We start from the raw sequence: 143,239 nt of genomic DNA on the forward strand, positions 1-143,239 counted from the left end.
TAGGTACTAGAAAGATAGATAATAAGTAGGTGAGTAGATGGATGGATGGATGAATAGGTAGACAGATAAATAATAGGTGGATGAATGATATGGATAGATGGATAGATAATAGGTGAATGAATGGATGAATAGGTAGATACATAATACATAGATACTAAGTAGATGAATGGATGATATGGATGGATACACGATAGATAATAGGGAAATGAATGGATAGATAGATAGATAGATAGACAGATAGATAGACGATAATTCTGGTAGGGAAGGCACTAGTTTCTAGGGAAATAAGGAAAGGCTTCTCAAGTAGAAGGTGGTCTATGAGCCGAGTCTTGAAGGAAATAAGTTATAGTATTAGGAAGAGGTAAAGAGGGAGGGCATTCTATGGATAGAGAATGACTAATACAAAGGTACAGAGGAAGAAGATGGAACTTCCTGTATTTGGAACAGCAGTAAGAAAGCCAGTCAGACTGGAACATAAAATAGAAGGGAGTAATATAGACCAATGTGTAATAATACTATACTAGGCTGCCTTCCATGCCAAACCTCCCATACTGGGGAAAAGTTAGTTAAGATTCAGGTGCCCAGTTAAACTCCCAAATGGAGAGGTGCAGACAGAGAAAGCTTACTGTGCAGAGTTAAGTAGGGCTTCTCAAAGGAAGTGGGGCTTGGGAGAAGTGGAGGGAAAACAAAATACAAAGGCATAGCTGGCTCAAGGCCACCAATCCCAGGCAGCCCAGCCCTTGGAGGCCATGACCAGGGAACTATGGAATCATGGGTCACCTGGTACAGCCCACATACAGTGGGAGCTCAAAGAAGTGTGGGAAGCAGGCTCAGGCCAGCCAAGACTAACACCAGCAGCAACCTCAGCTTCATCCAGGCCATCAGAGTAATTAATTCTACAAATAACAATAACAGAAACAGACAGCAATAATGACACTCTGTGTTTACAGAAACGGGGCTCCAGGAATAGGGTTGTATGCCATTTGTGTACAGGGATAATGCTGCCAATCAGCAGCCCTGGGACCTGCGTTATGTCTCCAAAAGTGAGGAAAGGGGCAAGGAGCCTCATGTGGATCTCAGCCACCGACCACCTCTCTCAGTCATTTGAACCCTGGGTCTGCATCCTGGGAAAACCAGGTTAGGACTGAGGTTGGACATGGGCAATGGACTAACATCCCACACCGACCTTAGACTCAACCAAGACCTCAGATTGATTCCTGACATCAGCCTTGTACTGATGTAATACTAGGAGAGCTGGCAAGAGAAAGTGGATGGTTCTTTGTAGTCCGTCACTTAACCTGTCTGCCTCAGTTTCCTCATCTATAAAATGGAGATAATAACAGCACCTACCACACAGGGTTGTGAGGGTCAAATAAGATCCAGTATTTCCAAAGTGCTTAATACAATGTCTGGCACATAATAGGGGCTTTATAAATGCTTATTTGCTTCCCTTCCTCCATCCCTACTGCTAGAACACCTGTACTTGCCTGTTGGTTTAAAAGAATAATCTTCATGTTGGTCACAGTTGGCTTAACCCCAATTCAGCTTATTGCATGCAAGGCTCGGTCCTTGGATGTAGCATGGGTGAGTAGAGTCTCCAAGGTTCTCTTCACGCCCAGCTGGTAACCTGACATAGTCCCCAGCCCCCAGCACCTAAAGGACGGACATGGCTCTTCAAAGAATGATTGCATTTATATTGACACAGTCTCTGGGCCTGGCTGGGTAGGCACACCCATGCCTTGGGGTTTGGAAGAGGTGTTAGACCTGGAGGGAGCTTGGCTTGTCTTGGTGGAGAGAAAAGGGCAGAGGAGGTGGGAGGGGGGCAGTCCCAGAGGAAGCTGCTTAGGGCTGTGTGGACTCAAATAAGTCACCTTCCCCTCTTTGTGCTTTGTGAACTTGGCAGAACATCTGTTGAAAGGTAGCAAGAGATTCCTCTCAGCCTTGTTTCATCAAACAGCCCATCCCTGCTTCACTGTGAAAGCCAGCAAGAAGGGGCCCTCATATCCCCTCTCTAGGTAGAAGAGGCATACCAGCTCCATTGCTGCTAGAGATCTTGCCAAAGTTTGGGTAAATTATACCATTAACAATCACTCTCATATCTATGGCCCTTTAAAGTTTACAAAAAGCTTTCCTCACAAGAACCTTATTAAGTTTATCCATTTTACAAATGAGAAAACTGAGGCTCAATGCAGGGAATTGACTTCCCCAGAGTCACACATCTCAGAAGTATGGGGAGCTGGTGTTTGAATCCTGTGCTGCTGACTAACCCCTAGATTGACCATAAGGCCAGGGACTTTGCCAAGCAGTGGCAGAAGATAAATGAATTTGGAGTCAGAGGAATCTGGACAAAAGTCCCAGATCTACTGTTCACTAGCTATATGACCCTGGGCAAGTCCCTTTTCCTCTGCGGGCCTCCATGTCTTCATCTGTAAAATGAGAAGGTTGAATAGATGGCCTTCAAGGTCCCTTTCAGTTCCATCTTTCACCCTGTGTTCCCTCTACGTCAAATTGGCTCTCAGGGGAATTAACAGAACCCAGATTAGAACCAAAGTCCTTATGGACACCACATCCAGCAGTCTTTCCACACTTAGTCAGACTACACCTACAGCTAGTTAGCTTCCAGAATCTCTCCCTCACCAGGAGTTTTCCTGGGGACCAAAAATGGAAGACAAAACCATGAGTCTCTATAGGACATATCACAAAGAATGCAGAGCACACTGATGAAGGAATATAGAGACAACAACAGAGAACCTGGAACATAGGATACCAGGCATGGAACACACACATACATACAAACACACATAAAATGGAGCATGGAATCCCATGGGTATAGAACATGAAACATGAACCCAATATGGAACATGGAGCACAGAAGGCTGAGGAGAGAGATATAGAACACAAGGTTTAGAATTCAGAACACTGAGCATAGAATATAGAGACATAAACAGAGAACCTAGATCATCAGAATATGGAGCCCAATAAATGGAACACACAAAAAAAATGGAGAATAGAATCCTTGGACTCAGTAGGAAACATGGAGCACAGAATGCTGAAGAAGGAAATATAGAACACAAAGTTTAGAACAAAGAATACTGATGATAGAATATAGAGAAAAAAATATGGAACATGGACTAATGGAATATGGAACAATGCATTAAACTCAGAAAATGGAGCATGGAAACCATGGCCACAGGACACAAAGCATGGACCCAGCAGAGAAGGAGGAGAGAAATCTAGAACAAAATTTAGAACACAGAACACAGAAATCAGAAGAGAGACCACCAGCATGTCTGAGAAGTCACTGTGTGGAGCAGTAAGTCAAAGAAGCAACATGGAGGTCACATAAAGAACAGCTGGGAATGAATGTTTCCCTCCCTCCCTTCTCTGTCTCTGTCTATTTCTCTCTCTCTCTGTCTGTCTCCCTCTTTCTCTCTCTCCCTCCCTCCTTCCCTTCTTTCCCTTCCTTCTCCTCCTCTTCCTTCTCTTTGTCATTTTCTTCTCCTCTTTCTTGTCTTCCTCCTTCTTTCTGTCTGTCTTTCTGTCCCTCACGGACACACGCACACACACACACACACACACACACACACACACACACATACACACACGAATCTTCTTTTACAATTTGATTCTTCTTTTTTTTGGAAAGCAAGTATGGGGAAAAGGAACAAGAGGGAGGAGGTGGAGGTGGAGAAAGAGAAAGGAAGGGGAATGAAAAAGATAAGGGAAAGAAGAGGGATAGGGAAAGAAAGGAAATGAAAAATTACAAGAAAAGATAAGGGCAAAAGAGGAGGAAGAGAAAGGAAGGAGGGAAGGAAAAGTAGAAGGAAAAGAAGGAGGAAAGAGAAAGGAGATGATAGGAGAAGAGAAAAAGAGGAGAAAGAATAGGAGGAGAGGATGAGGAGGAAGGGTGGAGAAGGGATAAGGAGAAAGAAGGAGGGGGAAGGGGAAAAGAAGATGATAGGAGCAGGCTCACCTCCTCTGACTTTACACAGAACATCAGCTTGATGTCCATGCTCCCAGACCTACTTTGAGACTAAGCTGTGGCCCCCTCAGGCATTAGCGTCCTTCAACCACTCTGACCAGGTGTGAAATCTGTTGGGTTGTGAATTTCTGGGAGATCTGAGGGGAGGAAACCCATTATCCCTAATTCTGGGGGCATGCCCCCCCAATGAAGTCCCAGAGGGAGATGATTTAGAGTTCGTTTAGTCCTACCTTCTCAATGTCTAGGGTAGGAAGCTGAGGAATAGACAGGGAAAGAATGTCCAGTGACACACAGAACACTACTGGTAGAGGTGGGCCAAAAGCCCCATGAGCTCGCCAGGCTCCTGTGGAAGGCTCCTTCTACTATCATCCAGAGACTCCTGTGACTACTGGCCCACAGGCAAAGAGCTAAGTCTGCCCAGTTCCAAAATAGCGAGGTACACAAGAGAGTGTAACTCATCCCATTGCAGAGTCCTTAGCAGTACTTAGCCCATAGCAAGGAGCCAAATCCCATGGCTCCAAAAATTCAGAGGGAGAACCCTAGAGATAAGTAATTTGGGTTCAAATCCTGCCTTTGAAACTTTTTGGCCTATATGACAGGTCATTTAATTTGTTTCTCTTAGTTTCCTCATCTATGATGAAAACACTTTGTAAACTTCCAAGTTTTAAGGTTTAAGTTATTAGAATGATTATTACCCTAACTAACCAACTGCTGGTCCATCATAAGAGATTGTCTGGAGGGCCAGGGACTGAGAGTCTCTAGGTCTTGAGTGTGCTGTTTCCCAGGGTGGGCACTGACACTGTTTGCCTAGACGAAGGACTAGAGGAGACTTCATTGATACTTAGGAGGATATCTAGTTGGAAGTGACCTTAGAGTAATCTAATCCCTCATTTTACAGATGGACAAACTGAGGCCACTGAGGCACTCAACCACAAATCACACTCCACAAATTCTAAATCCAGTGTTACTGGCTCTTGGGGGCCGAGGTAGGGCTTCTGTTTGGGAACACATGACTCAGAGCAGAGAAACTGCCATGAGCAAGGAGGAGAGCTCAAGTCAGTCTTGAATTGGGGGCTAGTGTTGGGGAGGGAGGAGGAATGAATTATTAATCAGGCTGGCTTTGTTTTCCAAATCATAGAAAGTTAGAGGTGGAAAGAACTTTCTAACATGGAATACAGAATGTTGGAGGGCTCTTAGAACCCAGAAGGTTAGAACTGGGAAGGTACTTAGAACACAAAATATCATAATTGAGAAGAGCCTTAGAGTACAGAATGTCAGAGCTTGGGTGAGTCCTTAGGGTAAAGAGCATTTGGAGGCTGGAAAGGAACACAGAGTAGAGATCGTAGAAGGTCAGAGCTGGGGAATTACTTTAGAACCAAGCGTCAGAGCTGGAAGGGGCCTTAGCTATTTGCTCATGGGCTCAGAAGTGAGAAGTGACCTGTCCATCTGGGTCACACAGCCAGCAGGTAATATTTGGGAAAGCCTGGCTCCTTCAGGTCCAGAAGGGAGTCCCTTGGAGGAGCTCAGCTCTCACCCACTCTCACCTACCACTTGATCTCTTTTCACATACCTCCCAGGCAAAACAATAACTTTAACCAAACCCTCTCTCAGAAGTCTTCCTCCAGGCACCTATTTTCCCAAAGTGATTCTGCACTTTCTCTCTTTCCTCTTTTTTCTGTTCTGTTCCTTTCCTTTCCTTCTCTGCTTTCTTTCTCTCTACTCTGGCTCCCTGTAAACTAATTTCAGTCTGACCCTACTAGTGATTTTGTGTTTCTGAGGCTCCCTGGAGGCTGGGAGAAGGGGAAGGTACTGGGCAGGAGAAACTGGGTCACCATAAGAGGACCAGACCCAGCAGAAGGGGGACCCCAATTCTACTATGCTGAATAACCATCTAAAGGTATATCCCCTGTGGTATTGAGGGAAGAGACTACCCAGAGAGCCTGAGATGTGGAAATGAGAGTTTTCAAATCAGAGGACATTAGAGCTCCCAAGAGAACTCAGAGATATGTAGTCCAAATTCCTCATTTTGCATGTTGAAGAAACTGAAGTTTGGAAGAGTGAAGTCAATTAAGTGAAGCCACAAAATGAGTAAGTAAGCATGGGTTGGAGAGAACACAAACTCAGATCATGTGATTATAGGACTTTAGAATTGGAAGGGAGACATAGTCCATTTTACAGATAGGGAAACTGAGATCCACAGAAAAGTGAGTAACCAGCAGAGACAGGATTTGAATACACTATGACTTTCAACTCCAAATTCAGGGCTCTTTCCCTGTCATCATCCTATCTGGGTCCCATTGCCTTCTTGGTATCTGTCTAGCTCCTAGGAAGGGGACCATTTTTCTCATTTTGTTGGCTGCCATACTGGAGTCTGGTCTGGTCTCAGGGTAAGGGGCAGAGGGAGGCACCTGCGGTCATAGGCCTCTGACTCCTGGATCTTTTCCCTGAATTAAAAAGGTCACTGAGCTAGCCTCCTAGATAGTTCGTGGTAGTCACAGGACCACAGAAATGTGCCCATAGAAGGGCTTCATTTTACTGATGGGAAAGTTAAGGCCAAGAGAGGAGTCAGCCTAAGGTGACTCAGCTATTCAGTTACAGAGCACCTGCCATTCCCTATCCCCTAATATTCCTACAACAAGCTCCCCAAGAGGTGGGCTACCAATCTAGCACATCCTTGGAGGGAAACTGAGAAGCCCCTCTGTCTCACACATTCATTGTCCTATCCTTCCCATTACCAAGAGCATTTGAGGAAACAGTATGGTGTAGACCCCATGCATAGTTTAAGCAGCATGGTAAAGATAAAGGGAGAGAATGCAATATAGACAGAGAGGCATGGAATAGTGGTGGTACAGAAAGACTATGTATGTTGTTGTTCCGTCTTTTCAGTCATGTGTGACTGTTTGTGACCCCATTTGGGAGCAAAGATACTGGAGTGATTTGCCGTTTCCTTCTCTAGCTCATTTTACAGATGAGGAAACTGAGGCAAACAGGATTTACACGCTATCCATTGACCAGCTAGCTGTCCCAATTGTGGTATAGATAGGCAGAATAACGTATTGACAACAGAGGTGTCAAATACAAGGCCTTAGATCAAAAGGTAATAAGGCAATATTTAGCAAAATAAGCAAAAATATAATAAAATGGATAGCATTACATTTTATAACTAAGTCCATACGCCACCTTCAGGGTTCCCTGTGAATGTATTAGTGGCTTCTTTTCTGAGTTTAGCACCACTGGTGTAGGCAGGGACTGTGGTATAGACATAGAGTGATATGGTGTGGACAGTCAGAATGGATGGAGGCAGTGTGGTGGACAAAGACAGGATGGGATAGCTAAACACTGGTTCAGGCAAAGGCAGTACCACCTAGGCAGAAGTAGAGTCGTAGACAGGGACAGAGTGGTGTAGATGGAGACAAAACGCCAGAAAAAAAAGCATTATGGTATAGGCAGGGTTAGTGTGGTGTGGATAAAGGCAGTATGCTTGATACAGGGAGTGTTACATAGGGAAAGACAGCTTGATGTAGACAGAGACTGCCTGATTTAGGCAGAGATAGATAGGAGCAGATAGGTGATGCAGTGGGTCAGAAAGACTCATTTTCCTGAGTTCAAATCTGGCCTCAGATACTTACTAGCTGCATGACCCTGGGCAAGTCACTTAACCTTGGTTGTCTCAGTTTCCTCATCTGTCAGGAAATAATAAACCATTCTAGTGTCTTTGCCAAGAAAATGCCAGATGGGGTCACAAAGACTTGGACACAATTGAACAACAACAAGGTACAACAGCCTAGATGGGCAGAGAAATGTAGGGAGAGGCAAACACAGTTTGGTGCAGGTGGAAGAGCCCTCCCTCTCACAGGGAGATCTGGTTTCTAATCCCACCTCTACCATTAATTCTTTGTGTGACCTCCTTGGGCAACACTCCTTTCTTTAGGCCTAGGTTTCCAGAACAAGAGGCTCAGACTAGGTGATGATCCTAGCCTAAGAACTGGCAAATAAATCTCTGGTCTATCCTCCCAAAGTTGAATCTATTCTATTTCCCTTGTGGGGATTTAGGGTGGGGTAAAGGGGTAGCAGTGGGCTCAGGGAAGGCTTTGGGGCCCTAGGTCAGCACTGGAAAAACTGAGCTCATGCTCAGGGGATCCTATTACATGGGGAGTGGAAGAAGGATAGAAAAAGAAGTAGCTTCCTCCCTTTTACAAGAGGGAAGCAGCTCTGATGGCCCATCTCTCCCTCTCTCCCAGCCCCCCACTGCCTCATGTAGCCAGTAGCTGAATGAAGCTCAGTATCTAGGATTCAAGGAGCTGAAGTGGGGGAATGAATTAGGGTAGTGCCAAACAGGTCATCAGCCCCTCCAAAGATATGGTACATCACACGCACACTCACACAGAGTTCCCCACAGAATAATGATCAGGGATATCATCGATCTAAGGCCCTGGCTTCAGAACAGCTTGGGACCCTATCACCCTGAACCCCAATCAGGCCCAGACTGATAAACCTTGAAATTGATCCCCTCAATCTGTCAAGTATTTATTAAGCACTTATCAGGGGTGCTAAGACACTGGGCTAATTAAGTGAATGGTATACAAAGAAAAGCCAACTCTTCCCCCCTTTACTCAGAGCCTACCCTTGAAGAGCTTACATTGTAAAGGTGAATAATCAGACATATGTCACCAGGGCTGGTCTGGGAATGCCCAGGTTATATAACATAAACACCCACTTGAGGGACTTTTGGAGCATGCCCAGATTGCCTCCCACACATGGAGGGCCCTTTGTCCCCTACCAGAAGTGTGCTAACCCTAAATGTGTGCCTGCCTTTATCTTTAAAACTGCTGAGACTGAGCCCAATTACCTTTAGCTCACTGCTCCATTTTTGACACTCTTTCTGCTGTGTTCTTTTAGTCATCTCTAATAAGTGTCATTCAGAGGGTGAAGATCTCAGTTTATCCAAAGTGAGGGAGTAAAGATCCCTGTTCATTCACAGCTAGGATGCCATAAACTGAACTGGTGAGAGAGAATTTCTTTCCCCTTCTCCCTCTCTTTTGCCCCTGGCTCTGAGAAGTAGGCCTGGGGAATGTTTGTTTCAGACTCTATGTGGTTTATTCCCCTTGGTTTCAGGTGCCAGAGGTGATCCTCATAGGATTGGGAGTTTGAGCCATGAAGAGCTTGGAGCCAGGACTTCAGATGAAGTGGGAACAGTCAGCTAACCTGAGAAGCCAGAGTAGCTGGGATCCAAATCCCAAGAGAGTTTTTGGATTTGGAACTGAATTAGCTATGAACCTAATTCCCTTTCCCTCCCCAGAGACTGAGGGAGTACAAAGGAGGAGGGGGGATTATGTCTCCTATGTGTTGGGGGAATAAATTTGTATATTTGTGATTATGCCTTTTGAAGTAAAAACTCCCATGTAAAAGCTCCCGTGTCCCTCTGCAAATGAGGGAACATTAGTGAAGGCTAGAGTCATTGCATAGAGCCTAGATACACCAGCCCAATCCCCTTACGGGTATCAGAATACCCGAGGAAGAGTAAAATGTAACCTACTTGGCATGTAGGCAGTAGGGGGCCAGGGTAACATAGGTGTTACATAAATAGCAAGTATATGAAGGCAGCATGCAAGGGGAAGACTAAACCCCTGGGCAGCGAGAAGATGACCAGGAAAGGTGTCCCCTGAAGAAGGTGAGATTTGACCAGAGTCCTGAAGGAAACCAGTGATGCCAAAGGTAGAGACAAGGAGAGCATTCCAGGCATTGTAAAGGCATGAAATATTGTATATACTAATATAAAGTGAAGGACTACTAACTGAGACTGCAGGTGGCTTGGGAGCAGCCCACCCACAAGTCTTTGACCTACTGAGTGAGGGACATTGTATCCCAGCACTTCAGAACTGGAAGGTATTATTCAGTCTAAATTTTAGATACTACCTACTTTCTTCATGGGGCAGCTAGGTGGAGCTATAGTGGATAGAGTGCCAGGCCTAGAGTCAGGAAGCGTCTTCTTCCAGAGTTCGATGTGTAACCCTGGGCAAGTCACTTAACCCTGTTGGCCTCAGTTTCCTCATCTGTAAAATGAGCTGAAACAGGAAATGGCAAACCACTCTGGTATCTCTGCCAAGAAAACCCCAAATGGGGTCAAGGAGAATTGGACATGACTGAATAACAACACAAACTCTGTGTAAAGCCTTGCTGCTCATCTTGCTTCTCATACCCTCCTATATTGCTGGTATTCTCTCCCCCATTCAGGTTCCCCATAATACCTGTGTACCTGGTACATTCTCCTCCCTTTCTCCAACTCATACTTTGACAGAGTATAAACTCCTAGAGGGTAAGGACTCTTCCTTTTTTCAACTTCATATCAACAGCAACAGCATCCACCACAGGGCTTCACACATTTTTGCTGCTGTTGGGTTGTGTCTGACTCTTTATGATCCCATTTGAGGATTTCTTGGCAAAGATACTGGAGTGATTTGCCATCTCCTTCTCCAGTTCATTTTACAGGTGAGGAAACTGAAGCAAACAGGGTGAAGTAACTTGCTCAGGGTCACACAGCTAAGAAGTGTCTGAGGTTAGATTTGAACTCAGGAACCTCACAAGTCTTACTGATTCCAAGGCCAGCGTTCTATCCACTGCACTACACAATATATGTTTAATAAATATCTGCAGAGTGTAACTGAATTTTACAGAGGAAAAAACTGAGAGGGAGGGGAAGGGAATTTGACCAAGGTCACCCTGTATGCTCTTGAGAGAGTTGGGGTTTGAGCTCCCATCTGTTGCCACTTCTGCAATGCTGGGGTATCAGGGGTGCCATCTTTGTACAAAAAGGAAAACACGTTCCCAGCACCCAAACGTCTGTTTGTTGATTCAAGGCAGCTATTAGACAGCCAAGTCTACTTTCTTGTTTTTTTCCTCTCCAGTATGGCATTAGTTGCTTGCATAAAATTTATTTTTCTTAGCATCTCTAGTAAAGTCCCTAGAGATAAACTATTAAACTTCTCAGTTCCCAGAGGTAGAAGGAGGCTAATAATGATGATAATAATAAATTCTATTCATTTAGGATCTTACATTCAAATATGCAAACACATCCATGATCTTCTAGATGCCAGAGTTCCTGCCATTGACAGAGACTGCAACCCATCTATCCCTATTCCACTTTCTACCCCTTGACTATGTCCTCAGCAAAGTTCACCAGAGGCTATTCACCTAAGGTAAATGCTAGAGATCTTCCTTGATTTCTCCAGACATTTCAAGGACTTTGTGACTTAGAAAAATGGGTTCACATCAGTTAAGAGAATATTAGAACACAGCACATAGAAGATCAGAACTGGTAAGGGTCTCAGAACACAGAATGCCAGAGCTGGGAAAGCCCTTATAACACAAGATATCAAAGCTGAGAGAGCCCTTAGAACACAGGAGGGCCCTCAGATTGTCAGAGCTGGAGGGTGCTTAATATCAGCACAGAGAATGTCAGAGACATGAGGAACCTTATACATTATCTCATCTTATATAACAATAGTGAGGTAAGCAGGGTCACCAACTTGTAATGTGCGCTTGGGGCAAGTTCTATCCTTCTCTGGTCCTCAGTTTCCACATCTTTAAAATGAGGTCAGACTAGATCATCACTCAGGTACTTTCCATTCTATATTCTATGTTTAAAGGCTCTTCCCACTCTAGTAGTCCATACTTGAAGTTCTGGCCTCTTCCAACATTTTATGCTATAATGTCTCTCCCAGTTCTGACATTCTATTTTTAATGTTTGGTAATTCATTCAATACTGCACAAACTATGTATGTGCCAGGCCCTGTGCAAAGATGTCATCAAGATCCAACGTTCTATATCCTAAGGTTGTTTCAAAATGGGGCCAACCTGCACACCTTAATCCCAGCTGGCTGCTGTGGAAAACACTTTGTAAACCTCACAGTGCAAAAGAAATGTGCCCCATTATTTTTCCTGCTCTGAAGTTCTAATTCCACGATCCAGGCAACTCCACAGGAGGCCAATCCCCACTTTAGATTCAGACAAAATTCAATTAACAAACTTGAGCCAGAGGTACAGGATCACACAGGGCGAGGTAATGCCCTGGAAGAAGCCCTAGGGCGGAGGGCAGGACACCTGAGTCCTTCCTCTGACTCGGTCACTAACTCTCTCGGTGACCTGTGACCTCCGGCCCTCTCTGGGCCTCGTCTGCTCTTCTGTCCTATGGCTCTAGATCCCCTTCCAGGGCTTAGTGAGTCCTCAGAGAGACAAATAGAAAACTGTAAAGTGGTTCTCTGAGGTACATTCCCTTCCTCCGGGCTCGGTCTGCACACCCCCTCTCCCCAGGCAAATGGCTCCCCTTCCCTCCAGGGACACTTTGCAAATGAGCCCCAGGCCCGCCCCCTCCTCCATGCAAAGCCCAGACCAACGTAAAGCAGGCGGCTCTGGAGCTAGTGTGCGGGAGGGAGACGAGAACCCAAAAGCAGAAACAAACAACAGAAAAAAAAAAAACGAACCCACTAACCCACCCCCTAACCGCTTCTCGCGGCCTCTCGCCTCAGAAAGTCCGGCCTCCACAGTGGGCGCTGAGCAGAGCAACGAGGGCGGAGCCCGGACGGGCCGGGCCAGGAGAGGGGAGGAGAGAAGAGGGGAGGGGAGAAAAGAGGAAAGGAGGCGGGACCCTGCAAAGGACTAGCCAATTGACCTGTCAATCACGTCCGCCGCACCCTCTCGTTGGATGATGCCCTGCGGGCTTATCATTCCATCTCCTGGTCCTCCCTGTGTCGTCATGCCTCCTTCTTCCTCTCCCTCCCTCTTGCTAAATCTAGCCTCACACGTGCTCCTCCGCTAAGAAACATAGTCCACTTCCCGCACTGCCCCCCCACCCCCACCCCCGCCCCGGCCTCCCTCTCCTTTCCCCCTCCCGGGCCCCACATAGGTTCTCTGGTCCTTCCTGGTCATCATCTCGATACTGTCTTCCCCCTCTCACCCTTCCAGGGAGCTCATGGCAGGAACGGGTTCAGAAACAGAGGGCCGGGCAACCAGCCGAATAACAGACAGAAGGAGTTTTTAAAGAAGCCCAAAAGAGAGGCGTAGGGTGTCTTCTAGAAATCACTTGTGAGTTTGTTTGCTTGTTTTATTCAGGGGAAGGGGAATTCTCTCTGTTTTTGCAAAATTCCCCTCCTTTCCTCTACTAGCAAGGGAAAGCGTTCATACTGGACTCAGAGTTCGCGCCCTCCAAGGGCCCCGGGGCCATCTACCCGGGAGCCCGGTCTCACTGCAGCTCGCCTGCCCGCTTGCGGGGCCGCTGGACAGCGACGGCGGAGGGATACGAAGGGGGTGGGAGGAGCGGGGGGGATCCGAGGCGGAGCGGTGACAATGTGGAAGGGGGAGGGGACGGAGACTGGGAGGGAGAGGTGGAGGTGGGGGCGGCTGGGGGGTGGGGGGGGGGAGGGTTGGAACATGTCTCCTGCCGCAGGAAGATGAAGTGGTTACAATTGTAGCGGAGCCCCGGGGTTCCGGAGGGCTCGGATGTGAGCGCGCGCCGGCGGCAGCGGCGGCGGCCAGGGCGGATACATTGTAGCGGCGCTTGGAACGCGGCCCGGGAGCCCCGCGCGCCGCTGCCTCGCGGGGCCCAAGGCGGCCGCGAGCTACGGAGCAAGGGGGCGGCCGAGGGGCTGGGGGGGGGAAGGGGGGCAGAGAAAGGGACGAGGCGCCCACGCGCGAGTCGTCGGGAAGCAGCCGCCCGTGGGGCCGCGGTGCGGCGGCGGGGGGCTGGGGGAAGCCCGCCCGGCCAGACCCCACCGCTTTTGTCCACGCCGCCTTCGGGCCCGAGGAGCCGGGCTGGTGCAGGACCTGGCGGGCGGGCGGTGTTGGGGGGACGCCGCTGCCGCCGCCGCCGTCTCCGCTGCTGTTTCATGCCCCCGACCCTCGCGACCCTGGCTCACAGCTTCCCGCCCGCCGGATGCGATTTCTTACCGAGAAGGTAAACAGCCTGCGCCGGCTGGGGTGAGGAGTGGGGTAACTGGCTGGAGGTGGGGTGGGGGCGCGCTGCACGGCGCTGAGGACTTCCTCGCCCCCCTCCCAAGGGCTTTGTGTAGGCACCTCGGGCCGGAGCCCCGATAAAGTTGGACTCAGTTCTCTTTCCAGGAGAGGAAGTTTGGGGGACGCACGGTGCTTTGGGGAGGTGGGGGGTTGTGGGGCAGAACGCTCCCGGCTTCCCTCGGCCAGTCTTGCTGTCTGGCCCCCGTGGCTTCCTGGGGACTAGCTTTGGGGCACCGGTTGGGGGGAGGGGTGGAGGCGGCAGCTGGAGGGGACTCATTGTTCTGTTAGCCAAGTTTAAAGGGCCCAGAGGGACAGGCTGGGTCTACCCCCCCCTTTTTTGTAAAGATGAGGAGGTAAAGAGTACAGGGTACTCCGAAAGACCCATTTCCAGCCCCCTTCACCCCTCTTTCTTACCCAAATGTGCGTACACTTTGCTGAACTTTAGGAACTGGGATTGGGGGAGGTTGGGGGGGGGGGTACAGAACGGGACGCTCCAACTTGGTCTGTTCTGTAAAGTTTGGTTGGCTTGGCTGGGGCTCATGTTCTTTCTCCCCCACTCTCCTCCCCTTCCCTCAGAGCCCCTTAGCGGGGCCTGCCCCTGGTGGAGTGAGTGTGTAAGTGGGGCGGGGGGGGGGGGGGGGGAAGGCGGAATCCAAGAGCTGGCATTTGCAGGCCCCGGCCCTGAGTTTGGGAACAGGCCGGGGGAGAGGGGGTGGGGAAGCCCTTTTGTCTGAAGGCAAGAAGGTGCCTCTCCTAACTGGTGTCTCAGGTTGAAGTACATGGGGTGGGGGGGTGAGAAGGGAGGGGGTGCGGGGGTGGGGAGGGGTACGGTGGAACATCTGCTCCGCGTTAACTCGGGGAAAGGCTTTCTCCGCTGGCATGCGGCGGCAAAACTGCTGTGAATGATTTCAGATTGAGGCATAACACGCCCCGGCCGCTCCGTGGGCTTCAAAGGGATCCCCACCGCCCGGGCTCCCCGTGCCTTGGCCGCGGTCGGGGGGGGGGGGGGGCGGGAAGAGGAAAGAGACTGGCAGCGGCTGTCTGAGCTCATCGATTTCACTTGTTCTTCCCCCCACCCCCCGGACACCCCCTCCTTTTCCCTTGAGCTACTCCAAGTTAGCTTTTGAGAGGGGGTTGGGGAGAGAAAAGTTATTATTCTCATTCATGAAGTTAGGACTTTTTCTGGACTGAACGGAAAAGGTCAGTTTCTTCTTAAAGTTTCATGCCTGGGGCGGGGTGTTAATTTAAAAAGACATCTCTGGTGACTTTTTTTCCGGGGGGGGGTCTTGGTTAGGGGCAGTGGTCCTCCCCCCATTTTCTTTTCCTCAGCTGGAGTCAGGTGGATAGTTCTCCCCCATACCACGCCCCCCTTCTCCGCCCCCACCCCACACGCAACCCCCTTCTCCCTCCCTTTCTTGTTTTTGAGCGGGTATCCGCCCCCGGGGACCCTTGGGGAGAGTCGAAGACTGCCTGGCGAGGAAGGGGAGCAATTATTTCCCAAGTTACCTTAAATAAAAAGCCTTTATTGGCTTTTGTTTTCTTGGGGAGGAGCATATTCAACTTAACAAATATTTATTAAGCGCTAGCTGTATGCTAGGTGCTGCTCTAGACTCACTTAAAATCCTCGTGTACCCTTTCCCTTCCCCCACCGAAGACGGGGGAGGAGCCGAATTTTACTCGTTTTTTTCTTTAACTTTTTTTCGGGGTGTATGTGTGTGTGTGCGTGCGTGAGCGCGCTTGTGTTGTGTGTTGTGCACTTCATTTAAATTCGTCTTGACATCTGGCGCTGGGGGCCGCTCCAAGAATGGGGAGAAATTTTGATTTCTACCCCACCCCCCATCTTTGAGCCCAGGCTATAGGTGCAAAGAGAGTTCTACAGTGCACGTCCACCCCCACCCAAACGTCTGCTGGAGGGATCCTGGAGTGGGAAGCAGCCTTAGTTGCCCTCCCCCCCAATCATTCCCATTTCCGGAAGGAAAACTCATACTTACAGTTCTTATTTTTATAGTTGAATCTCTCTACTCCTGAGTTTGGAGAATTAATTTAGTGGTGATTGGATGACCCTGCATTGTTCAGTGCCTGGTGGGCTGGCCCTTTAAGAGGGGGAAGGGCCCGGCTGGCCCTTACAGATCCCCCAAAGGCGATAACTGGCCCTCCACCCTAGATGTCGAGTGGCCCATATTTTTCCTCCCTCTTCTCTTTTCCTCATTGGTTGGTTGTCTCCCCCCCCCTTCCCCCCCAGCAGAGCTGGGAGGCTGGCAGCCCCCAAAACAAACATCCGAGTGTGAACCTGAATGGGGAACTTGTTCATCGCCTGGGGCGCCATGTGCACTGGCCCCCAGCCGGTCCGGGGCCCCTTGGAGATGGGAAGGATTTGCCAGGGTTTTAGCGTTTACAAAACATTCATCTGTCAACTCCCCCACCCTCCGGAGTTCAGCCTTCTTCATTAAAAACTCTCTACTCTCTCTTCCCCTCCCTTCCCCCTCTGTTGGGCTCCCCTCTCCTTGTCCCCCCACTTCTCTGTGGGTCTGTATTTCCTTTTTGTGTCTCTTTCCCCTTCTTGGTGGGTCTGTGTCTCCACCCTTTCTCCGTGAATTTTTGTCTCTAACTCCCCCCCCCCCACACACACACACACCTACCTCTTGATCTGTGTTGCTCCCCCCCATTATCTGTGAGTCTCCTCTCCTTCTGTGTGGGTCTGCATCTCCTACTTTTCTCTGTGGGTCTCTTTTTCACCCTTCTCGATGGGACTCTCTTTCCTTGCCCTTTTCTATGTGTTTCTCCCCCTCTTTTCTATGGGTCTCTTTCTATCCTCCCTTATTCTCCCTGGATCTGTCTTTTCTCCCCTTCTCTGTGGTTTTCTCTCTCTCCTCTTATCTCTGGGTGTATGTCTCTTTTCCCTGGGTCTCTCTCTCTCCTTTCTGGGTTATTCTCTTCTCCCTTCCTCTTCTGTCTCCGTTTCTCCCCCTTTCCTGAGGTTCTTTACCCTCTGCCGATATGTCTCCCTTCCATTCTGTGTGTGTTGTTCTCCTGTCCTCCCCCCTCCTCGTTTGTGGCCTTGATTCACATCTCTGTCTCTCTGCATGTCATTCTCTCTCTCTCTTTCTGCCTCCCTGGGCCCTACCCTGCGTCTGCTTCTCTCCTCACTACTCTATCTCGCTCCCTTTTCCTTTCGTTTGTTCACCTCACCCCCCATCTCTCTCTCTCCCACCGACACATGTATATCCTCTGTCCCTCCCCCTCCCATCCCCCACAGTGTCTCCAGGCTCTCCGGAGCTGTTGCCGCTGTTGAGTCTGTGGGAGTATGAATCAGCAGCAAAGGATGGCTACAGTCGGGACAGACAAAGAACTCAGTGACTTGCTAGACTTCAGCATGGTAAGCAGTCTTGGGGGCTGTTTAAAGGGCCTGAGGCCTGAGGACCTGATTGTCTGGTCCCTCCCCCTCCCCCAACTTCTCCGGCCTCTGCCCTGGACCTGTGGAAGGGAAGGCCCTGAGGCCCTCCATACCCCTTTTCACTTGTCTGAGGTAGAAGTAGGCTCCTAATTCTCCTCCCCCTCCCCAGCCCCTTGCTAGGGAAGGAAGGAGAACAAGTGGGCATGACCTGCAGCACTCCCCCACCTCCAGTGAGGGCAAGGGGAAGGGAAGACACAGGGAGTGAAAAGTCAACTACTTTTGGGGGGCAACTCTGAACAAAACACAGCGCCCACGATCCTGGGTGCCATTCTGTCCAGTAAAGACCTGAAGTGTCCTGTTCCCTCCAGGCCAAACATAGCTGAATGCCCCTGTTCCCTCTGTCAGAGGATGCTCCTGAGCGCCTCTCACCTACAGTCTTCTACTGACCACAGAAGAAAGCTGAATAAGAAAGTCATCCTCCCTCCCCCCTTGTTAGACTTCTCCAGTTGCTGTTAAAGTTAGGATATGGGTGTAGATGAGTGTGTTCTGGAAAAGATGTGGAGCTTAGAGAGATCTTCTAGTCTTTGGGTCCTGCATTCCTTGGGAAGCCTATGGATGGATCCCTTCTCAACAAGGTTTTCAAATACAAGAAAGAAAATACCTAGATAGGAAACCAATTCTATTAAGACACAGGTTACCGAATTTTTTTTTTTAAGTTCATGGAACCTAGGTTAAAAACCTTAGTTTTGGGGAAATTGAGGCATAAAGGAAGGGAAATGACTTGTACAAAGTCATCTTGGCAAAATGGTGCCAGAACTGGGCTCAAAACGTGTCTCTTTCCCCATTTTCCCCAACCCCAGGGTTCTTTTCACTAGGTCACTGCCTTGAAGTATGGGGAGCTGGAGGCCAGGCAGAGGCTGCCATTTCAGAAAGATAACACTTTCTGCATGAAGCTGTTTCCAGGCCCTTAATTCAGCGTCTAACCTCTGTGGCTTATTTCCAGTATATCTATATACATCTGCCTGGTCCAGAGTTGTTTACCCATTGTCTCCCCTTAGACTGGGAGTCCCTTGAGAGCAGGACTTGTCTTTTGCCTTTCTTTGTATCCCCAGCACTGAGTACAATACCTGGCACATAGTAGGTACTTAATCAGTGTTTATTGACCGAGTAAAGTCTGAATGGAGGCTGGCTTGGTTGGAAGAGAGATAAGGTGGGTGTTATGCTGGTGACCTGGGGCTTGGCTTTGAGCTGCACTTACTGCCATCCCCTCCCCCACTCTTTTCCAGTCCCCTTTCTCCCAGGTCTTCCCATAGCCTGGTCATTCCATTCATCTGTCCCTGCACCCTGGCTGGCCTACCACCTGGCAGGATCAGTCTGGCGCAGGGGAAAGAGGCTGAGGGAGACAGCAGGGAGACCTGGCTTGAGATCTTGGCTTTTATGAGTATGGGCAAATGACTTGTCCTGCCTGAACCTCAGTTTCCCCATCTATAAAATGGGGGACATTAAACCCTAATTCACAGGGTTGTTGAGAGATTTGAATGATAACTGATGGTATGAAGCATTTTGGAAACCTTCAAAACTACAATAGATAAGGGAGCAGCAGTTAGGAATACTGGCCCTGGAGTCAGGAGGACCTGAGGACTTGAGTTCAAGTGTGACCTCAGACACTTCCGAGCTATGTGACCCTGACCAAGTTATTTAACCCCGGTTGTCTCCAAAAAAAATTAAAGGAAGAAAAGAAAAATTATATAGATGTCAGGCATTCTTATTAGTAATAGTGATTTTGACAGTTACTAGCTGTGTGATGGAGGCAGGTCCATTGACCTTAGCCTCAGTTTCCTCATCTGTAACAAAGGCAGTGTGGTGCCATGAGGAGATACTGGAGTACAAAGATCAGGATTTAGCTTCTGCTTTGACTTCCCAGATGGCTTTGAGCCAAGAGGTCAAGGTGGACAGAGCACTGGACCTGGCATCAGGAAGACCTGAGGTTGAATTTGACCTTAGACATTTAACCAGTGGTGTGACCCTACACAAATCACTTCTCCGTTGTTTGCCTCGGTTTCCTAATCTGTAAAATGGAAATAATAATAGCACCAGCTCCCAGCGGCAGCTAGGTGACACCTATCTATTCTAGAGTCAGTAAGACTAACCTGGACTCAGACCCTTGCTGACTGTGTGACCCTGGGCAAGTCAACTCTGTTTGCCTCAGTTTCCTCACCTATAAAGTGGGCTGGAAAAGGAAATGGCAGACTACTCCTGTATCTCTACCAAGAAAACCTCAAATGAAGAGTCAGAGACAACTGAAAATTATTGAACACTGCTACCACCACTTCCCAGGGTAAGTGGGAGGCTCAAATGAGAAAATAAAATCCTTTGCAAACTTTGAAGGCTATATAAATGTCGGTCACTATTATTGTTCCTGGGTCCAGGAACTCTCCTGAACTGTGCTCTCCAAACTGCCACCCCCACCCCTTTCAATCTGTACAGGAGGAGTTAGGCAAGATCTGAATTCAGATGTTTTTGATTCCAGGTCCAGTCAGTTCTTTACTCACTACATTGGGCTGCTACTCAAGGACTTCTCAGTGGTGTTCTTGTGAGGCTCTGCTGGTAAAGGATGAGAGAATAATCTCCTGTTTGTTACTATTTCTGCCAGTCCACCAAATAGCATTTATTAAGCACCTACTATGTGCCAGGCACTGTGTGAAGCCCTGAGGATACAAAGCAATATATACAAAAGAGTCTCTGTCTCCAAGGAACTGCCAGACTAATGCGGGAGACAAAGGCAAGCAGTTGTGGACAAGTAAGATACAATGTAGACAGAATAAATTGGAAGTGATAAAGCGAGGGAACAGTAGTATTGGGGGTGATCAGGAGAGGCTTCTTGCAGAAGTGGAGATGAACTGACACTCGAGGAGGCTTGGAGAGGGAGATAAAGAGGGTTGCAGGTGCAGGGGACAGCAAGGGACAATGCCAAGAGTGGAGAGATGGTGTATCTCATGTAAAGACCAGCCAGGAAGCCAGTATCAGTGGATAGAAGAGTGGGTACTTGGTGGATGAAGGTATTAAAAAAAGTTTACAGAAGTGGGGGGGGGGGCAGGTTCTGGGGAGGCAGTAGAAAGCCTGATCTGATGGGAGGGGTGGGTAAAAGTACAAATTTGTAACAAGGAGGGATTTAGAGTTTTCAAAACACATCTATCCCATGTGATATCTTGATAGCTCTTGGAGAGCCCCCAGCGTGGGGGAGGCTTGTTTATCCCATTTTACAGATGAGGATACTGAAGCCAGAGAACACTTGTCTCAGGATATACAGTGACTCTATTGTATATTAGGAATCAGGACCCAGTATCCCAGCAATGGATGTGGCATGTAACATGGCATAGAGTGGGAATCCGGAAGACTCTTTACTAGCTCTTTGACCTCAGGCTCTTCATCTAAAATACTACTGCCAACAGACAGCATTGATACAGCATTTGAAGGTTTGCAAAGCACTATTAAGTATTAGCTCATTCATGTCTCTTCCCATCAGCCCTGGGAGGTTAAGTGCTATTATCCCCATTTTACAGATGAGAAAACTGAGGCAATCGTAGGTGAGGTCACTGGCCCAAGGTCATGGAGCTAGTAGGTTTCTAAGGCTGGATTTGAACTGAGCTCTAACTGATTCCAAACACTGCCCCACCTGGCTGCCAGGTCAAAAAGGTGGTACCTGGAGAACCTACCTCCTGGTTGGTTGGGAATGAACACCAAATTTTGTAGAGATTTAACTGTCAGTATCATTGGACCCTCCAGTGAAGCACTCATTTTTTTAGTTGAAGAAACAAAGATGTAATAACAGAAGATGTAAATAAAGGTCTTCTGACTCCCACCTTGGTCCACTTTCCTCTATATCCCCCTGCCCTCTTTCCTCTATATCCCCCTGCCCTCTTTTACACCTTGTGATCTACATACTGTGCCTCATTGCATCTGTAAGATCCTTGAAGGCTCAGGTTATCTCTTCCTTATTTTTATATCTTAGCACAGAGTTCTACACACTACTGATTGCTTAATCATTACTTTTTTAAAAAAATCTCTGTTTTATACAGAAAGAAACTGATTTCTGGTAAGGATGGAGCATGGAAATGACTTGGCCAAGGTCACTCAGTAGGGCAGGGGCCGATTTGGGAATAGACTTCAGGGCTCTTTGCTTATTTCCCATATTAAATCCAGTTTGCCCTGAAACGTTTTTTAGTCCATTTAATACTCTCCTCTTCTCAGAAAAAAAGACCTGCAACAGGAGAGCCAGCTCTACTTGGCCTCCGGAAAGGCGAGTGGTATTTTTAAGGCCGTTTTTTATTTTTTTTTCTGTGCTTCAGTAATTTGGGTTTCTTTTCAGAGTTGTTTTGTCAAACTGAAATGTCCCAGGGCATCAGCCCATAACAGGCATGGGTGGCTGAGATCACAGGCTTGGAGCCTTCCTGGGGTGCCTAGGGGCCCCAAACACTCGCCAGGTCCCACCAAAAGTCTACTTCTTTTGCTCAGTTCTTAGCAACAATGGAGCCTGATGAGGGCAGGGATTAATAAACCCCTCTGCCTCTTGGGTCAAGTCAGTCAAATAAAGTATTCCTTGTTCTTGGTCCTGTGAGTTAAAAAATGTAGCCTCATGTATTTGTCAGAGCCAGAAGGGACCACAGAACACAGAATGTTCAAAGTTAGAACCATAGGAACCATGTAGTACAATCTTCTCATTTTACACATGGGAAAACTGAGTCAGAGAGGCAAGATGATTGTCCTCACCCACACCGAAATTAGGAACTATCTCTCACCAGGGTTGTGATGATTGCCTGAGATAATATACATAAATGCTTCATCCTTAACTTAGGATAAAGAACTTGGCCTCTGACACTGGATGACTCTAGGCAAATCATTTAACCTCTCTGATCCTCATTCTTCTCATCTTTAAAATAGGAATAATATGGAACCTATTCTTATTAGTGATAAAACTGAGCCTTAAAAGGCTGAGTTCCTGACTCCCCAACTTCAGATTTTTTCTACTGGACCCAATTTCCAGTTATGTTATGATGTGAAAATCTGGGATGTAAATGTAGAGGCAAAATACAATTTAGAGGACAGACAGAGAGAGGGAGAGATGGCACCCAACCCCCTCCCTTTCCTCTTCCCTTCCTACCTTCTAGAGCAGAGCAGGGGAAGACTGGTGGGGAGGGAGGTGGAGAGGTTGTTTTTTGGGGTGTGTGTATGAGAGAGAGAACTGACACATCAGTTGGGGGCCCCACAGCCCACCCCCTGCCACAAAGCAGAGAGAGGGAGAGGGGAAGAGCTCACGTGTCTACCAAGAGGTTGGGGGAGGGATTCCAGAGTGGGGGGCCTGGGTGTCTTCCAGGACCGCCCCTAGGAGATGTGTGGGTGGGCAGAGGGTTGTAAAGCAGGTCTATAAATAGCAAGGGGGTGGAAGCCCCCAAAGCAGAAAGCATGCCCCGAGAAAAAAAGGGCTGCCAGCGAGACAAAACAGGAGACAATGCTCAGTGAACTCAGGTTCGTTCATTTGAACTCATTTCTACGCACTAGCACGCTCCTCTGAGGCCCCAACGGCCAGACCTCTGTTTTAGGGATGAAATGCTCTGTTGTGGGAAGACTTGGCCTTAAGGTCAAGAGACCTGGCTTCTAGTCCTGGTGCTGGTGTCTGCATTGCTATGTGACCTTGAGCAAGTGACTGTCCCTCTCCGAGTCTCATTTTCCCCACCTGTAAAATGGAGGTATTGATTAGACCTCTCAAGCTTCCTTCCAGTTTCAGCATGCTGCAGCTGAGCTATCCCAGAGTGCTTGATGCACAGTGGTTTTGGTTTTGGTTTTTTTAACCTTAGATAGCTCTACTGAAAATCATATGAGGTATAATTGAGGAATCCCTAAACTGGAAGACAGGAACCTTGATTTGGGAAATAACTTGGTCAGATTCCCACATAGAGATAGTGAAAGATTTAGAACTAGGATTATCTGTCCCTAAGAACACAAAGTGTCAGCTGGGAAGATCCTTAGAACACGATGTCAGAGTTAGTGGGGAGGGAACCTTAGAACATTAGATGTAGGAGCTGGAAAGGACATGAGAGCAGTGAATGCCAGAGCCAGGGGGAAGATGTCAGAGCTGGGAAGGCCTTTTAGAGATCTGGTTCCCAAGCCCCTCATTTTAGGTGGGAGAATGAGCCCAGAGAAAAGAACTGATTTACCCAACGTCATCCAGCCTATGTTATTATGTAAGTGGGTGAGGGCAGGGGTCCAAGGCCCTTTGTACCATCCCCTGCTGCCTTTTGGTCTAGATATTATTTCAGTTGGTCAGTTACTGTTTCTTACTGTGCCCAGATCTATCCTGGCCAGACTCTAGGGGATGAGTGGGGAGGGCATCTCAGTGTGAAGCCCTATCCCTGTCCTCCCAAAGGAGCTGTGTGGTTGGAAGGGCCCAAAGCCAGGAGACTTCTCCTGGGCCTGGGTTGCCAGAGAGGCCTCTAGGCATCTGGATGATGGATAGCTAGCAATCTCACAAAATCCTGGACTTTAAAGTGAGAAAGAACTTTAAAGAGTTTTGGGACCAGGGTCTTTTCACCGTCTTTCATGACTTGGTCCCCTTTGGCCATGAGTCTGGTGAAATCTATGGATGGATCCCTCAGAATAAGGTTTTTAAATGCATAAAAGAAAATTCATATAATTTTTTCAAAGAAAACCAAGTATTTTAAAATAGTTATTAAAAAAATTTTATAGAGCTCAAAGTAAGAGCCCCTGAGCTATCCCCTTTCCCATTTCATCTCCCATTTTACAGATTAGGAAACTGATGCCTAGAGCTAGGAAGGGGCTTCTAAAAGATCTCAGGGCTAGAGTTGGGCCAGAGGTCCCTACCTCCAGCTTGGGCACACTTCCCCCTGGACCACTCTTTGCTGTGTGATCCTGGACAAGTCACTTGATGTTGTTTAGTCTCTTTTGTCTTCTATCGAATGGATGTTATGGGGAACGTCCTCTGAGGGAACCTCGAGGCATTAGAGAAGAATGATCTGTTGGTCTTCTCAGAGGACTTGAGAAAGTAGGAAAGTAGCCCCTCCCAGCCGGGGCATAGTCCATGGGGAAACAGGCTGGTAGCTGTGGCAGGGAAGGGCGAGTAGCCCGCTGAGGCTGGAGCTGGAGCCTGGAGGCCTGCACGCACTAGGCTTGGGCCTTGAAGCGTCACTTAAGGAGGGGCTCGCAGCCTCAGGTTGTCAAGATTTCATCTCCGTCGCCCTTAGTAGAAAGAGTGATGGGCTTGAGAGTCAAGAACTGAGTTTGCATCCTGTGCAGGCAAATCGCTCATTCCCTTTTGAACTTCAGATTTCTTGGTGAAATGAGCATCTTAGAATGCTTTGGTAGAGTATCTAAAACTCCATAACAGAGCCCAAAAGGATTTGGTCAGAGGGCTGCACTTGAGGACCTGGAGGGCCACAGGTGACCTCGAGGCTGCAGGTTCCCTTCCCCTGGCCTAGTGGATACAGGGCTGGCCTCAGAACTCAAAAGATCTGGGTTCTAGCCCTGCTCTCACCCATACTGGCCATGTGTGGGATGTTGGGTAAGTCACTTACCCTCTCCATGCTATAGGCAGATCCCTTGAGACTACAAGTTACAGAGGAAGGAGTGAATGACTGTGAGAGATCTTCCTGCCCAGACCCTATGCCTTTTTCAGGAAGCAGGGCCCCCTCTCTTCTAGCTGCTTACAGGAAGAGGGATACCAGCCCTTGAGGGATGGGCTATTTTCTCTCTTGTTAGGATTTTTTTTTAATGTTGTTAATCTGCTTAATCTTTGAGGAATTAAAATACCCAGGCAGTTTTTTTCAGGTACCAGGGAGACAGGGAATAAAGGGAGTGTGGGAGACAGGCTAGGCCAGGTTTCTACAGCAGCTTTCCATTGCCCTCTTGACCCCCATCCCACTCCTTCCTTCTGCTCAGACCCCTTTGGTGACTCTGAGAAGCCCCCCAAGAGAAGATGCAAAGTCCTTAACCTGGAATTATGGGAAGTTCCTCTCCTTTGCCTCCCTCCTCCTTCCCAAGTTTGGCCCTCACCTCCTCTTCTGGTCACAGCAGAAGACCTGGACTCAGTCTCCTAGCAGCTCTACTCCTAGGACACCTAGAGCTGAAGGCCCTTCCAGCTTGGATCTACCATCTCTTCCTTCCTCAGCTCTGAACAAACCCTCTACTTTTGTCAACTAGGCCAGTCTCCTCAATGCCCCTCCATCTCCCATACACACAGGTGCACACAGATTATGAGGAAACTGAGGCCCGGAGAGGGATTTGCCCAATGTCACATGTCAAGGACATAGATTAAAACAGATCCTCCAAAAACACCCTCCCACCTCAATGCCCTGATCTCTTCAGTCAATGTCAGCCGCTAAAAGAGGCCTTAGAAATCCATAGAATGAAAGGGTCTCCAGGGTCATCTGGTTTATCAGGATTCTTGTTTCTGGTTTCTTTGATCCATTTGAAGGATCCCTCCAGTAATAGGGAGCCCTCACAAGTTCCAAGGCAAACCATCCCAAGTTTGGGTAGCACCAAGCACTGGGTGGTTTTCTCGCACTTAGAGCCTTAGTTCTTCCTCTGTGGTTTCTGTTTCTCTTACATTCTGTCCTCTGGGGCCAAGCAGAACAGTGGGATCCTTCTTCCTCATGGCAACCCCTCAGGTATTCAAGAATAGCTGTTGTCTTTGACCTGGACCTTCTCTTCTTAGGCCTGAACCTCATGTAATGGCATATTCCCACTCTCCTGGTTAGCCTCCTGCATATATTACACTTGTCCATCTCCGCTCTGTAATGTGTTGCTCAGGACTGGACACGGTTTTCCAGGCAGAAGACTGAGGGCCTGGCCACCCCTCACTCCATGGTCAACATGGACGTTTTAGTTCAGGCTAGCGTCACAATAACTGTAGGATAGCCATATCTCATGGTTGGCTTACGGCACTTGGAGACCATTAACACTCCCTAATCTTTTTCATGGGAACAGTTTTCCCTTCTGGTTGGTTTATTCCAAGTGTAGGACTTTACATGTATACCCATTAAATGTCACTTTATTTAGAATCAGCCTATCCATTCTAGAGGACAGGTAGGTGGCACAGTGAATGCTGCCATGCCTGTAGTCAGGAAGTTCTGAGTTCAAATTTCACCTCTGGCAAATCACTTAACTTTAATGTGCCTCAGTTTCCTTGTCTGTAAAATGGGGATCATAGTAGCACCTAGCTCTCTGGGTTGTTGTGAGGGTCAAATGAGATATTTGTAAAAGTGCTTAGCACAGTGCCAGGGACACAGTAGGTGCTTAATAAATGCTTATTGCCTTTCCCATCATTGTTGTTGGAGATTAAAATGGCGCACTGCCAAGGGCAGATCCATAGAAGTGTGGCACTAGAGACTTCTTTCTGCCTTCTCTTTGAGTTCTACCATTCAACTAATTCTGAATCTGCCTCACTGCTGTTGTTTGGTCCGTATCTGTCCATCTTGCCCATAAGTTGATCCTGGTCACCATGCCTTGCCAAAGACCAAAAATGCTGTGGCATTCCCCACTGATCTAGTAACTCTGTCCAGGAAAAGGATCCTAGATTAGTCTCGCATGACCTTTTTTTTTTATCTTTTTTAAAAATTATTTTGTTTTTATCATTCTACAATATGACCTATTCTTGGTGAAGACACACTAGTTCTCTAGTAGGAGTGAAAACCATTAAGGATCTTGTTTTCCTCCAATGGCTTTCGATGACTCACACTTCTGGGCCATGAGTGCAAGAGGAATTGAGGCCCCTTAGACTCAGCCATAATCCCCAACATCTTTCTCTTTGAATACAATGCTGGGCTCTAGAAAAGAAGCCCAAAGCCCTAAACCCAGCTCTGCCACTGATTTTGCTAGAAAGCATCAGACTAGTCTTTTCCTTGCCCTGGGTCTCAGTTTCCCCATATCTAAAATGAGAGGTTTGAACTTAATTATCTGTAGTATTTTTGAGCTCCAAGATTCAACATTATATTTTCTTAAAAAGTTCAGCCCCCAGAAAAAAATATTTTTGGGGATGTTCCCCTTGATACCAAAAGTTAGTCTTGTGCCTAAACAACAAAGTCTCACCCAAATTTCTTTCTTTTTCTTCCCTCCACCCTCTATCTTTCCCTGTCCCTCTGTGTCTCTCTCTTTGTTTTGTAGATGTTCCCGTTGCCAGTCGCCAATGGAAAATCCAGGCCTACCACATTGACCAGCACTCAGTTTGGAGGCTCAGGTATTGTGATTTTATTTTCCTTATTGTTTGTAAACTATTGAAATAAACAGAAATGTATTCTGTTCTCTACCCACCACCCTCACCCCTGCAACTAGGTCTCTTGCTTGGAGTTACTAATGTCATCATATCCTGTCTTTCCCATCCCCTGGCCTCTGGCTGTTTGATGGCCCAGAGATGAGAAAGCCTAGGTAACTCCTGGAACAATTTTTTAAGTTGGGTTAGAGGAAGTAGAAATAAGTGAAGGAACAGTGAAAGTAAGGAAGCTTGTGGCTTCCCAGTAAAGAAAACGGACTCTCCCTGGGAAATTGCCATCCAGTTCAGCCTTGGAGAAAGGCCTCCTGCTTGGTCCCCTGCTAAGTGATCTCCAGGTGTCATTGTAGGGTCTCTAGGGAAGCTGCTCTTTCAGGGTGGAGGGAATTGGCATAGAGGATGGGAAATTGTCCTGGGGACCTGTTTCTCTGCCCATAGATCAAGGCTTAATGGAGGGAGAAGACAGGTCAGATCTCAAAGCCCCATTCATATTTGTAGCTTTAGGTGTTGTACTAGGTTAAGGAACAAGAAAGAGGGGCTGTAAAAGAACTGATTCCTCCCTGCATTGTTTGTAGATGGGGAGATGTCTGTAATGCATGGGCTTGGGAGGTGGGGAATCTTGAGATGGAAAAAGAGCTAATTCTATAGAGGACAGATAAATTTCAGAAGGAAATAAACACCTGGAACCTGGACGAGGATAAATGCAAAATCGTGCAGGTAGATTCAGAAATCCAAATGAAGAAGCACCAGATAAGCAGAGAGCTCTCTAGGCTGGGTAGCATTTCCTTTGGGAGGGGGAAAAAAAGATCTGGGGGTCTAAGTGTACCTTAAGCCTAGCATGAGTCACTGATAAGGTATGTCTTCTTTACACATTTTTTTATAAATAGTTTATAAAACTAACATAATCTTAGGTTGAACTAGTAGGAATACAGTACACATGAGGGATGTCCATCCTAAGCCCTGGTCAGACCCTAGCTGGAATATTATGGTCAAGTCTAGGCATCGCATTGGAGATGTTGACAGGCTACAGGTTATTGAGCAGAGGAGTTCATCATAGAGACATTGAAGCAGAAAACTCATACATGCTCAGGGTTAGTGTGGAAGGGATTCCTGCATCAGATGAGGGACTTGAGAAAGCAGTGAGTGAGGGAGCTTCCCTTTGCCCATTAGTGAGACAAGTGGTTTTAGTTAGTTGATTCCATGTCCTAAGGGCCCTCCTAGCTCTGGCAGTCTGGGTTCTCAGGGCCCTCCCAGCTCTGACATTCTGGTTTCTAAGGGCCCTCCCAGCTCTGACATCCTGTGTTCTAAGGGCCCTCCCAGCTCTGACTTTCTGTGTTCTAGGAGCCCTCCCAGCTCTGACATTCTGAGTTCTGTGGTCCTTTCCATCCTTGAGATCTTATTCTCAGGACCTTCCCAGCTGTGATACATTGTTTTTTAAGTTCCCTCCCAGATCTGACTTTCTATGTTCTAATTTTCCTTTCAGTTTTGATAGTATGGGTTTGTTCCTGGCTGTGATAGAATATGTCTTTGTCCTTCTCCTGCATTCGATCTGGAAGGCTGAGTTGGCTGGATGAATTTGTTGTACCTGGCCCAGGCTGGGATGGCCCCTGTCTGGCCACATTAGGAAACCATTAGGTCAGCATAGCCTTGGGGGAAGGTATTAGGCCAGCCAGCCATTGGGAGATGTGCATTTTATCCCTGACTGTTAATAACTGACTCTCCCCTTGAGAAGCCTAGCCTGCTTCCAGGGGAATAGGACAGGATTGGGAATAAAGAGGTGAATTTGAATTCCCATTCTACCTGTATGATTTTGGACTAGCTGCTTTACCCCCTGGGCTTTACTATCCCCATTTTCTAAAGCTGAAATAATAACCCCTCAGATCTCCGTAACTATTTATCCAACTACCTTGTGGCATAGTTGTGGTTATCCCCATTTTAGAGAAGAAACAGAACCCTCGGGAGGCTGTGACTTGTTTAATCTAGTCAGTGTTGATTTGAGCCTGGCACCCAAAACTAGGGGGATCCCTAAAACCCCTCCCTCCCTGAACCTTTTTTATTCTCTCGGCTTTTCTCCCCATGGTAAGCAATACCAGAATCCCCCTGGTCTTGTCAGGTTTGAGTTCTGAGCTCCTCAGTCCAAAAGTCAGTTAATGAGCACTCATTAATTAAGAAACGGGAAAAGTTCCTGCCCTTGAGGAGTTCATATACTAATGGGGAGATATGGGGAGACGTGGAAGTCCCTGGGCATGTAGGCTCTATACAGTGTAAATGGGAGATCGTCTCACTGGGGAAGGCAGCAGAAATGGGAGGTCCTGGCAACGCCTGCTGAAGGTGGCATTGGAGCCCCATCTTGGCTTGACACAATCTGGTGGCTCCAGCCCCAGATGATCAGGCCGATTGAAGAGCTTTGCCTTTTGCTGGGACTTTGTGGTCACCCCACTTCCTGTTGTATTTGTTCTGTTTCCTGAATTTCACAGGAGTGTGTGATGAAGGGTTACCATGGAAGGCCTCCCTTTGATCAGGACAAGGCCTTTGGCTAAGTTTGTAAAAATACCTCTCTGTAGGCCTATTTCCCCCACCAGTTCCCAGAGCCCTGCATGCCCCTGGCAGGCCTCATGTCCCCCAAACTCCTTTCCTCCCAGCTCGGTCTTAGGGCTCTGAGTAGAGAGAAATATTGAGAGGTTTCTTGGCTTTGACTCCTCCTATAGACCTTTGTGGGAGTAGTCAAGGGGTCATAGAATGTTGGGGTTTGAGAGTGTCTTAGAACTCTGGAAGAGGAGTATAGATTTAGAGCTGGAAGGTACCTGAAAGGTAACCAGGTGCAACCTTCTCATTTTACAGGAGAGGAAACCGAGGCTTAAAGAGATTTTTGTGACTTGTCCAAGGTCACAGGGGTGAGGTTAGAGTTGGGTTATGAATCCAAGTTCTCTGTGCTCTTTACTAAACACAGGAATCCAAAAGCGGTAGCTGGTTGGGTTCTGGGAAGGAAGAGGTAGGGGAATTACAGAATGTTTCTGCTGCCTGGAGGAAGGGGTGTTCAGCTCCCTACCAGGTAGCATTCTTTCCTTCTACTGAGCCTCCTTACTCTGCAGAAGGCATTAAGTGCCAGAGAGGTTCCATTGTGCAGAGGAAAGGAGGGAGTCCTGGTCGCTCTCTCAGAAGCTGCAGGAGGGAATATCCATCACCATTTGGAGATTAGGTGAAGGAAGAGAACAGCACAGCCTTCCAGCTGCCCTTTGGGGTCAGGGCCTTCCGAACAGTGAGCGTGGCTCTGGGTGACATTTCCCTATCACCAGGGCAGCAAGGATGTCGTTTGTTTAAGAGAGGGAAGCGCAGTCGAATGGATGGGAAGGTCCCAGGGCTTTCCTGGGAAGGCTGGCACAAATCTTCAGCAAAAATGCTGCTTCTCAAAATTGTATCTTTTTTTTGTGCCACTGACCCCACCAAAGACAGACAGACAGACACACACACACGCACACGCACATGCTTCCCTTCTGCTGTAAACAAACTGTGAAAAGAATCTTTAAGTCTTGAATATTAGTGTCTTTCTTAGAATATTAAGTGAGAATAATCTTAGAATATTGCTCTGCTCAGACTCTGAGCTCTTTTTAATGCGGGAAGTGGGGGGGTGGGTTAGAAGAAGAGGTGGCAGGTACAGGAGGGTGCTGGGGGAAGTTTGCATGTACCTCCTGATCCCAGGTAGTTCCTTTCTTTCTGTCTGGCCTCGAGAGGGCTCTTCTTCCTCTACCCTGTGAAGGTTTTGCCCTCGAACCCCAGGGGTTCATAGCCTTTATGTCCTGGACCCCTTTGGTAGGCAATCTGGTAAAGCCTCTGGATGCTTCAGAATCATGTGTTGCCTGTATTCTTGATGCTAAATTTCCATTACAGGCTAGTGAAAACAGAAGTTTTGAAAACAAAGTCGAAGGAAGGAATGATAATGATAGTGATAATTACAGATGCTGTGAGGTTAATGGTGATAGTTGATCCTCATGATAATCCTGTAAAGTGGAACTGTGGTAGGAAGTATTATCCCCATTTTACAGTTAAGCAAACCTGAGACCTAGAAAAGAAATTGACTTGCCCAAGGTCACATGTTTAATAAGAGACCAGGTTCAAGCTCCTGGTGCTTGAACTTCTGCCATTGTTATTTCCACTGGATTCCTCAAGGCAGGAGGGCTTGGTGAGAAGACTTATTGCCTGTGAAGTTCTCGTGGCATGTATAATCCATCAGACAGGGACTGTATCTTACTCATCTCTATCTGGCCCAGTAGATAGGTACTCCCATGTGCAGTGCTGATGCAGAGTGCACAGGAAGGAAAGCAAGATGGGGTCAGGGTAGCATAGCACAGTGGGTTGTCCCTGTTGGCACTTTCTACTGTCTCTGGTGGGGATTGGGCCAGACCAGTGGTCCCTTGGACAACTCTGGGATAAACCTTAAGAGGATATGATCGTCACTATGTCGACATAGTAATCTCCAGGCATGCAGTAAGTACCACGGAAACTGCATGGGGCTTGGAAGACTGGGTTTGACCCTCACTGCGTGGCTGTGACCAACTCGCTTCCTATGTCTGAGCCTCACTTTTCTTATCTGTGAAATGAATGAGTTGGACTATAGTTATCCTTTCTGTCCCTTCGGCTTGATCTGGAAAATCTGCATAAATTTTTTTGGCCCTTCTTTGTACCAGAGGAGAAGTCTGAATTTTTTCTTTTTCTTTTATAGGGTGTTTATGGGATCTTACTCTAATATTTAGACTGATATTATATAGTACTATACATATATTTTATGCATTTCTGAGTTTCTGAACTTTTTCTGTGTTGTCTACTGGCCTTTGTGTGTCATCTGGCTTCTGCAAAACTCCCACAAAATTCCCATTTAATTTCTTACACCAGTTTGCGATATCAAAATCACAATGGGGCTGTTTTGATGTGGCAACTGAAGTTGGCACCAATGATTATTTTCCAGTTTAGGCATTAAAGGTTCTAAAGTCATTTCTAATTCCAATATTCTATGTTCTTAAGGTGGAAGTTGAAATGAAGTCTCAGTCTAAATCTTGGCATTTTAGCAAGTTGCAGAGATCCTTCTTGGAGACTCAAAAGCAACTTAAAAATTTCTAATACTCTGCCTTCTAAGGGCCCTCCCAGCCCTGACATCCTGGGTTCTAAGGGCCTTCCCAGTCCTGACATCTCTAAGGGCCCTCCCAGCTTTCACATTCCGGCTTCTAAGACTAAGTGCTGTCCTATCTGGTACCAGAGTTCTTAGAAATACCCCCGTGATATAGGCAGGGCTGGCTTTTATTCCACTTTACTCATGGAGAAACCAAAGGGCAATGGGTAAGCCACTCACCAGGGCCACACAGAGTTCATAACAAAGCTGGGCCTGGAGTTGAAATTTTCTGTCTCCTGGTAGAGGGCGTTGCCCATTGTGGGCATTGTCTCCTGGGGCACTGTGAGGACCTCCTCTTCCCCACCCTCCCACTCTATTCCTGCTACCTAGTTTGCTCCCTGAGATAGGATGGAAAAAGGGAGTGAAACTGCCTGTCTCTTTCTTCTTCTCTCCCTCATGATCTTGGGCCCCTCCCTGAGAAGACAGCTCCTTCTCTCTAGTGTCCCTCCCTGCCCGAAGCCCAGGGTTAGGCCCTTCCCCTGGGGATAGCACCCTATAAAATGTATTTTTCTTCTTCCCTCCTCCAACCTCTACTTCTCATTAATCCTGCCCTGGTAAATTGTTGCCCTAGGGAAACCGGCTCCACCCATCCAAAGCAAGAGACAACTCTGGCTTTTTGTGTTCTTACAAGCCAGGCCTCCCACATCTGGGAGCAGCTGAGCCTGGTGGCTGCTCAGGGTGGGGCTCGCCCTGGGCCCCCAGGGTCCCATTGGGTGATAGAAGGCCTGCCTGTCCTTTGGGGAATGTTCCTTCTGCACAGCCCATCCTGATAGCAGAGCTGAAGGAAGAAAGCTGCTTCCTGGGAAACCTGGGTACCCTGTCTTGCTTTGGCTTTACCTGTTCATCCCTCAAGAGGGATGGCAGAAAGAGTCTTGGGCTAATTATTTCACCTGGAGCCTTGATTTCCTCATCAGTAAAATGGAAGTAGTTTTTGCTTACCTAATAACTAGGTGACCACACACAAGTCAGCTCACCTCTCCCGAATCTCAATTTCCTCATCAGGTATTTGGACTGTATGGTTGCTGTAAGGAAAGTACTGGGTCAGCCTTGTTGTAGGAATGTGAGCCATTTTCTTTGCCAGACTCACAAATCAGTTAAAGTGGCCTTGGGTCTCTTGGGAAATCAGGGCAGGTGTAGGGGAGAATAAGGAAGGGGAATAAACATTTTTTTAAGTGCCTGCCGTGTTTGAGGCCCTTTACTAAGGGCATTATCTCATTTGATTGTCGTAACAACTTTGTGAGGTAGATGTTATCATTATCCCTATTTTACAGTTGGGGAAACTGAGGCAAACAGGTTAAGTGACTTTCCCAGGGTCACACAGCTTGTAAGTGTCTGAGGCTGGATTGGACTTAGGACAATGAGTCTTCCTGACTTCAGGCCCAGTACTCCATTCACTGTGCAACCTAGCTGTCCCTCTGATTCCAGAGAGTGTAATTATAAATCTCCTACTTCTCCATCATCCCCCCTCTCCTCAAACATTCTTCTACTCTTTCTTGGAGTGATGTAAAGAGAGCGATGTGAAAAAAAACCAGCTTGGATTTACTTGGGAGGTGGGAGCTCTACCTCATAGAATGTTCAACCAGAGGCTGAATGTCCACCCATCAGGGAGGGAAAGGTTTTTTGCATTGGATAAGAGGTCATTGGAAAGAACCTTAGTCTTGAGTATCTGTGGTTTAAGGAGGCAGGTTTAGGTCTAGAGAGTCTTTGGTTTTAAGGTTCTAAGAATATAGGGTTTTCTGGTTTTGCATTTTTCAGGTTTCTGAGGCCCCATGATACTCTAGGGATCCTAGGTTCCATGTTCTAGAGTTTTGAGTGAGGTTCTGGTGATGTTTCTAAGTAAGGTTAGATGGTTCTAAGTAAGTAAGATGTCATGGTTCTGTGGTCCCTAGTCCTCTCCCCTTAGTTCCGATGGTCAGGAATTACCAAGATCCCCTGTTTCAAAGGCTTGTGAAAACCCCTTTCCCATCAACATCTTCTCATGGCAGGAGTGGGGAAACGTAGCTGACCATATATTTTGCATCTGAATATCCAGCACCTTTGCATAGTGGTGCCCCCCACTACCCCCCTGGAAAAATGGAGGTCTTATTCTGACTTCCCTTGAACTCTCACTGCCCCACCCATGAGCACCCAACCTCATTGGAGAGGTGTGGAAGCTAGAGCCCAAAGATTTGCCCAAGGTCACAGAATTAGGACTAGAACCTAGGTGTTTGGATTGCTAAGCTTGGGCTCTTCTTACTTCCCTGCAGTGTCTTGGGGTGTGAGTATGTCATAGATTCAGAGGTTCTTAACCCTTTTTGGGGGGTCATGGATCCCTTTCTCAGAAGATTTTTAAATGTGTAAAATAAAATCCCTAAGACTTGTAAGGAGTCAGTTATATTGAAATACAGGAATCAGGTTAAACACCCCTGTCCTAAAATATGGGCAAAGGAAGCGGGATTCTAAGGGCACGGTGACTCAGCCCAGGTCCCATAGCCAGTGAATGTTCAACCTGAGTCCAGAATCCTTACTGTCTAGCCCGTGTGGACCTGGGAAAGAAAGGGGTTATTCCCAGAGCAGTGGGAAGTCAACAATTCAAACATTGTGACTGGGGGGAGTCAGGGGTAGTGTGTAAGCAGGACAAGCATGACCCAAACTGGGCTTTGTCAGGGGATAGTAGGAGGAGGCAGGAAGAGTATCCAGAGAGCCATTTGGAAGCAGCTCCCACAGCCAGACCCTCCCAGCTCTCCTATTCCCTTTCCCCCTTGTTGAGTCACCTTTTTTGTTTTGTTTTAAGTACATTTCTGTTGATGCCTTTTGGGGTTTTTGAACACCCATCATTTCCCCAGTATCCCCCCACCCCAAAAAGAGCCATCCTTAGAACAAATAGTGGTGAAAGACAAAAAGAAAATGGGTGAGGTGAAAATCGAGATCACTGAAGAGTGAAAAGTCTGTTCGGCATGCACCCCTTCAGAGGGACATGGGAGCATCCTCTCGGCTCTTCCGGAGCCTGGCCTGTTCACTTCTGGTTTGCTTGCTGGTTCTGTGGTCACCTGCAGGGCTCTTAGCCCTGCTTCCTCTGCTCTGCATCAGTTCATGGAGCTCTTTCCCCAGCTTTTCCTCTGCATCACATTAGTCAGCTTTGAGAGCAGAGCAGGGGATTCCATTACAATCTTGAACCACAGTATGTCTAACCCTTCCCCCAATTAATGGGCAGGCCTGTCTTTTTTTTTTTTTTTTTTTAAATATCCTTCCTCCTGTCCCAGGACTATTGGCGTGTGTATAGCCTTGTTTGGGTAACAGTTCCTGGGGCTGTGAGTCACTGGCAAATAGGGCCTGAGGCACTAGGGGGTGGCACTTTAAGAGCTTTTAGCTCAGCCCTAGTTTCTGGGCCCATTGTTCCAACAGGATAATGGGATTACTTCCTGAGGCCAAGGCTGTCTCCCAGCCCCCTGTATTAAAAAAAAAATCCACCCTTAACAGCTTGGCTTTTTCTCCCAAGTATCACATTGTCCCATCAGATGCCAGGAGTGTGAGTCGTTGCTGGTCAGACCCAGAACTAGTGTGGGACTCATTGGCTTGGAGGAGAGAAGAGTCAGGGTGGCAGGCCTAGGGGGCCTTGCTGTCAGAGTGTCTCAGCCCTCATCTTCTCCCATCCTCCACCTGGGCATGGAGGTAATGACTGGAACCTCCTGCCAGAGGGAGCTGTCAAGGCTCATCCTAGGAGCTGGTAAGCCTAGCACCCTGTGCTCAGGTCCTGAGAGGGAGTGGGGCCTGGGGGTGGGCTCAGAGGAGGTGAGGAGAGGGATAGGAGTATCTGGCTGGTGTTGTCCTTCTGCTTTTCACCTGTATAGCCTGGGGGAATTTACTTCACCTCTGGAAGTCTCAGTTTCTTCATCTGTAAAATTAGAGGTGTTTGCTAGATGGCCCCTGAGGTCTTTGCCAGCTCTAAATCTAGGACCCTACAAACAGTGGGGAGGATGGCTCATATGGGGCATCCATGCTTTCTCACTGGGTCCTTCTGTGGACAGCACACTTCTCATGTGTAAATTGTCTGGCCATTTTGGGGGGCTCCCACCTGCTGTGGTGACCGGAAGAGGAATAGACTCATTCATTTATTCTTTCAGACAGCCACATGTTATGATGTGCTAGCTCCCATGAGGGAGACATAGTGAAAAGAATTATGGTTCTGCCCTTAGCTTCCAGTCCAGTCAGAGAGAACGTGTATGGAGGAGTAACTCAGATGAAAAGCCTCTGGGGCTACAGAGGAGAGAGATTGCTTCTGACTGGGAAGGGCGGGGAGAGCAGCATTGGTGCTGACTGAACCTCCATTGCTCTTTGAGGGACTTGAGTACTCCTCTGGCCCAATTCCATGGGGCAGGCCTGATGCAGTGGAAAGGGACCTGGCTTTCAGTCCTGGCTGGGACACTTGCCCATAGGACCTTGGACAAGTTCCTTCAGAGTCTGGTTTCTCCTATTGTGTAAACCTTAAATCTGCCTATAGACTTGTGTAGTGCTTTTTAAGCTTGGAAAACAGAGGCCTGGGGTGGGAAAGTATGCTGGCCAGATTCATATAGCTAGTAAGGGGCAGGGCTGAAATTGGGATCCAGCACTTCTGACTGCAAAGCACATTTCCTGGATGTCACCAGGTCGGGGAGGGGAGGGTGGCACGTTCAGTGGAGAGGGAATGGCATGGAAGGAAAGTCTGGGGCCATGGCAAAGGATAAGGCTCCTTTCTCGACAGGTAAAATACTGAATTTGGTTGTAATCTATAGGTAGGCAGTGCATGACAGGATGGAGAAGTATGTTTCCACAGATGGAAAGTCTATGTTTGTCTCTCCACCCATCCATCTGGGAAAGGTTTTGACAAAGCAAGATACTGGGAACCTAAAGGAAAGGGACACATACCCCCAGTTGAGTTTGGAGAATCTGAATTCTGATAGAGCCTTAGCTTGTGGAATATGATTAGGTGGGGGCAGGTAGGGAAGAGAGGTAGAGGCATTCAAGGGCATTATGCCAATGGGCCCCTGCCTAAGGGCTCTTCTGGACCCTCCTGGCTTTACAGTGATTATCAGTAGTAACTGTTGCTGTTTCCCTCCCAGTCTGATGTCTTTCTTTTCCTCAGCCTCATTACAGGGGCCATGCTCCTGCTACTTCTTAAACAGGCCTATTCAATGAATGAGCGTTACCTCACCCTAAGTGAGTAACTGCAAAGACCTTGGCCTATAGGGCCCAAGGTCTCCCACTGTATCCTGGGTCATCTCCAGTCATCCTGAGGAATCTGGTCACTGGATTCAGATGGCTCTGGAGGAGAAGTGAGACTGGTGACCTGCACAGCCCTCCCTCACTCAAAACAAAGTCATGTCATGTCATCATTTCTCTGATAGCATGGTCTTCTTTGGCAATGAAGGACAAATGCAAAGTAGAACTGAGTAGGGAGGAGACAGCTGGGGATGAGTATAAATAATATTAGGATGAGAGTCAGAAGCTTGGGGATGGAGATAGAGCAAGTGACCAGTGAGTAGACTGGTGAAAAGTATGAGTCCCTGGTACTAAAGATGCAGTCATGGCCATGGGGAAAATGCTTCACTTTCAGTTTGCTGTTTTTTCTTTTTCTAAGTAGAATTTTGTCTTCTGTTGTCCACGTGGTCTTCATTCTTCAGACTCTGGCAGATCCTCTAAATGCTAATGGAAAGAACCATGAATTTGGAGATAGAGTCAGAGTTTAAATACTGCTTCTGCTCCTTGCTTCATAAGTGGCTTTGGACAAGTCACTCCCCCTCCCTGGACCTCAGTTTCCCCTATTGTAAAATGAAGAGGTTAGCTTACATAACCTCCAAGGGCACTTTCATTCTCCTTCTTTCCTGTTGTCTTCAGAACTGATAGCTGTGGGTGGGAAAGCTGCAGAGAGGTTGGTTTTGGTCAGATAATATGGTTGCATAGCACATAGGGTATATCAATATATACCTTCCTGACAGTGACTTGTCCAAAAGTGTCATAGTGTTACCTTGGCTGTTGCCCATCATCACTGGATGTCTTCAAGCAGAGGGTGAATGTTACCCTTAGTCAAAGGATGTGTTCTAGCGAGGCTTCCTAATCAGGTATGACTTGGGCTCCATTCCCTTTGAGGTCCCTACCAACAGAGATGCCACGAATCCCCCTCTACCTCCCAGCAAGACCTAGAACAAAGCAGAGGGATAATGGTCACTACAAAAAGTGCCCATGGATCTTTCACCTCAATTGCTCCAGGAGTCCTTCTACCAATGCTTCCCTTTCCTAGGGTCTGCCTTCCCCTACCCACTGCAGCCTGCCCTGGTGAGCTGTGTACCTCACTGTTGGAGAAGTTGGCGTGCATGTGTCTCTTTGGGTTAAGGACTGGATATGTACCGCTATGGAGGACCTGGAGTCGTAAACATCTGACATCCTCCCACTAACTTGCTTTCTTCATTTTAGGGCTTGCTGTGCTTGATCTTGTAATGTTCGAAGTGACTTTCCTTCTTTTGGCTCAATTCTCTAAAGCATCTTTTTGGTAGTTTGGTGTAGCACTAAACCTGGAGAGGACTTGTTATCTTTGCCTAAATCAAACATAGAACTTTATAAAGAAGGGGAAAGACGATATGAAAAGTGATTGTATAAGCAGAAAAGATGGCGATGGGGGTAACAGGATGCTCACTCTAGATCATTGCCAAGGTCAGAGCAGGTAAGGTAGGAGTGAGAGAGACCCAAGGCCAGTAGATGACAACCAGACCATGTTTCCCCGATTTGGGATCTCACCCAGGCAGCCATTTCCAAGGAGGGGTGAAAGGTCAAGGCCATGTAGAATTGGAGGGTATCCGAGGTGAGGAGAACAAGGATTCTCAAAGCCGGGGATATGTATGGGTGACCAGATAGTGGAGACAAGGGCTGTGAGTGATGTGCTGTCCTCGTAGAGAACTCAGGCCCTCTATGGTCTACTTCAGAGCTCAGATACAAATTGAAGATCATCCAGGCCTGTCCTCTATTTTACAAATGGAAAAATTGAGATCCAGGGAATGGGAAGCAGTTTAGATCAAAAGTATGTCCATGAGCCATTCACTTGACTTCTCATATGATCCTGACAGCAGCCCTGCAAGGCAGGATAATTATTATTATTGTTTTCCAGATGGGGAAAGTGAGATACCGAGAGAGCCAGTGACTTGCCCAAGGTGACGTGGCCACATTCATACTAGAATCCCGGTCTCCCAACTCCCAAGTCAGGCCTCTTTCTTACTATACCCAGCCTGTCTCCAGTCTGAGAGCTGGGGTGGGGCTTGAGCCGGGGGAGGAAAGCTGGGAACCTTTGTTTAGGAATGACATGGGGGTGGGAGCAGAAGAAAGAGAGAGAACAAATGGAGCTCCCTTTGAAGTTTGTCCCCAGCTCCCATCTGGGCTGGGCTGGGCTTTGATGTGGAGAAGGATTGAGGATGGGGGTTGGAGTGAGGGTCTTCAGAACTAAAGTACCGAGCTCTCTGCTTAATAAATAATAAAGAAGAAAGGAGGGGATTCCCCACTGAGGTTAAAGCCTCCCCATGGGGGCTGGGAAAAGAGGCTCACCTCCAGCCTTTGTGTTATCTCCTTCCCTCCACACTAGCCCTACCCCTCTGGGCATCCAGCTTCAGGCCCTTGGTAGGTCAGAGTTCCCTGAGACCTTAGAATCTAGGATGTGGGAACTGGCAGGGCCTTAGGACCTATCATGTTGGTTCTGCAAGGACTCTCAGAATCTAGAATATGGGAGCTGGATAGTACTTTAGAATCTAGAACGAACCTTACAATGTTGTAATGAAAATGTTTTGACCACTTGAAAGTGTTTGTGTACATGTCAGCTGTGACTGCTCCAGCCAAGTCACCTGTCTCCTCTTGTATCCCACTTAGTACCTGACAGAGGGTGGGACATAGAGTAGGCATTCAGTACATAAGGACTAACAGGCTGATTGAGGAGCTTGTTCTAGGCCTTGCTTAGTTCATCTATATTATAGATAGGCTTCTTAAACTTTTTCCACTCTCAACCCCTTCAGTGCTTCCGTGGGTTTAAGAAGCCCTGAAAATGGGACTAAGAATGCCCGCTATGGCGCATGTGTGATGCCCAGAGAAAGGCATGTCTGTTTTACCTTGGGGAGCTGTACTTATTTATTCTTCTTTCATCCCCTTTTCACCACCTAGCAAGTAGGGGTGTGTGGCATGGGACAGACAGAGAGTCTATCACTAGGACTCGGTATCAAGCTGCTTTTCAGGAGCAGAGAGCTAAGTTATCCCATGCTATATGGACATCATGATTTCTGCCTCCCTAAGTTCCCATTTGTGCAGGGAATTGTGGGACCCTGGAGAACAGGTCGGGTGACCCAGCTCCAGTTATTCAAGGATCACTGGGGGAGCTGGGAGGCTAGTTAGTCCCTCCTCCATCACTTGCAGGCCCCCTTCTTTCCATTTTAAGTAAAGATTTTACATAATCAATGGCCTTCCCAAATCCAGAAGTGCTTAGCAGCCTCAGAAATAGGTCACATCTGTCCTTTACAAGCTGCTTGATGGCCAGATAGCAAGAGTTCACCAACCCCTTCCTGTCAGGGCTGACTGCTTAGGCCAGACTGAGGAAAGAGTGAGAGGTCCATGTGTGTCTGAGGGCACTTGGGTCTTGGACACACACACTTCTCCAAAGATGAACCAAGTCATGCCAGAAGTACCGGTGGGAGACAGGGGGAAAGGGAGAAGGTTTATAATTTGCAGGATGGACAAGTCTAGATGCTGGTTCAGTCTGATAAGTAATATGACAAATGAGGCCCTTTTTATTGGAATGGGTCAGCTTCCTAGTTGGAATTTGGAAAACAAGAAGTATCCTCTCAAATCTTAGAACAACAAGCTCAAAGGATTTAGAGCTGGCTCGGGCCTTATAAAAAATTTGCCAAGAGGAAAACTGAAGTTCATTGAGGGTCAGTGAGTTGGCCAATATTCTACAGCAAGTTAGTAGCAGGGTCATGATTTGGGATCCTATTTTACCTACTTCCTACTACTTTACCCTCGAACTCCAAGAATCTCTCAAAGAATAACCTCCCGTCTCTGAGCCAAAATGTCCTTTTCTGTAAAACGAGGATATCAGATTCCATAATGTTTCTTTCCATCTGTACCTCACATTCTGTGACTCTCTTAAACTAGCCTCCACACAACTTCAGGATCCTGGAATCTAAATGAATCCTATGATGTAATTAAGTGCCATGGAAAGAGCTCTGGATCTGGAGTCAGGTTGTAGTTCAGCCATTTCAGTGATGTATGACTTTCCATGACCCCATTTGGGGTTGTCTTGGCAGAGATACTGGAGTGGTTTGCTGTTTCCTTCTCTAGCTCATTTTATAGATGAGGAAACTAGGGCAACCTAGTCTAGTGACTTGCCCAGGGTCATATGGCTAGTAAAGTATATCGGAGGCCAGATTTGAACTGAGGAAGATGAGTCTTCCTGATTCCAAACCCAGTGCTCTATCCACTGCTCAATCTTGCTTCCGTTTGGCTTCAAAGTAAGCTCTGTGACCTTGAGGAAGTCACCTTTCTCTCCTCTCTAAGCCTTGCTTTCTTCCCCTGTAAAGTGAGAGGGCTGGATAATCTACCCTTGGAGGTCCCTTCTAGAGCTTGATGGCCCATCCCAAGGGATATCTTCTTGACACCTAGCCAGCCCTCCACTTCCCTCAAGCAGGCAGGTAGCAAAACAGCTGATTGTGTTTTTCTTCAAAGCAGAGGATAAAACTCATGCATGCCCTCCCGCAATGTGCAACCCCCCCCCCCCAGCTCCTCATTCCTGCTCCCTCTCACCTCACTACCCTCTACCCCACTGCTTCGATTGTGACAAGTTAATAGGCTAGAGGAAAGCGCTGCCCTGCTCCCTCAGCCCCTTGAAAGCTCAGCTGCAGCCGCAGGAAGTTGTTCAGGAAAGCTTCCCCCCCACCCCCCCAATCTTGTGGGTGCACAGGACAGAGTTGGCTGTCTTAGATGATTTTTCCTGGGGAACTGACTCACCCTCTCTGTCCCAGCCTCTTGTTTGGCTTCTTACGTTCCTCTCCCTCCCATTCTTGTCCCTGGTGACAGCACCAATCCCTTGTTTACCTCTCTCTTATGCCTACCCCCACCCCTCATCGCCCCCCTCTGCCTTCCGCCCTGCCCTCCCTTCCCAACAAGGCCGTGAGCTGTTTTTTCCTCTCCCTTGGAGGAAGTATACAATAGCACGATGAATTGTTGGGAATAATGAGACCATCTGATGGTGTGGAAATCCCCCTGCCTTCATCCCCACCTCCCAGATCCCCTTCCCCAAGTAAGTCACAAATATTTGCCCGAGTAAACAGGAGGAGGTTATGAGGTAAGAGGTTGTATGAGCCAAGAGGCCTTTGGTGGGAGGGATGGGAACTCTGGCTGAAGCTCTTGTTTGGGGGCTTTCCCAGATAGAGGTTCACCCAAAGACTCTGCTTAAACTGTCTTCTGGCACCCCAGAAGTCTAACCTCCATCTCCCTCTGCCTGACAACTCCTGGGGCCTGAAAAGACAGTGAGAGAGGGAGTACAAGATATCTATCAGGAAAAGGCCAAGTTTGAAATAGGGATCTGGAGTTAGAACCTAGTTCTGCTACTTTACCAACAGAGACAGTGCGGCTTTCAGTCAAGAAGTTTGTGTTCAAACCATACCTCAGATACTAACTACCTGTGTGGTGCCAGGGAAGTCACTTAATGCCTTGGCCTCAATTTCCCCATCTGTAAAACAGGGGTAATAACCCTCGCCCTATGTATCCCACTATATTGTCCTAACAGTAGTCATTTGTATGCCTTTTAAAGTGTTATAGAAATACCAGTTGTAGTTATTATTAGTCATGTGACTTTATATGTCCCTTCCTTCTGACCAGACTAGAGCCTCAGTTTCCTCTTCTTCATCTTAGATAGTCTCCAGATTCCCTTCTACCTCAGTATCCTACGTGGAGGAGAGGGCTTGGACTTAGCCTTAGCCAGCCAAAGACAGCTGCTGAAAGGTCTCCTCCCTCATCCCCAAGCCAGGAAGCTGCCGGCTCACCATCCTATAATTGAGTGGGGATCCAGAAGAAAGGGAAAATCCCCTGTATGCCAGCAGCCCTCAGGGGCCCTGCCTGCAGCCTCTCACAAACCTGGACCAAACTCTTGCTTCTCATCTAGGTATGGGGGGAGGCATTCCCAAGTCCCCATTTTGGACATTTCTGCAGGGCATTGTGGGGCACTGGATTCAGCCCAGGTCATTCGGTGAGCACTGGGAGGCTGGCTAGTTCCTCCTTCCTGATCTTTAGGGATATATCTAAGAGAAGCAGCGATCCCTGATTGAAGCACAGAGCTTTTAGGAGCTGAAGAAGCCGGCTACCCCTTCCCATCTTCCTGTCTGCAGCCTGGTCTCAAAGACCAGAGAGCCTGAGAAGAACGTTGATTATGTGTCCAAGGGGATGGAGGGAAGGCTGCAGAACACTGTTGAGAAGGCATGGGATGTAGTGGGAAGAGCCCTGGACCAGTGGCCAGGGCACTGGGTCCATGGGCCAGCTTTCTTGTTGATTTCACTGGGTGACCTTGGACAGGGCTCTTTCTCTCACTCTGTTTCCTCAACAGTAAAATAGAAATAAGACCCACCCTACAGGCTTGTAATGAGACTCAGATGAGAAGCTTAAACTGTCTAGTGCTACGTGTCTGCTGTTATCACTATTGAGTTTGAAGGGCCCTCCCAGCTTTGACATCCTGTGTTCTCAGCTTCTTTCAGCACTGACATCCTGTAAGATTTCTCCCAGCTTTGGCATCCTGTGTTCTAAGGGTTTTTCTGAGGGCCTTCCCAGATCTGATGTTCTAGATTCTGTTCCAAGTTCCCCCTGCCTCCTGTTCCTGGCTTGGGCCTTAGGGAAGGTTGTCTGGACCAGGAGCCCTCAGGCTAGAATCAGACTCCTGATTTGCCTGGGAGCCTCTTCTGAGTGGCCGTAGGGATACCTTTGGCTGTCACAGTGAGCCAGTGATCTCCAACCTTCTGCTTCACAGGGCCAGGGTTAGATTGGAGTGGGGAGTCAGAACATTTTAGAAACAACAAATGGCTGAAAACCAAGACTGGAGTTGCTGCTATTATTGTCAAAGTACTTTCCCAACCATAACTTCATTGACTCCTCTCTTACAATAATACTGTGAGGGAGGTGGGGCTTTTTAGACCGATTGTACAGCTAGACAAACTGAGTCCCAGAGACTGGATGGGATGTGTTCAAGGACAGGTGGCCAGCCTAGGCCTAGAAACTAAGTTAGTTGCCTTCCTGGCCAAGACCCTACTCCAAGTTGTACCCTCAGCACAGATGGGATCAGTGGGCCCAGGCGTGGGCCAAGTGCCCCACCCTCTCCCTCGTGCTGTGGCTTCTCTACCCTCCTGGGCCATGGGCCCCGGGCCACCTTGCCTCACCAGGCTGGGGTGGGGCACGATGGCTAGATCCCAGAACAAAGCAGCTTATTCTCCAGGGGAGTGGGCTGGAGGCGGTTCTCCTCCTCCAGGATTACTCAGGCAGCAAGGTACCCTGGAAAGGGCATAAAGCTGAGGCCCAGGGTGGGGGGAGTAGTGATAATCCACAGTGACATACATAGAAAGGCATTGATCACACTAGAACCTGGCTCCTTTGCTTTCCCCACCTCATTTTACCATCCTGTATTCCCCACTGAGCCAAGCAGGACCACTAGACTATGTGGTATAGAGAAATAAGTGTTGCATTTGGAGTGGGAGGTGGGGAGATCCTGCTTTTGAGTCCTGCCTTGGCTGCATACACACCATGAGGCTCTGGGGGAGTCCTATCCCCTCTTGAGAACTCATTCATTGTCCCTCATCTGTAAAAAAAAAAAAAAAAAAAAAGAGGCTAGGACTAGGTGATCTCCAGAGTCCTTCTAATTCTTAATCCTTTAGTCTTTGCCACGCTGAAACCACCAGGGCCCCTGAATGGCCTCAGCTCCCATTCCTGCCCAAGTGACCTGACAGGGCAGGGAGCTCATTTTCTAGTGAGTAGCAGAGGGTCCAATCACCGAGGTTTGAATGCCAGGAAGAGAAACTCCCACCAAATTTTTCCCACTTGAGGCCAAGAACTGAGGCGTCTCGTGTTCCTGAGCGGTGGATGTTGTGATCATGCTGGGAGCAGCCTCAGAATGTAAAACATAGGATGTTAGAATCAATCAGTTAATATTTATTAAGCACCTACTGTATGCCAGGACCTGTTCTAAGTGCTGGAGATACAAAAAGAGGCCAAAGACAGTCCCTGCTCTCCAGGAGCTCACAGCCTAATGGGAGAGACAACAAAGCAAGCTATAGATAGGATGAAATGGAAATAATTAACAGAGGGAAGGGACTGAAGAATGGATTGGAATGGGGAGAGACGAGGCAGTCACACCCACCTGCAGGCTATCACAGTGATCCAAGGTGATGAAGCCCTGAACCAGAGAAGGGAGCATATCGGTAAAATGGTGCAGAGGTGGAATTGAAAGGCCCTAGAATACAAAATGTGGGAACTATATGGACCTTTAGAATGTGGAATGTTGGAACTGGATGGGACTTTGGAACATAAAATTTTAAAGACCTATGTGATAATAAGAGAATTGAAACCTAAAATTCAGCAAGGTTGAATGACTGACCCACAGTCACACAGGTAATGGATGTTTTGAAAAGAGTTCTGGAGCGAATGAACACGTAGGTTTAAATCCCACTGTGTCTAGTGACCAGCTCTCAGGTTAATCACTTAACGTCTGGGCCTCTGCCTCATTTCCAAAATAAGAATTTTAGAGTTCTAAAATGAGAGTGCTCCAGTCATTGGTGTCTAAGCTGTACTTCCTTGGCATCTGTAAGGATTTGTCAGTCATTATTCCCTCAGGTATTAGTCTGTGTGAAGACTGATGTGGATTTCCTCTCCTTGTGTCTCATTATTTTCTATAGATCTTGTGTTCCTATTCCTAATTTGTTCCTGATCGCATTGTGATATCCTGGGTGTGGGTATTCATCGGCCACCGTTTTGTTTTGCCTTTTGGCAGTTCGTGAACATTTAGATTGTTACTGGTTTGTCACAATTACAAAAATTCCTAGCATCTTAAAAAAAAAAAGCCATGACATCATTGGTGTGGATACAGAGCTTGCTGCTACAGATATCTGCAGTCTTCTTTTTCCTCTTCCCTTTGGCTGGTGTAAATTCCCAATAATAGTATAACTGGGGGAGAGGTGCTTATTATTTTTATAATTTGTGTGTGTGCATATACACATGCATGTGTATGCATGGGATGTGCTAGCAGGAACTTCCCTCTTACATGTGTGTGATAGCAAGGGTCTCCTCCCCCTTACATGTGTGTGATAGCAGAGGGCTCCCCCTGCTCCCCCTGCCCCGGCAGTGTCCTGGAAGTTGAGTTGTCCCAAAGCACTGTTCACACTGGAGTTTTTTTTCTTTTTGCTGCTTTGGTTCGTGTGAAGGGGTCCTCAGAATTGTTTTGGGTGCTTTTTTTGTTATTAGGGAAATTGAATATTTTTCAAGTGATAATTTTTCATTTGTAGATCTTTTTATAAATTATATTCCTTTCCTCCTTTATTTCTTTTATCAAAAGAATATTTTCTTTTTGGAAGCTATATTGATGACTTTTTCAGTTTTTACATTAGTGTCATGTGCTGGTCCGTTCATCCGCCTCCCGTAGAAACACAAAAGTCTGTTAGACAAGGCAAGTTGTGACTTTGGCCATGGAGATGTGGCCTCTGTGGGGCCTGAGGACCAGAAACATGGCTCTTCTCCCCCCCCTTTCCTTTTCACATTTTTTATCTTTTTTGAATTGTGTAGAATTTTTTTTTTAAACTATGTTCTTGAGTCCATCAATCTTGTTTTCTGGAATTTGTTTAGGATCATAGAATGAGCCAGAGTTGGAAAGGATTTCAGAACATGGAATGTTAGGACCAAAAAGGACCTTAGGACTCAGGCTGTCAGAACGAGGAATTGTTTCAGAACACAGAAAATCATGGGTGGTGGGATCCTTAGAACCCAGAGTGTCAGAGCTGAGAGGGCCCTTAGAACAGAGAATATCAGAGCTGGAAGGGCTCCTAGAACACAATGTTGGGAACATGAGGGATTAGCCTTATACCATATCCCACAAAGCACCTGAGTTTTGTCATGTCTTGGGCCATTTATGAGCAGTTCTTTGTAAGTTCACAGTAAGGAAGTTCCTGGGAGGGGAGGGGAGATATTTATAGCCAGGCCCCACAATCCTCATATTCCTGTGGAATGTCAGGTTGCCCGGTGTTCCAAGGGACTTGTCAAGAGCTGGCAGGGCCACCTGGCTGAGGTCCCCAAGCTGGGCCCCACCCCCCCCAGTCACCCTCTGACCCCGAGGCAGGACACAGGAGCCTTTTGTCCAGGGCCTGGTTTCCTCACCTCACTCGTGGAGGCGAGCCTGTCAGCCCACAGCCAGGGGATGCCACAGGGGTGATGCAACTAGCCAGCCAGAGCCAAGGACAACAGCAGAGGGAAGCATTATTTGTGTCAGTGCCTGTGGATGCCCTTCTTTTGCTGGCCTCTGTCCCCGTGCCCCAGATCACATGGGGGGTGGGAGTTCCTGGCCTCCCTTAGTGGGCCCAGACTGGAGGGAGATAGTCCTGGGGGCTGGAGAAACAGGCTTCTAGCTCAAGCACTCTTCCAGACGGTGCCTCAAAAAGCCTTTCATCGGGACGGCAACTGCTTGGGTATAGAGGAAACTATAGCCATAGACTCCAAATTTTAGACTAGAACAGAGCATCTTGATGAGCAAATCCATCTTTTGAAATTATAAAATGGAACTGTTAGCTATCCAAGGCAGCGTGGCATGCCAGGTAGAACCCTGGTCTGAGGGCTAGGAAATCTGATTGGTATGCTAGTGCCCCAGTGTGACCTGAGAAAACCACTTCCTCTCTCTGAGCCTTTGTTTCCTTCCCTGTAATGTCAGAGAATTGGACTAAATGATCTCTAAAGTCCTTTCCAGCTCTGACTTCCTGTGTTCTAAGGGCCCTCCCAGCTCTGACATCCTGTGTTCTAAGGGCCCTCCCAACTCTGACCTCCTGTGTTCTAAGGGCCCTCCCAGCTCTGACCTCCTGTGTTCTAAGGGCCCTCCCAACTCTGACCTCCTGTGTTCTAAGGGCCCTCCCAGCTCTGACCTCCTGTGTTCTAAGGGCCCTACCAACTCTGGCATCCTATACTCCATGTCTCTTTTAACCTTTATCCTCCCTGTCCTATGGATCTGTCTGGTACTAATATACTGTGGTTCTATGACTCTGTCACTGGTATGTCCACACTAGATCCCATTTTGTGACCTTGAGTAAGTCCCTTCTTTCCTCTATTGTTTTCTTCATCTGTGTAATGGACAGAATGATTAGCAGTACCTGCCAGCCAGGTACCTAAAGCATCTGCCATATATCTAACCACTTTATTGCTTCCAAAGAACTTCATTCCTGGCGTCTCACCACAGTCTGATGAAGAGGGCAGGCCAGGTGTTCTTGATGTTTTACAGGTGTGGAAATTGCCCCATCTCCCCAATTATAGGGGTTGGTGGTGTCCAGCTCATGGACATAAAAATACTTCGAATAGCACAAGGCGAACATGTGAGCTGGTGTTAGCTGCACAGTGGGTTAATTTAGTGCTGGGACAAGATGGAGGCAGAGCAAGTCATAATGAGGCACCAGGACCATCCTACATGGCCTAAGGAAGGGCAGCACTATTCTGGTCGAGGGGTCACAGCTCTGCTCTGTGTACCTTTGGGCCAGCTCCCTCCCCAGTCTGGGTAAAATGAGAAGCTGTAAATAAAGAATCTTTAAGGTCCTTTCTGTCTATTAACTCAGCCCCCTGATTCTGCTTCTGCTGGCCTCCATGAGCTGCAAGCTAAGATGAGCAGGCCTCTGCTTTCTCCGCCCCAAGGGAAACCAGTGGGCTTCTGGGCCTGAGGCGGGGTATTGGGCTGGAAGGGCCTTCTCCCTCCTCATCCCTGCACCAACATTGGCCTATGGTTATCTATGTTTCCTCCAGTTAGAGCAGGGCTTCTTAATCTGGGGTCCACACCTGCCCAAGAAATCTATGAAAAGATTTTAGGGGTTCTTTGAATTTGGATGGGGGGAAATTTATTTTTATTAATCTCTCCCTGAAACTAAGCATTTTATTTTCGTCAATCATTTCAAACCCAAATTCTGAAAAGGGGTCCATAGACTTCAGCAAACTGTGACAAAATTATCCAGGACACCAGGGAAGTGAAGAGGCCTGAGCTGGACCCTGGACTCGCTGAAGAAAAGTCCTTCCTTCGAGGGGGGCAGTGTCATAGTATAGATGACCTATACTATACTAAGGCCTCCCCCTTTTTCTCTGAACTGGTGGGTCCCTTCCAAAGCCAGTAAGCAGAATGTTAATTGGGACAGGACTTCTCCCTTTAGAACCCTGGATCCTCTCGGGGCAAAGAAAGGGGAAAGCAACCTCCCAGGGACACAGGCCGCAGGGCAGAAGCCCTGAGTCCCCTTTGCATTGTCTCTGAGGGCTCGTTCAGACTCCTTGGCCACTTCTAATGATGTAATGACTCGCTGTCACCTTGCTGCCTGGGTCTGGACGCTCAGCCCCTAGTGTGCAAGGCCTGAGATCATTCTGTGTTCTCTGTGGGGCTGCCTTTGCTTTTTTTTTTTTCTTCCCTGACCTCTTCAGCAGAGACTGATTTCTTACAACATTGACCCCATGGTTGGACACATGGCATTGGGAGGACATTTTGAATCTGCTCAAGTGTTATAGGCTTAGTGGGGTGTCCTCCAGCATCGAGGAGAAGAGGTGTATATGAATCCTACAATTTCACCACAAGGCAGGCCTGGTGCTGGGCTGAGAAAGCTGTCTGTGTCTGGCAGGGCTCAAAAGCTAACATTCAGGGGAAAGAGCACTGGATTTGGAGTTGAGAGTCACTTGTCCTAACTTGACAACTTACTGAGTGACCTTGGACAAGTCACTTGTCTCTGATCCTCAGTTTTCTCATCTGTGAAATGAGGGGGTTGGATTAGATCAGCTCTAAATCCTCTGATCCTAAAGTGTTTAATTACAAATCCCCCTTGACCTTACGGGGGGGCGGAGGTAGATCAGAGCAGCAAATCGGCTTATTTGGTAACTGTCAAGAAGCTTCCAGTGGGATCTAGGCAAGCCCCTGTCTGTCTATCATCCAGGAATCTGCAGGAGATATTGGGGCTGAGAGAGCTCCTGGAGGAGGGCATTGAGTGCCCCACACAAAGCAAGCCCTTATCAGGCATTTCTGTTCCTCTATGAAAGGAGCTGAGTGAGAGGAGCCAGGTTTTCCTAGTTTCCTTTTTCTCCAAGAAAGAAACCGTGCTGGGAAAAAAGGCCTTAAACCATACATCTAGAAGAGCTTGATCTGCAGCGCCTACTGTGTGTGTGATAGGCCCTGGGCGTAGAGGGACAAAAAAATAAAGGGGTTGACATTCCATCGGGCATATACACAAAATATAGGCTAAGTTCATGAAGGGGGAGGCACTAGCAGGGTGGGAAGATGAAACAGGGAAAGACTCTTGTAAGAGGTAGCAGTTGGGCTGGGCTTTGTAGGAAATTGGAGAGAGAGGAGGGAAGGCATCCTAAGCATGGACAAAGGCTCTGAGGTGGGAGATGGGGTGTCATGTGTGGGGTACAACAGTAAGCCTAGTTTGGCCAGAGGGGAGGGAGTAATGTCTAATAAATCAAGCTGGAAAGGTTGGTTGAAACCAGGTTGTGAAGAGTCTTAAATGCCCAATGGAGGAATTTGGACTGAAGCCTAGAGGTAGCAGGGAGAAAATCACTGGCAAATGTGCGGAGGGTGGATAAGGGAAGAGGAGACATTGAAGTCAGAGAGATCCATCAGGAAGCTGGTGTAATGTCCAGGCAGGAGGGGATGACAGCTGGATCTAGTTCAGTTGCCTGGTGAGTAGAGAGAAGGGAACAGATGCCAGTCTTAGAACATAGGATGTCATCTCTCAGAGGGGTCATGTGTGTTTGTCCTTCGTTGCCGAAGAAGACCATGCCATCAGAGAACTAATGACATGACTTGCACTTGACTTTGTTTTGAGTGAGGGAGGGCTGTGCAGTTCACCAGCCTCACTTCTCCTCCAGAGCCATCTGAATCCAGTGACCAGATATTCATCAGGATGACTGGAGATGACCCAGGATGAGGCAGTTGGGTTTAAGTGACTTGCCCAAGGTCACACAGCTAGTGAGTGTCAAGTGTCTGAGGTGAGATTTGAATTCGGGTCCTTCTGACTCCTGCATTGGTGCTGTATCCCCTGCACCACCTAGCTGCCCCCAGAGGGATCATAGAAAATAGCACAAGATAAAATGTCTGAGATATAAGGGCATTTAGGGCACAGACTGTCAGGAACCTTAGAGTCTAAAATGTTAGAGTTAGGGGCTCTAGAACATGGAATGTAAGAGGTAGAAGAAAACAGTAAAACTGTTTCTAGTCCAGCTCCTTTCTTTTAAAGAGGAGACATGGAAGTCTCTTCTGCTGCTTGTTGAATAATGAGTGGATATGCTTGGGGCCCCTGGTGGCTATTGGCAGTTGGGTAGACGTTGGCTGAAGGGCCATCCTCAGACAGGGCTTCAAGGATCTGGTGCTGAAGCCAGCTGGGCCAGTGCATGTTTGACTGGTCAGAGGCGGGTGGCATCTACAGGCTCACAACCAGGCCCAAGTGGACCTCAGTGTTGGCAGGCGTTTGCTCATCTGGCATCTAGGAACCCTTAAAAAGGAAAATTGATTGCTCCGTAAACATCGTTCTTTCCTCTTGTCCCTTCCTTGTCTCCTCCCCTCTGCTTTCTTCTCTTGCCCTTTCCCCAAGCTAAAAGCTGTCTGCTTAGATGCCAGGGACTCCTAGGCCCCTGTCACTCCAGAACAGGGAGAGCCCAGCAGGCATCATGGCCAACCTGATGAGGTGAGAAGCCTTTAAAGCAGTCCCCGGACTGAGCTAGACCCATTCTTTGTACCAGTCTGGGCTGGGCTGTGCCAATCCAAAGATTATCATATATCAGCTTTCCTTAGTGCTGGCATTTAGAAAAAAAAGAGTAAAAAAAAATTCCACTCTGACAGCTACATCTTATTCTATTAGTACATTTTAATTAGAACATGAGCAAGAAACGCATTATGAATATTCATGATCCGAGTTATTAAAATGCATGATTAATCTGTGGGGGTTTTGATTTTAATAACTGTATTAATGGGAGTGGGGGGGGGAGGAAGTCCCTATTTTTGTACCATCTGAATAGGGAGGGAGGCCTGCTGGCTTTGGAAAAGGGTTTTTTTTTCTCTTTAAAATGCTAGTTGGGTCTTAGCCTCCCAGGACTATGGTTCAAGCTGATAGCACCTGCGGCAGGTGTATGAGATGAGGGCCAGTCAGCCATCTTGCCCAGGCTGACAGCCAGCTTCCAGCAGAAGGCCTGGGGGGCTCTAGCTCTGAGCCTGGGGCCTTGGCCTGGATCAGTAACAAGGTTCTTGCCCCCTTCGCTCCCTCAGAGGATAGAAATGGAGAAGGGGCTGAAAGAGAGCCAGGGAGCCAGAGGCTGGGGAGAGGAGGGAGGGCTGAAGGATTGAGAAGGAAGGTGCAGGAGCTGAGAGGTTTTACCCAGTGGCCAGGGAGTGAAAGGGCCAGCACTGGGGAGGAAAAGCAGAAGCAGAGGCAAAGCAGGGAGGGGGTCATGGTGCTGAAGCCCAGGGCTGCCAGCTGGGAGCAAAGGCTTTGTCTTCTGCCTCTGATGGGTGTTTGCTGGGTTTCTGAGGATGAATTGCTTTAGAAAACACATAAGCAAAGCAAAAGTTGATTGTGGGAAGTCAGCGGTGGGAGAATTGGCAGCGTCCCCCAGTACCCGCGGTATTATTAGCGCCCCATCCTGCTCCGCACCATAATCACATTGGAAATTTTTGATTAGAAAACAAAATCTAAATGAGAAGTATGAATATTCATTAGGTGTGGAGATTAATATGCATAATTATGCAAATTAGACAGCAATTAAACACCAATTCTCTGGGGAAATGATTAACACAAAGGCACCGAAATAGAAGGATGTAATTTGAAAGAAGTTTCTGGTGAAATGAGCAGTGAGCAGTGCTGGGGAGACAGATCCAGTGTGTTCGCTCTGATAATCGGCTGCCAGGGGAGAAGAGGGCAGGGAGCTTTCTCTCCTTCCCCCAAAGCCCTGAGAAGCCCTGACCCAGCTGAACAATGAGAATCCAGAAGGGCACTTAAAGGGTTTGGCATCCTCACTTAATATAGATAAGGGCCTGAGGTCCCAAGTAGGGGTCACAGGGCAGCTCAGTGTGACCTTGGTCAGATCACTTTCCTGCCATGACCTTCCATTTGTTCATCTCTGAAATGGGCATATGATGCCCAGGTTATACCCTTAGGGCGAGGGATACATCTTCGCATGAAAAGGAAAAGGGGCTGATGTGTGTAACCTTGAACCCAGTAGCTAGAATGCCTCTTTGGCTGCCTGCTCCTTTCTCCAAACAGCCGTTACCATGTGTGCTGTGATAACAAGGGTTTGTCTCCCAGCAATTCTGAACCCCTCAGGACTGCCCACAGTCCCAACTGTGACCCCACCCTGGGAGAGTTTGGGAGGAGGGAGGGTGGTAGAGCCAGGCCTAGAACCATAGAGAGACTTCTCCTTTCCAGTTCTGATGACAGTCTCTGTTCCCTGTTCCAAGCACCATCCTGGTTCTGACCTTCCATATTCTTGTTCCAAAGGTCCTTGTAGCTCTGATGTCCCTTATTCTCTTTGCTCAGGCCCCTTTCAGCCCTTGCATTTAAGAGTTGTAAAGGTATCCTTAGGGAGAGGAATTGGGGGCTGTGGAGGAAGAAAAATGCTCAGGGTCCTTTCCTGAAAACAGACTCTTTCGAGAGGAGCAGGGTACCCAGGGTCTTGGGTGTTAGCCTTCAGCTTATCTCTGCCAAGTGCGGGGTGTGGTGGTAGCCGTGGTAAATGGTGGTGGGAGGCTGGGACCTGAAGACAGATTCTGAGCCAGCTAGGAAACAGAATTCTGCCCTCCCCCACTCCACACGCACATATGTGTGATATCTCTCTCCCTCCCTCTCTCCCTCCCTTTTCTCTTCCTATCTTTTTTTTTTCTTTTTCTCTTCCCCACACCCTTCTCTCTTCTTTAAACCCCACCACCGCTACATTTTCCATTGCTCATACCATGATTTGAAGCAGCACTTGTAGCTTCAAGACCAGTCAGGCCCATTTGTCTGACACTGGCATGTGCTGCCCCCCCCACCCCCACCAGGGGCAGAAACTCAAGAATTCTTGACCTAGAATTCTGTTGAAAATGTCCTTTGGTCTTTAGGCCTGGCTCAGCTGACAAGTACAGGTACAGAGACATGAAAGTAGCGGGGAAAGGTAAGCTTGGTTTGGCCTTCAGGCAGCCTGGGTTTGGGTCCACATTCTGCCCCTCATCTGCTGAAGCACCTGAGACAAACCACCTCCCCATGCTGGGCTACAATTTCCTCATCCCTGAAATGTCAGTGACAAATAGCACTCGTGACCTCATTGGAAGGTTGTAATCAAATCTCTTTACAAAGTGCTATGGGAGTGTCACCTGTCAGTGTCTAAGCCTCAGTATCCTCATCTGTGAAATAGAGAGAATAAGCCTTGCCAGACTGCCTTACCAGCTGTTGTAATCAGAATTCTTTGAAATCTGTTAAGCACTATAGAAATGCAGTCTGTCTTGAACCTCAGGGTCCTCATCTGTGAAATGGGGAGTTTAATTCTTGCTTTGCTGACCTCCCTAGCTGGGGTCTTAGAAGCACAGCTTACACAGTGATTTCAAAAGTGAGCTATCAATTTCTTTTTTAAAAATTACTGATTTTTTACATTACTTAAATTCTAAATATATTTTCTTCCTCAAGAACTATCCCCCAGAATGTAACAAGAAAAAAAAACTAGAAAAGGACAAGGAAGGGAAACAGGAAAACTAACCAACTTCTCAAGCAAATTTGGTTATAGACGGGATATTCCTGTCCCATAGTCTCCCACTTATGCAAAGAAAGAAAGCTGACATAGCTCTTCTTTGGGGTCATTATGATTTCACTGAGTTTTTTTCTTGTTATTTTCATTTCCACTGTAATCATTGTGTATAAATTTTTTCCTCTGGTTCTGCTTACTTGACTTTGTATCAGTTCATAGAAGTCTTCCTATGATTCTGTAATTTTCATATTCATTGCTTGTTAAGGTGTAATACTATTTCATTATATCCATACCCAGTAAGTTGTTTAGGCATTCCACAGTGGTTGGACATATACTTTGTTTCCATTTCTTTGCTACCATAAAAAATGGGAAGCTGTTGATTTCAATTCGATTTTCTTAAATGTTATTAAATAACTACTGTGTACTAAGCACCATGCCAGACTCCAGAGTGTTAAAGATGAAAGACAATCCTTGACTTCAAGGAGCTTATGCTCTACTGAGAGGATACGACAGTTAGACAAATAAAGATGGAGGAGTGGCAGCTCAGAGTTGAGCCTTAAAAGAAGGCAAAGTTACAGTTGAGGCAGAATAGTTTGGATGAACTCAGAGGGGTGGTGGATAGGGAGTATGGAGTCTGAGGAATGGCCAGTGGTCCAGTTTGGTTGGAACTGCCCTGGACGATCAGCTCTGCTTGTTATTGGGAATGTTGGAGGGTAGACGCAGGCCATATTAACAGTGGTAAGAGTGAGGAGGCAGTGCCTCAAGTCAGACCTTTGATACTGAGGATAACCCTTTTTCTCTCTTCCCCTTTGGTAGGTTTGGAGGAGAGAACAGGCTCTGGGTCATGGGGAGCAACAGGAGATCAAATCAATTCCTCATTCGACCAAGGAAGGGTAAGGTCATATCTGATATGATTCAGTTTCCCTGACTTCCATGTCAGCCAGCTTTCTCTTATCCTGTTTTTGAAAGGGCATGGACAAAAGACTCTGAACCTCCATCCCCATGGTCCCCTAAGACTCTGAGGGCTCATAACTTCCAGGCTTCTTCCACCCCAGCCTGTTTCTATGTGATCTGTGCCAGCCCACCTGACTGTTGGTCCTAATTCTAGCCATGCTTTTGAAGAAGTTGAACATGGTCCCAAACAGAACACATCCCCTAGGAGGTGGACAAGGGATTCTTCTGTTCAGTAGGCAGAAGGAAAAAGAGGCCAAAAGGATATTCAGTGACCTTACTCAAGGTCACTCAGCAGATGTTTGACAGATCTTAAGGCTAGCTCAGTATTCTTCCAACCTTATTCCCCCATTTTCTTTCAAAAAGGGAACACATTTTTTAAAAGACTAGGAAGATTTCACATAGTTAAACCAGGCAGACAGTCTGCTTAAGTGACTAGTCACTCTCAGCTTCCCCAAGTGTCTTTGGGACTGGCATTTGATGTAGGGACCGTACGTGAATCTTTCCATGTGAATCTCATGGAACCCTCTCTCCTTCCCTTATCTTCCCCACCCCAAACCAGGCTTACAGTGAAGGTTCTCACTACACAGAGCCCCGAGACCTTGCCTCTCACAATAACATATCTTCAACATCATTCCTGGGATCTGGACTCGTAGGTGAGTAGTCCTCCAGAGGGTGGCTGGGAAGGACTGGGGCCAGGAAGTTGGTCTACTTTGGGGGACAAGGGCAGTCCATAGTCAGGAATAGGAGTCACATCCTGACCAAGCTCATTTCAGAGATGTTACTTGTTTGTCTCTTTTCCTGGTCTATGAAGGGATCTTGACTTTGGTCAATCAGTCATTCCGCAGACATTTTCAGGGCACATACTCTTAAGATACTTGAGATTAGGGGCTGATTTATAGCCTTATTACTAGCCCAATCATTCATTCATTAAGAAACATTTATTAAATGTCTGTCCCATATAGAATATTGTGCTGGACACTGGGGGAAATAAAAAATTAAAACAAGATGTAGTGCTTGTGTGCTCATGGAATTCACAGTGTGCAAATGAGATGAAGAGAAATGAGATGTAGTATTCTACACCTGCTAAATGAACTGTAGGAGGTACAAATAAAATGATGTTTGAAGTTTGAGGGGGCTTAATTCAATCAGAAAAGGCTTCCTAGAGGAGGTGACATTGGAGATGGCCTTTAAAGGGTAAATAGGGATTCAACAGGTGCAGATTAGGGACAAGTATTCAAGGCATAGGAAATGCAGCACCAAAGTAACTGGAGAAACATTAATTGCTCATGGATAGGTCGAACCAATATAATAAAAATGATAGCACTGCCTAAATTATATATGCCTAAATTAAAATTTAAAACTTTTTTATTTATGCTTAAAACTTACTCTCTACTTTGTCATAGTCCCAAAAGATAATATTATAACTCTCAGAAAAATGATAAAATTCAATGGGAAAATAAGAATCACTAAGACCAGGAGACTTCATCATAGGCTCCCTCCCTAGCCCAGGTTCCACATATTCCTCCTTAGAAGGAAGTAGAGATGGGGTAACAGCTGGAGGCCAGTTGCAACAGGCTAGACACTGCACTGGGGACTGAACCCAGGGGTCCTGTCCCCCAAGCCTGAGTTTGACATAGCAATTCAGAGGCTTTGTCAGTCTGGGCAAGGATTTAATTCCACTCCGCTAGGGAGGTGACTGGGTCATGCCTGAGAGCCGATGTGTTGTCTTTCTCTCTGTCTTGGTTTCCTTCCTCCCTCCTCTCTTCTTCCCTCCCTTGCTAGTGTGTTCTTTGTAACTTTACTGGACATCAGTCACTGTTGGGAGTGGGAGGGAGCATTTATGTAGCACCGACTGTGTGTCAGGTACTGTGTTAAACACTCTATAAGTATTATCTCATTTGATCCTCAGAACAACTCTTCAAGGTAGGTGCCATTATGATCCTCATTTTACAGATGAGGAAACTGAGATAAATAGAGGTTATTAATAAGCAGCTTGTCCGGGGTCACACAGCTAGGAAGTGTCTGAGGTCAGATCTGAACTCAGGTCTTCTTGACGCCAGGCCCAGTGCTTGATCCACTGTAAAACCAGCTGTTTTCCATGAGGGTTGTTATCCAAGTGATATTTGCTCAGGTATAGTGGATTGGACTAGATGGAAACAAAAACATCTTGTCAACCAGAGTTCTCCAGAAGTGTAACGGGCAGTGTACTCTGGAGATATAGCGAGCTTCTTTTCACTGGACGTGTCCATGTGGAAGTGTGGTAGAAAGGACTGGTACTCACGGACAAATCCGATTAGACGCTCATTGAGGTTCCTGACAGTTCTGAGGGTCTCTGTGATTCACTTACCAGAGTCAGCTTCCATTTCTGGTTTCTCCTCCCTTCGTCCTGGGAGCCCCACTGAGAAACAGCTTCATTTCCCAAGCTTTGCCTGTGGTCTGAGTGGGGATAGAAACTCTCTTCCTGCAGCTGGAGAGAACCTTAGGTAGGCTCAGGGGACGAAGGTCCAGGAAACTTGCAAGCTTCTTTCAGGGTTTCCCCTGTCAGAATGGAGCCCCCATGGGCTTATCACTCACCCCTGAAGCAATCACACTTGCCCCACCTTTGTTCTCAGCCCTCCGAGTTGCCTCACATGTGGTTCCATCCCTCTTCTGTAGGTGCAAAGGCATTGATTCTGCCCTCTGTCTCCAGGGGACCTCTTATGGGACCATCAAACAATAGAGCTGGGAGGGCCCTTAGAACACAGAATATCAGAGCTAGGTGGGTCCTTAGGACTAAGGATGTCAGGGCTGAGAGGGCTTTTAGAACACAGAGCGTCAGAGCTGGGAGAATCTTAGAATACAGGATGTCAGGGCCTTGAGGGCCTTAGAGCACAGGATGTCAAGACTGAGAGAGCCTTAGAACATAGAATGTCAGGGTTTTGAGGGTCTTTAGAGCACAGGATTTCATAGCTGTGTGAAAAGACCAGCTCTTGAGTTAGAGGACCTGGATTTAAGTCTTTGTCTCCTTGGACAAGTCACTTTAACCTTCCTGGGCCTCAGTTTCCTCCTCCATAAAATAAGAGGGTTGGACAGTATGGACCCAGCAGTCCCTTCACATCATAAATTTTATTATCTTGATCCCTCATTTTAAAGATAAGGAAACTGAGGCACAGAGGTAATGGTGACTTTCCCAACGTAACTAGAAATCACCCACAGAGCAGCTCTTAGGCCACCAGGCCCTTTCCATTAAGGCTCTTTGGCACTGTTGGACTTCTCCTACACTGGCTGGAAGAGGGGGTAGAACCACCAGTTGGGCCCAAACAAGAGTTGAACCAGCGGAGCCCTTGGAATAGCAGTGGCTGCTGCTGCTGTGATGGCGACCAAGCTCCCAGGAGGTCCCCTTGAGGGAGTGTATTAATAAGTATAATGCAGTAATGATAATCACATCTAATAACACCATCCGTTCTGCCCCTCTTGGGAAGAGCTGGGGACTCACGGCGCCAGCACAGGATTGAAGGCCTCTCAGGGAGCAGCAGAGGTAGAGGTCAGACCCTGAAGGACCATAGCCCAGCCCCTGTCCTGGGCTCAGGGTCCAGCACCCTCCTAGCCCTGGCTTCGTTCTCTGCTGCATCATTTGATAGAAATCCTCGCATTTATGCAGCTTTTTTACATCTGTCGTCTGTCTGCCTCTGCCACAGCCCCTCACCCACTCATATCTTACAGAAGGGGAAACTGAGGTCTACAGAAGGAGAGAAGACTGTCAAGAGCTCTTTTTAAGTCAGCCACAGGCCAAGGGTTCATGTTTCCTGTTGTGAGACACTTGTTTGTCACAGCACACACTTCCTAGGTCTCCTGGGATAAACATGTCACTATTCTGGGCTGCTGTGAACCCTGTGTGTTCTGGAACAGTCCTTACCTTGGAACCAAGGGGCCTGGGTTCAGACTCAAGCTCGGTCATTTGTTAGGGAAAGGGAAAGATCTCAAAAGTTTTCAAAGGATCTAAGCATAGGGGACCTTAGAGGACTTTTAGACCAAATTCTCCCTCCTTCATTTTAGAAATAAGGAAATTGAGTCTCAGAAGTAGCTTGTCAAAGGTCTCACTGGGTATTAAGTGGCTGAACCAGTGCTTGGTAGCTCTTTGTCTATGAGCAGCTCTCTTCCTTTCTGAACCTCTGTCTCTAAAACAGCTCTCACACTACCTGCCTCACAGGGTCATTGTTATTAACTCAAAACCCTAAAGAAGTGAGAGCTTTGATCCTAAGGCTGCTCCAAATATAGTTGGTTGTTCAGTTTTTTAGTTATGTCTGATTTTTCATGACAGTTTTCTTGACAGGGATACTGGAGTGGTTTTTTTCCTTTTCCAGCTCATTTTACAGATGGTGAATTGACTTGCCCAGGGTCACATAGTTAGTAAGTGTCTAAGGCCAGATTTGAACTCAAAAAGAGGAGGCTTACTGACTCCAGGCTCAGTGCTCTGTCCACCTAGCTGCCCTGCTCTGACTATAGGATCACTGATTTTAATGTCACCTGTCTGGTCCCTGACAAGGCAAACAGAGAGAGATTTGCTTCTTCTTTTGGGGCCCCCAACTTATCCTCTGATCCCTTTGGTCCGCTTTCTTCCAGGGATCCTGCTGGGAAACCTCAGTGGAGACTGATTGGGAAGGAGCAGGATATGGGGCCCAGAAATTAGAGTGATGACAAGGGGCCACTTGTAGAGGAGTTTGCCAACCCCTGAGCAGAACCTCGTCTAGATTGATTATAGGTTTACTTGGACTGGATTGGATTCTGGGAGAGGGCAGACCTCAGCTCTTTCTTTGACAAGAATATTAACTCCCATGCTTTTCTCATGTACAGCCCCATGAGAGAAAGAGAACACTGATTGATATCTCCATTTCAGAGATGAGGAAACTGTTTCTCAGATAAGGGGCAGTGGTTTGCTTAGGATAATTTAGGTAGTACTTGTTAAGGCCCCACTTTGAACCAAGTGGGGCTTGGGAGAGGCTTGGTAGGTCAGGGCTGCCTCATAAAACCTAGCAGGACCCTAAGTATTGCCTTCTTCCCCTCCATCCCTGCTCCAGATTTCATCCCTACGAGGGTAATTGGGTTGTATCTGGTGACATCTTCAATACCAGCATGTGTATGGGCACACAGCTGACTTACGCAAGCTTTGGTCTCACTGTCCCCAAACACAGCCTGACCCAAACACACACATGTGTGCATGCACTGTGATGGGAATTTTTCTTCTTCAGAGAAAACCTGAATCCTTGAAATCTGTCCCCCGGATGGCGTCCCCTCCCCGGCGGCAGGAGGGTAGGGGGTGGGGAGGAGGGAATGGGACGCTTTAAACAGCAGGGAAACTGATAAACCATAACAGATTTCTTTCTAGTTAATTATTTCTAGTAATTAGCTTCTTTTCAGAGGCAGGTTTCTAATCTTGTGTGTATTGTGCAGAGCAACGAATAGGGTGCGTCCTGGACAATGGCTTAATCTGCCCATGAAGCCTGGGTTGTCAATAGTCACATCTTTACATCCTTTAAAAAAAAAATTATTAAGGAGAATGGCTATTTCTGTCTGGGTATGTGTCTCAGGCACTCCTTTCCTCCCTGAGCCGGGCACCAACTAATCGAATCCCTAAGCCCCTTCAGGCCTCTGCCGGCGCCACCTTTGCAGGCCTGGGGGCTCCCTGGAGGGTTCAGCCCAGCTCCCAGTGTACAAGTTCAGCTTATTGGAGTTCAGGACCCCAGAGAACAGAAAGGGGCAGGAGGAGGAGCCTGGGGAGGCCCCCGTGGACAGAGCCATTGGAGTCTATCTGTGTGTGGTATCCCCTCCCTCCTTCCCCAGGGTCCCAAGAGTCATGGCCACACCTGCTCTCCTGCTTCGGCAGATACGACCCACACAGCCTCACTGGGCCCTGTCATGTTTCTTAAGTCAGAAACTGAGTCAGGGGAGTGGGAGGGAAGACCAGAAAAGGAACGTAGCGATGATTGGATTTAGAATTGGGAGGGTTAGTGGATGTGGAGAAGGAGGAAGCCCTGAGAGGTTGGAACCTCTGGCCAAAGCACCTGGGCCTCTAATTCTGGACCCTCATTTTGTCCACTACATCATTGTGCCCCAGCTCCAGGTTGTTTGGGAGTGTTTTCTTGACATCTCTGACTGTCCAATACATGGGATCCATCTCCTTGAAGTCGAAAGAGCCCAGGAATAAGAGAGGGGATAAACATATTGTATCTACTGTGTGCCAGTTACTGCTAAATGCTTTACAAATACTATGTCATTTGGTCCTCAAAATTTCCATGCAAGGTAGGTGCTATTATCTCCATTTTTACAGTTAAGGAAACTGAGGCAAACAGGTTAAGTGACTTACTCAGGGTTAGTTAGTTGAAGTCACCTTTGAACTCAGGACTTCTTGATTCCTGGGCCCAGCACTCTCTCCACTGTTGCACCTAGCAACCTCAGAGTCAGAAGAGCTGTGTTCTAGTTCTGATGGTGCCATCAGCTCACTGTATGATTGAGTAAGGATGCAGTTGGTGGCATGGTCCATAGACCTTTTGACCTCAGACACTTACTAACTATGTGACCCTGGAGAAAGTCAATGTCACTTTATCCTGTTTGCCTCAGTTTCCTCATCTGTAAAATGAGCTGGAGAAGGAAATGGCAAACCACTCCAGTATCTTGGCCAAGAAAACCCCAAAGCGGGTCACAGAGTCTCTGAATGAACAACAACACAACTGAGTAAAACCCTTCCCCTCTTGGTTTCTTCATCTGCAAAATGGGTGGGACCAGAGGGAGTTTTGGAGGTACCTTTCCCAAAGATTTGATCTTGGAACATCTGCATTTCTCTCCCCAAGAGGTGGTTCATGGGATAGTAGATTGATTCAAAGTTGGAAAGAACCTTAGAGGCCAGCCGGGTCTTGAGCCTGTATTTTATAGAGGAAGAAAGTCCAAATAGATGAAGTGACTTGCCCACAGTCTCTCTAGCTAGGAGTTAGAGGTGGGGGTCTGACCTCAAATTCAGAGCTCTTCCCATTGTATACCCTAGCCTTTCTGAGGTGTGGTTACTGGGCCACTGTTCCAGAGGGAGATGCAGGCAGAAAGTTAGTCATTTTTCTGATGGAAAATGAGAACTAGGAAGTCAGGCTGTTGAGGTATTCCCAGCCTGTAAGAGTCTGTGGAGCTTGGGAGAAGACCTTTGAGGCAACAACGTGGAAGAGAAAACATTGCATTTGGAGTCAGAAACCTTGGGTTCTAATTCTGTCTCCGCTCACCTGTGAACCCACCTTCTCTGAGACAGTCATCTAGAGGGAGAGACAGGCTCTTGGTCCAGCTCTAAGATTCTGTGTTGGAGTTTTGCCTCTAATTAATTACTCGGTATGACCTTGGGCAGATCTCTTCCCTGGGCCTCAGTTGATCTGAGCCTCCAGCTTCCCTTTCCCCACTGTCCAGCTCCCCTTTTTGCTTTGACTTTCCCTGTTAGAGGATGAACTACTTGACATCTTGTTTTCTTAAATTTATTTCTTGTAGCAAGCTTTAGTACCTGGGACATAGTGTAAGTACTTAATAAATGGTCGATCTATCTAGCCAGCCATTGGACTCTCTATCTGTCTACTTCTATCCTTTAGCTAGATGGTGAAGTGTCTCCAGGCACAAGGCCTGGAGTCAGGAAGACCTGAGGTCAGATCTGTCCTCAGACACAAATTAGCTGTATGACCCTGGACAAGTCACTTTAACCTTGTTTACCTCAGCTTCCCCATCTGTCAAATGAACCGGAAAGGAAATGGCAAACTACCCAGTATCTTTGCCAAGAAAACCCCAAATGGGGTCATGAAAAGTTGAACATGCCCAAAATGACTCAACAACAAAAATCTCTATTTCTCCCTCCTTCTGTCCCTTCTAGCTCTTATATCTTTCTCTTTCTTTTCTCCATTCTCTGAAGAAACAGCCAAGCCAGGCTTGGTCATTTTCTTTAAGTCAGTCAATTGGCCAACATTTAGGAAGTGCCTCCTGTTTGCCAGCCATCGTGCAAGACTTCAGCAAGGATACTAGCAAAGAATCCTGTCATGACTCTGAGATCAAGGAGAGAGTCTTCTGTGTCTTGTTGCCCAGTGGGTGGTTAGTTCACCCCTGAAGCTTTTTATACCAGGGTGTAAGAGGCTATCCCTTTATGGGGAGGGCAGTTTATAGGAGAATTCTTGCTTCCTGGGACACTTCCATTTGATGGTGTCCCTTCCCTAACTTCCCCTGCCTGGGACTCTGAAAGCACAGAACCATAGAATGTCAGAGCTAGAAGGAATTTTGAAACATAGAATTCTGAGTTTAGAGGGACCCGAATCATAGTGTGTCAGAGTTGGCAAGGACCCTAGAGCATAGAAAATAGACATGCAGCATAATGGATAACTTAAGATACCGAGATTCAGATGTAACTTTAGACACCTACTAGCTGTGTGAAGGTGATGTAGTCCTTTGATCTCTCAGAATCAGTTTCCTCATCTATAAAATGGGGATATTACTTGATAATACCTCATAAAGATGGTGCTTTGCAAACCTTAGACAAAGATCTTTTGAATTGCAAATTATTACTGCCTATGAGAAGCCTTGTGGTAAGGTGGGAAAATAAAAGGATCTGAATTCAAATTCCCTTTTCTGACACTTAACTACTGGTGGGACTTTGAACAGGTCACTAACCTTTATTGGGCTCAATTGTCTGTTAAGGGGGCTGGGGTGGACCCTTTCAGTTCTTATCTCTGAGCATTTGGAGCAATACTGCTGCTGTTCCTGGGCCCAACATGGCCTGTCAGAGCTGGATGGAGCCCTGAGAGGTGGGGCTGGTACTGGCAGTGGTGGAAGTGTGGTGCCTTAGGAGCACATGGCAACCTGGGATGGGTTGTCTTTGTCTCAGAGCAACCCTAGGCACCCCCGTTAGACAGAGAAGTAAAAGGTCACAATGGACAGCATCATAGGTTCCACACACTTCCCAAAACTGAGGCCCCACAATATTAAGCAGCTAGCCCATGGGCTCACACAGCAGAAGGAAGATTGGAATGTTGTTCCCCTGACTCCCAAATCTTATATTCTTTCCCCTCTACTAAGAGGATGGGGGCAGGGATTGGCTTTCAGAGAAAGATCATATCAGTGGTAGTGGTTTATGGGTGCCAGAACCAAGCCCAGCACCCCACCCAGGAACCAGGCCGGGCTCGGGTTCAGGGTACAGAGCTGTACGGTAAGGCTGTGGTGGCGGCATGTGTCTGACACCAGGTCAGCAGAGGAATCATAAACTGAGTTCCCAGTAATCCATTCTGCCCCCCACAACCCGGCACCCCCCCCACTTCCCCGAGCCACTTAAAAATGCAAATCTGCCCAGTCAGTTTTAAACACTCCATCGACTTCCAGCTTTCGAAACGGTAAAAACAAATTTGCTTCCCACACGGTATCAGGGGGTGTGTTATTGTTGAAGAAGTAGGGGATCGGTTCCTCTCCCCTCCCCCTCCTTCTGCCCCCTCCCCTCCCACCACCCCTGGCTAAGGCCCAAGTCCATTAGGCTCTTGGGAATAAAGATAAGATAAGGTCCCTGATGGCTTTATTTCTTTATTATTTTACTTGCGTTTGGTCCTTACTTCCTGATGGAGGCAGCTCTGTACCCTCCACACGGTGCCTCTGATGTTTGAGGGGGGGAGGGGGGATGGCTAGACTGAGACAAGTAGACCAGAAGAGTAGGTTGAGTGCATCACTGCCCAAAGGCCATGGTTTAAAAAAACAACAAAAAACTGCTGATTATTCTGAACGATGTTGTCATCAATATTAGTTAATTTTGGGGGGATGAGATTTTTTTGGTAGAGAGAACTCCCAGGTAGGAAACTCCCTCCACTAGAGCATATTGGCACTAAATCAGCAACCTCTCCTTAGTTACCCGGGACAGGAGCCCTAGCACCAAAGTCAGAAGAGCTGGGTTCCTCTAACCTCTGACAACCTTAGTGATACTAAGCAGGTTAAAGAACTGCTCTGGGCCTCAGTTTCCTCATGTGCAAAATAATGGGATTGGCCAAGAGTGGTGGCATGTACCTCTGGGATCGTTGCTGGTGTGTAGGCTGAGGCTGGTGGGATCCCTTGAGATGGGGAGAGTCTCCACTAATATGGTGAAGGCCCCCCCACCAGGGTGAGAGGGCCAGTCTACCTAACAGCCAGCCCAGGGTCCCAGAATAGATGTCAAAGGCATGACTTAAACACAAGATTGGCTCTAGCCTGCACTCATGCTGTCATTATTAATACTAATAATTCACATTAATACATTTGACTCGATACAGTCCCGTTGTACATGGTGTTGGTGTTGATCTGTTCATTTTACCGATAGCCAAAGTGAGGTTAGGGGTAGCCAGGTAGTTCAGTGAATAGAGCCCCAGGCCTGGGATGATCTGAGTTCAAATGTGGCCTCAGACACTTCCTAGCTGTATGATCCTGGGCAAGTCACTTAACCCCTGTTTGTCTCAGTTTCTCCTTTGTAAAATGGGGTCATCTGGGAGAAGGAAATGGCCACCTCCTCTGATATCTTTGCTGTAGAGTTGGAAACACCTGAACAACAACATACTAAGGCTCAAAGAACAGGAACGTCTTGCTCAGACTGATCATCCAAGCTCATGCACTGATCCTGGAGGACATACTCTTGGCTCCTGCCTCCCAGGGCTGTTTAGGAAAAGCATTTTGGGAACCCTAAAGCAACTCATTGTGATAGTGAGTGTAGCCTGCTTTCCCCAGCACCATACTGTACAAGCAGCTCCTTTAAGCATTGCTTAGAAGGCATTTGATGGGTGACTCTGTCCCATATGGATCTGTGAGCCTCTCTCCAGGATAGCCTCTACCTCTCTTTGCTGCTGCCCTCCTTCCCCAAGTCCAAATTCCATCCCCTCTGCCAGCTCCAGCTATCTCAGAACCTTTCCTCCCTCGTCCTGCAGGGAGAAAGGAGAACTCCTCTGACACAGTGTAGTAGTGCTAGGAATGTGACTTAACCCCACATCCAGGGGGTCATGTGACACGGGAGAAAAGGGTGAATTTGAGGTGAAGGGATCTGGGGTTGAATCCTACCTGCCTTTATGACTTTGGGCAATCGCCAGACCTTTCTGGGTCCCTCTCATCTTCCCCTGCTTTTCTCCTTGGCCCTGTAAAATAATCCCTGTCCCACTGGGAAGGAGTTAGCCTTGGAAGGACAGGATGTTTGGCTGCCTTGTGAGGTAGTGAGCTTCCTGTCATTGAGAGTGGTCGAGCAGAACATGGGGGACCACCTTTCAAGGAGGTTTTTGAAGGGATTCCTCCACTACATGGCAGGCTGGATGGCATGACTACTCATTCTGGTCTGTGGTCTGACTTAGCCTGTCTCTGACATCCCAGTTTCATGTTAGGGGTCCTATGACCCGCCCTGTGTTCTGAGCATCAAAGACCATCCAGCTTCTTCCTCTTCTCTTGGAGGGAGCTCATAGTTTGCCAGTGCAGGTGGAGATTTAGGACCTGAGCCATTGGTCCCTGAACAGAGATGACCAGACTTCAGCCAGTTACTTCCTTTCCTCCATTGGTCAGGGCTTGGGGGAGGCAGAAAGCCTCCTGGGGCTCCGAGGAAGATCTCAAGCCCCAGATGGCTGAACTGTCAATGGGGGAGTGGGCAGGAACAGGGGGCTCAGGGATGCTTTTGCAGCTCGATTTCCAACATCTATCAGACTCTGGACTAGGGAAAGAACCCCTTCTTCCAACTCCCTCAGCTAATTGACTGGGAAATTAGCCCTGGTTTCACAGGATCTGAGATGTTCTTCGGTCTAGTTTCAGGAGCCTCTGTCCTCCGCCCAGGATGGCACACCTGGGTATCCATGAGAAGAACTCAGAGTAGATGTGGGAGTCATGGGAGCTTCCTCCCCTAGCTCTTGCTTCCCTTCGTCTCTTCCCCCGCCTCTCCTGGCTTTCCTGGCTCCATCTTCCCTTTTTCCTCAATATCCTCTTTTCTCCCACATCTACCTCTTTCTCTCCCTCTCTTCTCTCTGCCCCTTCTTTCTTCTCCCATCTCTCACTTCCCTTTATCCTCTTACCCCCCACTTCTCCCCTTTTCCCCCTCTTCCTCTCTACTCTCACAAGGTCTTCTCTTCCCCTTTTCCTTTTTAGCACCACCTCCCCTCAATTTTCTGAAGCCCATTCAAACTGAAAAAGGGAGATGAAACCAAGTAGCGTAGATTGAAAACAGGAGTCCTGGCCGCCCTGTGAGTAAGGGGGAGGGGCTCCCCATCCCCCTCCAAGCACCACCCAGCACCAAAGGACTACCTACCAGTCCAGTGCTTTACCACCCCAGGGGCCCCAGCCAGGAGGTTTTGTCCTGGGGGTTGTGGTACAGGAGCTCCATCATTAGGGAACCTTCTCTCTTTCTCTCCCTCCTCCCCCCAGGCAAATCACCCAATTCCAAGAGGAAGGGCCTTCAGTAGCCTTTCTAGTGCTACTTATATCTGTGAAAACAATTCCTAATAAGAACTCATCTACCTTTTGCTTCAGGCCTTTCCACGAGGAATGACCCTTCGCCCACTGAGTTAGACACATCGCACTTGGGAGAGAGCTGAGCGTAGGAAGCTTTTCTCTATGCCAAGCTAAATGTCAGCTTCTGGTTCTGCCCTCTGGGGTCAAGCCTTCCATGTGACAGCTTCGTTCCCCTTCTCTCATGTCACCTCTTTTCCAGGTGAAACTTCTCCAAGGTCTTCTGTTGATCCTCATGTGTCCCAGTCTTGGCCCATTTGTCTGGGTTGCCTCCTTTTGGACAATCTCTTGCTGACAATGTCCATCTTAGAATGTGGTCTGACTAGGGTCGAGGACCCCAGGCCTGTTATCTCCCTAGTCCTGGAAACCACCATCCTTCTTTAACAAAAACTAAGCTTGACTTTTCAAGCTTACAGACCACTGAACTCCCTGACCTTTGACATGGATGGTCTCTTCTCTGCCCTGACTTCCCATTTTCTGTGTCATGTCTTTGACAGCCATCTCAATTGGTGAGTCGCCTTGGTATACATGTTAGTCTTTTTAAACACTCTACACATACCCCTTTTCTTCTCATCTCAATTATCTCCCTTCACGTCTTGCTTCAGAATTTCATTCTGTAGTTTCCCTCCCATTCTTTTTGCATTGACTTCTTTCCCCCCCAAAATTTCAGTCTGTGTGGGATCCAGACACTCATGGAACCTCCTAAAACCTATGCTCCTCAAATCAAAGATGACTGAGATGGCCCCCAGTAGGCCCATCTTTTCCACATCCCAGGGACCAGTTCTTAGTAGGTCAGAATCAGGTCCAAAATCCCAGTTCCCTTTCTTATTTCCTCTACCTTTTGAAGAATGAAATTCTCATTAATGCGAACTAAGAAATCATTAGTCACTCTGCTTTGGGCCCTAACAAATGTCCAGGTAATTGGAAGTCCCTCCATCACTACTCTATGGTAGGCTTACAGAAAGGTACCTAAACTCCTCCCTTCCTGCCTAGGTGGTCTGTAATATATTCCAATGGTAAGATCACTTGTGAATCTGCCTCTCTTGGTCTGCACTCAGTGTTCTCCACCTTGTTCCTGGCATTTGAGTCCTTTCTTGGATGTGTCTTTTTATAGTATAATGTTCCTCTTCCTCTGTGTGCCCATCCTGTCCTCTCTTACCTGTCCTGTACCTGCTGAATAAGGGTGAGGGGTGTGTATATCTGTTTGTGTGTGTGTGTCTGTGTGCGCGCATCTGTGTCTGTCTGTTTGTCTGTGTGTCTGTTTTCTAACCTGTTGCTGCTGATTTCCCACTTTGGTTTGTATCTTCAGATAATAGGTTGCCATGGCCACAAGTCCTCATTGACAGTTTGAAAAGAGAAGGAGGTATATAGGGGATATAGAATGGGACCCCAGCTGGTTCTGCCTTTCCTCCACCTTCTCCATCCTGTACCTTAAAACACAGAGCTTCATGCAGAGCTAAGAGACCCTTAAAACACAGAATGCTAGAGCTTAGAGAACCCTTCAGTGTCAGAGCTGGGAGGGCCCTTGGGACATGGAAGAAGATTTTGAAGTTATCTTGTCTAGTCTCTCCTCATTTGACAGAATGGGATGCTTAAAGTCCAGAGAGGGGCTGTGATTTTGTGTGACTCATGGGAGCATCAGTGGCAAATCTGAGACTAAAGCGGGGGGGGGGGGGGGGGGGGGGTTCCTGATATCTGTTGTAAGGTGGCATCTGCTTCTTACCCTGGGCTTGAGGTGGTGGACTATAAGCCATTTGTGTAACAGTGGAGAGACAGAGACCAGCCACTGATGCTCCCTTGGGGTGGGAAGGCCCAGCCAGGTGAGTCCTTATCCTGGTCATGAGCTTCCTCTAGAACTAAGAAGGGTTGTCTCAACTTGGCCTGCCTTGTCATAACCAGGTGGCCTAGTCCTGTGTGCTAATATTCACGTGAAAATTTGCTTCTTCTACTCTAGGGAAGAACAGCGAGAGAACCTCTTACTCAGCCTTTGGGAGAGACCCTGGGATGCCAGTGCTAAGTCAGGTAATAGCAGGAGAAGAAACATTGGATGGGAATTGTTTGGTGATAGGTGTGGGCAGAAGGGCTTCTCTTAGGGGTAACCATAAAGGGGAGGTTCCTGTATATGGAGTCCTGCACAGCACAGGATGAGAGGAAGACAGTTTGAAAATTGGGCTCAGAGCTTGTGGGCTGACCCCTTTATTCCCTCCCCCCAGAATGGGCTGCTGGTCCTGAGGCTGTCAGTGCTGTGTAGTGAAGCAGGTAGTGGCCTGGGGTAGACGAAGGAGAAGGACCGGTCAGGCCCTGCCTCCTTCAGGAAGTCCAGCTTCCTTCCTCTTTGGGGCTAGGACTAGTAGCCCTGGGCCTCTTGGCTTCGGAAACAGCTCGGATTCAGATTTTCCAGGACTTTGGGGAGGGAGAGAATGATCATTCCTCCTGTTTTCTGGATTCTTCCCAGAAGTTGAGCAGTCCAACATGGAGCTTGGAATAGAAGTAAGGAAGAGTAGAGGTGAGGGGGTCCCTGGGATACCCAGAGTGCTGCTCGGGCTGGCCTGGGGATCCAGTGGCTATGTTCCTCAAATCAAGAGCCCTTGGACAAGGAACATGAGAGTTTGCCAGGTTTTTAAAATGACCTCCTTAAAGTGATTTGCCACACTTAGAATATAGAATATGAGAGTGGAAAGGATATTAGTTCATGCACTGGGAGGGACCTATCATTGGACACAGTGTCAGGGCTGGGAGGGCCCTGAGAACATAGGATGTCAGAGCTGGGAAGGTGCTTAGAACACAGGATGTCAGAGCTGGGAGGAATCTTAACTTCTAGAACAAAGAATGTTGAAGCCGGAAGGAAACTTACAAGAGAGAAACAAATATTAGAACTGAAAATGGCCACTGAACACAGTATCGGAAGAAGACTGGATTCCTGGAGATTTGAAAGTCGGCAGATGGGGGTGGAACATAAGGGACTCGTCCAAGCAGCAGCAACCAAGGGCACCTCTCGGGGCCATTCCCCTTGGCCCAACTTGGCTCTTGGCAGGGTGTGGTTTGGGTAGCTCTTTCTCTCCCTCTTTCCCTTTTTTTTTAAAGCCCATGTTTTAATTTTGCACAAATTTGTCATAATTTCCTCTTCTCTGAACGGAGAATGTTTCCTTTTGCTACACCAGCTGCGCTGGCTCCAGGGCTGGCCGCGGTGAATTTAATTTACCACCGAAGCTGTGAAAATAGCAGCGGGACAGGTGCCAAAGGCCCACGAGGGGGGATTTTTTATTTTTAATGTTGTCATTTGGCAGAGGTTTGAATTTGGGGGCTGGGGAAGGGCTGGATAGCAGGGAGATCTTCTCCTTCCCCCCAAAAAAGGATGGGAAAGCACCCTGGTACCACTTCAGAACCTGGAGCCATGGGGTTTTGCATTCATGGTCCTTTGCGGTTGTCCAGAACATCATTGCTTATGTCATTATTTTTAAGAGTACCAATAATAATGTTATTTTAAGGTTTAGTAGATCACTTGCCTTGAACCCTAGAAGACCTGCGTTCAAATCCTGCCTCTGACGCCTGCTGGCTGCATGTCCCCACCCAACTCACTTAACCCCTCAGTGCTCCAGGCAACTAAGACAATTAAGTTTCTTTTCAGTTTTTATTTGTTTTTTAAAATTATTTTCCCCAAGTACATGTAAAAACAGTTTTAACATTCTTTTCTTCAAATTTTGAGTTCTAAGCTCTCTCCTTCCGTCTTCCATCCTTGAGAAGACAAGCAATTTGAAATAGGTTATATATATGCAGTAAAGAGGTGCCAATTGGCATCAGTAGAGGGAATGTCCTCACCCTGAATTTATTTGCACTAGATGAAATCATGGTTCCAGTCCCTGTCCCTAACAGTTATATTGATAAATAAGTAAAGATGATGTGGCAAAGTAGAATCCAGTGCTAAGCCTGGAGTCAGGAACCTAGGTTCAGATCCTCCCCCTCCCCCAGTGACCTGGGTACCTCAGGTCCAGGGAAAAGAGAACTTGAACAAGAGTTAGAGGATCTGCTTCTGCTTTGGTCTTCCCAATGAAGAGCTCGTTGGTGTGACCCTGGACCTCTTTAAGATGAGGAGGGTTGAATTTGTTCTAGAACTATGAGCCAGGATCATAGACCTGCATCATGGGAGGGGACTCCCATACTGGGATTTTCTCACTCGAATAAAATGGTGGATCTTCCCTGTGTTCCCATAACTAGGCAGCAGCATGGGTTAGTGGAGAGAACATCAGAGTGAGAATTGTAGTCAGAAGACCTCCCCCACTTCGGGCTTGGGAGCCCCAGCTTTACTCTTATGCCTCTTTGGCCTTAGACAAATCCTTGTCTCTGGAGCCTCAGTTTGCCCATCTATAAAATAAAGAGGTTGAACTGAATCAGGCCTTCTGCACCTTTTCTGATTGGTAGACCCCTTTGGCAGCAGTCAGCCTGGCAAAACCTACAAACCTCTTCTCAGAATCATGACTTTAACTGCATAAAATAAAATAATCATGGACTCCATTTCTATAGCACTTTGAGAGTTACAAGAGGCTTTCTTCTTATTTCATGTCCGTGGAGGGAGGCAGGGCAACTGTTTTATCTAAGTGCTCTTACAGACTTGAAAGTGCTGTGTAAGAATTTTTTATTTGTATCAACCCCATTATATGGGTGAAAAACTGAGGCTTAGGGGCAGGTTCTAACTCACCTGAGCTCTCAGGGCCAGGATTCAAAGCCCTGCCTCCTGGCTCCCATCTCAATATCCTTTCCAATATGCCGACCTCTGTCATCTCTTTCAAATGCTAGAGAAAATGGTCCCCTCAGCTGTTGCCAAAACAAGGACTCGGAAAGTCCAAGTGACTGGCCAAGGCTGCAGTGAGGACGCAGGTCTCCTGCTTCCTGGCTCAGGCTTAGGGAACTTCCCCAAGCAACATCTGTCACTCCACCTCCTGGGAGTCCAGGATCCAAGCCGACTGCAGTGACCCTCTTGGCTCCTTTTCCTGCTTGAGGAGGCTGTGCTGTGACAGTGAACACGATTTGAACTCACATTCTAAGATTGCCATGTTGTACTATCCCCCAGAGTCCAGAATCCAGCCTGTGTGCTGCCAGATGACAGGCTTGTTGGGGGTGATCTGTGCATGCTTGGCACGGGGGTTTGTGCTACGGCCCAGAGGTTGGGGCTGCCCTGGGAAATGGGGGCTGGGCGTCTGATGGCTCTTTTCCCTTGTAGGCTGGCTTCCTGCCCAGTGAGCTGGGAATCAGCAGCCCAAGCACGCTGTCCCCCACGGGGGTCAAGGGAGGTTCACAGTATTACTCGTATCCCAACAACCCTCGACGGAGGGCAGCCGACGGCAACCTTGGTGAGTGGCGTTGTGGGAGGGACATCTTACTTGCTGATCTCCCAGGCAGCAAACCTTCCCTGAGTTCCCTACATCTCCCAGACCTGTCCTGGGCTGGGCTAAGAAAGAAGAGTCTCTTACCTTTGAGGGGGAGGTCAGAGCTGGACAGGTCCTTAGGACATGTCATCAAATAAAAGAACTGAGTGAGACCTCAGAACATACAACATAGAATGGCACGGATCTTGAGCTGAGTCTTGAAGGAAACCAAGGATTCCAACAGGTAGAGGTGAAGAGAGAGAGCATGTTAGACATGGGGGAATGGCCAGTACAAAGGTATGGAGGTGGAAGATGAGGGACCCGTGGAGGAACAGTAAGGAGACAGTATCCCTAGATTGTGGAGTGTGTAAAGAATAAGGAAAGCTAGAAGAGTAGGATCAGGCAGGTTGTGAGCACTTTGAGGACCCAGAAGCGTTTCTCTTTGCTCCCAAGGCTCTTGGAAGCTGCTGGAGTTTACTGAGTAGGGAGGTGACCTGGTCAGCCCCGGACTTTAGGTGAATTACTTCAAGTGGAAGTAGGCAGGCCGACCCAAAGGCTATTGTACTAGTCCAAAGGAGACATGCTAAGGTGGGTAGTGAGGAGGGAGAAATGACAAGGTTGGCCAATCGATGGGATGTGTGGGGGAGAATGAGGAGTGACGGGGATGAGCCAAGCTTGTCAGCCTGAGTGACTCAGCACAGTAACAGGGAGAAGGTTCAGCAGGGGCCTGGGGTCAAGGGGAAGATGCTGAGCAGCGATGCTGCAACGTCCAATAAGCGGTTGATGATGTGGCAGGCAGTGTAGCCATTGATGTGGGAGTCGTTTGCATGGAGATCTTAAGAGGACTCGATGGAATTAGAATGTTGGAGCTAACAGACCATAGAAGCCGTCTTGGATTGTTTTACCTTGTTTTACAGATGAGGAGACTTGAGATCATACCAGCGGCATTGTCAGGACCAGACCTGATGAGAATATCTGATATCTGAGAGCTTGAAAATTTGCAGAAACACTTTATGTACATTCTAGTTTGAGTCTTGCTACAATTCTGTGGAGTCTTGCCACTTTGGGTAGTGTCATGATCAGCCCATTTTACAGAGAACATTGAGACTCCTTGTGGTGACATGACTTAACTGAGGTCTCATAAACAATAAGTGTCACGGGGGGGCAAGGCCAGCCCTCTGCCTTTTGGGTTACTGTGATCCTGGCCTCCTGACTTCAGAACTTCAGGGCTTCCTCTGTCCAGTGCTCCTGAAGGGTAGTACTTGCCCAGGAAACAGACTAAGCTCCACGAGGGCCACTTGGGTATTTTTTTCTTTTTTAAACTTCCTTTTTAATTTTTAAAATCTTATCTATAATTTTGTTTTTACATCACCAGCTTTAGGTGGCCTAGAGGATAGAACTCTGAGCCCAGGATTCAAATCTAGACTCAAACACTTCCCTGGGCAAGTCATCCAACCTCCGTCTGTTTCCTCATCTGTCAATAGCCCTCGCGTCCCAGGGTTATTACAGGGACCCAGCAAGACCTTGTCGGCAAACCTTAAAGCACCAAGCTAACGAGCTTATTGTTGTTATCAGTTTATTACTTCCAGAAAGCCAGCCTTTTAAAGAAGAATGTAAAATAAAGAGATGAATAGGGAAAGGCAGTTGGACCAAAACTAACCCATAACAAGCCTTCACTCAGAACTGTGCTGGACAGTGATCCGCAAATAGAAATGAAATGGTTCCTGCCCTCAGATAGCTCACATTTGATCAGAGGAAATAGTAGATCTCTCTCTCTCTCTCTCTCTCTCTCTCTCTCTCTCTCTCTCTCTCTCTCTCTCTCTCTCTCTCTCTCTCTCTCCCCCCCCCCCTCTCTCCCCCTCTCCCTCTCCCTTTCCCTCTCCCTCTTTCCCTCTCTCTCTCTCCCTCCCCCTCTGTCTCCCTCTCTCCCCCTCCCCCCCTTTCTTTCTTTCTCTTTCTCACTCTCTTCCTCTACTCTTCTTTCCCTTTCTCACACACTCACTCACACACTAATTACAAGGTACTTGTGAGGAGGAAAGCAGCTGCAAAAGAAATCAGGGAAGGTTTCATTGAGAAGGTGGCACTAGAGTCAAGGGGCAGCTAGGTGGTGCAGTGGATAGAGCACCAGTGCAGGAGTCAGGAGGACCTGAGTTTAGATCTCACCTCAGACACTTGACACTCACTAGCTGTGTGACCTTGGGCAAGTCACGTGACCCCAATTGCCTCATCCTGGGTCATCTCCAGTGAATATCTGGTCACTGGATTCAGATGGCTCTGGAGGAGAAGTGAGGCTGGTGACCTGCACAGCCCTCCCTCACTCAAAAATAACAAAGTCAAGTGCAAGTCATGTCATTATTTCTCTGATGGCATGGTCTTGTTCGGCAACGAAGAATGAACACACACTAGAGTCAAGTGTATGCAGTGATCCACACCCATAGTCCTTTACCTCTGCAAAGAAAAGGGGGAGGGAGGAATTATGTATTCAAGCTTAGCTATTCTAATGATACCACGTTCGCTTTTGATTTTCCTTTTTAGTCTAACTTGTTGATGGTAATAACTGACATTTGTAATTTATGGACAGATTTGCAAAGTTTTTTGTGTGCAGTGTGTTTATAAAATCCGCACAACATCAGGAGTTTGGTATGACAGGTGCTATAAGCTCCCATTTTGTGGTTGCCACTGTTCAGTCATTTCAGTCCTGTCTGGCTCTTCATGATCCCGTTTGGGATTTTCTTGGCCAAAATCCTGGAGTGGTTTGCCACTTCCTTGTCCAGCTCATTTGACAGATGAGGAAACTGAGGCAAACAGTTAAATGACTTGGCCAGGGTCACATAGCTAGTAAGTGTCTGAGACTGGATTTAAATTCAGGTCTTCCTGACTCCAGGCCTAGTGCTCTATCCACTGAGCCACCAGCTGCCTCCAGACCCCATTTTACAGATAAGGAAACTGAGGCTCAGATAGGCCAAGTGACTTATCCCTTGTTCTGCTAGTAAATGTCCCCAGTATTGAAATATGTGTTAGCCTCTTGGACAGAGATAAAGAAATCTCTTTGCTTTTAACAAACATTTATTAGTACATAACTGAGATGTGGTCCCTGTCCTTAACATTCTAGTAGGGGAGACACAGACCAATACAGTTCCGTTTTCAGTGTGATCACAGGGGCATCCTGATATGTTGGAGAGGGATCAGAATCTACAGTCAGGACAACCTGCCTCTGTCACTCCTTTGGAGCCTGACCCCGGGCAAGTTACTCACCCCTCAGGGCCTCCTAGCTCCTTAGAACTTGATGGATATCAGAATAGAAGAGTATTTAGTATCAGATCTTGGGAGATACAGATAGAAAAGCCTTGCAGGAGTCTGTATTCCAGTAAAGAGAGACAGTATGGTTTAGGAAGGCTCGGCTGTGGAGCATATAGGAAGGCCCAGCAGACCTTTGGATGGGGGACAAAGCCTGGGGGACCTTGGGGCATAGCAGCAAGTAGGATAACAATGCCTAGGAGATCGGAGGGCATAGTGGTGGAGTAGGTGGTAAGATCTCATGGACCTTAGGGGCCAATACCAGGGTAGATGATAAGGCCTGATGGTTTTCCATCTTTAATAGAAGTCATCTGCGTTCACCAGTCATGTCTCTGACCAGTGACCCTTACAAAGTGGTAGTAGGCTGAATGGAGCAGGCTCTGGGTAAAGATCTACCTCTGACCGGGTAGGCCCATCCAAATCCAGCACCAGGTGGGAGTAAGCAGTGGAGGCTCCCCTTGGTCATTACTCCTGATAAGTTACAGACCAGCTCTTGCCATTTGTTTTTGGTGGAATAAATTCCCCACTCTCATGAAATAATAGATCCCTCACCTATTTGTGACTAGCACGTAATTTCTGCAGAAATAGACTACAGAGTGCCCCAAGAGCTGAGGAAGGAGAGAGATGACTTCCAGGTTACACAGATTAGTGATGGTTCATGGAGGCAGTAGCATAGTGATCGGGCCTTAAAGGATGTCACCAGGTGGTGATATGAAGCCGTTACGTACCCTGAACCAGAGAAAGAAAATACGGGATCACAAGAATGATGGGACGGTGTTATAGGGAATATTGGTAATAACCCACATGTACAGAGGTCTCTGAGGTTAGCCAGGTGATTTCCATACATTGTCCCATTGGAGCGAGATGACCACCTCACCAGGTGGGTACCCTGGTTATCCCCATTTTACAGATGAGGAAACTCAGACTGAGATTTCTCTGACTTGCCTGGATCAGATAGATAGGAAGTATCACAGGTTAGATTTGAATCTGTCTTCCTGATTTCCAATCTGGCCAGTGTAGACATCCCAGGCCATGGTGTAGCTAGTTCCCCCCACAACTCACAGGCTATGTGCCCAAGTGCCCAGAGCTCCCATGTCCTTTGCGTGGATCAGGGCCAATGCTGCTTTACTCTTGTGTGCCAGCTGACCAATGACCAGCCAGACGTTCCTCGCCAATCAGATGATTGATTGACCTGGTTGCAGTCCACATCTTCCACCCCCTCAGTTCTCTCCCCCTCCTTTAAAAATGGGACCAGTCCTTATGCTGGTGACCAGTTTCCTTAAGGGCCATGTCCAGCTATGGCAACAGTGACTCCAGCTGCCAGTTGATGCTTGTCAGCAGAGCAATGAATGTTTTTGCTCAGAATGCTCTCGTCTTGCCTCCTGCCCACCCGACCCACTGGGAAGATTCACTCTGAACCATACTCAACACCCAAAATAACAGAACCTGGGAGTCACTCAAACTGGGGCTTCCTTACCCCCAGTCCCTCTAAGCAACAGCTTGGGGAGAAGGCCAGAGGCGGTTATCCCCTTTTAGCAAATGGGGAAATTGTGGCCCGAACTGGGGAAGCATTCCTGCTGGAGGTCCCGCCCAGCCAGTGAATGAGTCCTACCTAGAATCAGACACCCAAAATCTCAGCTGGAAATGAAAAAAAAGACCATCTTAGTCCCACCCAGACTTGAATAGGATTCCTCTCCAGGGATAGAAAATCCCATAGATCACTGCCTAGAGGCAGGAGGACCTGAGTTCAAATCCAGTCTCAGACGCTTTTATGGAACCCTGGATAAGTCACAACTACTTTCAGACTCAGTTTCCTTATCTCTAAAGTGAGATATGCACCTCCCTGCAAAGGTGGTGAGGATCGCTTGAGATAATAACTACATAAAACCCTTTTCACACTTTCAAACCCTGTATATAAATAACCATCTCTGGCTATCGGAAGACATAGTCTTGAATCTAGCTTGTCTTCCATTAAATCTCATTAAACCCTTCCCCCTCTTTGGGCTAAGGAGTGGGTCTTCAGAAGATTCTTACTTGTTATTTATTAATTATTCCTAACTATTACTTACTTATTAGTAAATGAGCTCTCATAGTGGATTGGGGGCTACCTTGGGAGAGCACCAGATCAAGACTGACCTTCTGCTAGAAAGAGCATATTGTAGGTGCCTAATGTTTGCTGAGGGATTCCTATTCCCAGACAGGTTGGACAAGATGCCTTCTGAGGCCGCTTCTGACTGTCAGATTGTCTGCTGCTAACCTCTCGTGGCTAGATTCCTAATCTGTAAAATGAGGAATTTGGACTAGGTGACCTCTGAGGTTCTTTGAAAGATTCAGCATGGTGATTCTGGAACCAAAGGTCTGCTCAGGACAGCACTGGGGTCCGGTGAATTCTCCCTTCCATTGGACTGGAGAATCTGTCCCATCAGCAATGGTTTCCACTCATTATTCTTAGTTCTTCCCTCTGGGACCTGGAAGATCAGTCTTCTTAATCCTTCTAACACTGGGAGATAGAATCATGTATGATACCCCCCAGGCCAGGCTGAGCACGCTCAGTCCCTTCAGCTGGTCCAAGTCTCCAGAGTCCCATCCTCCTCCTCACTGAAGAGGAGCACTCCCACCATTTGTTCCCCAGAGAGACCCTCCTCTCAAAATTCCTGCCTTCTCCACCTTTCCCAAACATAGTGTAGTAGATTATGTGCTAGAGTCACCCCAGTTGAATGACCCTGAGGTAAGGTATTTAACCACTCTCAGTCTTTTGGTTTCCTCATCTGTAAAATGAAAGTAATAACAGCACCTAGCTCCCAGGGTTGCTGTAAGATAATGTGTATGGGAAGTGCTCTTCTCCCAACCTTCCATCTCCATGTAGATATTAGCTTTGGTTCTTTTTGCTAGTAACCACTGGTCCAGTCTAGCCTAGAGGATGAGGTGAGCACGTGAAACTGGGACAGGTGTGTCCCAAAGGCCCCAGTTTATCAGGTGCTGGCCAGTGGGGCAGGAATGGTACCATCCTCTCTGATCCTTCGTCCCCGAGAGAGCCCCTGGGGAAGCCGCACCACTCACCTCTTCCCCACTCCTGCAAGTAAAGCTGAATATACATTCCTGTCTCCCAGAGAGACTCGCATCTGGCCGATAAATTTCTCATTCTGTAGTAGCAAAGGAATCACGTTGTAGAATACTTCTCCCCCTTCCACACCCCTAAACGTGCTTAGAGTTGGGGTTTGGGGGATGCTTTCAAGGAGGGCCTGAGGAAAGGGAGGTCCCAGGATAGGCTCCCTTTCTGGAGGCTTTCTCCCCCCCTTCTTCCCTGACCTTGTGCATTTCTGACTCAGGGGTGAGTTCTCATTGCTTCAGAGTCTAAAGTAATAATAAAGCTTCCATTTCAAGGCACAGACGTTTACAAAGTGTTTTCCTTACATTCATTCTGAAGGAGATGGTGGTGGTGGTATCATCATCTACTACTACTATTATCACTAAGATAATAATAACATTTGCATAGTGCTTTACAAATATTATCTCATCAGTCCCTCACAACAAACCCTGAGAGTGAGGTGCCATTATTACCCCGATTTTACAGATGAGAAAAATGAGTCAGGCAGAGGGTTAATGACTTGGCTAGGGTCACATAGCAAGTGTCTGAGGCTAGATTGTGTCTCAGATCTTCCTGACTCCAGGCCCAGAGCTCTATCCATTGCCACCTAGATGTCCTGAGCGTGAGATTTACTGTCTCCATTTTTATAGATGGGAAAACTGAGTCTCCTGGCCACACAGCTAAAGGAGCCCAGCCCTGGCTCTCGAGAGCTTTGTTCTTTCTGTCAGTGTGTAGTGTGTTATCTCTCTAAGGACAGGAGACCAGGACTTCCCCTCCCTCCCTTTCCCCAAATGTGGAGCTAGTCTACACTGTGGGTCAGTGAGTAAATGGCATATTGGACGACCAGCTGGTTTTAACTTGAGCATCTGTGGTTGCTTTGCAGTTGTGGCACTGGGCTGAGCAGGCCAAGGGTATGTGGGCCAGTGAGGCTTGCTCTGACCTCAGCCCTGTACTAGGCCCCCACCCTAGGAGGCATGTGGTCCAGCGGAAAGTGCTGGCTTCAGAGTTATGAGACCTGAGTTTGAATCCCAGTTCATTTTGTTACTAGGAGATCCAGGTTCAAATCCAGCCTCAGGCATTTATTACAAGTGTGACTGGAGGGAGAGCAATATTAATCTCTAGCAGAGATGATTTCCCTCATCTGTAAAGTAAGGGATGTAGTCTGAATGACCTAGAAGGTTCCTTTTTCTTCTAAATCCTAACCCGCTTAGGGATAAGAAAAGAGGGACACCCTTGTTATGTGCCCTGATGTTTCTTATCTCACACTGTGCACACTCAGACTCCCACCTCTGCATGCCCAGCCTTCTGCTGGGCACTGTAGGTGAGAAAGGAGGAGGCCCCTTGGACCGTGCTTCTGGGGAGCTCCCAGTCTGGCTATAGAGATAGGAATGACGATGATGAGGGTAACTCCCTGTGCTATAGTCCATTAAGGTAGTTAGAAAGCCCTTTCTTCCCCCACAATGAGGTTAGTAGTGCAGATATCATGATGATCAAGCTAAGGTCACTAGATAATTTTACACCACTAGTAAGGGTGAAACTAAGTGGTTTATAAGCCTTGAAATAATTAGGAGACAGTGGAAGGTTACATATCAATCAAGTCCCAAACATATGGTATCACTCTGAGTGTTGTCTGAGGCCCTATGATGGGGTGGCCTCTGGCTTCCTACAAGGAGGGGAGACTTGAGCTGGGCATCGAAGGACAGAAGGAAATTTTACTGATGGGGAGGGAGGAAGAGGATGTTCCAGACCATAGTTGGTAGGCATTGGTGAAGGGGTTTGAATCCTATTTGCTTTGCATGAGCAAAGGTGAACATTTCCTGTGGTTTCACAGTTTTTTGTTTGTGTGTTCTGTCTTTCCCTTTCCTCTTCTCCTGCCTCTGCCCGGTTAGATGGGCAGCCTAAGAAGGTCCGGAAGGTGCCTCCAGGACTTCCCTCCTCGGTGAGTAAGCCAGTCTTGATGAATGTGGGAAGGAGATCACAGGACATGGACCTTTTTGGGGAGGAATCCTGTCACCATGCTCCCACCTCAGGCGATGCCCACAATGAGACCATGGTGCCCACACAGATCCCTACTCCCAGATCTCAGAGTCCTTTTTAATTGAGTAGTAATATGTAGACCTGGAGTGTTACCGTATGTGGCACCTCCATCTGAGAACCTTACAGAGTCGTAATACTGAAAGAATCATAATGTCATAGAATATCCTATCAGAACATCTAGAGAAGAACCCTAGAACCCAGGGTGTCAGAGCCCTTAGTATGTATAACATGAATTATTAGAGCTAAGACCTTAGAAATCACCCACTCCATTTTACAGATGAGAAAACTGAGGCCCAGAGAGGCAGAATAACTCCATAGCAGTTTAGTCTTTATTATTGAGATTCTCTCCTACTTCTCATCTGGCCATAACAAAGCCTTTCCTTGCCTTCCCAGCAGAGGAGCGTTGGTTCTCTGACATCTGGTCAGTGCACTGCCTAAAAGGTCAGCTGTCTCTGGAGCCTAGGAGCCTTCCCTGGCTCTCTGGGGTGGGGGTGGGGGGGCCTCCCTCCTGAAGGGGATCCCTGAAACAGCTGTGTACATGGGAGCCCCACTAACAGGGGAGCAAAGATAAGGATTAGTAAATGATCTCACCATGACATGCCTGTCCCTCTTCTTCCTGACAGAGTTGAGCCTGTATGACCTGTGCCAAGGTGGTAGTTATAAAAGACCACTTTTTCTTGAAGTCTCCCCACCATGTTTGTGTGCTTGTATAGATAGGTCTACTGGAGTGTACTATCCACATGTGAGCATATGATTGCGGCCCTTTGGCATGAGTCACAGTCCACAGTGCCAGCTCGGGGCTTCAGGTAGTTGTCTCAGGATGGGCAGGGTCCTCTGTCCTCTTCCTGAAGACTGTGGTGTAATGGAAAGATAACTTGGCTTGGGGTTAAATGATCAGAGGTCAGATCCTGGCTCTCCCCCATCCCTAAATGACTGTGTGACCAGAAGCAAATCCCATACTCATTTGTCAAACGATGGGTGATTTCCCAGGCACCTTCCAACTCGGACAGTTCATGAGCCCTATTCTTAGGATGGTGTGCCAGTCTCTTGCTATGTTCCCACCCTACTCCATGCCCCCAACTACCATTTTATAGATAAGGAAATTGAGTCTCAGAGACGAAAGTGACTTGCCAAGGTGACAGAGTGAGTCATGGGTACAGCCAGGTATAAAACCTGGGTTCTCTATCTCTAATCAGTGCGTCTCACTGCTTTTCCAGAGAACCAAAGAGGATCTGAGAATATCTGCCCTGGGAGTGTCCCCCACCATCTAGTCTAATGTCACTTTCAGTCTTGTGGAGGGTAGGGGTTGAGTCACAGACAAAGGAGCAGGTCTTATCCCATGGCATGTTGAAGGGCCAGTTTGTTATTTGGGAAAAGAGGGAGCTATAGGTTGTCTGGGGTATTGGGGAGTGGGCTAAGGCATAGAACCAAAGGATTGGAAGGGGTGGGAGGGGAGAGGGGCCAGGCCTTGAAATCTGACTCCTCTCCCTCCACTGATACCCATTCCTCTCCACCTTCACCTCAGAACAGTCACTGGGCTTTGGAGGGAGGGGAAGAGGCATTGATGATGGAGGAGAGGGGCTTTCCCTTGCCTCTCCCATATCTGCACATCCAGGAACTTCCCAGTAGCAACACACGCAAACATACATACACACATGCACACACACACATGCACACACACGCAAACACATGCTTGCTCCCCTTCTCCTCTCCCCACTCCCCCCCCACCCCTCCCTTGCAGCACAGCTGCATGAAGCCTTGGCGGGGGGCCAGGGCCCGACAGATGGCACAGAGCTCTTAGACAGGCTCGGCTCTCCCAGCTCCCGCTATTTAATCAAATTAGAGAAAAAGTCAATTTGCTGGATTCTTGTTCATCGTAGCCTTTCACATTCCCTTCATTTCTGGGCTCCCTGGTGCCACATATCCCCACCACCACCACCATCACCTCTCTGCCAAAGGAAAAGAGGCTTCGTTTTCCCCTCCAAACGCAAACTGGCCCAGGCCTACATGCCACCCACCTGAGGTCTCTTCTTCCTTCTTCTGAAATCCCAGATTTTGTGTTCTCCCCTTGACAGCCACCTTGGAGAATCAGTTAATTTTAGTCATATAGGCCCTTAGAACACAGGATGTCAGAGCTGGGAGGGCCCTTAGAACAGAGAAAGTCATGCCTGAGAAAGACCTTAGAGCACTGAATGGCAGAACTGGAAGGAACTGTGGCAGTCCACCTAGTCCAATCTCATTTACAGAGGGATAATTGGACCCCTACAAGTACAGTCAGGACCATCCCCAGTGCATGTGTCTAGTCAGGGGCATACCCAGCCTCAAACCCAGGTTTTCTGACTGGAAGGCAGCCCCACTTTTGATCCACTGCACCTCAGATAAAAATGGTGGCAGGTTGGGTCAAGGGCTGGGATGACCTGGTTTCAGTTTGTGAAGGGAGAATGGGAATGTCTCTGTTTTCTTGTCTCTAAAGTGGAGGTGATACTTCACAATAACCTTAACAGGTTGATGAGGACAAGATCTTTTAGAGAAAAATGGCTATTACCATCATGATTCACTGGGTCATAAGCAGGGGAAGGGATCCCAGGCCCAGTTCATGGGGTTGGATTTCCGAAGTCCCACAGGCATAGACAGCTGGCCAAGGCCATCTCGACCCCACTGCCTCCCCTGGCTCTAGCCCAGGCTAGCTTCCTCTCTGCATCTGGCTGAGCCCAGGGGGAGTCCCAGGTCCAGTAGGTTGGCCGATTCACTTTCACAGCCTTAATCAAAGGAGGAAGGAAAGAGAAACTTTGTGAATGGTTGGGCTGGGAGGTGGGGGAGGGCTTCCTAGGTTTCGGGTCCCCAAGTCCTGGACTGATCCAGATCATTCTTGAAGAAGGTGTCCTCAAAAAGAGAGCGAGAAAAAAAGAAATCCCATTCCCTTTCTCACCCCAACCCCCACCCTTTCCAAACAGACCACAAAAAAACCCCACTATTAGCTTGCCCTTACCGGGGCCTCAAAAACCTAAGTTACCATCTGCTGAAAATGTAACTGAATCTCAGTGTAAGGGATCTGGGCCACTCCAGCCCCCCGCCCACAGCAGAAGGAGGCCCGTGCAGGGGGATTCATTCCCATTCTCCCAAACTGGAGGAGCCTGGAGATGGGGGAGGGGTGATGAAGGAAGCAAGGATCCTGGGCCCCACCCAGGGCTTACCTCTGTTCCCCACCTAGGCACTTCAAGGCTGGGGGCAGGAGAAGGGGTAGCGGGGGCCCCACCTCCTGCCACTCTGCTTAGCCAAGAGATTTTATGGGGGTCTTTATTCCTAACTCTTCTTTTATCTCACGTCCCCTCTGGCTCAGTCAACCCTGGGGAGGGAAGGCAGACCACAAAGGCAGCTGATCCAAAAAGAGCCCTCTTGGGGCTTCAGGCCAAGGGCCCCATCCTTCCCTCCTCCCTTCACCACTGGAGCTCGAAGGCAGCTTTAGAGAATGTTACTGCTGTTTCTCCTGGCATTTTAACACTCCCAGAGTGCTTTATCACTATTAAACTTTCACAAAAGGTGCTACAGGTGCTATTGGCCCCATTTTACAGCTGAGAAACTAGACTAGGGACTGGGAGGGGGGGGTGGGGCATGCCACAGAATGTTAAGAGCTCTTAGAATCCAGGATGTCAGAGTTGGGAGGGCTATCAGAACAGAAAGTGTCACATTAGGAAACAGAAATTTAGAGTGAAAAAATGACTTACAGCCATTCAATGAGTTGTGCCACCACCAGGACTGGAACCCAGGTTCCTGACTCCAATCTCAGCAAGTTTCTGCCACAGTACACTATCCTTTTTTAATATCTCTTCTTTAATTTTTTTTCTTTGCTTTCTTCCCTTCTTTCTTCCTTCTCCGTTTCCTCCCCTATTTCTTTTCTAAGGATGTCGGACCCTGTTTCACCCCTCTCCCTAACAGTCTCCCCAGAGTCCTGAGGAACTTGTAGAAAAATTGAAAATCCTCCAGCTTGGGCCAAGGGGAGTGCCAGGGGTGGGACAAAGAAGTGAAGTAACCCTGTCTGTTTCCCCTAGTGGATGGCAGGTCTGTTGGCCTCAGAGATGGGGTTGGAAGTAGCATTTAAATGGGTCTTTAAGGTTTGCAGAGAATAATAACATCTCATTTGAGCCTCTTAACAGCCTGGTGAGGTGTAGGGGGTATTATCCTCATTTTTCAGAAGAAGAAACTGAGGCTGAGAAAGGATAAATGACTTGCCTGGTGTCATAATGTCTCAGACAAGATTCCAACGTGGCTTTTCCAGTCATCAGGTCTAGCACTCTGCCCACTGCACCCGCTACCTGCCTCCCGAGGAAGAGTGCTGGACATTTGGTAGTTTTCCTTCTGACTGATTCTCTTCCTTGGCAGGTGTATCCCTCCAACTCAGGTGATGACTACAGCCGAGACCCCACAGGATATACTTCCTCTAAACCTGCCAGTACTGTGTACCCTGCAGCCTTCTACATGCCAGGTATGGTTTATGGAATAGAGAGAGGAAGATGCCTTGGTTTCTTTGCTACTGACTATGTATAGGGTCAGGCCAAGATGCCCATCATATGAGCTGGGATGCCTGGGAACCATCTAGGAAATCAGGGCTTGTCTTTTGGGAGTGCCTGTGGGGGTCACACTTCCTTTTGGGACTGGGCAGCACTCAGTCCAGGGTCCAGGTCAAAGTTCATTGGGGATCAGGGCTCAGTCTAGATCTACAGGCTGCTGAGATGGCGTGTGAATCGGAAAGGACTCTGGGTAAGAAGTGTTGCAAAAGTGGGTAGATAAAAACATCAAGGACCACCTTTGTATCCCTGTAACCCTTATTCTACACACTGTTCCCCACAGATGGACTACACAACTCAGCGGACCTATGGAGCCCATCAGGCACCATGAACCAGTCCAACTATGCTCCCCCCATGCTGGGCAGCTCCCCTTCCCCTCTCCCTCAGAGCAGCGGCTTCAGTAGCTTACACCAGCATGAACGAATGGTAAGAGAAGATTCCTTGGAAAGCTCTCCCCTCCATATGATCCCTTCCTGAAGCAAGGCTATGCAGGCCATTAGAGAACATAGCCCCTGCCATAAACAAAACACCTTTCCATCCCTCAAGGATCCCCCAGGCCTATTAGAAAGTTGTCCCTAAGAGTTAGTAATTCAGTCCATGTCTGGCTTTGGAGCCATCTGACCCCTCTCTTCTTCTCCCTCCGCTTCTGCGGGGTCTTCCTAAGAACTACCAGATGCATTCAGGGGAAGTCAATGGTGGAATCCCATCAGTGTCTGGATTCTCCTCTACCACTGCTCCTTATGGCGTCTCAAGCCACACACCACCAATCAGCGGGACAGACAGCATCATGGGTATGTACCCCTGGATTTTCCTTCCCCTTCAGGGTTCTCCTACCTGGTTCACTCTTGCATCAGTGGATCTCGGATGGAACAGAATGTTTTAAATGTCTGACACGAGGGGCATCTCTCAGGATCTAGGTGCTAGTTCTAGCAGTGCCTCTGGCTGGCTTACTCTGTGACCCTGGCCCCTTTAAAATGAGTTGGCAGAGTAGAGGAAAGCACACTTGGGCTGGATGTCAAGGGACCTGAGTTCCTCTTCCCTCTTGGTCATGGCTATCTGATAGTGGACATGTCCAGTGACTTCATCTCTCTGAGGTATCCTGAGGGCCCTCCCAGCTCTGACATTCCCTGTTTTAAGGGCCCTTCCAACTCTGACATTATGAATTTTAAGGGCCCTCCCAGCTCTGATATTCCACATTCCAAAGTCCCTCCAATATTGCATGTTCCGAGGGACCCTCCAGTGCTTGAGATTGTCTGGTAGGAGAAAGCATGTGGGGTGATTTGTGTCTTCCTTTTCTCCTTCCATCACAGGTAACAGAGGGACTACGGCTGGTAGCTCTGGAGATGCACTTGGGAAGGCACTGGCTTCGGTAAGAGCTGCTCCTGCCAGTTTTTCTCTCCCCTGGGATAATGATGGGCAGGACTGGGGAATCAAAGAGACAGATTTGGATTGCTTCAGGCTCTAGGTCTCCCTTTGCACCCTAGAATGGTGCCGCAGTTCCCTTCCCCTTGTGTTGGGAGAGGAGAGTGCTCCCCAGCCCTGTGGTAGGCACAACAGGGAGCTAGCCTGCAGTTTCCCTCCTGAGACCCTTCATTCAGACTGCAGGAGAAGGGGAAATGCTGGGATGCTGAAAGGGAGCCTGAGGCTCCTCCCCTGTATCTCCTCATTATTGTTCTCTTGGTCCCCTGGCCAGTGTTCCATGCCCCAGTTCCCAGAGTCCACTGACCAAGAGAGCAGACAGCGGCAAAGGCTGGCCCTCCTGCTTCCCCCGACAGAGCTTGGGAGCCCGTATTCCCAGCAGCTCACTCAGGCTGCCCTTGAGCTGTGCCATGTTGTAGGTAGTCCTGTTTCCTTCTCCCCTCATCACGGCTTCCCCCCACGGCCTCACCACAGTCACCCCAAGGTGGCTGAAACTGAGAGCACTGGGTGTATGTGCCAGGAAGCGAAAGGCATGGTGGGAACAGTGGCACTGGGGGGCCTCACGTTCGACGACTGTACCCAAACCTCCCCTCACCATTGTCCTCTCCTATGGGCCACCCCCTCCCACTGCCTGCCCAGACCTCTTGGCTCAAGGACCTCCATAGGAGCAAAGCATAGGGGTATGGCTCAGGTTGAGAAGCCATCAGGGCTGCTCACAGAATCATAGTTCTAGAGGCATGCTACAGATAAAGAAACTGAGGCCCAAGGAAGTTATCATTTCCCCGTGGTTACCTACGTACTCAAGAGTTGAACCCAGATTCTCTGACTTAGAGTCAGTGTACTTTGTCCTCTCCCTGGAGCTCATTTGTCCAGGCCACGCTGCCCCAGTGCCCCAGGGTAGCCAGGCCTCCCAGGGCCTCTGCTCATTCCCTCTACCATGGTTTCATTAGCTGTCAGACTGAGGACAGACAGGGCAAGGACAGAAAATTTCACCCTCCAGGGTGAAGCCAGCTCTGAAGTCATCCCTGAAGCTTGATGCCTAAAGCAAATGCTTTCATTTCTGTACCTCTCTCTGCCTTCCAAAGCAACCCTGGCAGGAACTTTCATATAAGATGGAGGCCGCATTCTCACTATTGGCAGACTCGTGGTCTCATGTCTAATAGAACCCAGGCCTCCTGACTCCACGTGTCTGCTCCTATCTCACGGCCTCAAATTTGGTGGATTTACTCTGATAGTTGGACCAGAGGCCTTAAAGATTATCCATTCACGGAAGTAATTCATCCTCTAAGCTCACATTGGGAAAACTAGAATTCCAACTCAGGTCCCCTTGCCTCCAGATCCTCCACACAGTGCAATGTCCCTGCTCTTCTTATCAGTAACTACAAAAAAAAAAGGAGTCTATAATAATGGTAATATTTCTTTGTTTTTTTGAGGTGGTCAGGATTAAGTGACTTGGCCAGCATCACCCAGCTAATAAGTGTCTGAGTCTGGATTTGAACTTAGGTCCTCCTAACTCCAGGGCCAGTTCATCCCCAATAATGGTGATGTTTCAAAGACCATCTCTACTGCTTTAGCCTAGCCATCAATGAGAAGCTACCTGATTTCCTTTGTTTTGTAATCCAACATTGAGAGAAATACAGGCCTACCAGCTCCCGGATGTCTGACTAGTTCAAGGGTACCACCTGAACAATGTGTCTCTTTCTTTTCTCTCTAGATCTATTCCCCAGACCACTCAAGCAATAACTTCCCTTCTAACCCCTCGACCCCGGTGGGTTCCCCTCAGGGACTTGCAGGTATGTGATCTAAAGGAATGGGGGCAGGGGCAGGAGGGATTGGGACCCCACAGAATCTGGCCTTCTTGGTCACCCCATTCACATATCTGGCCCACTGGAGAGGTTTTTGTTGTTCATTCATTTCAATCATATCCAGTTCTTTGTGACCCCACTTGGAGTTTTCTTGGCAGAGAGATTTCAGTGGTTTGCCATTTCCTTCTCCAGCTCATGAGGAAACTGAGGCAAACAGGGTGAAGTGACTTGCCCAGGGTCATACAGCTGTCTGAGGCCAGATTTGAACTCCCAAAGATGAGTCTTCCTGACTCCTGGCCTGGCACTCTGTCTGCACCACCTAGCTTTCCACTGGAGAGGTGGCTGTAGAGGAAATTCACCTGTTAAATTCAAAGCACATTTGTCCTGTTCTCACCTGCCATCACACAGGTGGTGGTGTCTGAGCCTGGGTTCACACCTGAGTCTTCTGACTCATCAAGAGCTATTTCCACCTGCACCAATGCACCTCTCCTTTCACCCCCAGTGCCTAGCACAGGTACACAGGAGGCACTTCATATATGCTGTTGAGTTGGCCATGATAGAGCAGTCACCTTCTCTTCTCCTCCTCTAAGTACCAGGCAGAACGCATAGAAGGATGAACTGTGGATTGCCACAGACCCAGCCAGTGCCTCTGGCCATCTCCCTAAGCTCTGGAGCTAGACTTCAGGGCTGAGGTGATATCTCGTCCAAGGGAGAGACCAGAGGAGGAAGCCCCACTACAGAGCCAGGAATGGGGGAGGGGGATTGTGAAGTCCACAGTGCTGCCCTGACAAGCCGGACATAGGTCAGCTTCAAGGGCTTTGTCCTAGGAAGGCTCCTTGGGCCTTAGGCATATCAGGGTGGGTTCAAAAGTGTCCTGAAGTGGTGGCTTTGTGCCCTGCCCATCCCCCCTTTGTGGAGTGCCTAGTTCCCTGAGCCTAGGACAGCGTCTCCATGTTCAGCACACCCCAATAACACAAGGTGTACAGGTTTTCCTGTCAGCAGCTGCAGCACCACTAACCATCCCGGAATAAACTGAGGGCTGTTTTCATGCACACATACCTCTTGGCTCCACCCTCCCTCACATCCCCACTATATACTTTTCCTCCCTATACACACAGAACTCCTGCCCCTAGTTTTAGAATACTACAGGGTTATTCACGTACACTGGGGGAAGTAGATAGTGCTAGTGGTGTTAGACTCATTTTGACAGAGGAGGACACTGTGTCCCTGGGTTAAGTGATTTTCCCAGAGCGTCACACGTTGGATAAGTGATGTTTGAATCTAGGTGTCTCCCATGCACACAGGGATGTCTATATAAATAACCTCACCCATCCACAGAGGAGCTCACACCTGTGCTCCCATGGGTACATACCTCCTCCTCCCCACACAATCCCTATACTCATAGACACCTTTCCCTCACCCATGCCCCCTGGAGGAGTGACCACATACCCTAGGGCCAGGCCGGCTCTGGTCAGCTGTCCTCCTTTTCCTCTGCCACACTTACTCATTTTATTTCTCGCTTTGAAAACAAGTCAGAATCACATTGCTGTACCCTCCAGCCTTCACCATCCCTGACTCCTCACACCAGTCACCACTCATGCCCCCCCGGATGAGTAAGCTTCCTGTGGTCAGGGCCTGTCCACCTTTTACATCTGTCCCCAATGCTTAACACAACGTCTGGTATGGAGGAAAGGTTTCATGAGTGTTTGAAAAATTCATTCTTCCCCTGCACATCCCTGTCTGTGCTCACAGCCATGCTCTCTGACACATGGAGACATAGGCTTCCACCCTCACGTGAACCCCTTGGCACTGAAGCAGTTCCCACATCCCACATACACCCAAACCTGCGTGCCCTACTGCAGACACTTGGCCCTGGAATATCACTGACCCTTGGGGGAGGAGGCAAGGAAAAGAGTGTGCAGGTCAAGAAAGTGAGCCTGCACAAGGATGAATGCCATGTCTGGGTGAACACAGCGAGTAAATGGTAGAACAGGGAGGAGATCCGCATTCTGGATTCCAGGCCTCAAGGCTTTCTATCACCACCTAGCTTGGTCCTTATTCTACTGTAACATAGATGTGCTCTGAATACACAGACATTCCCTGCCCTGCCAGCTGCACAGGTGGATATGTATGCTCATAAATGGTCACGTTGCTGGCCTTCAACAATGGACCACTTTCCCTCTCCTCCCTGCCCCCTCTCCTCCTTTCCTTTCTTTCTGTCCTCCCCTGTCCCTCCATCCCTCTTCTTCCTTCTCTCTCCTTTCCCATTCCCTTTTCTTCTTTCCCTCCCCATCCCCCTCTCTTCTCTCCCTTCCTTTTCCCTCTGTTTCCCTTCCTACCTCCCTCTTTCCTCCTCCCCCTCTACCTCCCCGTACACATCCAGATATCTGTATAGGAGCTTGTATAGGTGGGTGCTCAAGCAGTCCTCTGCTTTGTTCATATCCCCCCTCCCCCCAGGATCAGCTGGAGGGAGAGGGAAGTGAAATCTCTGGGTTTCTGGAAGGGCTGGCAGTTAGGTTAAAAATACTTCTGGGCCCCTTGTAGGTGGGGTTGCCACCAGCCATCTCAGGGCCACCTCCCGCTCTCACTACAAGCCTTGCTGACTCTCACTTCGCTAAATGGTCCCAGAAGCTCTCTCCTCTGTAGCCTTAAGAACCTTGAGATGGGATAAGGGAGACTGTTGGATATCCAAGCGAATTGTCCCTCAAGCTAAACTGCTTGCTGATGCAGGGTGTTGGAGGGGACCCCGCTCTCATCGTGGGACCATTACCTTTATGAGTCTCTTGAGAATGAGCTAGCAGGGGAATTGATTCTCTGACCCTCTAGGAGCCAGGCTCTGCTCCCAGACTTGACCCTCTTCCCCCAGACCCCACACCTCAGGAAATGACTCCCTGCACACAGTCCCCTGTGATGGCTCTGTGATTGGGGGCTGAAGGGAGGTGAGGTTTAGTCCACAGAAGGGACAGTGATGCTTCTTCCTCTCTCTCCTGGTGTCCTGAGTTTTAGCATTGAATCATACGATGTGGAGCAAGACCAGTGCCCTCATTTTACAAGTGGGTAAACTGAGTCCCAGAGAGATTTTAAGTGCTTCGCCAAAGGGTTACATAGTTAACAGGGAGCAGATTCAGACTCATCCCAGATTTCCTATGCTACATTGGCCTTGGTACACGTGCCTCTGATCTCCCTCTCTGTCCCCTTTAGATTTTTCCTTTCTCTTCAACGGAGGCATTGTTTTTGGTGCTTGATTCTTGCCAGGATGAACTGAGGGAGACCTAGGTGGGCAGGGCTTTAGGAGAGAGATACAAGGGTGGGTCCCCCATGTCCCTGAAGGCCTTCCCACATACTGTTAACCACTCGCTGGGCTGCACTGAATTTTGTTGGGTGAGTGGAGGGTGCCCCCCTGTGGCATGAGTCAACGCTGCAGGTGTCTCAAGGTCATAACGATAAATGATCAGAAATTCTACACCCCATCAGATTGTACCACCCCATGCACTTTCCTCAAAACAGTTCTGGGGCTAGGTAGCACAGGTGCTGATATCCCCATCTTACAGAGGAGAAAACTGAGGCCTGGTGAGGAGCAAGTGATATGCTGCATTGTTACCCACTTAGTAGGTATTGGAGCTGGGCTTTGAACCCAGAACTCTTAGACTATAAACCAGTCCCTTTTTGCTGTAAAATGCTGGGCCTCTGGATTACAGATTGTCAGGCTTTAGAACCTTGTTGGTCAAAGCCAGAAGGAACCTTTGGGTGAATTGATGAAAATAAAAAAAATCCCAATGTAATAGCATTTATTAAGTGCTTGCAGTGTGCCAAGAACTGTAAAACTCATCCATTCTAACCCTCTTACTGTACAGATGGGCAAACTGAGGCCCAGAGACTGGAAGTGACTTGTCCAGGCTCTTACAACTTAGCGGCAGCACAATCTGAATTTGAACTCAAGTCTTGTGTTTCAGGCACATCCCAGTGGCCCCGACCAGGAGCACCCGGTGCCTTATCTCCCAGCTACGAAGGAACTCTTCACAATTTAGTGAGTGTCCCTGCTTCCTCCTCCTCTCCCATCCCCTGGCCAAACATGTCTGCCCCCCTAACAGGGGAGACCCATGGAGGATTCAGTGCGGCTGTCCTGGCCTTTCCTCCAAATAGGGTTGACTTTAGTATCCACAGAAAGAGACCCTGTGCCTCAAAGATTCTCCCCCACCCCTGTGCCTGTGTGCATAGAGGTACCCAGCTAGGTGGGGATGGGTCCACTTGTACCAGCATCAATAGGCAGAGGGTGGGGGAGTGTGAGACAGACAGAGAGACCACTTCTTGAATACCAGTCCCTTAGAAAAGGCTTTCTCCTTTGTTCTTTTGGCTTCTTGGAGGCAGGGGTCGCCATTCCACAGCCTGGGGAAATAAGCCCCACTAGACAGTCAGCCCAAGGCCCTCTCTGGATTTGACCTGGCAGTAGGGAATGAGGTGGGGGCTAAAAGGAAAACCCTAATTCTTCCACCTCCTTTTTCCTTCCACATCTTCACCCCCAACAGCAAAGCAAGATGGAAGATCACTTAGATGAAGCCATCCATGTGCTGAGGAGTCATGCCGTGGGGCAGACAGGAGACATGCATGGCATTCTTGGGGGCACGCCAGGGCACAGTGGTTCTGTGGGCACCCTCAGCCAGGCCTTCTCCTCCTCCGTCATGCCCCTGGTGGGGCGGCACTCAAGCTTGGTGAGCAAGGGCTGGATGAGCCCGGGTGGATGCCCACCTCAGAGCTGGCTGGTGACATGCCCTGGCTCTGGACTCTCAGGGAGATTACCTCTACAAAAGGATACGCAATAAAGGATCTGACTTGTCACCTCCTTTGATAGAATAATAAGGCGAAAGGTCTTATTAGAGAGGGGGTGTGGCACAGTGGCCACTGGGATTCGAGCTCCAATATTCTCATCTAATCTCCTGTGCCTTTTAACCCTCTTCCCAGGTTAGGAAAAGTGGGGAACAAAAGAAGCAGGCCCAGGCCTTCCCCCACAGTAGGCTTTAGCCCAGACCATGAGTGTCCTGGGCCCTCATCCCCTGCTCCATTTAGAATGGGTTGGGGAGGGGGTTTGCCTGGTTCTCAAAGTGTTTGATCATAGATAAGGGGTGTGCAGGGGGACCACGTTCTTGCGCCCATTCCTCTGACCATCCTATAGGTAGGGAGCAGTCACACTGAAGATGGCCTCCCCAGCAACTCCAGTCTCCTTCACAACCATGTGTCCCTCCCCTCCCAGCCCGGCTCACTCCCTGACCTCACTCGACAGCAGGATGCCTATAGTGGTAAGGCCATGGGTCCTAGAAAGGGCAGTGGAAGGGTGGGGGAAGGAAGAGGAAAGTCCTGTCTCTCAAGCCAGAAAATTAGCTGGAGAAGCTAGCACCACCCCATAAAATGGTCCCTGCCTTCAAGGGACTTTCACTTGAATTGGGGGGAGGGGCATGGAGCAGAACATGTCTATATAAGAGAACCTATGGATACATATTTAATGAATACCAGGGAGTTTGGGGAGGAGGAAGGGAATGAGCAACTGCCATGTTGGGGGGGAGGTGTTGAGGAAGGGGTTCATGCAGAAGGTGGGTGGACCTTGAACTGATTCTTGAAGAAAACCAGGAATTCCAAGATATAGAAGTAAGAAAAGATGGCATTCTGGGTGTAGGGGACAACCAGCCTGAAGGCAACGAGATGGGAAAGGTGGTCCAGACACAGGAAAGACCCATCAGATTTGGTTATTCGGAAATCATTGGCATCTTTGGAGAGAGTGGTTTTAGTCAAATGAAGTCAGAAACCAGTTTCGAAGGGCTTGAATGAGAGGAGAAGAAATGGGAGCATTTTGAACCCATAGCTGTTTGATGGAATTGGGCTGAGAAAAGGAGGATCATTACATAAAGAGATGGTGAGGGTTTTCTCTGTAAAGTATGAGGTGAGGATCTCAGCTGAGGGAGGGGAGGACATTTGGAACAGCCACTGTGGAATTCAGGACACTGGCCTCCTGGCTGTTGCACACATAAGACCCTCCACCTCTAGTGGTCCTCCATGCCTGGAATGTTCTCCCTCCTCGTCACCACTCACTGACTTCCTTTAGCCCCAGCTAAAAATCCCAACTCCTCTTAATTCTTCTGCCTTCCCTCTGTTAATTATCTCCTGTATGGAGCTGGCTAAGTAGCTATTGCTTCTTTCGTGTTTTCCCTGTTAAGATTGGAGGCTCCTTGAGGACAGGGACTGCCTTTGGCCTCTTTTTGCATCCCCAGTGCTGAGTGTGGTGCCTGGCACGTAGTAGGCACTTAATGTTTGTTGATTAATATGTACCCATAGGCACAAGGTTTGGAAAGCCAGTTGTCCTGCCTCTTGAGTCCTGGGCACGTGCTCTTTTCTGTGCTGTTGTCTTGGATGGGTAGGACCTGGGCCCAGCATCTCTCACCGGTCTCTGCCCTACACTGCAGGCTTGACGTCGGGGCTGGGGAGAGCTGGCTCTTCTTCAGGAACTAGTGAGATCAAGAGGGAAGAGAAAGAAGATGAGGAGAATACGTCCGTGGCAGACAACTCAGAGGAGGAGAAGAAGGAGATGAAGCCCTCCCGGACTAGAACAAGGTGCCCCCTGGGAGCTGACCCTTCTCTGCGTGACTTCCTGCCCCTACTCCCCGCCCCTTCCTTCCTAGCCACGTTCCACGGCCTGTGTGGGAGGGTGATGACCCAACCCTTGCTCAGCCACGGGCCATAGGCCAGTATATCAGAGGGATCACCAACCTGTGTCTCAACTCCCTTAGGCCTCAAGGACCCTTTCCCCTACCCCAGGCCCAGGGTAGAAGAGGCAATAGAAGGCTCATGCCCTATTTCCCTATGAAGGCATCACTGGGTGCCTGCCCAGTACCCTCAGACACATGCACACATTCCTCCACAGGGCAGGTGGGCGTCTCTGGTTACCTGTACTGGTGCCCTCCCACCATGCACACATACACACACTTCATACATGCACTCCCATGGCAAGATGGCAGGAGGCACTGAAAAGGTGGGAAAGACAACAGGGCCAAGGTTCAGAGTCCCAGAAGGCTGGGTGCCAGGACAGGATGCCGGGGGTCCCCTGCTCCAAGCCCAAAGGGCACCCATGGAGAATGTTCCCTGTCTCGTTCTCTCATTTCGGAACCCCCTAGTCAAGATGAGGATGAGGAGGACGAACTTCTCCCCCCAGAGCAGAAAGCGGAGAGAGAGAAGGAGAGGCGGGTGGCCAATAACGCCCGTGAGCGCCTCCGTGTCCGCGACATCAACGAGGCCTTTAAAGAGCTCGGCCGCATGTGCCAACTCCACCTTAACAGTGAAAAACCGCAGACCAAACTTCTAATTCTCCACCAGGCCGTGTCCGTTATTTTGAACTTGGAACAGCAAGTGCGAGGTCAGTGAGAGGCCCGCGGTGCTGGGGGGGCCCCGCATTGGGACGGAGCCGGCCGGCGTGGGCTGTCTGTCTGTCTGTCCGTCTGTCCGTCAGTCTGGCTGTCTGTCCTGCGGCTCCTGGGCCCACCCCGGGGCCTCCCCAGCCCCTCCATCGCTTCCCGTCTCTCCTTCCCTGATGCACTCCCTCCCCTGCTTCTCTCCCTGTCCTCCCTCATTGAGTCTTACATGCATATCCCCCCAGAGCCTGAATAGATTGCCTAGAACAAGATCCTTGACATCATGAGAAACCTTAGATGAATGTCTGAGCTGGGCCCCCTATGTACACGCATGCACACACACACGCATGCACACACGCACATGCACACACCCGTAGCAGAATCTCGATAGGACTCATGCCCAGAACACAAGGTACCATTTCCTGAATGGCCTCTTTCCTGGGTCCAGTTTGGCCCCTGCTGGGCAGCACATTCTGGGAGCCCATCCAAATCTTGTTCCTTGCCATGGAGATGCCTCTTTTCTTCCCTGAGTTATCACTCAGAAGATGTGGATCCTCTGGGTTTTAAAGCTCACCTCCCTGATCTCTCCTGGCCTCCAGCAGAGATCATAATAGAAAACTTAGAAGTCATCTCATCTAGATTCCTTTCCTCTCCTACCCAGTTCTGTTTTACAGATGGGGAAAACTGAGGTACAAAGCAGGGAAAGGACCCATTCAGAGTCACAGAGCTAGTATTCAAACTCTGTCCTGTGACTCCAAATCGAGGACTTTTTCCCACTGTATGCCCCTTCCTTTCTCAAGCATCACCCCCATTTTACAGATGGAGGACACTGAGGCACAGAGAGGTGAATTTACTTGACCAAAGTCAGTAAGCATCAGAACTAGGACTTGAACCCAGGGCTCTTGACTCTTGGACTGGAGTTCTTTCCAGTATGCCCATGCCACCTCTTGGAGCAAGCAGTTGCCTCTGTCTCTACCTTCCCCTGCCTTTTAAGTCTAGAACCTCTGCGCTTCCTCATTAACCCCTTTCCTCTTTTTCTGGGTTCTGCTCCCCAAAAACAAATCCCTTCTGCCACATTAACTCTTTCTTCCCTGCAGCACTTTGGCTCGGATTGGAATGTTGGGCCTGGGGCCTGAGCCTCCCTCCCTTCTGCCTGCCCTCCGCTGTCCCACCATGGCATTTGGACCCATGCCTCTCTCGTCCGTAATATTTTGCGTCTTGTTGCAATGTGTGTTTGAAAAACCCGCCCCCTCCCCACCCTGCTCATTCACCTTCTCTCTCTCACATCTCCTCTTTTTCTTCTTTTTCTCTCCCACTCTTTTTCTTTTTCTCCCCCCGTTGATTTCTTTCCGATCTCCCACAGACAGTCCCCAGCCGACCCCCCCAGTGGCCCCCTCCCTACCTTGTACTTGCTGATGGAGACGGAGCCCAGGCCGGGGCAGGATCGAAGTTGAGGGCCAGGCATCCAAACCTAAATTCTCTTCCAAACAAGGGATGGTGGGAGAGGGGAAAGAGAATCCCATCCAGACACTGTGATCACTTTGGTCTTCTGCGCTTGTCCTATTTTATGCCTGCTTCCCAAGAGGGCACATGAAAGGGTTTGAACTCAGGGTGCTGGCTGGGACATGGGTGGGATGCCACCCCTTACCCCCATCTTAGCAACTAGAAGCAGGCAGGCTTGGGGGTCCCCACCTTATACTAGAAGCTGGAGCCAACTGGCCCAAGGACGTACAGGCTTAGACGGTTCTCGGATTTGGAAGTTGACTCGGCAGGCCCCAAGTTCCTTCCTGCTGGACCCTGGGTCTACTATGCCTGCACAGACTGCAGATAAGAAAGGTAGATGGCCATTAGCCTCCTGTATGCAGGCATTGGTCAGGAGCTGTTCAGCTGACCTTGGGAGGCTACAGGTGGCAGGCCATGTTCCATGAGCTCTGTCATTTGTGATTTTGGACTCCATGACTGACTGAGACTTGGATATCTGGTTCTGCATTCCAGATCCTGTGAGTCCTCTTTGCATAATCTCAGGTGTAAGCTGAAAAGCATACCCTGCAATAATTATTATAGTGACTCATATTAATAGTAATGGTAAGGGGGCCCTTTTCTCTCAAGCAGCCAAGGGAGTAAGCTCTGACTTTGACAGACTGGTTGAGTCCACCTGCTCCTCCTGCTAGGCAGAGAGCCCCCCCATATACAAGTTCAAGTTGTGAAGGCTGTGCTATCCCTAGCATGAAGCCACCAAAGAAGGCATGTTTTGCCTTTTTCCATTTGGTAGAAAAAATGATCCATAGCCCATGGTGAGGCCATGAATCCTAGCAAAATTTTGGACTGGGAGGAAAAAGTTGTCCAGGGTAAAGGGAAGTTAGTAGTGGGATTAGAAGGCTACACACACACAATCCCTTGATCTTGCAACTGAGTCTCCTCAGGAGGTGGCAGCCCCAAGCATGGACCTCTGCCAGACGTTGTGTTCAGTTGACTTTGAGCTGAGAAGAAAGAGCCTCAGAGTTGGCCATGTTAACGCAAATGGGTCATGTCTTGGTTGAGGTCAGCCTCCCTGCCTCTTGCCTTCCTTAACATTGCCATGGACCTCAACCCTGGTTTAAATCTTCACTTATTCACATGTACAGAAGGACTCACAGATGGAGACAAGCACCTTCCATCCATACATGTGTGAGCTGTACACATGTCTATGCGCATGCACATCCACCAACACACTTCCTTGAAGCTGCAGGCTGGAGTCTACTTTATGGGCCCACTTCTAGTCACCCAGCCCAGTCGGGTCCTTGCCAAAGGTCTTGACAGCACTTTAGTTAACCCTTAGGCAGGGGTGCCAACCAGACCAGGTGGTAACGGTCTGGGCCCCATCTCCTACCCCATTCTCATCCCCCCTGCTCCTCATCCCATCCTGCCAAGCCAGCCCCTCAGAGAGAGCCTGCCCTCCCTGACTAATGCCTCTGGTGCTGTGAACCCAGCAGTACTGACGAGGCCCTGTCACTGGAAGAGAAGGATCTGAGGGACCGGGAGAGGAGGATGGCCAATAACGCCAGGGAAAGGGTGCGCGTACGGGACATAAACGAGGCTTTCAAAGAGCTGGGACGCATGTGTCAGATGCACTTAAAATCGGACAAAGCACAGACCAAACTGATCATCCTTCAGCAAGCCGTGCAGGTCATTCTGGGCCTCGAACAGCAAGTGCGAGGTACGGTACGAGGCGGGTGCCTCCCCTCGCCATCAGGAGCCCTCCCTGCCCAGAAACACTCACCTGCCTGTCTGTGTGCGCATGTCTCTATGTATCGGTGTGTGCGTATGTGCATTATTGTCTTTCAGCCCCTGGTTCACCTGCTAAGCACAGGCATCGCCCAAGGCTCCATCCTGAGAGCCTTCTTCCTCTTCTCTTTCTCTCCCTTTCCCCCTTGTGATCTCGTCTTCCCTTTGTCTCAGTTAACTCTATCCTCAGTAACTCAAATCTCTCTGACCAGCCCTGCTCTTTCTTCTGAACTCTAGCCTCCAACTTAGACATCTTTATCTGGCTTTGCTGGTGGGAGCCCAGATTCAGTGTCAAAACATTGAATTTGTTACCTTTTCCCCCGTCACCACCATACCCCTTATACTTCCACCCACCCACCCAAATTCCCGTTTCTGTTAATCGTGTCACCGTCCCTTCTCGTCAGTCAACAGGCATTTATTAAACAACTCGTATGTGCCAGGCACTGTGCCAAATGTCAGAGCTACAAAGACAGAAAGTCTCTGTTCCCCAGGAGCTCACAGTATAATGGGAGAGATTACATGCAAATCAGCAGAGGGTAGCTACTGGCATTAAGGGGGATTCTTACAGAAGAAAAGTCTTTAGCTGGGATTTGAGGAAAGGCAGGGGGGAGAAAATCCAGGTATGAGCTCAAAATGTCCAGGATCAGGAGACGGAGGGTCTGCTTCCAGGAAAAGTAAGGAGGCCAGAGGCTGGTCACCAAGGTGTGAGATCTCAGCAATGTCTTTCTGAGGCATGGGTTTAAATGTCCCCCTCCTGGTCACAAAATTTTGGGAGCTTCCTTTGGCATCCGGGATCAAATGAAAATGTAAAGTCTCTGTGATTTTCCAAACTACATTTCTAGCTTTATGTCAAATAATTTGCTTCATGGCCTACTCTGTATTCTAGACAAACTGGCTTAATACTGATTCCTACCCCTCTGTCCTCCCTCTGCATCTCCCCATCTGTAAAATGAGGGTTCCCTGAAGGTCCTCACACCTCCATGTTTGCATGCAGGTTGTCCATCCATGTAGACAGAGGTCTTCCCTCCTGGCCTTGGTCCATCAGAGTCTTCGTCTTCCTTCCCATCTCTTCCTAGAGCTCTCCCCTCTTCGAGTGCCCTTTTCTCTCGGTGTCTGCTCTCTGCTTTTCCCTTCACTGTCCCTTCTCCTACAGATGGTCCATAAGCATTTAGGTACCCCCCTTCTCTCCTCGTGTATGTCTTGTCTTATCCATGTATGTACTCCTCCTGCCCAGTAGAAATGTAAACTTCCTGAGGTCAGGGGTGGGTTTTTTCTCTGTTACTCCATGAGTTCCCAGTTCATGATATCTTAGCACAGAGACATGGAGGCTGAGCTGAAGTGAATTGGAACATCCTTTTCCTAAGTCTTGTCTTCCCCGGAGTAAACAGCCCCACTTGCTTCCCAAACTTTAACTTAGGCTTCCTTTCTTTCACCCCTGGAATGCTTGTCACTGGCCCTTCCCAAATGTGAAAACCATCGCCCCAGTGGGGTCTGAGTGGAGCAGCAGACCCCAGAACGTTGACCTGCCTCAGGGGGCACAGTAGCATTCTCCTCAGATCTTGTGACTTCAACAGGTTATATAGCATGGTGCCTGGCATATAGTAGGCACTTAAGTGCTTGTTGGCCAGGCCATGCTGCATGATATAATAGAGAGATTGTTAGTTTTGGAGTTAGAGGACCTGGGTTTGAATCCCAGATCTCCCTTTTGCTACTTGTGTGTCTTCAGGGCCTCAGAGGCCTTGTCTGAAAGGAGACAGAGCCAGTGATCTCTGAGGGCCCAGCTCTAGAAGAGGATTCTTTGGCACAGAAATCACTTCTATCTCCTCCTTTCCCCCCAAGGTTAACTCCCCCTGGGGCAGAGTGAGCTAGGCCTTGGTGGGAGAAGGGGAGGTGTTTTACTTGGGAGGGAGGGAATTCCCCAGAGGGAATAGCCCAGAGAAGAGATGCCTTCGGGTCCCCTTCCTTTTTTTCTTTCTTGCTGCCTATCTTCTCTCCTTGTCATTTGGAGGCAGAGCCCCCAGCCCCACCTCGACTCCAGCTTCCTCTGTCCTTTTCTCACTTTCCCATCCACTCGTCAGTCTTGGCTTTTCCACCAAGCTCTTAACTCCCTGCTGCTTCTTCAGGCGTCTCCCCATTGGGTCTGTGTTCTTGCCCCCCTCTCTCAACAGAGCGCAATCTGAACCCCAAAGCTGCCTGCTTGAAGCGTCGAGAAGAGGAGAAAGTGTCTGGAGTGGTCGGTGATCCTCAGATGACACTTTCAGCTGGTCATCCGGGCCTGGGCGACAGTCATAACCCCGTTGGACATATGTAAAGGTATAGCACCTGCCCTATCTCCCGAAGCTAGCTGGACCTAGTCTCATGCCTTGAGCTTCCATATACTGTTTGGAGACATTCTACAGTTGGCAATGGAGCTTGTCTACTTTGTAGAGTTAGTCAACTTATGGTGCATCTGCTTATTTGGATAACCACTATGTGAGATGACTCAGAGTGGCCACACTAGATGCCAGGATCAGGCTCCCAAAAAGACTGGAGCACTGAGCCAAATCTATTGAGTTTGATAGGAATGAATGGAAAGCCTTGCACTTCGGTGTAAAATCTCACAGTCTTGAGCACCAGAAGGGAATGACATGGTGGGCTGGAAATGAGTTTGAGTGGACTGAAAGCATGTGTGATTCATTGTTGTGTCTGCACATGCCTGCATGACATATGTAGTGTATTGCTTGCGTGTGGTGTATGTGTATGCATGCATGCACATGCCCAAATACAAGCCCCAAAAGGTCATACCATCTCTGGCTATGTTAAGAGATATTAGGAATAGGAAGGTGATGGGCCCACTGACCTCTGCCCTCCTGGTGTTACAGTGATATTACAGACCACGTCTATAATACCATGCTTACTACATTTTAGGACATTAATGGCTGTAGTGTCCATAGGATGGTGACCCCCATGGTGAACAATCTTGAGTATAGGTCACATGGGGATCATTAGAAGGAAGGGGAGAGTTTAAAATAGAGAAGAGTATTCAAGGCACATGATGACTGTCTCTCCAGTATCTGAAGGACAGTTGAGATAAAGAAGGATTAGAACCAGGAGCCATGAGTAGATTTTTTTTTTTTTTAAGGCAAATTTAGGCTTAATGTTGGGGTTATCCAGGAGTAGAATGGGCTGCCTCAGGAAGTCGTGGATTCCCTAACCCTTATTGGGGGCTCTTCAAGTAGGGACTGGATGACTGTCGATCCAAGTGTGGAGAGTAATGGTATAAGAGAGCCTTGTTGTGTGGCAGGTTGGACTTGGGAGACTGCTCTCTCTTCCAGCTTTATTCTGTAGTTTTGCTTGAACCCCTTTGTGAGTCCTACCCCAGGAGACCTCCCTCAGCCAGCCCTACCTCAGAGCATCCTTATCCCGTTCTTGGCAGGAGTGGGACAGCCCCATGGTGCAGGAGATGTGAGCACATGGCTGCCTTTAAAGTCACAAAAGCTGGTAGTTTGATTGAAAACCGAGAGAGGGACATTAGTTTCCTAATATTCTTGTGTTGCTTTCCATATTTTTTTAATTCGTTTAATTTTTCTCTTAATGAATTCAGATAATAAGGCATTTAAAGAATATAAATTCAATGTTGGTATCAGTTCACCTTATGTTGTTAAGTTTTGTTTTTGCTTTGTCTAATATTGTGATTAAAATTCATGTGTTTTTTGGGTTTTTTTTTGAAAAAAATGGTCAGGAAAGGCCAGGTTCTGGTCCCACTTTTGGTACTTATAATAAGAATACCAGTCTTGCCCACTTTTCAGGCTAGTGCAAGTAAGGCTCTCTGTATATTTTCAAATACAATTTTGTTAGATCAGGAAAGGTATGATGTCTCTACTGGATTCTAAGAAAAATGAGGTGTGTGGATGACAAAGCTCTTGGGGTCAGGTCAAGCAAACCAGAGACATCCAATCATAGGAAGACTTTGAGGTCAGCATAGAGGGCCTCCTAAAACACCGTCCTCCCAAAACCTTACCTTATTGTGTTGATTTCCCTGATTATGAGTAATAAACTAATGTTTCACTCATCTGGTTACTTCTTACATCTGATGACCCACCAGAAATCCCTGTGAGCAGCCAAAATGGTGGGCGTAAGGCCATGCACCAAAGTGCAGACACAAGAGAAAACCAGATCTTCATTCAGGAACGTGTATTTACTCTTACTTTTACATAAAGATACAACCAGCTGGGTTATCCTGTTTCCAAGCTCACAGTCAATTGAGAAAGAGAAGGTATGGGGGAACTATGCTAGAAATTGTTAAACTGATTACAGTCTGAGGTTGGAGGCAGAAGAATGTATAGTATTTAGTAGTAATAAGTATTTAATGCTTTAAAGTTTGATTACTGATGTAGAGAACGAGGGGGCGTAGTGGGTAGAATGCTGGGCCTGGCGTCAGGAAGACCTAAGTTCAGATCTGGTCTCAGACACTTACCTAGCTGGGTGGCCCGGAACAAGTCACTTACTTTCTGTCTACCTCAGTTTCCTCATCTGCAAAACAGGGACAGTGTTGGCACCTGCCTTCCAGGGGTATTGTGAGGATCCAATGAGATAATACTTGTAAACAATACTATATAAATGCTTCCTGTCATTATTGAAGTGATTTCTGTGTCATCCGATAAAGACTAAGCTATGTTCAGTCATTCCTGATATGGAGGTGAAGGAATATGATCAACAGGCCGTATTTATTAAGCACCTGCTATGTACCAAGCCCAAGTGCTGAGGACAGAAAGACAGGAAGGAGGTAGTCCCGGTCCCCAAGAAACTTGCCTTGTGTAAAAAAAAAAAACCTGATTTTCTTTGTTCTTATCCTGTATTTGTGTCCTGGGCCTTTATCGATGACTAATGAGTTCTGGCTCCTGGAGCCCACAGCGCCGTGTTTTAAGAGGAGCGCTGCACTTAATGCCTGGAGCAAGTCATTTACCCTTTCTCAGCCTCAGTTTTCCCAACAGTAAAATGGAAGGATTTTTACTAGATAACCTCTAATAACCCTTCTAGAACTGACCTTCTGAGCTTAGGTTGCCTTATCAAAACCCTTGATTTAGATCCTTGTTTAGATCCTTGAGTATTCAGGATTATCTGTATCTACCCACCCCCTACCGATAACTGAGGCTAGTCTGTATGTGGTAAGAGACAGCACACCATCATTTGAAAACATGGCCCCAGAAAACACCTGGGCCTTACACATCCTTGTGGTATGTTGAAGGCACCCAGCCCCTTAGAGCAACAGCCTGCAGCTTTAGCTGGGGTGTGTCTCTTCCTCCTGCAGGGATGGTACAGCTTGTTTGTTTGGTCAGCTGCTAGATGAGATGGCAGATACCTCGCCTCCCCCTCCTTCAGAGCCCCCAAGTTTGCTCCTCATAATTCACCCCCAAAATGACTCTCAAAGCTCCACTCTAAGAGGGCTGTCTTCTCCTTTACGAATTGAGTAAAAGAAAATGAGTTTAATTTATAGGAAACATGAATTGAATCCAACCTCACCCTGAGGGTCGTGTAAATACTAGAATCCATCTAGCTGGACTGAGCTGTCTCTGACCCTGGACAGCAATGACAGTAACCCCATATCTGGAGCATTTTCCAGTTGACATGTTCTTTTTATTCCCCCACAGTGTCTCACCTAGAAAAGAAGTGCAAGTTTTCTAATCTACATTTTACAGATGAGGAAACAGAGGTTTGAGGAGATAAAGGAATCACATGGACTCCCATCTATTAAATACCAGAGCCAAGACTCAAACTCAGGATGCCTTTTGTTCCATCCTAGTTTATGGTTCTTTCAGCCAGTCTCAGTGGGAGTAGACAGAATGATGAATAATTGTTATTGTTTAGTTGTTTTCAGTTGCGTCCGACTCTTCTTGACCACACATGGGGTTTTCTTGGCAAAAATACTGGAGTGGTTTGCCATTCTCTTCGCCAGCTCATTTTACAGATGAGAAAACAGACAAATGTGCCCAGGGGCACATAGCCAGTAAGTGTCTGAGGATGGATTTGAATTCAGGTCTTCCTGGTGCTCTATCCACTGCACCACTGTACTGATCCCATTTTACAGAAAAGGCCTCAGCTTAGAGAGAAATGACTTTCTCAGAATTACCTGGTTAGGACATTCCAGGCTAGACCTGGATCTTCCAGATTTCCCCTCCCTCGCTGAAAAAGTGAACAGGACAGTCTGGTGTGGTAGAAGGCTGTCCAAGTACTGGGGTTTGAATTGAAGCATACTGCCTGGGGACTTCAGAGGCTACCCCATACATTTCACCATCCCAGACCATTGAGTTTCCTTATCTGTAAAATAGAGATGATTTGTAAAGGTTCCTCCAGATCCAAATCTTACAGTCCCATGAACAACCATTCACCTTGGTTTCAGCAAGACACCAACTCAGAGGCAGGGGAACTAGAGCAAGTGGATTCCCTTCCCCACAGAATCTTAGAATCAGAAGCCTCATTGAACCCCTGGGCCAACCTGTATAGGGAACGTGCATCATTGCCTAAGTATAATAGCAACAACTAACATTTCTGTAGCACTTCAAGGTTTTCAAAGCACTTTACAAACATCTCAGTTTATCCTCACAACAGACCCAGAAGAAGAAGGTTCTGTTTATTTTTACAGTTTTTTCTATAGTTGAGGAAATGGAGGCAGACAACCTAAGTGACTTGTCCAAAGTTGAATAGTTAGAAAGTGTCCAAGGTCAAATTTGAACTCAGGTCCAGAGGTCTATCCACTGCACCGCCTGGCCCCTTCTAATATGTAAGACATTGTGCCTCCCCCATGTGGTCTTCGACGACAGTTCGTTGCCTCTCATCCCAGTCCATTTTACTTTTGGACAGCTTCTATTATTAGGAAGTATTTCTTCTTGAGTCAACAATCTGCACTCACAGGAGCGTGCATATGCGTTCCCATTCACAAGCCCCCACCCCCATGTATCCACCTTCTCTCTTCCCTCTCTGGTCTAAATTCATGACCTCACAGTTGTCAGAATCCAGTCCAGCGGAGGTTGGGCAACTGAAACCTGTTGGGCCCTTCTTTGTAGCCCTTGTCCATGACACAGCCAGCTCTTGGTCTGGAGCCAAAGCAAAGCCATCTCCGTCCCAGTACGCCCACCTCCATCCCTACCATCCCTATCCCCTGGGGCAGCTGTCCTCCTGTGCTCTGGGAGGAGAGGTTAGCTCCACCTTCTGACCACTCCCAGAGGCCCCACATTAAAGTATAGAGCCAAGAGATGATGGGGTGGGGTGAGCCAGAGAAAAAAAGGAAATGGAGATATAGCACAGGAGTGATTATGTCCAAACCATAGTCCAGAAATGCCGATAGTTTAAGTTTCCCCAGTGGGCTCTGGTACCCATTCACATTCAGGCCCTCTAGGCTCACTTGCTCATCTGTCTCCTTGGGTCCTAGCTCTAAATTAACTGGAAGGGCCCCCAGAGGTTATTTAGTCCCTCCCTCTTCCCCCCCACCCTTTGCCAGTTTTATAGATGGGGAAACTTGAGACCCAGGGAGGTTAAATAATTTGCCCAAAGGCCACAGCTAGTGAGGGTTGATATTTGAACTCAGGTTCTCCCATTTTAAATGCACTGCCTCGTTTCCTCTGAGGTCTTTCCCAGCCTTGACATTCTGCTTCTCAAGGATCCCAGAACCATTCAGTTCTTACTATACCTTACTAAGAGACCCTCTCTGAGACGATCCTGACAAGCAGCATACACCCTTGGCTTGTAGACCTCTGAGGAGGGGGAACCCACCGCCTCCCAAGGGGGTCCATTCCCTTCATGGAGAGGTTAGACTCACCTTTTAGCAACCTCCTCAGTACTCCTGGTTCTGCCTCTTAGGATATTCTCTCCATGTGTAGCCCTTTCAATACATGGCTACTATGTTTCCTGAGTCTTATCTTGAAGACAAACACCATCCTCACCCTTCATTTTATTTTTATACAGCCCTACAGTCAAGGTTCTTCACCTCTGTCATGTCTGTAAAATTAGGGGCTTGGATTAGTGACTTCCTCAAGTCTGGTTGCCCTCCTTCAGACTCCATCCACCTCATCACTGCCCTTTCTTAACAGTGGCCCCAGATCTGAACACCATTCTCTAAATGTGCTTTGACTAGAGCTGAGTACAACAGAGTGACCTAAGGTCCAGCTCTGAAATTGCACGTGGTAAAGACCTTCCCAGTGCTGTTATTTGGTCATTATGACATGCCAACCTTCCCATCTCACCAGGCTCTTTGACCCTTTTTTTGTCGCTTAGGTCTGCCGCCCCAGGAAGCCTTGTGACTCACCCATCTTCCTCAAATGGAAAATCCTGGCCCTCCTCCCGCCGACGCCCGCCCCCAAGATGGGGAGACCCTGGCACACGCCGTAAGGAGCAATGTTCTGGTTTTGATTTTTGGTTTTGGTTTTGGTTTTTTTTTAAAGAAAGGGGAAAAAAAGGAAAGAAGGAAAGAAAACAAACACTTCGTCAAAAAATTGCCTTAAGTATAAAGAATGGAAGAGTCAATACATATCACTCAGTTAAGAAGGGGAGACGCTGTGTTAAACTTGGCTTGTTCGCAAACAGCCAGCAGCAAATTGTGCCTAAGCCTAATATTTCTGTTTGCTGGGTTTTTTTTTAAAGGAAAATAAAAGAACATTAGTTATGAGATTTTTTATGTAGAAGAAAATAGCGATACCTTTGGGATTTTTTTTAAAGCTTCTTTTGCGTATGTTTTGTAAGCGACAAATTTTTTTGTATAAAAAAAACCAAGTCTTGTGTCCCGTGCTTTTCTGCTGCTGTTTCTAATAGTTAAATGTTGCCTCTCTACGATCAACCTGATTATTAAAAGTTGTATTAAAAAAGAGACTGGGTTAAAAAGCAAGGCTGACTCCTCGGGAAGCCGCTCAGCGTGAATGAAGCCGTGTGGGTGTTTCTCGGTTTCGTCTTGTTTTTTCTGTTTGGGCTTGATTTTTTTTTTTTTAGTGGTTTTATTTAGGGGACTTTTTCCTGTGTTGTTATTTTTTAAATCTGTACCAAGGCTCCCTTCTGCTCCCCCCTCCCCCCCTCCCCTAGCTATCCAAGTTTTGTGTTCCCTCCCTGTGTCTTACATACATCTTCCATATAGAGTTCATGGACTGAACATACCTTGTTGCTCTGAGCCACCTCAGACTGGGAGAAAGTGGGCAGAGGGTGCGCTTTCTTTCTCTCCCTGCTCCCTCCCCTGGATTCCCAGAGGCCGAGCTTCCTAAGGCTCACTACTCCCTGGTTTCTTGGTGTAGGGAGTTTTTCAGGACTATAGACGGGGCTGGGAGGGGGGACCACAAACATTGCTGCTCTTTCTCTCTCCCTCTTCCCTTTCCCATCAAAAAGTGTAAACTGGCATAGTCCTCCCTATATCCGCCACACGTGGCTTCCTCTCTCACTTCTACCCCCATGCTGGCTTGTGTGTCCTGGGGCAAGTCACTTAAGTCATGAGGCAGTTCTGTCTGAGATTCAGAAAAGGAAGAGTTCTGTCTGCCTCAGTAGTGGATTTCCTATATCAGTGAAATCCTAGCTCCAGTCACAGTCTAAAGATCATTTCAGCCAATTCCATGTTGGATTCTAAGACTATAAGATGTCATCTCCCAGTGACAGAGGGAGTTTCCTCAGTCAGTGTCTTAGGTCTAGGACCCTGCCCATATCCTATAAGAAGGACACCCTGACTTCATTTGGAGATGTGGACACAGATCAGGTAGGAGGGTCACCCAGCTGAGTGAGGGGGAATGGGAAGGGCAGGAAGATAACCCAGGAAGCTGGTTGGTGCCCACCAGAGAAGCCTGGCCTCCTTGTTTCTGACAGAAGAATGCTAGATTCAGGCTTCAGGGGAGAACTTCAGACTTGAGTCTTGGCTCTCCCAGTGTGACCTACCCCCAACCCATGTCAGAAAGTTTGTTTCCAGACTTAATCCTGTGAAGGAAGGTCTACTGGGAATCTCCATATCATTAATGGCCGCCATCTCTGCTCTCTCTCCCCAGTCTCTCAGAATAGTAGTGTAGCCTTCTCCCCACTGCCCCTTTCCCTTCAAGAAATTCATCAGAAAGAGCTTGGATTCCATGACGCAGGGTTGTAGGTGAGACACCAGGCAAGCAGTTTATTACAGCTTTCCCAAGAAAGGACCAGTCATCAGGGCCCTTGAAACATCTCTTGCTTTAGCAAAGACTTAGAAACTCCTAGCTCTTTCCCTGTAGCTGGGTTGGGGAGAAAAGAATCTTGGAAGACACCTACCTCCCAGTAAAGAATGAAACCTTACCTGGCACTGCCAGCCAAGGCATGTGATCCCATGCGGAGCTAAGGCACACCCCATCTCCCATGGCTGACTCTGCTTGGTCATCTGCTGAAAACACCCAGTAAAGACACCAAAGGATATGTCCAACCAGCACAGCCCCCCTCCTCTGCCCCCACACACTCATGACCCTCATTCCCTGATAGCAAGAGCACAGAAACAACTGGTCCTTGTTCACACACATGCTCACAAAAACCCGAAACCTCAAAATTCTCAAGTCTCAGGCCTGCCAAAGCCCAACCTGCTGTGGTTCCTAGCTCACACCCCATAGGAAGTCCATCAAGAAATGAGCAGTACTGTTCTTTGGCTTTGGCCATTCCGAAACTACCAAGCGCACCCTGAAATATTTGCCAGGATAGTGTCTTCCTGCCAAGTGGGAGAGAACTACACTGAGGAATCGCTGGGTCTGTGATGTGACGAGCATTAATACCTTCCTCATTTTCCCCCTACGTACCCGCCCTTATCTAGATAGAAGTCGCTGGGATCTCTTAGCATGACCCCATGCCCCAGGGTTCCATGGTCAGGATGGCAGTGTCTTCAACCCCAGACAAAAGACAAATCCCTTTCGTATCCCTTCTTAGACTTCTTTCTAAGGAAGTGGGCGCACACGTACATCTGACTTTGAAGGACTTCATAACTGTGCCATGGTCAGGAAGGGAGGAGGAGTCAAGCTGTGTTCTATGAAAGAAAGATGCTGGTTCTTGTCTTCTACTGTCCGAAATGGACAGCTGCCCCTGCCACCTTTGTGAGCCAGGAAATCATGAGCAAGCTCACCACTCTTTTACCCTTTTTGACCCCTTAGAGAGAAGACCAAGCATAGAATTAAGCTACTCTGTATGGAAAGAACAACCTATTTTCATCATGAGTCCCAAGGGTCAGGACTTTTGTCTGGGAATGCCCTGCTTTATGGACACTTAGCACTGGGCCAGTCCTTAAGTCTCAGCGATGTAGATCTCCAGTAGATTTGGAGATAGAAAGGATCTCAGAGATCTACAGGTAGAGGAACTGACACCCAGAGAAAGTGACTTGCCCAAGCTCACAAAGCTAGTAAGTGACAAGATATTTCCTGGGAATCTATCTCACTATGGGTGGGCTTCATGGTTTGCTACTGGAGGTGAGCTGATAGGGTTGACCTAAGACTGTCTCTTCCAAATGGCAAGGGAACACGGATCGCTCAACAATTGCAGGTGTAGGAGAATGTCTGGGAATAAACAGTGGAAAAGGAGTTGAAAGTCTAGGTGGGCAGGAAGAAGAGAGAGGAATGTTTATCCCCTTGCCACCTGTGGTCTTGGGAAGCAGGGAGATGGTGGCATCTCCTATTTTCACTTCCCTAAAACAAGGGACTCCTATTTTATGGGGCCAGAGAAAATGCCATCTGACTGCCAGTGTTTCCCAGCTGTGTCCGCCCCCTGATAAAGCAGATCTCCTCTGCCCACTGGGTATGCTTCTCTTTGAGATGCTGCCCTAAGCACTTCTTGGCCTTGTTTTTCAGTGGGTCAGGACAAAATAGATAATCTCCCTTCAAGGCCTACCTCTTTCCCTCCTTCCTCCCTAGTAGCCAGGTAATGGAGACCATCAGCAAAGAACAAAACTTTCCCAATTTATGATGGACGCACGCGCTCACACAACACACTTTACCCCTCCAGTCACAACAGCCCATGAATTTTTGGGAGTCCTGGGTCCCAGGGAGAGAAACTGGGGGGAGGAAGACTGAGAAATCAGTGGTGTTTCTTCTTTGGTTTTGTTTGTGGGTATTTTCCCCAAAATCTTTTGTTGGGGAAGAGGAGCATTTGTTTTGTTCTGTTTGGACCCCAGTTGTGGTGCCGATGTTGCCTGCCTGTAAATCCAGATGTGCTTCATGACTGAGGAATTTTGTGCTTAAATCAGATAATACATTATTATAGTTTTGAACTATCCTATATATGTGTATATGTATGCATATATGTGTTTGTATATGTATATGTATGCATACACATGCACATGTATATTCTTAACCCAGCAAAAAGGAAAAAAAATGATTGGGGTGGGGGGAGGGGAATTCCCAATTAGGGGGAATTGTGTCTCTGAGTGCCTCAAGATGACCGCGTTTTGTTTTGTTCCTCATTTTTAAAAAAAGTAATTTTATACAAGTGTCAAAACAGCTGGCTGGATTATTTGGAATTTTTAAATAATCCTAACTTTTTTAAGTAGATTTTGAGAACTGTCTTGTATATAACAGTAATGTAGCAATAAATGTGACATTTTATAATAACATCCCTTCCCTTTCCCTCCTCCATATCTGTCTCTCAGATGTTGTATACCTATGAATGAAAATTTAAAAAAAAAAGTTGTAATAAAGGTTCTACCTTGTACTTAAAAAAAAAAGCCCTTGTGTCCCCTCGGAGATCGGTGTTGGATTGGTTTGTGCTAATTAGGGGGCTTCAAGGCGTCAGCAAGCTTCCCAGTTGTGGCTTAAGTTCGTCCAGAGCACCATAGCTGCCTCGCAGAGGAGAAGCTGGCGAACTCCAGTGGCTGCTGCAGCCAAGGTTCCTGGCTGTCTCTGTTTCAACTTCTTGTGCACCCAGGTTTCACACTGCCCCTGCTCTCACCTGACTCTTGAGAAATTGTAAGGCCACCAGATTTGGAGCTGGTCATCCATCCTCATTTTACAGAGGTGAAAGCAACAACTCAAAGAAAGGGAAATGACTTGCCCAAGGTTACACTGGTATTAAATATATCCCTGAACAGAGATTTGAACACTGTTCTTCCAAATCTACTGCTTTTTCCATTGCCTCATAATATTGGGGGCTGCTGGAGAAGGAATGGGTAACATTTTTCACGATCTTTTTTTGAATTATTTTTTGATACATTTTATTGTTCCGTGCACGTCTCCCCACCAACATACACACACAGTCATCTCTTACGTAATGGGGGTCTGCATACTTGGTATACTTAGAACAGATTTTTTAAAAAGCAATAATTCAAGGAAACCAAGCAAGATATAGCTGTGTCTCCTAGTATATGCAGTATCATATGCCCACACCTCCTCCACTGGAGGAAATTTTTCAAGGAGAAAGTGGATGGTCTGTTCAGGGTAGCTTCAAATTCATGTGTCCCTCTATCACTTTCCTGACAAAAAGTGTCCTCAATTTATGGATGGAAAAACTGAGGCCACACCTAAGGCATTCTCAACATAGAGTTAGGAAGACCTAAGTCCACAGGTTCCATATGCACCAAAATATTTTGTCATAGCAAAGACCTGAAAACAAAGTAGATGCCCCTGCATTGGAAAACTAAGCTGAACAAATTGTGATACAAAGTGGAAGGATATGTTGCTACAGTATAGGATACTATGAAAAACACAGAGACGCATGGGAAGACTTAGATGAGCTGATGCAAAGTGAAGTGAACAGAACCAGAGAAACCACATAAACAGTGACTGCAACAATATGAATGGAAGATACAACCAAAATAAATCAAAACTGAATGTGGTATAATTATAATAATAAAGTTGGATCCTGAGAAACCACCTCTCTTTTAAAAAATTATTTGTTTTTGGTTTTCAACATTCACTTCTATAAGATTTGAGTTTTAACTTTTCTCCCCCTCCCCAAGATGGCATGCAATCTGATATAGGCTCTACATATGCATTCATATGAAATATTTTCACACTAGTCATGATGTAAAGAAGAATTAGAACTCGTGGAAGGACCCACGAGAAAAAAAAACAAAATGTAAAAGCAAAGGAGAGCAAATAGCATGCTTCCATCTGCATTCAGACTCCAGAGTTCTTTGTCTGGATGTGGATGGCATTTTCCATTGTGAGTCTTTTGGAGTTGTCTTACATCCTTGCATTGCGAGAAGAGCTCCTTCTGTCAAAGTCAGTGATCGCCTAATGGGACTGTTACTGTGTGCAGTGTTCTCCTGGTTCTTCTCACTTCACTCAGCATCAGTTCACGTAAGTCTTTCCAGGTTTCTCAGAAGTCCACCTGCTCATCATTTCTTTTAACACAGTAGTACTTCCTTCCCTTCTCAAATGTAGGGGACCTTGTATGAAACCATGAGTGATTGTCATACTTGTTTGATACGCTGGTTAGTTTTGCTAAACTGCTTTTTTTTCCCCGTCCTTATTCTTTGTTATAAGGAATTGGCTCTCTGGGCAAGGAAAGGAGAGGTGATATGGAAATGCAGGTGATAGGGAAACAAAAGATGCCAATGTATAACTTTCTGGTAACTCCCCCCCTATAAATTTTCATGTTTTAGATCATCTGGGTTCACATCCCTTACTACCTGTGTGAAACCTGGACAAGTCATTTACCTCTCTGAGCCTCAGTTTCTTTATCTGTCAAAGGAAAGAATTAGACTAAGGTCTCCTCCCACTCTAAATCTGCTGTCTAGACAGTTCTAAGAACTAGATAAGGTACGAGAAGGTTGGCAACTCATTGCTTATCACGTAGTCTGACTATTCTTTACCTCCTTCTCTTCCACTCCAAACTCCCACAATGGAGAGTCGTTGCCTATAGAAGAACTGGTTTCCCTGGCTACCAGTCTCTCGCTCCTCATCTCCATCTTTCTTGGCCCTGCCCCTTACCTGGATAACTCTGCCGTTTACCTTTTCCATTCTTGCTTCAAGGGCTGGAGGGAGTCACAACAAATTCAGTCTGGGATTATCCAAATGTCTAATCACTGCTGTGGCTCAGCCCTTTTTCCTGGTTCCCCCTGTTCTCATAAAACTGTTGTTCTATCTTCAAGACACCTACCCCTGCCCTTCACCTTGTCCTCACAACTGAAGACCGCTAAAATTTTACCAAGAAAATGGAGACCATCCATTTCAAGCTCCCTCTCCCAAATTCTTTAATCCCCTAGAATTTCCCTTTCTTTCCCATTTGCTCCAAGCTTAAAGGAAGAGGTGAACCTTTCTGCCCAAGGCCAACCTCTCTGCCTGTGTCCTTCATCCCATTCTCCCCACCCTCTTCATTTTTTACAACCTACAGGTGCAGATGGAGGTAGGGGAGGGGTGAAGGTGACAGTCTGGCAAAGTGAATCACAAAAGGGGAGTGCTTCACAGTTTCTTTGCAGTTTTACTGTGTTGAATAAACCATGGAACTATAGGAAAGTTGACTGCTTCTGTAATATTAACCTGGAAAAGAGAGATTAAGCTACCCTACAGCCCAGAGAGTGGAGATGGGGACTCTAATGCTATAAATAGTCCAGTTTTTAAACTTCTACACAATAACATTGTCTCGTGTGCTGTGTTCATTCATCACTTAGATCGGTGAATATTTCTTTCCTTACAGGCCTTTTCAAGCTTATAGCTTGTCCAGGGTGGGCTGCCTGAGTAACCTTCCACGTTCGCATCAACCACTGGGATGGTGGGGTGGAGGAGAGTGTCACCTGGTGGGCAAAATTATAACTACACTCCCATTTCTGGTTAATGGTAAAGTGATATTTTTCTGTAGACCAAGAGAAGGCGGATCAAAAGAAGGCAGATAGAGTAGGTTGCCAGTATTACTTCAATACAGAGAGACCCAGATACCCTGTATCTGTTCTTTGCTCTGTAAGGCTTATAATAGATAGGCTCTGGTTCAAATAATATGGAACCTTTGAGCCTGGAGTAAAATTTTAGATAGAAAGGAGACTAGGCAGTATGGTGTAATGGATAGAGCACTGAACTTGTCAAAAAAACCTAGCTTTGAATAAACCTGCCTCAGTTACTAGCTTTTGAGCTTTGATGACATATCCAAAGGCACATAGGAAGAATTAAGACTCCAAATCCATGGAAATGGGATATTAGTGGAAAAAACACCAGTTCTGATCCCAGTTCTGATACTTCACAACTATGTGACGATCACTGGACTTCTCTGACAATGGAACAAACATGTATTAAGTACCTTCTTCATGTAAGGAATCATGCTGGCCTGTGGGATTCAAGAACAAACATTTTTCTTAGAGTGCTTACATTTTTAAAAAAATTAACGTTGATTGATGCTTTTTTGGTTATATCACATCCACTTCTGAATATACTCTTCCTCCTTCCCTACACAGCATGACGTCTCTTGTAATAAAGATTTCCAAAATCAGTTCAGCAGCCAGCCAGCTGGGAAGAGAGGGAGGGGGAGGAGGAGAGTCCTTGTCCAACCTCAGTTTAGTACTTGGTCTCTGTCTCCTCCCACCCTAGCTATATGTACTGATGGGAGAGTTTTTCACAGACTTCGGGGGACCACATGAAGAGGAGGAAGTGCCCCAGTGGGGGATCATGGGATATAACATTAGCAAGATATACTCCACATGCCTCATGGTACCCCTAGAGGTACCTGAGGGGATGTGTAATTGAGCTCTGAGGCCCCAACTTACCAGTGCGCTTAAAGGTGGGAGGATGCTAGGCCTTTCCAGTTTAGTAGGACCTGACAAAGCTTGTGCCCTACTGGAATCACCTTTAAGAACCCCAAATCACTCCCATGCCCTGATAAGACACCTGAAAAGGACTTTAGCAGAAGTCAAAGTTTATACGCAAAATATGTCAGTTTAAAGATTAAAATAGAATTGCATTACCCAGTAGAATGGAAGCTTTTCCAGGTCAAGGACTGGTTTTTTTTTTTGTCTTTGTATCCATGACAATGAGCACCTCAGAATAGTTGCTTAATAAAAGCTTATTGACATCGCCGCTAGGTGGCACTATGGATAGAGTGTCTGGCCTGGAGTCAGCAGGACCTGAGTTCAGATTTGACGGCAGACATTTAATAGCTGCATGACCCTGGGCAAGTCACTTAACTCTGTTTCCTCATCTGTAAAATGAGCTGGAGAAGGAAATGGCAAACCACAACAATATCTTTGCCAAGAAAACCCCAAATGGGATCACAGTGTCACTTGTGTGAAATGACACAACAAAACTTATTGAGTCTAATTGAATGGAGCAGGAAAATAGAAGTTTGCAGCACCTGGTATGAATTAGCCACTGCAGACATAGAGGTAATGGTTAGCATTTATGTAGTGCATCAAGGTTTTTGCAAAGCACTTTACAAATGTTTTCTTATTCGATCTTTATAACAACCCTGGAATTTATGTGCTATTATCCTCATTTCACAGAGGAGAAAAGTAAGGCAAACAGAGGGTAAGTGACTTGCCCAGAATCATACAGCTAGTAGGTGTCTGCGGTCAGATTTGAACCCAGACTTTCCTGCCCCCTCGTTCAGCACATTATCCATTGAGCCACCTAGTTGTCCTATAAGTAGGCACTATGTTTAGCCCTAAGCATCTTATCAGTGGAGACAATGAGGGAAGACAGTGGGATATCTGTTTCTTGTTTGACAAAATGAAGCAAACGGTCACCAGCAAAGACAGGATTTTCCTGTTACCGAATTCAGAGAACTTATGAAACGTGTCCTCATATGATACCAGTAGCCTGTTCTTTCCAGCCATCTCCATGCCATCCTTGCTCCCCAGCTTATACCCCCTTCTAGTACCAAAGATGCTAGTGCCCTGTGACCCTCGACTCTGACCAGTGAGCATTTTGCCTTATCCTGTCTGGCCTCAAGCCATCCTGCTTTCTTTAATGTCACATTACCTTGTGGTTAATAACCAAATTCACAGCTTCTATGATTTGATCAGTTATATTTCTCCCATATCGTAAAAGAGTCCTCATGTCAAAGATGACAAAAAAGGAAAATGACAAATCTTGGAGGGGCTGCAGGAAAACAGGCACTGTTGGTGGAGCTGTGAATTAGTCTAGCTGTTCAGGGAAGCAAATTGCAAATGTGCCCCAAAAGTCACTAAGCTCTATGTGTTCTGACCCAATAATACAACGACTGGCCTCTTCCCCAAGAAGAGCAAAGATGGAAGGAAAGGACTCAAACATGCAAACATAAGAAGACTTGTATGAACTGATGCAGTGATATGAGCACAAACAGAACAATTTACACAAAAACAGCATTGTAAAGAAAAACAACCTTCAAAGAGTTAAGAACTTTGATCAATGAAGTGATTGATCCCAGCTCCAGAGGACCAGTAGAGAAACATGCTGACCCAACTCCCGACAGAAAGAAGACAAGACTCCCAAGATATAGAATGAGACATATATTTTTGGACATGGCCATTGTAGAAATTTATTTTGACTGTTTCTATTTGGTAGAAAGGCTTTGTTTCTCTCTTTTTCCCAGTGGTGGGAGTGGAAGAGAATATAAATGCTTATTAATTTAAATTTTTTAAAAATAAAAATACTAAAACCATTCTATGTAGCTCCAATATACTACAGCTTATTCATTTAAAAATAAGTAGCATCTCTCTTAGAACTCTGAATAACTGTTTCAGAAATTCTGAACAGGCTTAACTCACCCATACACACTGTCCCACATAAAAGGACAGCACCTTAAAGGGAAAATACTTACACTTGATGAAGTCTGCACTGACTATAATCACAGTTTCCTTTCCCAGATATTCACTAGGAATTTCATTAATAATTCTTTCCAGGAACTGAATTCATGTTCATTGTCCTACAGTGTTTAATTATTATCTCTGTGCAGATGACTCAGAGCTCTATATCCATTCCCTGTCTCTCTCCTGAGCTTCAATCCCTCTACCCCCTTCCATTGGACATTTCAAGCTATATCCCAGAGACATTTTACACTCAACATATCCAAATCTGAACTCATTCTTTTTCCCTTCCCAGCTCTGCTCTCTTACATAATTCCATGTTTCTCTCAAAGCACCATGGTCTTTGAGACCATGGTCCTTCCAGTCTCCCAGGTTTATAAGCTTGGTAGTATCCTTTCTCACCTTACATATCCCAACAGTTGCTAACAGATCTTGTGTCTGCCTCTATAGCACCTCTCACATCTGAACCCTTCTGTCTGCTCAGCTACCACTTTGGCTCAGGCCCTAATCACTTTCAGCCTGCATTATTGCAGTGGCCTCCTAATTGGTCTCCTTGCCTCAAGCCTCTCAATACTCTACTCCATCTTTCACACTTTTGTTGAAGTTATTTTCCTCAAACCCAAATTTAGCCATGTGAATCCACTACTCAGTCAACTCTAGTGGGCTTACTATTGCCTCTTGGATAAAGTATAAACTCCATTTAGTTTTCTAAACTCTTATATAATGCCCCCCTTATCATTCCTGCCTCAATGGACATTACTCTCTCATTCCACACTCTGTGATCCAGCCAAAGTGGCCTTCTCTCTGTTCCTTACACATGACATTCCACCTTCCATCTCTGTGAATTTGCACTGGCCATCCCCGTACCTGAAATGGAAGAGTCCCCCCTGCCCCCCAACCTCCACATCATAGAATACTTTACTCTTCCTTTAAGGCAAAGTTCAAGTATCATTCTGTATGGAACCTTTCCTGATAATCTCCCCTACAGCTGGCTAGTGTCCTCCCTCCCCAACTACCTTGTATTTAACTACTTTGTATGTATTTGTATTTATTTATTTTCTATTTGTTTTTGATAGATAGATAGATAGATAGATAGATAGATAGATAGATAGATAGATAGAGATAAATGCAACAGTAGACTGGCCACTGAGCCCAATACTTAGGAACCTTTTTAAAATGCATCTGATGTAGTTCTTCATATGGAATAGGCTGTGGAACCTACTTCCTGGAGAACTGAGGTAATGTATAATGGAAGAATCTTGGAGATGCTTTGGAGCATGCAGAAACATTCAATACCTGCTTTAAGTCCACTTACCATATGATTAGCCATGTAAACAGAACTGAGAAAGCATTCAAAAGTCACAAATGGACTAGTCATCCAGTGAGAGAAGAGAGTTGATGCTATGGGGACAAGGACCCTGAACCTCCCCATCTAAAGCCAATAGGTAGCATAAACCTCTCTCTCAGGGTATGTCTTAGGGCTTGAGGTCTCTAATGCTAATGCCCCCATTTTAGTGTGATCCTCCACCCACCATCAGTGTCCAATTACTAGCTCCTTTGTTTTATTTAATCAATTGACATCAATTAGATTTTATAAAGGGATATTACTGTGCAGTTGTAACAAGAATAAAAGTACAACCCACACCATAGGGGTACACTATCCCCTGTAGCATTTCAGCTTCTGGGGAGAGTGGGCTCAAACTTAGCAGTTTCATTGGCCATTTTACAGTAGCATTGGTCCCACCAAGTTCATGTCCAAAGTAAGGATACTGCCAAATGAATCCGTGATTCACCTACTACTGGGCTGGGTCCTGAAAGGTTGCTCCTCAATTCTTAGGACCTCAAAGTTAGATTGGCTGACTATAGTATGGACTCTAGTCCCACACTTCCTGGTGGCCCACCCTCATGACTTTTTGAAACTCACAAGATCTTCCAGTCCCTTCACCTAAAATGAAAGATGCAGGCAAAGAAACAAAGCCTGTATTTACAGGCTGCACGTAATGGACGGGAAAGGCCCAAGACATTTCCCCTTATGGCATTATCTCTTCCCACACAAAATGTCATCAGTCAAGAAGTCAAGGGAACTGAAAAGAAAGGGACCAAGACTAGTGACTTTTAAATGCATTCCCAGTTCCAGCTATCCTGTCAGTCAAAGAGGTCCCTCATCATCACATAGGAAGTGGTCCAAAACCAGTTCTAGAGCATGCTACCCATGCTCCAAAGTCTCTTGAAGGTACTTACATTACACACTATCACATCTCTCCCAGAATCAGGCTCCCCAACCTCTTCCACGTGAGGAATTATACTAGAGACTTTTGGTAAATGTTCATAAGAATGGGCTCAGGGACCAGTCTCCCATTACAATGTCTCCCCCATTAAGATGTAAATTTGTGGGTAAAGATTGTTTCATTTAGTGCAAGTATCCCCAGCACCTAATAAAACATCTGTTTTTACTGTTGTTCGACTCTTCATGTCCAACTCATCATGATCCCATTTGGGGTTTTCTTTGCAAAGATACTAGAGCGGTTTGCCGTTTCCTTCTCCAGCTCATTTTACAGATAAGAAAACTGAGGCAAAGAGGGTTAAAAGACTTGCTGAGAGTCACACATCTCGTGTCTGAGGATGGATTTGAACTCATGTCCTTTTGACTTCAAGCCTGGCACTCTATCCATCATGCTACCTAGACTATAGTAGGTGTTTAATAAATACTTAATGACTGATTGATTTGAAGACTTGGCTCTCTTCCCTTTTTTGTGCCTTTATCTGTTTAAACAGTACTTCTGTTCTCCTTGATCTATCAAAAATCAGTGATCATATCCACCAGTTCCTTCAGTACACAGGGCCTGGCAACCTGAACTCATCAAGGACAGCCAGGTACTCTCTCGCTCCCTTACTATTTATCTTGGACTTCAAGTCCACAGGTGATTTCCTAGTCCTCTTTGTCTTGGCCTTTGCAGTACAAAGGTTGTTTTTCTTGGCAGCGATGAAAGAACATATTAAGAATTGAGCAGTTTTACTCTGCTTCTTCTTCCTTTCTCATTATCTTATGAGCCCCTAACTCATCTTTGAATCCTACCTTCCCTCCTCCCATATTGCTTCAAAAAAAAAAACCCACCAAAACACCTTTTTTTGTCCTTAGCCTTCTTTGCAAGATTTAGTTCATTCTGAATTTTCTCATTCCTTTACATTGTTCTCTCAGGGTCTTACCTGTGTTCGCCCACCATGGCATGGCTTCCCACCATTTTCTGTGTCTATTAAAAGATTGATATCTCTAAATCAGTCTCTTTAGACAATTTACACTTTTTCCTCCTTGTCAGAACTTTGTCATCAAAATTTCATTCTTGAGAGTTTCCCCTTCCCTATGCTTTCTCTGAACCTTCTGAAATTTGGTCTCCCCAACTACGGATATATATATGACTGGCTCTCTTCTCTTTCTGCATCACAAATTCTACGCTGGTAACTTCCCCTCAAGGCTCTCATAATTTCTATTTTTCAGCAATCAGTATCTCCTAGTTGGTGAGAATCAGGTCCAGAATAACAGCTCCCCTTGTTACTTTCTCCAGTTTTTAACAGAGGAAATTATCATTAAGCCCACAAGAAAACATGCTCCAAATCACATATGGTAAAAGAAACAAAAATGAAGTCATTCTTAGGTTTCATCTCTATCATGCAAATCAGCAAAAGATGGCAACTGTCCATGTTGGAAGGATTATGGGAAGAAAGGCACAATATTGGTGGTGTTCTAAAGTGATCCAACAGTTCTAGATTTCAATTTGGAATTATACCAGAAAAATGATTATACTGTTCACAGCCTTTCCGTTCAAGATCTGTGAACCTTTGACCCAGAAATTCTACTTCTGAGTATGTCCTCAAGAAAGTCAAACACAGAAATAATGGTTCAATATATGACAAAATGTTTGTAGCAGTATTTTTTTTCTTGTCAAAGAACTGAAAGTGAAATTCATTGACTAGATGATGGATTAAAAAAATCCACATGACTGAATATAAATAGAATATTATTGTGCCATAAGAAGTGATGGCTAGGAGACATTCAATCAAGTAACAAGCATATAGTATACATACTCTATGTGTAAGACTCTAGCAACACAGACACAAAAAATGAAACTAGTCTGGTCCTTAAAGAGTTTATATTGTGGGATACAATGTGTACTTATGTATGTGTATACAAAAAACTATAAATAAATAAGAGTCAATAGGGAGAGAGCACTTGCAATTAAGGGATCAAAGTTTCATTTGTAAGGTGGTAGGGATGGGGGGAGTGGAGTAAGGGTTCCTAAGAGGTTGAGATGAGGAAGAAGTGCATTCCACTCATGGGGGTGGTCAGTGCAAATGAACTTATATAGGACATGGAGTGCCTAGCACACCATCTGGGGAATAGGGATTGGACCCTGTCTGGCTGGACTATAAAGTTTAGCTAGATTATAAAGGAGAGGAGCCCAGCTTAATGGCATGCCCATCAGAGATGCTACCCCAGCATGAGGACATCACTGGAAGGGACAGGATGTGGCAGTGCTGCTGTATAAGGCACAAGTTACCTTGGCTGTCTGTGGTCCCCACAGGTCTCCCTCACTATCAGTATAGTTCAGGTTCGCACCCCTTCTCTTTCCACTGATACTGTAATCCCCTCCCCTCCTGGGCTCCCGAGATATTTCAGATTTTTGCCCAAGATTTCATCATCTTCAGTGATGTTTTCTGGTTTCCTTCAGGCAGCAAGTACTATGATGCACAGAGATGGACAGTAGTCATCGGATCTGACAGGCCTTTGGAGACTTCTTGTGACATGACAGGATCGAGCCCTGGCAGGATGGCAGACCTCTTGTTTTACTGAGGTAGATTATGTTTGGCTGCCCGAGTGCCCCCTCAGCAGGGAGAAGCCAACCGCATGACATGCCAACACCATCACTTCTCCCTCTGCCCATTACGGGATGTTCCCTCTTCTGATCCCGCAGAGGACAGGCAACTTGCTTCCTCCTCTGAGGGTCCTTCTTTTCTTGTTTCCTTTCCAGAGTGCCACATCCTCCTGGTACAGGGCCAAGTTCCTTTCGATCCTTTTTCTTCTCTGGGTTTACATTGAAGCCTTTTTTTTTTAAGGGAGCTTTTCCTTGTTCTTAATAATCCGGAGGATTCTTTAAGCCCCTCTGCCTTCACTTTTGGCAGGGAAATCAACCTGTGCTTTGAACACAGATAAGGAGTTACAGGAACTGAAGAAGGTTGGCCTGGGGAGGGGAAGACTAAGGAATATACTTTGTCACTGTCTTTAACTATTAGAAGGGCTCTCATGGAGGGGAGTGATTTGTCCTGCTTGGCCCCAAAGGTAAGAACTAGGTGTAGAACAGAGGTGGGAAACCTTCTAGGTCCTCAGGTGTGGCCCTCTGACCAAGTCCAAGTTTTACAGAACAAATCCTTTTATTAAGGGGATTTGTTCTATGAAGTTTGCGTTCAGTTCAAGGGCTGAACTTGAGGACCTAGAGGGCCACTTGTGGCCTCAGGGCTGAAGGTTCCCCATCCCTGGTAGAAGTTCCACTAAGGCAGCTAGGAGGCTAGGTGGATAGAGCATAGGGCCTGGAATCAAGGAGGCCTGATTTCAAATCTTCCCGTAGATACTTAATATCTAGGTGATCTTGGGCAAGTCACTTAACCTTTGGCAGCCTCAGTTTATTCAATTGGAAAATGGGGGTAATAATAGCCCCTCCCTGCCGGGGCTGTTTCAAGGATGGCATGAGATAGCATTTGTCAATTGCTCTATATTCTATCAGCTAGGTATTATTATTTCCCCTTTCTCATGAGTACTGAACACAAATGAATGAATTCCCTTGGAAGGTGCTAAGTTCCTTATTACTGGAGGTATTTGGTGGATAACCACTTTGGAGGGATGGTATAGATGAGGTTCCTGAGAACAACAACAGGCTGCTAGATATCACTTTAAAGTCTGCAAAGGGCTTCTCTCATTGCAACCTGAAAGACAACTCCATGAAGTTGGCATAGTAGGCATTAATATCCCCATGTTCTAGAAGCTCAGTGACCTACCTAGAGCCACATGGCTAATTAGTTTCAGAGGTAGAATTTGAACCCTGGTCTTCTCAGTACTTAATACAGACAACTCCCTGAGAATCCTTCTGGTTCTGACAATCTGTGATTCTAGCCCTTCTATACCAATCGATCAGTCAACAAGCATTTAGGTTTTTTTGTTTTGCTTTTCTTTTGGAGGTAATCAGGATTAAGTGACTTGCCCAGGTTCACATAGCTAGTAAGTGTCTGAGTTCATATTTGAACTCAGATCCTCCTAACTTCAGGGCCTGTGCTCTATCCACTGCGCTGCCTAATTGCCCCTTCAATGAGGTTTTTTTTTTTGTATCATTTGTAAAGACAATTTTCATTTTTTATAAGATTTTTAGTTCGTTTTTTAATTTTTCACTCATTTTTTATTTTTTACAAGATTTTTAGTTCATTTTTTAACTTTATTTTTTATAAGATTTTTAGTTCCAAATTTTTCTCCCCCTGCCCCTTTCCCCTCCCCAGGATGGCAATCTGATATAGATTATACACGTGCAACAGTCATGTTGTAAAAGAAGAAACAGAAGAAAAGGGAAAAAAAACACAGAAAAAAAGAAAGTGAAAATTGTCTGCTTCCATCCACATTCAGACTACTTTCTCTGAATGTGGATAGCATTTATCATCATGAGTCTTTTGGAATTGTTTTAACAAACAGTAATTAAATATCTACCATTTTTCAGGCACTGTGCTGGGCACTGAGCATAAAAAGACAAAAACTAACTCCTTTTCTAAAATGCTTGACAGTTGTTCACAATAGCCACTTGAAGCAGGCAGTGCCAGTCTTGTCCCCATTTTACAGATAGGAAAGCTGAGGCTCAGAGGAATTAAGCTACACAGCTAGAGACTGATGGAATGGGAGCTTGGAGGACGTAGGAATCTAGACCCTAAATCCAGTGATCTTTCCACTGGAGCATGCTGCCCTGGAGCAAATCAAGAACACATAGGATTATATGTGTCAATGGTAGTAACTCCCACATCCCAATCATTACCTCTAGCAGGAAATGAAGAGCTTAACTTAGATGGCCCTGGACACTCCTTCCAGCACCAGGTCTGTGACCTTGTGTTCCATCCTATGACCTCGAAATTTTCAGGACAGAGTCTGTCAGGCTAAAATTCATTTCTTCTCCTGCTATAGTTTGCTGAGCACTTCTCTCCTAACAGTCCTGCTAGGGAAGAGGCACAAAGTACAAATGTACCTATTTAACAGAAAAGGAAACCAGCTCAGAGTGGTTAAGTGAATTCCCCAAGATCACATCGCTAGTAAGTGGCAGAGTCAAAATTCAAACCCTTGTCTCCTAACCCAAGTCCTATCCACTGCTTTCATTTTTAAGTGAGGGGAGGGAATAGGGCTGCACAGATAGGAGTGAAACCAATGAGAGAGAAGCGAGGATATTGATTAGCCACCTTCTTTTCTGGACTTAGTGATTTCCAGCCCAGTCTAGTGTAAGACATGAGATACTGGAAGTACCAGGTTAGCAGTGGGAAAACAAATCTCAGCTTTCCTAGTTATTCCCTGTATGACTGGGGAAATTCCCAGGACCTTGAACTAGATTTCAGGGTCATTTCCAATTCTAAATCACAGGCTACATCCTCATTTCCATGACAAGAAGGAGCTAGAGTGTCCTCTGCTGTTATGATCTGGAATTACACTTCCTTTGGAATCCAAGTGCCTTCCCTTTTTGTAGAATTTATGTAAACATTCAACTTGAAGAAGCAAACGTCTTTTGAGCACCTAGTATGTGCAACGCACTGTGCTTGGAGCTGGAAACACAAAGACTAAAGCAAGAGCATTTATCTTTTCCCTCTAGAAGCTTACCTTTTACTGTGGAAACTACTCTACCTCTGTTCAAAATCATGGAGGCAGGAAGCATCAAGTTCAGGGAACAGTTAGTAGTCTAGTCTACTTTTGCCAGAACAGGAAGGATATAAAATGAGGCTAGTATAGTAGCCCTCACACAGACCCTGGGAGTTATATGTCTTCCCACCTTGGATCTGGATGTAGTCTCCAGTATAGCTGGAGACTTTAAGACCTTGTGAGAGAAATAAGGCAGGAGAAGGTGAGGAAAAGAGGATCACTGATATGTGTAGAACAGTGAAACTATGGTGGCCAGTGGTGGTCACATCTGCAGGCTTAGTCAAGCCCACAACTTCCTGGGGAGACTATGAGAGGTGACCTCTAAAAAGAAAAGCAGAGAGGTGTGTGACCATGGTTTTTATCATGGGTTTTTATCACTGGCCTTTGAAACTCTCAGGTTTGGGGACTCTGATCTCTGTACTTAGAATGCAAAAGAATGAGTGAAAAGGACAAGGAGCTGCTTTCAAGAGAATTGTGATCATTTGTGAGGGAAGTACCTTGAAGTCAAGGGAGTATGTATGGACTGGTTTTTAGTTGGCCAATAGTTGGAAGAAACCTTTTTCACCTGGCTGCATAGCTGAAACTCTAGGCTCTTCTATAGGACTTGGGTCAGCTCCAGTCATCTCTCTCTGTGCTGCATCTAGATCTGGGGGCTGAATGATGCTTTCACCTGCAGAACCTGGTGAGACTATGCCATAGGGTGTGGGGGGGGAACAGGGGGAGAGGTACTTAAGTCCTCTTCCCCCCTCTAAAGTCATATGACCCCTGAAAAATGGGGCTGCCTTGTCCTTTTCATTCATTCCTTTCGATTCTAGATGCAGGGGATGTAGTCTCCAACCCTGTAGTTTCAAAGGTCTGGCTAGCCACCACTCCAATAAAACAACACTGCCATATAACTCTTTTCTTGTCCACTTAGAGATCACTTCTCATGCTCTCCTCCATAGGTTTGGGTTTGAGGAAGAGGACTGCAAGACGATGGAGCCAAGATGGTGGAGTAGCAGGAAGTAGTACAGTGCACTTCCCTACACAAAACTCATCTGAACAGATCCAGAAAACATTCCAGACCCAATTCTGATTGGTAAACCCAAGAAATCCCAGTGAGTTATTTTCCCAGCCCAGATCTGCATAAAGAGACAGAAAGATAGGTCTGTGGACACTGGGGATGGAGTCTGTCTGAGAGATGACCTTGTGGAACATTCTAGAACCCTGAGATTGAAAGAAGACCAAGCAAGATGAGATCTTAGAACAGGGGTAAGAAACCTGCAGCCTCAAGGCCACATGTGGTCCTCTAGATCCTCAAGTGTGTCTCTTTGAATCCAAACTTCACAGAACAAATCCCCTTAATAAAAGGATTTGTTCTGTAAAACTTTAATTTAGTCACAAGGCCACACCCTAGGACCAAGGAGGCCACATGTGGCCTCAAGGCCACAGGTTCCTCATTCCTGTCCTAGACCCATAGCAGGGCATGTAACCTCATGCAGAATGCAGGAACAGGTGCCAATTGGCAGCTTTGTTGCTTGCCACCAAGTTCCAGGTTACAGATCCATGGCAGACTTAGAAGAGGATCTGAGCCCAAAGATGCCCTTCCAGGGAAAGGAGTGGTTGAGAACTATATACTAAGCTAGGAACAAATTGAGAAGCAAAGAATAGATTTGTGGCTCTGATCCCAAGAGCTGGAGCAGGATTTCAATCCCAACTTTTAGCCCAATCTGAAGCCTGCAGAGGAATAAGTAGGGAGGTAATGCCAGACCAAAGGGAAGACTACTGTTCTGTCACTGACTGAGCAGTACTTCCAGTTGGCTGATAGTGACTGAGTCCAGCCACAGTCTACTGAACTGCCTGCTGCTCAGACCTCAAACCAGGTCAGTAATCTCCAGAACCCAAAACATGGGTGAGGGAACCGCAATGAGACTTTGCCCTGCATCAGACCTCTTTGGGAATACTAAAACTTGCAGGTCCCCAGACTGACCTGTCCCTAAGATTCTAAAATAATGACACTCCATCCCCAAGAAAGAAGTAGCAGGACCAGTTCATATATTGCCTCCAGAAAGACATAAACTCTGGGTCTAACATGAAGTCAGGAAATAGATTGGAAGAAGAGGCAAACAAAAAGGAATGTCACTTTGAGAAGGCTGTTATAGTGGCAGGAATGCTCAAGATACAACAGAAGAAGCAAACAAGTCCAAATCATCTATAAGCAATGTTTCAAAGAAAAACACGTCTTGGGCACAAATTCAACGAAAGTTCCAAGAAGAGATGAAGCAGTAGACTTTTTAAAGAGTTTAAAATTTTTCATTAATAAAATGAGGACATTTGAGGAAATAATTAGAAAAAAATAAGTACTATGGCAGAAAGAATTGGAAAAGGAATGAATAGCTTGTCACAAGAAGTATAAAACCTTGCCCAAGCAACAAATTCTCTGAATAGTAGGCTGAACCAAATAGAAGTCAATGACTCCAGAAGACAAGAAATAATAAAACAAAGTCAAAAGACTAAGAAATAGAAAAAATGTAAGATCCTTCATGGGGATAACTGAAAACAGATCAAGAAGAGAAAAGTTAAGGATCATCAAACTACCTAAAAGACATAACCAAAAAAGTCTAGACATCTTATTTCAAGAAGTCATAAAAGAAAACTTCCTTAGATGTCTTAGAACCAGAGGAAAAAATGAAAATAAAAAAAATCCATCTTATGAAAGAAACCCCAAAATGAAAATGCCAAGGAACATGACAACCAAAATTCTGAGCATCCATGTCAAAGAGAAAGTTCTATAAGCAGCCAGAAAGAAATAATTCAAGTATGGAGAAAGCACAGTAAGGATTACATATGATTTAGCAGCTACTGCTATTAAAGAACAGAGAACTTGAAATATAATATTCCAAAGGAAAAAAATATGGACTTACAACAAAGAATAATTTACCCAGCAAAACTAAGTATAGTACTACAGGAGGAAATGGATTGTTTAATGAAATAAAAGACTTCCAAGCATCTCTAATGAAAAGACCAGAGCTATGTAGAAAGCAAAGTAGAAACTTTGAAGTGTAAATGCTGGAGTCAAGATAAACATGAATGAACACCCATATAGGATTAAACAAGGATAAACTGCTTATATTTTATTATATAGAAATAATACATATATCTCCTTTGAACTATCAAAGGAAGTATAATTAGACAGAGAGCCTGGAAGTACTTCTGTTATGTTTTGATGATCTTAAAAGGAAAAATGGAGAGGGAGAGGAAAAGGAATACTAGAGGGTAAGGGGAAAGGAAGATTAGGGGAAATTATCTCACATAATCAAGGTGCACAAGTATATAAGATGGCACAAACAAGGAGGAAAGGGTGAGGGGAGTGGGTGGTATTTGAACTTCACTCACCTGAACTGGTGAAAGGAGGGAAGAATATACAGAGAAAGAGAAAGAGAGAGAGAGAGAGAGAGAGAGAGAGAGAGAGAGAGAGAGAGAGAGAGAGAGAGAGAGATGGCTACAGAAATGCATTCTACTCGAGAGAAATAAGAGGAAGAGAAAAGACTGGAAAATTGGGAATTAAAGGGGCACATGTTAAAGGACGTATTAATCCTAAGTAAGGCAAACTCTAAATAAGGATGTACAAAAAGATTTATAGTTCTGTGTTGGCAAAGAACTGGAAACTGAGAAGATGCCCAACAACTGGGGAATGGTTGAATAATTTAGAGTATATAAATGTGATGGAATACTATTGTCCTATAAGAAATTAAGAAGGAAATGGTTTTAGAGAAATCTGAGAAGACTGATGAACTGACACAGAGTGAAGTAAACAAAACCAGGAGAATAAATTTTACAAAGACAACAATATTTAAAATCAAACAACTTTAAAAGACTTAAGGTCTGTGATCAGCATGCTTATCCACCACAATTAACAGAGGACTAATAAAGAAACATGCTGCCCACCACCTGAAAGAGGTAACTCGGTGTACAAATGAGACTTTTTTTTTAACATATTTTATGTGGTAATATTTTCTGGTTAACTGTACATGTTTGAAACAGAAGTTTTATTTTTTTTTCTTTCTTATTTGGGGGGAGAGAGGAAGAGAGAGAGGGTGTATAGAGAGAGAATCAGAGAGAGAGAAGATATTTTTGCTAATAAAGAAAATAAAATTTAATTTAAAAAAAGAAGACTGCAGATGTAGCCATTACGATTTCACTTTTACACTGTATGTTGGACATCCATACCACTTCCTTCTTTTCTTCTCCCCTTCCTCTTTCTTCTCCTTTTCTCTCAATGTACAGGAGGAAACTTTGCCCTCCAGTCATAATTTTGTATTGCCTCCTTCTGTTCCCAAGCTGGAAAGAAATACAATTCCCCAGGTCTTTGAGAAGGTTATTACACTAGAAAGGTAAATGGGAACCAGATTGTGAAGGACTTGAAAGACCAAATGAAGAAGTTTTTATTTTATTCTAAAGGCAACAGGAAAACATAATCAGTCCTATGCCTTAGGAAGATTATTTTGGTAGCCATGTAAAAAATTATTTGGAGAGAGAAGTTACTAGAAGCAAGAAGACTAATTAGGACACTGTTGGTGGAGCAGTGAATTGATGCAGCCATTCTGGAAAGAATTTTGGAACCATGTCCAAAGGGCAACCAAACTGAGAATACACTTTGATCCAGCAATACCACTACTAGGTCTGTATCCCAAAGGGATCGTTAAAAAAGGGGAAAGATCTACATATACAAAAATATTTATAGCAGCTCTTTTCATGGTGACAAAATATTAGAAATTGAGGGGATGCCCATCAACTGGGGAATGACTGAGTTGTGCCATATGAATGTAACAGAATACTATTGTGCAATAAGAAGTCATGAGCAAGCAGATTTCAGGAAAACCTAGAAAGACTTGTATGAACTGATGCAAAGTGAAATGAGTAGAACCAGGAAAACACTGTACATAGTAACAGCAACATTGTGTTAGATCTTTTCAGCAATACAGTGATCCAGTACAATTACAAAAGATTCAACATGGAAAATACTATCCATATTCAGATGAAAAACTGATGGACTCTGATTGCAGATTGAAGTGTACTTTTTTTCACTTTTTTTTTGTTTGTTTTTTTCCTTTTGGTCTGTTTCTTCTTTCACAACTGTGACTAATATGGAAATATGTTTTACATGATTGCACATATATAAACTATATCAAATTGTTTGTCATCTTAGGAAGAGGGGAGGAGAAAGAGGGAGGGAGAAAAATTTGGAACTCAAAATCTTGTGAAAATGAATGATGAAATTGTCATTACATATAATTGGGGAAACTTAATTGGTGGAAAATAAAACAGTATTTTTAAAAAGAAGACTAATTAGGAGACTATTTTAATAATCTAGGCAAGAGGTGATGAAGGTCTGAAATAGGATGATGGCTATGTGAGTGAAGAAAAGGGGACAGATATGAGAATCATAACTGAAATAGACTTGGCAACTGATTAGAAATAGGGAGGATGAGTCAGGTTATAAATCTGTGTGACTAGAAGAATGGTGGTACCCTAAACAGAAATAGGAATGTTTGAAGAAGGAGAAAGCTCATGGAGAAATATAAATTGAGATGGTGATCATAATACCACCACCATCACCAGTTGCCCTTTATATAACACTTTGAGATTTGCAAAGAACTCTACATATGTATCTTATTTGGTATATGCTTACGACACTGAATTTGAGGACCTTCGGGAGGAAATATTCACAGGCAGCTGATGATACAAAACTAAATCCCAGGAGAGAAATCAGGGCTGCATATGTAGATTCCGGAGTAATTTGTGTAGAGGTGATATTTGAATAAAGGAGGTCAATAAGGTAAAGAGAAGAAAGTCAAGGCAGAATCTTGGGCAATATCCATGCTAACATCAATGATGATTCAACTAAGGAAGCTGAGAAGGACCAGGCAGGAAGGTACAGTAGAAGAATCAAGAAAAAGTTGTGTCACAGAACCTAAGGGAAGAAAGAGTGGTCAGCAGTACCAAAAGCTGTGAGAGTTGGGAGTAGGTGAGGGCTGAAGTAAGGCCATTGGTTTGGGCAGGTCAAAAATCTTAGAGAAGAGTTTTGAGGTATGAGTATGGATGTGGAGGAAGTCGATGGCAGACAGCGTTTATTTGCTCAGCAAAGTAGGAGGCAATCTCTGCTGAGAGAATTAAATAGCATTTATTAAGGGCTTAATATATGCTAGGCAATGTGCTAAGTGTTGGAGATAGATTGGGGTCTGTTTCTGCTCTCAAGTCACTTACGTTCAAATGAGGAAGATAATTATTTAAGGGAGTAGTAACCAGGGAGGAGTGTTGTAGTTTAAATGTTATAGGGATTTGATAGGGTATAAGGACAACTAGGTGATGCACTAGATGGAGTGCTGGGCCTGGAGTCAGGAAAACCTGAGTCCAAATCTGGCCTCAGATACTTACTAGCTTTAAGACCCTGGGCAAGTCACTTAACCCTGTTGGCTTAACCCTCACCTCTAAAATGAACTGGGGAAGGAAAGAGCAAATTGATCCAGTAATCTTTTTTTTTCACGTTTTATATTCTGAATAATGTTTCATTATTATTATCTATTTGCATGTCATATCTCATGGAATTAGAATCTCTAAAATGAAATAAATTGCAGTCAGGCTAATTTCAGCTTGGAAATTTCAACTTTTTCAACAATGTCCTTGGTCTCATAGAACAATGAATCTATGTTCTTGAGAACTAGAGGCAGATGTAGGAAAAGGGAAGAGAACTCCACAGTGAAACTTCTAAGGCCCCAGCTCTGAAATCAAACCCATAAGCTTACACATAAGACATTGCAGATAATGAAAATGAAAGGTATCATTTTACAATCATTTGAGGAAGTTTGGGCTTTCCTGGACTGGCTTCATTTCTTCTGGATACCTCCAGTGGTTCGTGCCTACCAGTGTGACCATACAGGCTTGTGCTTCTGGATAAAGGCTGTGATTCCCTCCTGCTCATATCAAGTGACCAAATTGTCCATCAAGGCTTGGGAGGTGAGACAGTAAGCACTCTTCAGGTCCTGGGTCAGCTGCCTGTAGAAAGTGGCCTTGCCCATTGCCACAACAGACCAGCTTGATGTACAGATCTTTTGGACTATTTTCATGGTCTCCTCCTCCAACTTCTCTTCTGGAACCACCTTGCTGAGCAGCCCAGGAAGCATTGCTTCCTGGGCTGTGATGGGCTCCCCAGTAAATAGCATTTCTAAGAACCTTTTTAGGAACTGCTCTCCCCAGGGCAGCTGCTGAAGTGGAGCAGAAGAATCCAACATTCACACCAGGAATCATAAAACGAGATTTTTCACTCACCAGGGCAATGTCACAACTGACCACCTGCAGCAGTGGCTAAACCATTTGCTTTGGCAGTGATGAGGACAGGGTGTTTCTGAATTAACATCATGAACTCAGTACATGTCTGAAATACTTCAGCATAGTAATCCTGACTTTGCTCATCAGTTAATTCCTTTAAATCATGGCCAAAGGAAATACAGGGCCTTCAGCTAAAATGATAATGACTCTTAGATCTTTGCTTTCCATGTCATGGAGAATGTCATTTTAGAGAGATTTCAGCATAGGTAATGACAGAGCATTTCTTTTCTTTGGATTATTCAAGATAATGGTCTGGATGCCATCCAGCTGCAGGCAGATGGTGAGCTGTTGTTCGGGCTGTAGCTGTCTGGCCCTGGCCACCCCGCCTCCTGTCCCCCCACTACAGGAGCAGGAGGCTAGCAGAGCCCACCGGCAGCCCGGGAGGTGGCTGGGTCCTCAGGACGTAATGGCTAGCAGATAAATAGTGGTGGTCATTGAACAGGAGAGTATGGTCATGGAGGGAGAGGGACATAGAGGTTCTGGGTTCGCTGCTGACACCTAGGCGACCAGACTCCCAATCCAGTAATCTTTGCCAAAAAAAAAAAAAAAATGGTCACAAAGAGCTGGACACAACTGAAATGAATGAACAAAAATAAAAAATAGATCTTGGAAAAGAAGTCAAATTCAGTAGAGACAGACCTTTCCATGAAGAAATAACAATAGTGATTTTATTATGGTTTCAGAACTGGACTTCAGGGTAAGGAGACTGACTGTGTGTGTGTTTGTCCTTCCTTGCCGAAGAAGACCATGCCATCAGAGAAATAATGACATGACTTACACTTGACTTTGAGTGAGGGAGGGCTGTGCAGGTCACCAGCCTCACTTCTCCTCCAGAGCCATCTGAAAATTCAGTGACCAGATATTCATCAGGATGACTGGAGATGACCCAGAATGAGGCAGTTGGGGTTAAGTGACTTGCCCAAGGTCACACAGCTAGTGAGTGTCAAGTGTCTGAGGTGAAATTTGAACTCAGGTCCTCCTGACTCCTGCACTGGTGCTCTATCCACTGCACCACCTAGCTGCCCTAAGGGTAAGGAGATAGAGATGTGGGGATAGAGGAGCAGACAAAGGGTACATGTGTAGCTGCAGGGCAGTTGATAAGAACATGGCCAGGGAATAAAATAATAAATGGCTGGGACTATCTAGCTATTATGGGCACCCGTGGCACTGGCTCACCAACCAGGACAGGGAGGGTCTCAGAAAGGGTATGGTCTCTGGGGAGAGGGGGAGGGAGAAGGCAATGGGGGCTTGTGGAGAGAAGAGGTTTGGAAGACACAGTGAAGGGAGTGGTATAGAGAAATGACCAAGAAAGAATAAAACGTTTTGTTTGTAGTTGAGATGAGATTATATGAATTTCTAGAGGATCCTGCCTTCATGTTGGCATGGCTTCCTCCAGGAACAGTCAACAGCCAGCAGAGATGGCAGGTGGGGGTGATGATACATGACTGAGAATCAGCAGAGCATGAAGATTTGTCAAGTGAGAAGACAAGGAGAGAAAGATGGATGACAATGTGGAATTGGATGAGTCAAGTGTGAAAAGAGGCAAGTGAGGTCAGAGCAGGGTTGATGACTTGGGTGAAGTGACAGGGGAAAATTAGAAGAGCAGCTGCTTAACACGTGCAAAAATATTTATAGCCACTTTTTTTGTAATGGTGAAGAACTGGAAACCAAGGGGATGCCCATCAAGTGAGGAATGACTGAATATTATTGCTCCAAAAGAAGTGACAAAAGAGTCGGCTTCAGAACAACCGGGGAAGACTTGTGGGAACTGATGCATAATGCAGTGAGCAGAACCAGAAATCGTCATATGTAATACCAACATTGTAAAGAAAATCAACTTTGAAAGAAATCTCATCTTCCATTCTTCCAGAGAACTGCCGAAACATGCTCCCCACCTCCTGATGGAGGAATGATGAATTCAAGGTAAAGAATAAGATGTATTTTGGACAAGGGTAATATGCAAATTTGTTTTGTTTAAGTATAGATAGTTTTACAAGGACCTTGTTTATCTTTTTTCCTTTTTAATTTTTGGAAAGGGAGGTGGGAGGGAAAATGAGGCTAATGATATGGTTGACAAAAAAAGAAAATAAATAAGAGGGTAATTGAAGAATTTTTTTAATGCACAAAAGAGAACAGAAAGAAACAGACAAGCAGGACATCTTTAAAAATTATATGTTGAATATATTACATACTTAAAAGGCAAAACCCTAATTCACTGTTGGTGGAGCTGTGAGCTGATCCAACCATTCTGAAGAACAATTTGGAACTATGCCCAAAGGGTTATAAAAATGTTCACTCCCTTTGACTCAGCAACACTGCTTCTAAGGCTGTATCCCAAAGAGATCATAAAAATGGGGAAAGGATCCACACGTCCAAAAGTATTTATAGCCACTCTTTTTGTGGTGGCCGAGAACTGGAAATTGAGGGCTTGCCTATCAATTGGGGAATGGCTGAACAAGTTGTGGTATATGAATGTAATGGAATACTATTGTGCTATAAGAAATGATGAACAGGTGGACTTCAGAAAAACCTGGAAAGACTTATATGGACTGATGCTGAGTGAGATGAGCAGAACCAGGAGAACATTATATAAGTAACAGCCACAGTGTGTGAGGACTGACTTTTGATAGATTTAGCCCTTCCCATCAATGCAAGGACCTAAAACATTTCCAAAGGACTCATGATGCAAAGTGTCATCCACAGCCAGAGAAAGAACTATGGAGTCAGAATGAAGAGTTAGGAAGACTATTTTCTCCTCTTTTGTTTTGTTTTCCTCATGGTTTCTCCCACTCATTTTAATTCTATGGAACATGACTAATGTAAAAATGTGTTGAGTAGGAATGCATGTGTAGAACCTATATAGGAATGCATGCCATCTCGGGGAAGGAGGGGGAGAAAATTTAAAACCTATGGAAGTGATTGCTGAAAACTGAAAATAAATTAATATATTTGGAGAAAAAAATAAAATAAAAGACAAAACAAGCTGTACTTACTAAAGACTTGTTTTTTTCCCCCGTGCACAATCTATGTATGAAAGTGTTCATTTCTTTCTATGTTAAGTTCAGAATAATCTTTTATTTTAAGTCAGCGGTGTCATTGTGGCTGATTTCCTGTAACTGAGAAGCACACAGGTGGGGATTCAGGAACTAGAGTGACAAGTAGTTGTAATGTATTTCCTCAACAGCAGGGTTAACCCTAGGACTCTCAGAGACTAACTATAGCCATGTGGCTACTCTTCTGGGAAAAGCATCCCAATCTATTGAACTGAATGCAAATGGTCTAAGTGAGCCAGACCCAGACCCAGCAGAGAACCTAGAGAGACTTTAGGTCAGTGCCATACCCAGACCATGTGAGGATGTTTATAACTACAGGTACCATGTTTCTTCTGTGAATGTGACCTGTAGCTCTCAAGCATTTTTGCTCAGAGCACATTATTATTCTTTGCAAGAGGAACTGCAGAAAATTTCCAAAGATCCTGTACACTCTTACAGAGGAGAACAATTTCAAAAATAAGTTCCATATAACTAGGGGACATTTTGTGAATGCCTGTGTGATTACAAGGCTAAGTCCCATACAATTCAGGGTACACCTGTGAAAAACTCAGGGCACATTTAGCACCTTTTAAGCAGATTGATATGGCTTGCTGAAAAACCAAGACAAAAATCATATTCTCTCTGTGTAGCTATATAGGTAACCTGGAGTTTGTCCTTAATATTTAGGTCCTCCCTCCCCCACCCATCCAGGTCAGCATTTATAAGTAAAATACTAAGGGAAAGTTGTTAAGTCTTCCAAGTAAAGGCTCTATTGTTCTCTTCCAAGAAACATACCTCAAGGCCATTTCTCTTGGTAAGGGAAAAAACTACTTAAAAGATAAAACAAACTAGCAAACAAACTCCTTTGGATACTTTTCCCGGATTAGAAACTGGGAAGATCTCTTCCAGTTTCCAGAACTGCAACAATGCTTATCTCAGCCCAAAGGAAGTTGTTTTTTGTAGCACTGTATTTCCCAGGGCTATAAATAACAAATTTCTACAGTTTTCTGATTTTATACTAGCCATCAAATCCAGCCAATTGCCGCCAGATGGGACATTTTCTGTATATAAAGAAAAGTAAACCAAAAGAGAGCTCTCTCTGGTGTTGGTATTCCATTTTGGGTGCTGAAGTCTTCCCAAGACTTCCTGGAGTTGCTATCCTACCCCCATCCTGTCTCAGTTTGTTCATCTGTAAAATGAACTGGAGAAGGAAATGGCAAACCACTCCAGTATCTTTGCTAAGAAAACCCCAAATGGGGTCACAAAGAATTGGACACAACTGAAACAGCTGAACAACAACCACCCCCACCCTGAAACTTGATGAGCTTGAGTGGAAAGCTAATGTCAATCTAACCCGTGGAGCATCCCATATCCTCCCTAATTCTCTAAGACCTCTACTAGCTACAGATAATATCCTTCAATAAAACTCATTAGGATTCCTAAGTTCTAGGTTTGTGATGTGGTGTTTAGTTCATCACAGTATCATTTATTTAGAGGATAGTGGCTGCTAAATATCAAAAGTAATATGCAAAGAAGAAGTTTATGAATGAGCATTTATTAAATATCTGCTCTGTGCCAGGCACTCCCTCTAACAGCCCAGATAGCTTAGTTAATAGCCTTAGAGATCATTTCATTCAAATCTTTATTTCACAGAAGTGAAAACTGAGGCCCTGACACCCAGAGGGAGGAGGTTTGCTCTGGGTCACAGGCTCATAGGTGCTAGAGCCAGGATGAAAACCCGAGGTCTCCAGGCTTCCAGGCCAGGACTCAGAGGTACAGAATGCTAGATATTGAGACAGAGGATCTGAGTTCAAATTCTAATACTGCCATTTACTGCTTTTATGACTCTGGTAGCCAACTGACATCAGTTTTCTCATCCATAAAATGAAAGGGTTGGGCTATGCAACCCCTAGGGTCCATTCCAGCTCTGAATCTATGATCCTATCCTAAAGCCTAGGCTCAATGATGGGTGAAGCAAATCTCCTATAGGGGACAGCATCATGTTTGCTCAACTGGCATTGAGGCAATATGTAGGAAATGCATTTAGAGAAATCCCAGTGAATAGACAAGGGGAGTCATTGAGCATCACTTCATGGAAAAACCATTGTAATAGCTACTGCTTTGTCTCTCCATCCTCCACTTGGCTGTCAAAGTGATCTTATTCAGATCTGACTCTCTCTCTCTCTCTGTCTCTCTCCTCTCTTTCTCTCCCCCATCTGTTTCTCTGTCTCCGTCTCTCTCTCTCTCTCTGTCTCTCTCTGTCTCTCTGTCTCTGTCTCTGTCTCTCTCTCTCTCTCCCCCTGTCTCTGACTCTCTGTCTGTCTGTCTGTCTCTCTGTCTGTCTGTCTGTCTCTCTCTCTCTCACATATACACAACACACATTCAATAAACTTCAGAGCCTCCCTATTATTTCCAGGATCAAATATTAAATCCTCCATTTGACTCTGAAAATCCTTCATAATCGGGCCTCCTCTGAGGGTTCCAGTCTTCTTACATCTTACTCCACCCTCACTCCCACTCTGTGATCCTGTGACACTGGCTTCCTTGCTGTTTCTCAGACAGGACAATCTATCTCCCATCTCCAGAACATTTTCAGTGGCTGTCCTTCATCCCTGGGTGTCTCTCCCTCCTCATCCCTGCCTCTTGGTTTCCCTGGCTTCATTCAAGTCCCAGTTAAAAACTCATCTTCTATAGAAAGCCCCTCCAATCCCTAAGATTAAGATTTTAGTGCCTTCCCTCTGAGATTATCTCCAATTTATCCTAGGAGTCATCCCAGACTCCTCACTCTCTTATATCCAAGCTGTTAAAAAGGCACATCTATTTTACCTTTGCAGCATCTCTCAAATGTGTACCTTTCTCTCCTCTGGTACCGCCACTTCTCTAGTGCCAACCCGCATCACCTCAAGCTTGAATTATTACAATAGTTTCTGGTGGGTCTACCTGTCTTTAGTTCCTCTCCACTCCAATCCTTCTTCCATTCAGCCACTAAAGTGATTTTCCAAAGTGTAGATCCCACCAATCAACTCCAGTGGCTCCCTATTACCTCCAGGATCAAATATAAAACACTCTGACATTCAAAGTCCTTCATACCCTAGCACCCTCCTATCTTCCAATCTTTTTTCAACTCAGTGACTTTGGTCTCCTGGTTATTCCCCAAACAAAACATTCCATCTCTCAACTCTGGGCATTTTCTTTGGATGTCCCCCATGCCTGGAATGTTCTCCCTCCTTATCTCTACCTGTTGGCCTTTGAGGGGGAAAAAAGAAAGCAAAAAAACCCCCCAAAACAAAAACCCAGTCCAAATGGGGCCATTAAAAAGTCATCATCTGTTAACAAAAAATCATGTATCAGTTCTCCCTCCACTTTAGTCTTGGCTTGTAACCTTTTCAAGTTAAATAATTTACCATCAGTGCAGTAGCTGACCTTGACCTTTCATTCTCATTGACAACACTGATGAAAACATCATGATAAAAAGCATGGAAGAAAGCACACAGCCCAGTTTCACTCCATTGGTGGAAAGCACAAGAGCATTGTCCATTATCCAGAACCTGTGCAAGCATACATTTGTGGAACTAGCATACAATCATAAAGAACTTTACCAGGGAACCAAATTTTATCATGATCTTTCAGGAGTCCTCACAACTAACAATACCAAAGGCTTTGGTCAGATTGATGAACAATGTGTATAGACCTCTGTTCTGCTTACATCACGTTGATTATTCCTCAACCTTTCTGAAGCCACACTGGATCTTGAGTAGATGACCATCTTTCAGATGAAGGATTAGTTTATTAAGGAGGACTCTAGCAAGTATCTTGCCAATAATGACTAAGAGAGAAATGCCTCCCAACCCACCATCCCTGCCCTGACTGCGATTGTCACAGAACGATCTATTTCCTTTTCCTTTATAGAGATAGACAGTGGAAGCATCTTTTAACTCCTGGGGCATAACCTCTTCTTGCCATGTAACCTGGAAGATTTACTAAGCTCATACTAAGCTTTGGTATAAGCCGTAGATCCCCATGCATTGTAAATCTAAGATGGAACAGAATCAGCACCAGAGGAGCTAATGGCATTCAAAACCTCTCCTTCAGTTGGAAGTTGGGCTAGAGAGGGATTGACTTCAACCTGACATATACAATCAGTGGCTTCAGCATTGATTGAGGAAGGTCTGTAGAGAACATAATGAAAGTGTTCAGTCCATCTCTCCAGGATTATGTCCTTATCACTAATCAAGGTGGCTCTATCATCACCAAGTAGTGGAGATGCACCATAGGCCTTTGACCCATAAATAGCCTTTGGAACATCACAAAAGCACTTTGGATTGTTACTATCACCGTAAAACTAAATCTCATTTGCCTTCTTATTAAGCCAAGAATCCTGCACCTCTCTAACCTTTGTATGTATTTTACTTTTGATGGAATTAATTGCTGGCTTCTTAGAAATGGAAGAACTATCCTGCTAGTAAACCCTATGGAGTTCTTGTTTTTCTTCCAGCATGAATTTCGTTTGAACTTCCCCAGCATTTTTGTCAAACCATGCTAATGTTTGTGAGAGTTCTGGTCCATATGAGTAAATACAGTGCTGACTATATACCAATAAGATATATAAGGGATAAATTGGAGGTAGTCTCTGAGGGAAGGCACTAAGATTAAGAAGGGCTGTGGAAGACTTCTTGTAGAAGGTAGGAAATTAACTTGGATTTGAATGAAGCCAGTGAAACCAAGAGGCAGAGATGAGGAGGGAGAAAGATCCAAGGACGGATGCGTGTTCGTCTTCATTGCCGAAGAAGACCATGCCATCAGAGAAACAATGAGTGAGGGAGGGCTGT

General features: G+C 46.7%; 1 protein-coding gene and 1 pseudogene across 12 annotated transcripts; one reads left to right on the top strand and one right to left on the bottom strand.

The window, feature by feature from the left end:
* The first annotated feature begins 12,882 nt into the window (after positions 1-12,882).
* TCF3 (transcription factor 3) lies at positions 12,883-110,273 on the top strand. 12 transcript variants are annotated; one of them, XM_072601545.1, is made up of 21 exons: positions 13,041-13,063; positions 17,247-17,366; positions 27,561-27,635; positions 36,383-36,533; positions 56,591-56,667; positions 57,288-57,381; positions 71,157-71,224; positions 74,421-74,550; positions 82,840-82,889; positions 87,368-87,470; positions 87,836-87,978; positions 88,217-88,343; positions 88,863-88,921; positions 90,686-90,764; positions 94,730-94,803; positions 95,303-95,485; positions 95,947-96,070; positions 97,229-97,376; positions 97,937-98,175; positions 103,603-103,747; positions 109,685-110,273. In XM_072601545.1, the coding sequence occupies exons 2-20, from the start codon at positions 17,295-17,297 to the stop codon at positions 103,743-103,745; spliced, it is 2,139 nt and encodes a 712-aa protein (XP_072457646.1). In that variant the 5' UTR covers positions 13,041-13,063; positions 17,247-17,294; the 3' UTR covers positions 103,746-103,747; positions 109,685-110,273. The 12 variants fall into 12 exon arrangements, with proteins under 12 accessions (XP_072457652.1, XP_072457646.1, XP_072457653.1 ...); XM_072601544.1 differs by lacking the exon at positions 13,041-13,063 and adding an exon at positions 13,792-13,931; XM_072601547.1 differs by lacking the exons at positions 13,041-13,063; positions 97,937-98,175 and adding exons at positions 13,792-13,931; positions 101,140-101,366.
* Positions 110,274-134,863: 24,590 nt separating this feature from the next.
* LOC140498158 (enoyl-CoA hydratase domain-containing protein 3, mitochondrial pseudogene) lies at positions 134,864-135,872 on the bottom strand (annotated as a pseudogene).
* Positions 135,873-143,239: the final 7,367 nt, after the last annotated feature.

The sequence above is a fragment of the Notamacropus eugenii genome, chromosome 4, assembly GCF_028372415.1.
Source record: "Notamacropus eugenii isolate mMacEug1 chromosome 4, mMacEug1.pri_v2, whole genome shotgun sequence".
NCBI lineage: Eukaryota > Metazoa > Chordata > Mammalia > Diprotodontia > Macropodidae > Notamacropus > Notamacropus eugenii.

Excerpts from the sequence above, each read along its gene's own strand:
- TCF3 (XM_072601545.1), top strand. The coding sequence starts at position 17,295 with ATGAATCAGCAGCAAAGGATGGCTACAGTCGGGACAGACAAAGAACTC. Across the intron at positions 56,668-57,287 it reads CCTCATTCGACCAAGGAAGG|GCTTACAGTGAAGGTTCTCA; the intron begins GTAAGGTCATAT and ends ACCCCAAACCAG. Across the intron at positions 95,486-95,946 it reads TGGGGCGGCACTCAAGCTTG|GTAGGGAGCAGTCACACTGA; the intron begins GTGAGCAAGGGC and ends ACCATCCTATAG.